This window comes from Pelmatolapia mariae, linkage group LG15, assembly GCF_036321145.2.
Source record: "Pelmatolapia mariae isolate MD_Pm_ZW linkage group LG15, Pm_UMD_F_2, whole genome shotgun sequence".
Classification (NCBI taxonomy): domain Eukaryota; kingdom Metazoa; phylum Chordata; class Actinopteri; order Cichliformes; family Cichlidae; genus Pelmatolapia; species Pelmatolapia mariae.
Window position 1 is genome coordinate 15,804,435 of NC_086240.1, and position 104,839 is coordinate 15,909,273.

The window sequence follows — 104,839 nt, forward strand, 5'->3', positions numbered from 1 at the left end:
CATCCCATGTCATAAGGCGCAAAATGGACTCTTGTGAATCAGTGACAAAGGACATTATGAAAATCATATCTGAGCGTTTAGCAGCTATAGATGAGTATGATGCCGATAGAGAAAGGCAGCGCCTCCATCAGCTCTTAGCTTATGAACATGCTAAGTCCATATTTGGTACTGCATCACTGTCAAGTTACCAATCTGAAGCAAGCATTGCAGCCAAAAGAATCGATGCTGTTGCAGAATTAGCTGCAAAAGAAGCTCAGTATAAAATCACACAAGAGGAAATAAAACAAAAACAAAAAATAAGAGAAATGGAAGAGAAACACAGGAGGGAATTGGGTGCACAAAGGTCTGAACTAGAGCGTTTACAAGCAGAAAAAGAAAGGCAAGCAGCACGTGCAAAATTAGAGATTTATGACAAGGAATTTAAAGTTGATATGGACAGTCAGTTAATGTTACAGAGCAATGGGATGTCTGTTATCAACCAAAGCTTTGCACAACCAGCCTCAGAGCTCTCTACAGGTTCATATCACCCACATGTGGAAAAATATGCATCCATCCCTGTCAATAATCCTCTACAACAACTGCACTCGCAAATTGTCACTCCATCGCCTCCCACGGATGTATTCCAGCTGGCTAAAACTATTCAAGACAGCATAGCAGTAAGCAGAATTCCAGTGCCAGTGCCCATCGTGTTCAGCGGAGATCCCATCACCTACATTGAATGGAAGGCTTCCTTCATCTCACTGGTGGGCCACAAAGGTATATCTCCAGCTGAAAAACTGCATTTGTTAAAAAGGTATATCACTGGTCCTGCTCTTAAGTGTCTTGAGGGCACGTTCTACCGCAGTGATGAAGAGGCATACAAAGATGCATGGAAAAGACTCGAACAACGCTACGGTCAGCCATTTGTTGTTCAAAAGGCATTCAGAGACAAACTGTCAAAGTGGCCTAAAATCCACTCAAAAGATGCAGAAGGTCTACGGGCCTTTTCTGATTTTCTCACAACCTGTCTGCAAGCAACACCACATGTAAAGGGCTTAGAGATACTAAGTGACTGTGAGGAAAACCAAAAGTTATTGCAAAAGGTTCCAGAATGGCTCGCAACACGTTGGAATCGTCAAGTCACAGTTGCTCTCATGAAAGGCAAAGATTTTCCCTCTTTCAAGGATTTTGCAGAGTTTGTAGCACTCGAGGCAGAAATTGCATGTAATCCTGTGACTTCTTCATATGCACTCCATTCATGCAGCTCATCCTTGGAGAAAAGATACACAAGGGAGACCAAACCAAACAGATCTGTGACTCAAGTCTTTACTACACAAGCCACAGTACAAGGAGAAAAAACTAAGTCAAGTGACACAAAGTTAAAGGTGGCCTGCATGTTCTGCAAAGATGAAAGTCATCAGTTGTCAAAGTGCCCAAGCTTCTCAGAAAAGTCACTAGACCACAAACGGACATTTGTGAAGGACAATAAACTGTGCTACGGGTGCTTAAAGGTGGGCCACAATGCCAGAGACTGTCGTCATCGCCACAAATGTGACACTTGCAACGGACGACACCCCACCTGTTTGCACAATGAGAGTCACATGGCAAATGAAAGGCCTCAGAGCTCTACAAACGTCACTTCAACCACGGAAATTTACACCATGGCAGCCACAGCTCTGAATGTTACTAAGGTGGGTCAATCAGGTAGTACCTCCATGATTGTTCCTGTGTGGGTTTCCACTACCCAGAGTCCATCTAAAGAGCAGCTTGTGTACGCTTTATTAGACACACAAAGTGACAACACATTTGTCAGTGAAGAGGTAACTAATCAGTTACAAGCAGTGTCCCATCCAGTTAAGCTAAAACTAACCACGATGCTGGGAGTTCACATGACAGTCAAAAGTCAGAGAGTAGCAGGGTTACGTGTGAGAGGTTATAATTCAGATGTTCACATTGACCTTCCACCCTCCTACACGAAGGACTACATTCCATTTAACTATGACAACATACCCACAAATGAAACTGCAAAACAATGGCCCCATCTGTCAGAGATCGTTGATCAGATACCTCCTCTCCTGAGTTGTGATGTTGGACTGCTCATTGGATTTAACTGTCCCAGAACTCTAGCTCCAAAACAGGTTCTACTCGGAAAGGACAATGAGCCATTTGCAATACAGACAGATCTAGGGTGGAGCATTGTTGGTGGCTCTACATCAGAGCCAAATGAAACTGAAGGAAGTCTGTGCCATAGAGTCATGGTAAAGGAAATGCCTGCTGTAACACCAATGGATGTGATCAGTGTTCTTGAATCAGATTTCAAAGACACAAAGGCATGTGAAAAAACGGTCTCACAAGAGGATCTTGTTTTTCTGGAAAAACTTAAGGAAGGGATAAAGAAAAATGAACAAGAACACTGCGAGATGCCTCTTCCATTTAAGCAAAGGCCAAACTTACCAGACAACAAAAGGCTTGCAGAGATTAGACTGGAACACTTAAGGAGAAGGTTGAACAAGGATGAGAACTACAAAAATGATTATGTTGCATACATGAACGACATAATTGAAAGAGGAGACGTGGAAGAAGTACACAATGAAGGAATACAAGGTGAACAATGGTACATCCCCCATCATGGGATTTACCACCCCAAAAAGCCCACAAAACTGCGTGTCGTATTTGACTGTTCAGCCAAACACAATGGAACTAGTCTCAATGATCACCTCCTCCAAGGGCCAGACTTAATAAACAATCTGACTGGCATTCTCTTGAGATTCCGGCAACATCCTATTGCCTTAATGTGCGATATAGAAAAGATGTTCCACCAGTTCCACGTCAGTGAGAGGGATCGGGACTATCTACGTTTCCTCTGGTGGAAAAACGGTGATACAAGCACACAACCTCAAACATACAGAATGAAGGTGCACCTTTTTGGTGCAGCATCATCTCCAGGCTGTGCAAATTATGGACTGAAGTATTTAGCCAAAGAGCACTGCCACTCGCACCCAGCAGGTTCACAGTTCATAGAGAAAGACTTTTACGTCGATGATGGAGTTACGAGCACAAACACAGTGAAAGAAGCAATACAATTGGCACAAGAAGCCAGAGAAATCTGCAGCAAAGGTAACCTGCGTCTCCACAAGTTTGTTTCTAACAATCACACTGTTTTGCAAAGTATACCTGCATCAGAGTGCGCTGTAGACATTAACATAAGAGACTTGACATTTAAAGACATGCCACAAGAAAGAGCACTAGGCATCCAGTGGAAAATTGAAAAGGACTGTTTCAAATTTGACAACACACTGAAAGTCCAGCCAGCCACGCGCAGAGGCATTCTATCCACCGTCGCGTCGATCTACGACCCACTTGGATTTTTAGCGCCATATGTGCTGAATGGAAAGAAAATCTTGCAAGAAATGTGTCAGCATGGTGTCGGGTGGGACGACCCAATACCTAATGCACTCAAGCCAAGGTGGGTGAGTTGGCAAAGCGACTTTGTAAATCTAGACAAGCTAAACATAGCTCGCTGTTACCTGCCTGCTAACTTTGGTGAAACTAAAGAAATAGAGTTGCACCACTTCTCAGATGCGAGCTCAAGTGGTTATGGACAATGTAGCTATCTGAGGGCAAAAAACGCTAAAGGTGAAATTCACTGCTCTCTGGTAATAGCAAAGGCTCGAGTTTCTCCAACTAAACTGACCACAATCCCCAGACTTGAACTAACAGCAGCTGTAGTTTCAGTCTCAGTCAGCAACATGTTACGGGAAGAACTGTGTTATGGTGCAAAGGAGTATTTCTGGACTGATTCAAAGGTGGTGCTGGGCTACATAAACAATGATGCACGTCGTTTTCACACCTTTGTAGCTAACAGGGTTCAGAAGATCAGGGAAAGTACAAGCCCTCAGCAATGGTTTTACGTGCCATCAGAACTGAATCCAGCTGACAGTGCTTCGAGAGGTGTAACCGTCAAAGAGTTAAATAAGTCTATCTGGTTCACTGGCCCCGCCTTTTTGTGGAAAAATGAACTGCCCACAGCACAACCTGTCGAGCTGGATCTGACCATAGGAGATCCAGAAGTCAGAAAAGTACAGACAATGTTAACTAAAGTCACAGACACTGTAAGTCTTGCTGAACGTCTAAGTAAGTTCTCCTCCTGGTCCAAAGTAATTAAGGCTGTAGCACATCTCATAAGAAGGGCTAGACACATCAAGTCAAATGCATCAGCTACAGTGAGTGAACAGAAAAATGCTGAACTTGTGATCATTCGAGATGTACAAAGTCAAACGTATGAACAGGAGATAAGACTGCTGAAGAAAGGAGAACAGCTCCCACATCATAACAAACTGTTTAAACTGGACATTTTCATAGATACAGATGGTCTCCTCAAGGTGGGAGGGAGACTCCAGCATGCAACGAGTGACACCTTCAAACACCCGATCGTGATCCCAAAAGAACATTATGCAGCCAAACTCATAATATCTCACTGTCATGACAAAGTAAAACACCAAGGAAAAGGATTCACAATAAATGAAATCAGATCCAGTGGCTACTGGATTCCTGGAATGAGTAAAACAGTTGCCTCATTCATCCGACAATGTGTGATCTGCCGCAGACTCCGCAAAGCTCCAGAGGGTCAGAGGATGAGTGACCTACCTCCACAACGCTTAGAGCCCTCTCCTCCCTTCACACACTGCGGCATGGACTGTTTTGGTCCATTCGTGACAACAGAGGGAAGAAAACAACACAAACGGTATGGACTCCTATTTACTTGCTTTTGTTCTCGTGCCATTCACATCGAGTTCTTAGAGGACTTGTCTACTGATGCTTTTATTAATGCATTAAGATGTTTCATTTCAATCAGAGGTGCAGTTCGACACATCCAATGTGACCAGGGAACGAACTTTGTTGGTGCTCAGAATGAGTTTAAAGCAGCTTTAAATGAGCTAGACACTCAGAGACTAAATACATACCTGTCTGAAAAACAATGTGACTTTGTGATGAATGCACCCCACGCTAGTCACACAGGGGGAGTGTGGGAACGTCAGATAAAGACTGTCAGAAGTGTGCTGAATACCACTCTGTCACTGGCTCATGACAGACTCAACGATGCTTCATTACGGACCTTATTCTACGAAGCCATGGCTATAGTCAATAGCAGACCCCTGACTATAGATAACTTGAACAGCCCCAACAGTCTAGAACCGCTCACGCCCAATCATCTGCTGCACATGAAATCCAATGCACCGTTGCCCCCACCTGGTGCCTTTTCAAATGAGGACCTGTACAGCAGGAAGAGGTGGCGCCGCGTGCAGTTCCTTGCAGAGCAGTTCTGGAGCCGCTGGAGACGAGAATACATTCACAACATCATTTCAAGGCAAAAGTGGCACTCACCAAAGAGGAATCTAAAAGTAGGTGATGTTGTGTTGGAAATGGATGAACTGGCACCCAGAGGGGAATGGAGACTTGCAAGAGTTGTAGAGACTGTCAGTGGGAAAGATGGACTTGTGCGAAGGGTAAAGATCTCACTTGGAGAAAGGAGACTCAATAACAAAGGTCAACGCTCTACTAAACTATCAGTTGTGGAGCGTCCAGTACAAAAACTTGTGTTGTTGTTAGAAAGTTGTTAAGGTAACTCCTACATGGCTTATTTTGTTTGGGGAAAATTATTCATAGTGGTTCTTATGTAAACCAATTATTCATAATTTTGGTGGGAGTGTAAATAACCCTAAATGTCTTTATTTAGTTCCTTGCACCTTATTTTGACACTCATCGTTGTTTTCTACTACGAACTTCCTGTTTGGGTGTAGAAGCTTTTATTTTGATGGGACGATTTCCTGTACTACTGTTTTTGGCGCAGTTTTCAGCAGCAGTCGCGGGAGATTGAAATGTCATGGTTTAACGGAGCCTATGGAGATTTCTTTTGTTATTAGCAGCCCCCTTGATAGAGGCACAAGGTATGGTTATGACATAAATAAGGACATGTTTAGATGTTTTTGTGACAGAGGCTACATTTGTTAGATGTTACGTTGAACGTACTTTGTTATAATGTTTACGATTGTAAGAGTGTGGATTTGTTTTTGCTTACACGCTGTTTCTATGTATACATCCCCAGCTCTTACGGTGAGATTGATGGTTTACTGCCATTAAACCCTCAAAACGTCATCAGTAAAGTGTCATCCTTCATTCGGGGGGGTTCGCTACAATATATATATATATATATATATATATATATATATCGATGCATCGGTGAGCGATAAGCATGTTGAACTGAAGAGTACAAAAACCCAACATAAAAACATGATAGGTGAGAAAATGGACAGTAAGTTATTAAGAAAAAAGATGGTATACTGGTATTTGATGGTAGTTACTTAAATATTTGACTTCTGTATGACTTTCAGCCTCTCAGATCACTGTGGAGGAAGTTTTGCACGTTCTTCTTAACTGTGTCACTTCAGTTCATTGAGGTTTGTGGGCAAAGATTATGCACAGCATTTCAGTCAGATTGAGGTCTAGACTTTGACTGGGCCATTGCAACACCTTGATTCATTTCTTTTTCCAGCCATTGCTGTAGATATGCCGCTGTGCTCCTGTTACATATCACAATTTTGGCAAAACGTTAGCTGTCAGGCAGATGGCTTCACACTCGACTTTATAATACTTTGGTTTACAAAGGAGTTTGTGGTTGACCCAATGACTACAAGGTGCCCAGGTCCTGTGGTTGCAAAATAAGCCCAAACCACCCCCGACTCCACCATGGCCATTGATAGTTGCTAGGAGATGTTTGTCTTGATATGGTGTTTGCGTTTCTCAAAACATGATGCTGTGCATTATGGACAAACCTCTCCACTTTGGTCTTGTCCATCCAGAAGACATTTTCCAAAAGGCTTGAAGTTTGTTCAGATGTAATTTTGCAACCCTAAGCTCTGCTACTATGTTTTCTCCTGGTATGGTAGCGCTAATTGTACTGCCATGAACTTTAACATTTAGCATGCTAACTGAGACCTGAGATGTAGCTCTAGGGGATTTGTAGTTTTGCTGAGCATTGTAGAGTTTGACCTTGGGGTGACTTTGCTGGGACGTCCAATCCTGGGAAGATGTTGGCATTTCTAAATGCTTCGCTTTATGAAGTGCAATTGATTGGTAGCACTACTTGGGACCACTACTTACCCTCTAAATTCATGTGGAAACAGTGAGGGACTGCATAGACCTGTTAAAAAAAAAAAAATTTAAACAATATTTTGGATCCTTTTTTTTCTAATGAAAAACTTGTTCACACTTATGATTCCATTTCTATTATAATAGCAAATACATTTTCAAATTAATAGATTTACATCTGTGAATTTGGAATTTGAAGAGGAATAAGGTTGTATCCATAGGGGGAAAGAAAATGGTAAAATCTATTACACGATTCATCTAAATAGATAAAAAAAGATAAATGACAACAATTAACATTGAGGATGTAAATTATTAACATCTTTATACAATCCATATTTACAATTAGGCCAAAGGTTTCAGGACTTAGATCTATGGCACTCTTTTTAATAATTTAGGCTATTTAGAATACATTCTTCTAGATTTCTTTTATGTTACTTTTGATGTAAGTGTAGTGATAAAAGAAAACTTTCTTTTTGTCTCTATTACAGACAAAGTAAATGTACTAAAATAAAAACCTAATTTCCTGTGGAAAGGCCCTTATTTTAGGGTTTATACCTGTATTTTATAAACACACGCAGCATGTAATGAGGAAGGCATCGGGTTAGGGAGTGATACAGGCAGGGCCAAAGAGTGGTGTGAATTCCTACATAACATACAGTTATTATCAGAGTTTTCCAGGGTGGAATGACTGAACAGCATACATCTTTAATGACTTTAAAAAACAAGAACAGGGTGCACATGGTTGAATTTATTTTGGATTTTCTCTCCGGGGTCATGAGTGTACATACAGGCTCAAATATACACTTAAATCTCTTAATAAGTTTTCGGTGAGAGAAACGTTTCGTCACTCATCCAAGTGACTTCTTCAGTCTCTTTGTTATCGGAGTTTTTCCAAATGCAATATCTCAGGATCTCTTTTTTTAATCCTAAAACAATCTGTGGCTAAAAACTGAAACTATAGGTGGGGTAATTCTTTAAAAAGCGCAAAGAAACACACGGCGACAAATGAAAATCTTATATTATCTTATTATTATTTTCAACGTATTGCTACGAGACGTGTGCCAGTTTTTGTTCAACACCACTGCCTGTACAGCATCACCTATTTGTTTTCACATGTCACATGTTCAAGTCCCGCTTTCTGCGCGGCTTGATTGGTTTAAAAAGTTCCCGTTTTTTGAAATGTTCGCCTCTAATTGGCTGTTAGCAGCGTCAATCAGTGACGTGCCCCTGTCAGCGCTCCGCAGTCAAGCTCACAGACACACAGTGACGGAGCGGCTGCACTGGGAGTGTTTACGGCTGCCTGCCTCAGCTCGACATCCAGTAATTTGCTGTTTTTGACAATACTCGGTCTTTATCGAGGTCGTGCTAGCGAAACAGTCTCACGCGATTCATTCGGAAGTGTGGCAAAGGGTGAAGTTTCTCTTAGGTGGATGAGGCTAACTTTCAAGTGCTAAATGAGTCGACGAGCGAAATTTAACTTCATCGATCGCGGATAGTTTTTTTCTCTCAAAAACGCACTCAGCGGAATTCCGTCTAGGATTAAACCAGTGCTCGGAGACGCGGACTTTGTGTTTTACCGAAGAACTGCAAAAAATTAACGGGGCAACTTTATTTCGTAACTTTTCCCCCCTCAGCAGCGGTGCAAATTGTTGTAACCGTCAGCTAATTTTAGCAGGCTAGCTAACTGTCAGCTTAGGTCTACTGTAGACAGCTTCAATCCGGCAATGCATCTCTTATGTTTTGCAACAGGTAGACGTTTTTCGATCACAATGCAGCAGTAAAAAAAAGTCAGAAATTTAGGAGCTTATTCTTGTCGTGTTGGTCGCTCAGTGCTGTGTAGTGTGGGTGGTGTCGTGTGACTAAATTCGGATTTTTTCGTATTTTGAAGACTATCCCCCCCTCCTCTGTATTTCATAGAGCAAGATAATGATGCAGTCTTTGGGCACAGCTTAACCTCCGTACCGACCGACCATGTTGGATCATACAAAAATAACACAAGCCTTCTGATGTGAAAAGGGGAAGGAAGCTTTTCGTATGACCTAGGAGATACAGTGCAAAAAGTGTCAAGGTAGTTTTTTTTTTTTTTTTTTATTTTATGCATCAAAATGTCGGCCATCTCCGCATCAGAGAAAGTGGATGGGTTTACGAGGAAGTCCATGAGGAAGGCACAGAAGCAGAGAAAATCCCAGGGCTCCTCTCAGTATCGCACTCACACCGCTCCGGTCGAGCTCTCCCCGCTGCCGCAGCTCAAAGGTAAGAGGATGAAGGGGTCCGCCGCTTAAAATAGTCTGCCTGTCATGACTGCTGTGTGTGTGTGTGTACACTGCCGGATCCACTGCAGGTACACTGTGCATGCAGCCAGAAATGCATTACACATTTTAAAGCTGGGCTGTATGCAGAAACCTGGCAAAAAATGAAGCACATCTATTAACACTTGCAAGCAGTTTGTAAGAGTTGACCACAGGGTGTTTGAAAAGGCTCTGTGCCAAAGTATGTTACATTGGTTTTATATTCTTGGACAGTTTTGTCAGTAGTTGTGTTAACATCTCTTGACCCATTGTTTTGGTTTTTGGGTTTTTTTTTGTGCTTGCTGGATGTTGTGTAATGACAAATGCACATCTCCAGAGCCATGTTGTCCGAGTGGCTAAGAAGGATTTATGTATTTGCGTCAAGGTGTTTTGAAGGATCAGTGTCTCTACGCCTGATGCACTGATTGTAAAATTGAATTTGGCTTTGATATAAGTTTTGATTTGTCATTTAGTGTTTATTCCATGTCTTGTACACACACAAAAAATAGCTGCCTTTTTTAAAGTCCAGCCAGTACAGCTCTTCATCACTCTACCGTTTTATTTTATTTTTTTGGCAAGCACGGTCTGTGTAGGGTCTCAGTCAACCAGGCCATGATAGTCTTGAGGGTTTGAAAAAGAAGGCATCTGGACTTCTTTAGGTTTGTGAAGAGGTTTCGGCTTCCATCCAAGAGGCTTCTTCAGTTCTGAAACAACTGGTGGAGAGTCCTGGGTAATTAACCCCTAGTGGGGGACTATCCCCTTTGGAGCTGATTCTGAGCATCACATTGACTCACATGATCAATAGTGGGTCAATAACCCTTTTGTCCTCACAAACCTAAAGAAGTCCAGTTACCTTCATGCATTGTATTTTCAAGCTTGTAGGCAGCTGGTTCAGAATGGGCCTTTGATGGGTAAGAGTTTGTCTTGCCGGACTTAACAGAATTTTATGTTTTTTCCCTGTTATCTCTGCCCATTTGATAAACAAATATAATAATTTAAAATATCTGTTTAAGTTTTCAAATTCTTAAAAATATAAAAAGAATAATACCAAAAGCTTACAAACAGACTAAATTAACATTATTATTTTGTGTTGCACAGGTTCATATTACAGTAGGACAATTTATATTCTAATTTATAAAAACAATAAAGATTGAGTTTTTCAATCAAGCTGATGACTGGTAGCCAGATTTTCTAAAGGAGACCTGCTTTGTTTGACACGGGTCTAGCACATTTTCTAATTCCTTCAGCCACCCAAATTGGAAAGTTGGATGTATCTCAGACTGTTAAGATTGTAGCACAATTTTTCTTGCTAACATTGTCTATAAAGCCTGAGCTTCACAGCGACACTTCACACTATTCGAATCAACCACCCCAAACAATGCTGTAAGAGGGGCAAAAGGAAGCACCCTGGTAAAAGCCTTGATAAATCGCTCAAATACATGAATCCCCCAAAATCTGTAATCTGTTACACTGCACAAACTGATGAGATGGATTTCGTTGCTCAATTGGACATTTCACACACAGCGGTGAAGTGCTTTTGAATAATTTATGTAATCTGGTTGGAGAGAAGTGTAGTCTGTGGTAAGTTCTGAATTGTGTCTGTGCCATTTATAGAGAGAGCATGAATATTTCCCAAGGATTTTTAAGGTAAATACCATCTTATTTGATATACCAATTGGTAAGCAAGGATGTTCCTGGCCCATACAGATATTGAATTGATATATCTGTCACCCAAAGGACACAGAAAGGGAATCTGGTTAACCACCTGAAAAGTTGTAAGACCCAACTTATCTGTGAGCAATATAGTGTTTGTCAAAGTCAGACCAGCTATGTGCCGTAGGGCTAGGTGCAGCTCTGCTTCAGACACACAGCTATCAGTGCAAGGAGACAGGTGAATGATTTAGCGTAGCTTAATGAGTGGACGTAAGTGGGTGGATATTGGCTGAACAAGTAAAGGTAAATGTTAGTGAGCCATAACAGTTGTCTGATGGCACCAACTCTTCCAGGCTGTTTTGTGTGTAAATAACAGTTAACAGAAACTAATTATACTGTATATGTGAGCTTAATGGTTGCAGCTTGTATCTAAAAGCTCCCCTGTGATTAGACCTGATGAGGGGAAATGCATATTTGAGTGGTTTTATTATGCGTGTTTTAAAATTAATATTGGAGCATAGTTTTTGGACAGCTTTGACACCGCTAAGCCATAAAATGTTTGCTTCTGTTGTCTCCTGTATGTTGATAATGGTACAGGCGGGAAAAAAAAAGATAATAGTACAGGCTCTTAATAGAGAAGACAACTTTGTCAAAGCTGAAGAAAGACACTGTAATCTTTTTTTCTTTTCACACTGAGAAGTTTACATAGTGAGCTATTGTAAAGGGATTCCTAGTCCAAACATACTGAAATATAACTCTTTTGCTAGAGGCAGAATTGCTGCAATACTTAACAAATAAGGATGAGGCAGGGAGTCCCATACACACTCCCATACTTTACTGAACCAATCTCAATATTTAAAGCTCAGTGCTGAAGTTTGTCTCCTGTGATGCTTCACAAGGCTGAAAGGACCAGAGAAAGCAAGAACCACCTGTTACATGCTATGACGTTTGTTTTGTACTTGTCTCATTCTCATGTCAGTGACAGCCAGTAAGCACAGCCTCTGACTGCACAGGAGATAATGCAAGACAGCAAAATGCGATCATCAAGTGAAATGTGACACTGCTTGGTTGAAACACGGGAGGCTGGTATAAAACCTCCTGGAGTCTGTTGTCTGTGTGTTTTAGGTGGAGACGGGCATGTGGGGTGGAGGCCTGGTTGTTTATGTTACATGCCTACCAGTTGTAGCACTATACTTTTGTAGACTTTGCAGTGTTGTTTTTTTAGCAAGTGTTCTCACCTGACCCCTTCAGAATTAGGTGTGTATTTATATTGTATGGTAAATTTAAGGCTTTACTAAATATACCAAAGTTTTACCTTTTTATAATATGGAAGCTACAGGCCCTCAAAATGCATAGGTCTGATTAAAAAGTCTTCATATACAAGGAGTAGACATATGAAATTCTTGCAACTAAAAATACATTTACATTTACAAATTGCAAGCAAATCAATTTTAGATCAACTTCAAGTCTCGCAATCTGAAGTCAATATATAGCAGTGCCAATGGACCGATGTAATATCTGTGACACAGGGTAACAGAAGCAAGCACTGGTAACCTGGATGTTTGCTCTGTTTCCTGATGTTTCACTGAAGCAAACTTGAAAAACTGCATTTTGGGTAAATGTTCTTGGGCTATAGTACCATGTAGTTTAGAGGCTGATCAAAACAAGTTATAGCATATAACAAGGGCTAGTTGTTTTACCTACATTTTGATACTAAGCTGAGCTCTTATCCATGATTTCTTCTGTGTCAAAAGCTTGTGGTAAACCCATATTATCAACAACCTGGCGAGTTATCCTGTATAGTATCATGTTGTTTTATAGTTAAAACAGTTTTAGCGTGTCAGGATATGCTCATTGGATTTACAGATTGGAATCATATATGTGATTAGTGTGCATCTAATTTGTATATATGATAGAAACACAACGGTCTCTGAATAATGTGATCCTCTTCTTTTTCACCTCAAGCCTCCTGAACTAACACGAAACATAAACATCCTTATTTATTACCAGTATTGTTGCAGACACTTGTTGCGACTTATTGATATTACAACCTCCTCCAAAGTAAACAAGATGGACATGGACACTTCTCACCTAGCATTGACAGCTGAGGTGAACAGTGGACTCACAGCCCACACAGATTGCAAAGTATGTGAACCTTAGAATGATCTAACAAGATACTTGTTTGTTGAGTAGGGTGATATGGCCAAAAATATTTATCACGGTATATATTTGAAAATTTGCGATAACGATATAACTGACGATATAATTGATGCGAGACAAAATACAACTCCACAACTTTACTAGCGCAAAAAAACCATCCATTTATTTTCACTTAAACAAGCAGCTGTTTTTATGTGCTTTAAAGCTATATAAAAATTTAAAAGTGCAAATGCAAATTCCTTGCTGACAGTTTAACCAAAAGGCATTTCCAGTAGAAATGGGCTGACATATCCTGAGCATAACCATGTATAATATCCACTAAAGTTAAAAAGAGGTGTTTTGCAACATTAAACTGCAGTGTGCCAAATAAAGTCAAATAAGTATTTTTCGGACCATAAGGTGCACGGGATTATAAGGCACATTAAGCAAAACAAAGCAGTCAGATAAATCAAACTTTATTCAACTCATTCTTCTTGCTTCCTCCACTTCTGTACCATTGATTCATTAATGCTGTATTCTAAGTTTAAATTTTTTCCCTCTCAGTCAGAACATGCTATATCATGCTTAGGTAACTAGCGAAACTAGCAAGCTAACTTCCTGCTAACTTCTAACTCCGTTAAATGTAATAAATTCTGTTTTCATGGATGCCTGGATGTTAAACTTAATTGTTACACTTGGTAAAGCAGCAATGCTGATCGTTTTATTGAAGATGAAAGACTTTAGACAGTTTTCAACTCTCAGTGTGCCGCAGTGTTCGTTTTGACTTTGGGACCTGAAGCGGACAGAGTTTTGGACCCAGATTACTCCCAGATTTACGAGCACCTTAGTCCGACAAATACGGCAATAACGACGCCCTGCTTGCATGTTTTACAAAAAACAGTGAAGAGTATAATATGGCCCAGCCCTACTTGTTGGTTGTTTACCTTTAACTGGCAGGTAAAACAAATCCTACTTGCATACACACACTTGGTTGCAGAGTGAGTTTCATCCATAACAATGTGTACATTTACTTTGTGCAGGAAATTGTGTGACTTATATAAATACAGACAGTTAATGACGAGTTAATGAGCTTTATAATGGTGATATGAGAAATTATCACTGTTGTTGTGATCAAAGAACTGATGACAGGATTTTAATTGTCAAATTTCTTTCACTTATAACTTCAGCAAGTCATATCAAATGATCATTTTTTGTCGATACTACAGGAAGGAGCAGACTTGCCTGATCAAGTAGTTGAAACTTTTCAACATGATGCAACTTCTTAAATGCTGGCAATAAAATGTGTTGGTATTAATGCTGGCTATAGTTGTACAACAGCAAAAAAGACTTTGTAGATTTTGAAAATATATTTTATTGTTATGGTGCATCTGGAAAGCAGATGATCAAAAAGATGGAGGCTTTGGGAAGGATTTGAGACATTTGGTGTGAATTTTTTTTTTTTCCTCCAATTTTGAGCACTGCACCACAACAATGTGCACAAACTGACTTGAAACAACATGACAGATGCTGGTTTGACAAGGGTGGAAGTGACAGGCAAATTATCCAGCGTTCTTCCACTGAAAGCTGGAGGGTGATTTGTGCCTCATGTTGGTGGCAACTGCTGGCAGATAGATGAGAAAATCTTTTTTTTAATTATTCTTTTTTTCTTTTCTTTTTTTTCCTTTCCATAATGGATTTGCAGATGTTTGACCTGCTCATTTGGGTTATTGTGCCCTGCATTGCCTCCCCCAGAATCTTATTTCTATTTGTATTTTGTAGGAAAATGAGTATAAAGAGTTTCTACAAGCACACTTTTCCTTTCTAATAAGCGTTAGTGTTTCAATTATTTATTGGGAAGGATTTAAGCACACGATGTACTCAAAGTATGAAGTTACCTTTTTTATTTAAGTGGGTCAGTATAAAAGAGTACAAAAAAGCTGATAAATGTAACAGATAAGGGAAACAAAGCAATGATATTTAGATGGAATTACATTCATACGCAAATGCTGCATGATCTTAAAAAATCGTATTGCTACAGAAATCAGGAATTATTGAACTTGTGAAATATAATGCCAGTATATTTAATGCTTATGTTAACAGCTTGTCAATAATTGTATTTAAAACCATCAGCCGTTTTGCTAATATTGTGTATATATTTCGTCAGTGCAGCACCATGTGACTCTGAGACTAACCAATTACAGTATTTCTCTTTGGGGCATCTCTGCGTGTGTGTGTGTGGTTGAAAGTACGTAGAAGCAGTCTAAATAATGCATGCAAACATTTTAATTTCCAAGTATGTTGTCACAGGCAAAATTTGGAGCATTATATTTGCTTGTCTCTCCAGGGGCTTTTAGACAGACTTTGATTTCAGGTGGTGGTCCTGCCCTCTGTGAGCTCGGCATGGCAGCACATGAATCAGTTCTCTACTGGCTGCAGGTTCTAGCACTTCAAACAAGAGTACGGTTCAATTTTTTACTAGGAAATATATTTGACTACTTTTGTGACATCGTGCTATAACAAGCTGCACAAACACCACTCACATAGACATTCTAGAAGATGGGCATAGCCGTCAGATCTAAACTGTGAAACCAACACTGTGCCTCAAAGCTCCCTCTTTTTGATGAGCATGACAGGGCAATAACCTGTGGTCTTAAAAAAGGATTTTAGGTCCTAAGTTCCAAAGTTTATAGGAAAATGGCCCACTCTCCACTGAGTTCATGGACTCGGTTTGGGTGAGACTGAATAAAACATTAAGTGTCAGAAAGGAAGATTTTTCAGGGCATGCTAACTGCCAGTTTGCCACGGAGCATGCTTGTCCTTCAGTTTGTCAGTCGGAACCAGAAACAACAGGAAAATATATTTTTAGGACAAAATATTTGCATAAATTTTTACTCTGGGTTTTTTTGTTTGTTTGTTTGTTTTTTTTAATATACTTTTTATATATTTTAAAGTAATCCACATCCTTTGTGAGTGACCCTTCTCCTTGCAGCAAATTTCCAGATCAGATCAAAGAATAGTAGCTCCAGCTGCAGTCCAAGAAGACAATATTAGAGACTGTAGCATTGAGGATGACTAGCATCCAGTAGATAAATGGGGAAAAGGAAGGTGTGCCTGGTTAGCTACATTCAAAAATAAGAACAGTGATGAGTAAATGAGACAAATGGGGGAAAAAAACCCCACTGAACTGTAATTTTTCTTCACCAATCCTCTGAGCACTTTAAGTACTCTTTGTGCATATTAAGGCATCATGGCCAGATTAATAAATATCACCCAAACACTCCCATTTCTGCTCATACGTGCAACTTGGGGAAGTTTGCAAGAGTAACCACAATTTTTCTAGCATGTTTACCCTTATTGATTAGCCATCTGTTGCCTGGTAGCACTCAGTTGTGTGAGTCATGATTCATTTACAGAACAGAGTCTGTGTTGTGGTTACATATAGGTTCAGTACACTAGAAGAGCTGTCAGTATACTGTACATTGAGGTGTTTATGAAATTATCATTTTTGCAAGTCAACCTCGAACTATCTTTAATTGGATAAGAGTGTTGGTTTATTCAGTTGCCTGAAAGCCAAAAATCACAAGTATAGTATTAACATGCAGAAAAAAAATGTTTTTAATTGGCACAAAATAGAAATCCCTACATCATTTTGCACAAACTGCACCTACTTTTAATGAGTCACAATGGTTTTATCTGCACTATTTCTGGTTTCTGGAGTAACTCTAAGAATGGAAATTTTTGCAGCCAGCTTTATCAGGTGCTAAAAGATAGTAGCCTGCAAAGATGCTTCTTCCCTCCTGCAGTGGAGAGGCTGGAGTGCTTACAGCTCCTGTTGTGTGATAGACACTGAAAAGATGAGTCATTCACAGACCAACATTGTTGCCATGGCAGCCAGAAGCCTTGAGAGCAAGCCAGGGAAATGTTTTACTTTCCAAATACATGCTGCTACATTTAGGTTGATATTTCTGTCCTTGGAGTGAAATTTTCAGCTGAGCCTTGGTTCCTAACTAGATCTGACTTTACGTTTGGGTGGTGTGGGTCTTTCTGTCAGCAACCTAAATGTGGCACAGTCACAGTGGTCCATGGCTTGTTCCTACATGGAAAAATCTGTTGCGATTTGCATCTGTTTCTCACTTTCTATGTCTGCCGTATTATTTTAAAAGAAGATGAATGTATAGTTTTTTTTATTGTTTCATTTATCAGTCCTGGAAATGAGCTTTTTCCACAGTACATGTTTGGTTAAAATGTGAAACCAGAAGTCATCATACATGGCTCTAAAATCAAATTTGCAGCTCACCCATATGTGCTGGCATCACAAAAAGCCAGCAGAAGGAGACGGACTTTTCATCTGTGAAAATATTCATCAGTCTAATCTTCTCTAAATTGTATTTTGCACAATAAACAAATTGCAAAAGACCTTTTTAAAGCTAAAAGTTATAGGAATTGTATAGCTGATCAGTTCATCATTGCAGTACTGAACAACTGTTATCCCATATTGCAGATTTGCCTCACATTGCACAGGCCTAATTGTTTCCTTTTGTCTTGTTTTGTATCTTTAATGGAAGTGACTAAAGGTGTGTTCACACCAAATGGGAAGCAAAGTTTTGCCTAGCTTTATTTATGAGAGTACAGTTGCTTGGAGGATCTTTGAGAACTGTTTGTTCAGAAGAGCAAACAGAAGGAGGAAGAGTGCAGCTGATAACTGGCAACAAGTTGTAGTAACATATTTTCAGATTTTCCCAGCACTCTCCTGTTTTGTTTTTATTTATTTTTTTAAATGTCTTTTAAAAAACATTTAAAAAATGGAGAAATGGAAGAAAACAGCAGCAGTAAGCTTGTCCTTGTCTGATTGTCATTGTTGTCATGAAAATCAACATTTTATGGAAGAATCTCAGCTGATAGACTTTTGTGACACAGTGCTGCATCTTTGCATAAGCTTTGAATTTGCAATTACAGTGTGTGAAAACTTCACTTTAGCGAACCCATCATAAGATGCTAAACTTTGTTTAAGTGAGGAAAATGTGTGTAATTGAGGCAAATGGGCTGTACCCAGACTTTTTTTCTTTTTTTTAAAGCATGCGCTAAATTATAGTAGCTTTTAAGTATTAAATGTTCTGTGCTGTAATTGACCCTTAGTTTATTATAAGGTTGTGTCCATATGTTTTCCTCTCCCCTAGATTGCTTAGGATACTAGCGCAGAAACATCAGCAAATATTAAGATGTTGGATTGCACGTTCATGTAAATGTTACATTAAATTGGGGGGGGGGAGTGGACTCTGTTAACCCCCATCGATTGACAGTTGTCCCACACAGGCAGTTTTCCATCATATCTGCCAGCGGATAACAAATCGATAAATAATTTCCTAGGAAACAAAGGGACAAATCTTTGTGTTTGACTGAGGTGTCAGTTGTTGCTATAATTGTTGCCTCTGGTAGGTTAGGATTTCATGGATTTATTTATTTATTTTTTATTTCAACATGTGATGTGCAATATTGTGCTAAACACAATGCATCGATAACATGGAATGGGTGTTAAATGTGTAATTTATATGAGTCTGTATCAAAGCTATTAACTTTAACCACAACAACGAAAAATAGAATTTCATCTTACTTTAGTAAGTTAAGTTACTTATGTATGTTTTTAGTTAATCTAACTTAAAAATGGTACAGGAAATGTAAGTGTTGGTCAAATTTGTCAACACAACCAGCATCAGAAGGCTTTGGTTAAATTATTTCCCGAGAAGTGGGTTTCAACATATGATGAAGTTTTTAAAAAAAAAAAGTATTGTATTGTAATATAAATAAAATAGTGGAAATCATATTATAACCATATATGGAAACCATATATTGAAAAATATATATATTTTGGGAAAAAAGAGAAGTAAAACTAAAGTGAAAGCTGCAGACCCAGTACGGAAACTAAAAAGGGAAAAAAATGTTCTGACATATTTGTCAGTGCATCAAACAAAAAGGTATTGGTGCTTATATTTACTGTGAATGAGACTGAGTCTTAAGTGTTATGCTTGTTTTGTTATCTGCAATCAGTAAAGCCCCCCAAACAAGTCTGTATTATTAAAATAAAAACAAGCATCCAGTAGAATAAATTTATAAAAATGCATATTTGTATGCTTTCATCCTTGTAAGTATAAGATTAGTTTTAGATGCCTCACAGATGTCCTGGGTCAAACAGTAAACTTGGCTTAAGCTCAGTAGTTGGCTACTAGTTGTGGATTTCACTTATCATGCTAGTTCATCCTGGTACACAGCGAGTGTGTTTGTGTTTGTGTAAAATAATTGGTGAGTCATGGAAGATTGTTTACCCTCTGTAGTTAAAGCTACTTGTTTTAAAGGCGAGGCACATTATCTCACATTGATTCTTCTGGCAGATGCAGTTTGTTTCCTCATTTTTTTGTGTCCGCTCAGCCTAATCGCTTTACTTATCTTTCATCATAGAACACAAATGCATTTATGTAGTGCCTTACTGGTTTTATCAACCACTGATAGCGCTTTGCAGTGCAAACCACTTTCACACATTCACATGCACATACATCCAGCTTTTATATACTCTGTACATATAGCTCCTTTTGTATCACACTCAATTTGTAATCAAGTATCAAGGACACTTGGACTTCAGAGGAGCTGCTGATGGTAACAGCAAGGACTACACTAAAAAACACAAGACTGTACTCAAAGTTCACTCAGTAAAATGGAGCAAGTTGTGTTGATACTGTACCACGTGATACACCATTTAGATTTATATCATAATAGAATAAATTAAAAGCTTTTTTTTCTCTTCACTTTTGCTAAACTGTTTATAGTCTTACTAGAGTGCAAGGAAGACTTTTCTGTCCGAACAAGAGCTCAGAACTCTCCAGTACTTAGTTCTTTTTACATGACTGTGTATAGTAATCAAAGGCAAGTTTTATTATTAAAAAAAAGGTACTTAAAAGGCTTGTGAAAAGTTATACACTGCATTTGTGAGAATGCAGATGTCTGATGCAGGCCTATCAGACATTGGGTAGGTTTAAACCTACCAGTTCCCCACTAAAAAAATCTATGATTGTGGTTTGAGTTGATGTGCAAAGAGTGTGCAGATTCTGCATTCCCTGGTTGTGAACGTGCTTCCTCCTGCATGCTCTATCCAGGGAGCTCCCTCTAAACCACACAGAACATTTCCACTAGTCAGAACCAGTAGCGCACACCTCCTCTCCTGAAAACATCACACACTCTAGCATATTGTGTTAGCTTCTCATTGTCTTAAAAGCTACTGTAACTGGGGCCCCTTAAAGTGACATGAAGGAAGACCAAGATGTGTTGTAATTAAGTAGCTAAGGCAGAAAAGGGAATACGCTGCCTGTTTTGTTCACCCTTTCTCTGTGCACTGCCCTAACCTCTTTCGGCCAGATCATCTGACATTCAGCTTTCTCAGCAGCTGTAGTACATGCTCAAATTTCAGAATAACCCAGAGGTCGTGAAGAGGTAGTAAGACGGCACTTTCTCCGTGACAGGCTGGAAACGGTGCAGCAGTGTAAAGATTAAAATAGAACCAAACCTCTCATTTGTGGACAGAGGAGTTCTGGCTTTCTGCCATAGTAGTTTTAGTTCTTGTCTCAATTTTAAATCAACATTGGGCACTGGTTTTAGAATTTAATGTACTTGTAATAAACTGATAAACAGAACTTGTTAAATGGATAGTTTATTTTACTGGTTTGGACCTGAAGTCGACAACCAATAAAAGTTGCATTCATAAATACAAATACAAACAGAATTCAGCAGCCAACTTTCACAGTCTAGCTCAGCATGATCTCAAATAACTGAATGATGGCTGATTTACCTGCATACATTTTGTAAACAGACTGTTAGACTCAGCTGTTACTTACTAGCATTCTTCTGGTGACAGAGCATTCAGCTTCCTGTGCTGTTCTGATTGCTTGCCCTATTAATATAATACTTGATTACACTTTAGTGTGTGATCACTTATGCCAGTATAGTGTACTTGTTTATTAGAGACTTTGTTTGGACCTTAATTACTAAAAGGGGAAACTTCACATCTACTAAGTTATCATGTGACTTTTCCAAGGTCATTTTCCTTAGTACAGCACACTGAGTGAAAATCATTAGTATATAATGAATAAAGCTAACCCTGGTGGCTACATTTGCACTATTATCCATTCCCTTGACTCTGAGGAATGTTGCTTTTTCCCTCTTTCTCTTTGATCACAGTACACACAAATCCACCCTTCTAGCAAAACGCAAAGTGAAATCTAACAAAGTACTTATTATTTGAAAAAGAACAAAATGGTTCATACTTTAACATACCACAATTCTACTTTGCTTCTAAATGAAGAATGATAAATGTTGACTTGTACTGCAAATTAAATAAATGTATACGGTTGTGAAAAAGTTCTCACTGTACTCTATGCAATCCTATCAAAAACCAATTACCTCATGATTCAGTTGCTTGTAGAACGTCCTTTAGCAGCAATACCTTAGATATATGGAAAATGATTCGGCCATTCTTTTGTAGATTTGCTGCTGGGCTTGGGACCAGGCTTCTGTTACTTGAGCCAGTTTCAGCCAAGTTTTAGTTGTCAAACAGATCAACAGATCTCCTACTCCTTATAGTAGAATAGTTTGGTACACAGGGGAGTTCATGGTCAACTCTGTGACTGCAAGGTGACCAGGTCCTGTAGCTGGAAAAACAAGCCCAAATCATCACCCTTCTACCTCCATGCTGATAGTTGGTATGAGGTATTTGTGCTGATATGCTGTGCTTGGTTTTCATCAAATGTGGTCCTGTGACATATGGGCAGACATCTCCACTTTGATCTCATCTGTGGGAAGGCCATCGTTCCAGATGTTTTGTTGTTTGTTCAGATGCAATTCTGCAAACCCTAAACTGTAGTGCAGGGTTTTGTTTTGTTTTTTAAGAGAAGAGGCTTTCTTGTTTGTTTGTTTTCTTTGTTTATTATTGAGTTCTTTCAGGCATGGTCTGTAAAATGTAATTAATCATCAAAACGTCTGTGTTCATAAAGGTGGTCACACTTAATGATGATCTATTGATCAAATGTAAAGGAGCATCTGACTTACCCTCCCAATTCCTATGGAAATAGTAAGGCTGTACTTAGTTTTTTTTCTACAGGTCTGTCCTGTGAAAATATCCTACCTCACCCTCAACCTCACCTGCTGAATTTATGAAGTTATGAGGAATTAAAAATGCTTTGAATTAAAATGCACCAAATTTCAGTCCTCCTTATGTACTTGCAGAAAAAACATTAATAGTGTGAGGATAAATTTTTCTGCATTACTCATGTTTGTGGTTTGTAGTTTAAGTTAAAACTATTCCTGAGATTCCTTCAGCTGCCTCGTGCCTGCCATGAGGTCATATTTATGCCCACATTATGTTAATGTGCAGTCTAAACAAATGTGGTGGCTTGTTCTTAAATCGCGTTGTACTTTCACCACAGTACTATCCTATCCAACCAGTTCAGCAACAGCAGTGTGACCTACCTGGCATCACTCCTGTCATGCATTAACAGACTTCAGTTAACTCTCACTTCTGTTCTTTGGTCTTTGTTTTTTGTTTTCCCCTCCCCACATATTTCACATTCTGCACACGTTCAAGCAAATGAAACTCTAAGTAATATATTTTAGTGTATTGAAAAGAAGGCCTCCTTATCTCTTTCCCTGTGTTTTTATCTTCATTGTAAAGACTGTGTACTTGTATAATGGGCAGGAATGCAGTCCTAAGCAGTAAAAGTTAATGCTGGGCTCATTATAAATGAGCACCTGCAGATGTGCAGACTCAAAAGCTTTTACTGTCTCCTCCCACTGTGAATTATTAGCTGGTTCTCTGAACAATTCTTAGACTGAAATTCTTTCAAAACCTGTCATGAAAGGAGGATTTTTTTTTAAAGCAGTCTCAACCCACAGAAAGCATCCCATGTAAAATGAAATATGCATGAGTAGAAATTATTATTACTACTCGTATAAGGGAGATGTCTTTTTGGTGGAGCGTCCCAGGTTACATAGAGTACAGAACATTCTCTAGCTGGATTGGCAGAGAGCTTTCAGGGGCCTAAAGGTTACATCAGTTCGGTTTGTGTTATCAATTGGTAATTTTACCACACCAGTCTTAACCCTAAGAAGATTTTTTTTCTTCTTTATTTAACTAAAAGATAACTTTATCATCAAATGTTAAGCTGTAAGATGTGGACTGCTGGGGGAAAATATTAGGTTGTTTTTTTTTTTTTTAAACATACAAATTATGTCTAGGTTCAAATGGGCTTCTGGAGCATTGCCAAGATAATTGCACATCTAGGGTCTCAGGATAGAACTTGAGGACTAATCTGTCACTTCAGAGGTCACCTGACCTGCATGCCTTGCCTCAGTTTGTTTTGGTGTCTTTCCGCTAAGCTTTATTTCTGTGAAGTGTTGAAGGGCATCAAAAGGCCAAGTATTAGTGTAAAGGGTTCTTAAGGAGTTGATGTAAATATATTTGTTGTGTCTTTAGCTATGAATAGGTCAGGACTCCCAGTGTTTCTACCATCATGATGATTGTTCCATGTTGACAATGGCGATGTGTCCTTATAGCGGGCCTGTCACACATGTTGCCTGGGACACAGAACTGCCCCACTCATATGTTCAGTCTGGACCACTGGACATGAGTAAGGTTTAAATTTTGGCCTTTTTCCTGTATGTTGGCCTTAAAAATGAATTACATCTTCTTACTGACAAATACTATACCCCCAGCCTACCACAAATAGTAGATAAATGATTAATAATCAAATGGTTTTTTTTTAATGTTTTGAAGTCCATTAAATTTTATTTGTGTTTGTTTTAAATTTTGCACATGTTTGTCACAGTTGTGTCTAATGAGCCATGCTGACTTGTGTTGGGTAGTTTTCATTTCTGAACTGGTACCTAAACATGGATTTAAGTACCCAACAGTACCTTTCTTTTGGCACTTTACTAATTTTGAAGTAATTAGCTCTAAATTTTATGATACAAAATTAGTCCACAAGTCTCAGTTGAAATATTTTTGTTACATATTTACATCTTGCAAACCGCACCAGCTGTTTTGGTTGCTCTCTACAATGTCTCTAATGTTGACGTCACTGCCACATTATTTGAATGCTATAATATTAAGCAGCATGATCACATACTAAGGTTTCAGACATGCATGTTGTGTAATGTGTTTGTTTAACATAAATGGCATGCTAGCAAGAAATTTAATTTCAGTCGATGTAAAATAAATAAATTTAAAAAAAAAAAAGCTCATCTCAAGTGGTTGAAAAAGAAATGCAATTGGCTTCTTTAAGTCTGTAAAGACATTTCACCTCTCATCGAAGAGGCTTCTTTTTTTCTAAAAACATAAGGTGGACAGTCCCAGGTATTTAAACTCTAGTGGATGTGTCCCCTTTGGAGGTAGCCCTTGACCTACTATTAATGTTTCATCATTAACAGCCAAGGTGTGAAAATAGGGGTGGGCCTTCACCATCAGGGGTTGGTGGCGAAACCACTGTGAGACCTTAAATTACTAATGCTAGTAGAAATGGAAAGTTAAAATGTTAACCAGCACCATGAAATAAGTGTGATATCTGTTTGATGTCTCACTAAAAGTCATCATCATGCATGGGTTCAACATCTTTTGGGGTGTTATGCTTCAGTGAGAAATCTGTCGTTGCTGCATTGTAACCGCAAACCCCTCTAAACTCTATGGTATAACCCTACCTAGAAATGTACCTAAATGTCGCGTCGACACAGCCTACAACTATAGTGAACCAGCCTGTTCAGCACCGTGGATAACTGCTGTGCCTTTCAGGCTACTCTTTTGCCAGTTTTTGAACCTATCAGTGACAGAATAAAAATCATCATCTCAATATAAGGAATCAAAATCATAGCATTAATGAGGACTCACATATGTCAGGAAATTCCTGAAGGGAAGTTGCTGAAACTGTTTAAATGGATCTGAGGAAATGTACAAAGATTTGGAGAAACTATAGTGACAGAGATGTTTTCCTACTCTTCAGCTTTTAGATATGTTTTGTGTTTGACCTTGTTTCCTCAGATTAGAGGTGTTGGCCATTTTTGCAAGACAAATATTGTGTCAAATTTTGACACGTGTAACCACAGCTAGGGCTGTTCGATATAACGATATGTATTGGATGACGATATAAAAACGTCTATCGTTTCATTTTACGCTATCGTTTGTTTCGTGGTGTCACAAAATAAACTGTTTACGGCAATATTTTTTCACCGTTTTGACGGTCACCGTAGTGGCTATATTAATTTCTTAAAGTTCTCTCTTTCTCTTATATTTAATATAACCACACTATGGACGGATAAGAGCCTGTTTTTATGTGTTGTCGTTAGCAACAACGACGGTAAAACCATCGCGTGTCCGCTTGTTTATTTTCCACATACACCTTTCACAATAAAGCTCAAGATCCTGTTGAGACTTTTCAAAATAAACTGAATCACGTGAAAGAGTATGCAGAGTATTTACGGATGAGAAGCAAAAAAGAGCAGTCAGGTGCTAAAAAATAAACCTTAGACTCAAACGTTAGAACAGGCTTTTCCCCGCAGCATGCTGTGTAATAAATACTCACAAAGAAAACGGCGGCCGTTACAACTTATGTCTAAAAATGTATCGTTTCATACATCGTTAAAACACTCGACTCCAGGTACACGACGCCCAGCTGGAAACACTTCACGCAAGTCGAGCTGCCCGAGATTCACAGAATTGACAGAAAATGTTAAATTTTGGTGATTTATATCGTTATCGGGACGATAGATGTCTTATTCATTTCAGAATAAGAATTTGGTCATATCGCACAGCCCTAACCACAGCTGAGACTGTTTTTCGCTCACTACCATTGCCATGTGTGTTTCTTGTTCTGCAACGTGTTGCAGGAGTGATGACACATTCTTTCTGTCTTTCTTCCTAACTCAGTTGGGCTTTGCTACTGAAAAAATACATTGTTGAAATTCCCCATCTCAGGCTGTTCATCATCAGCTTCATAACATTTCCACAGCATAATTAAACTTCTTTATCCCAAAAGAAAGGGAAACCTAACCTTTATTTATTTTGCAGGTTATTAGTTAATGGTTTGGCTGTTTAGGTTCTGTGGCCCAAGAACTAAAATTCTAAAGTTTTAGAGCCAAATATTGAGCCTGAATAAACCACTATGCAAGCCTTAATATCAAAGCAGGGACGTGATGCATCCCCTCATAGTGTGCATGAGAATACTGTGAGGCACTAAGTTTTTTTTTTTTTTTTTTTTTTTTTTGGATTTGAGAGAGGACACTAAGTGCTGTAGCTGCACAATGGTATTCATCAAAATGTAAATAGAGGTTAAACACTTGAGTTCAGCTGCGTATTATTAAACTGTTACAGCCTTTTATAGCTATGTCAGCAGCGTGTTGTTAATAAAATCACCTTCAATAGTGTGAATTTCTATTTTAACTTTATAGCCGATGCCAAAATCCTCCCTGTATGTTCCCTCTGAATACTGCTCTTGTGCTTTCCCGTTGGACTGTTGCCCTTTGCTGCAGAGCACTCTTCATCAAGGGCACAACAAAACACTCATTGGGGCAATGAAACACGGGATGCTAAAATGGAAACTGATTGTGTAACTGCAGTAATCTCAGTACATTGTTTCTTTGTGTTCCAGCATCAATGATATTCAGATGATATTTTAAAATTCTGCTATGAAAACTGCCCACTGTGATAAAACCAGCCATCCTGCATGTTGCAGTTGGCATCAAGATTTGCGCAGTCTTTTGTGTCTGGCTAATATCAGAGACTGACCTACGTAGGACTGAATTTGGCTGATGAGTTCCAACTTTGGTTCCAAAATGTTTTTGCATTGATTAATCCTAAGAAGTGACAGCAGAATTTTACTTTTAAGTGCTCTGCACAGAGTTCCTTGGATTTCATGACCTTATTTAAGCAGGATTTGCCTTTGTGACAAGTGAGGTCTTCTCAGATTTAATAGAAGGTCACTGGAGAGCTGTTGTGTGCAACTAAGGGCCTTGGACAAACTGATACCCATCGTCATTTCTTATCTGTAAATATCTTAACAACTTCCTGCAGGGTGGGGCAATTAAACTAATTCAATCCGAATGATTAGGTTTTGACAATAGTCCTCGTGTTTTGTTTTGTGTTTAAATTGTTGTCCTCTTTCACCGAAACTCAAAATGAAAACCCAACTGACATGTTCTATTCAGCTCTAACCTACATGATAGAGAGAGGAGGTTTGGTCAACACCATGCATAGAGGAAGTAAAAGTAAGGTTTCTGTAGGTAAACCTGTGGAAGCATTAACTATTGCACAGATGGATGGTATGCTTGTAAAACCCAAACATTTGCCTGAAATGCTGGAAATTAATGTATTTTTAATGGTTTGACTGTGAGTCATTGGTCACTCTATAGCAGCTAGTAGCAGTGATGGTACTTAATTGGATTTTGTATTTATATTTTTTTTAACTTTACCATAACAGCCCTCAGTCTCATAACTTCTGACTTACGAGTGCGTACATCAAAGTCTTAATGGATTATGAAAGTGGTTTTGTAGTTGAACATAATTTAAACAGGTTGGCCCCCCACCAGGAAGGTGATGTTATTGACATTGTTTGTTTATTGTTTAGCAGGTTCCCTCAGAAGTTATAGATGTATTTGGATCATATTACCAGAGGTGGGGTGTAGCGTAACTTGGATGTAGTTAACACAAATCCACACAAATTGAAGCAGGAAAAAAATTGCAAATTAATGTGGACCCAGATATCCTGCTGGATGCAGGGGCTTAGTTCATTGTGCGTGCGTGCGTGCGTGCGTGCATGCATGCTTTTGATTAGTGTGGGCTGGTTTCGTTTCTGTGGATATGAGGGAACACAAGATATTTGCCCTGTGTGCATATTAATGAGAGCCCTCATGCTCATAAATCACTGGGTGCATGTAATTATGTACTCTGCTGGAACGGATGCTTCTCTCATTGAATATTGAACTTGTACAATCTGTGCAATTAATTGTACAATGCTTCCACTTCAGCTCTTCATCTCCTTTTACCACAGCTTTCTGCAAAACCATGACTGTGTGTTGGCTCTCTGTGCACGCACACCCTAACATTTTATGGTGTCTTTTTTGTTTTTTGTTAAAAGGACAGTTAAGTTTAATGTTATGAATGCAAAAGGTCTAAACATGCTTAGTGTATGTACATAGTGGAGAAGGTTTTTGACATTAAAAGGAAAACGTGGGCACTATTTGGAATATTTTTTATGACTTTTCATTCTTGTCAAGCTATTCAGTGAACACCTCTACTCTGTATGGTAGCATGTTCATTTCTAGTGTTTCTTCATTAAGTTGTTTTTTTTTTTTTTTTTTCCTTTAATTTGTGGCTCATCTGTTCGTGGGTAATTGAATAATTCATGCCGTGTTTAGACTCTGCAGTTCTGTGGTTGTGGAGCTGAGATCATATTTCCTGTTTTGTCATCAAATCTGGTCTTTATTCTTCTTCCACAGTGCACAGTGTTTCTTTGAAACAGCCTGAGTTGTTCATGCAAGACATTTAAGTGTCTTTAAGATGATACTGAAAATACAATACACTGGTCCCAACCCAAAACTGCTGCTCTTAAGAAAGTCACTGCTGCAAATACTTCTGCAAATAATACTACTACTGCAAAAACTGATGTCATTGTAGGGTTTGTTAATAACAATGACACAGTCCTGACCAAACTTGCTTTGTTTCTCTAAGTCTGATGCTCAAAAACGCTTGAACAGTGACAAATCCTTCAGATTTGTTTTCTCTTTTTTTGTGGTATTTGTCTGTCTACAGAAGCCTTAAGAAATTTGACCAATGTAAAGTGGAGCCCAGAAAATACTGTTACTAACAGTTTTGTGCAACATGTGGTTTCTTCATGACAGCGGTCGGCAACATTTAGTCTGGTGTTGCTAAATGTAGAGCATATGACATGCTGTCTTACTTCAGTATTAGAGTTTTCAGCAAACCAATCATCAGTAAATTGTTGGAATTAATCTCTGGATTTTTTTTATTTTAAACCTATTTTCTCAAATAATGACGTCTATTCTTAACTGCCGTGTAATGCTGAATAATCATGCTTCCTTTCTCTGTAATTTAAAGGCCCTCTGTCTTTTTGAAGATGTTCAAAAGGTCAGTAATGAATAGTTAAACCTATAATTCAGGGCTCTTTTTGTTCAGCCATCAAAATTCACTCAGTAGAGGCATTCATACTCAGAAGATTCAATAGTTCAGTGCCTGCAGAGATCAGCAGAGATGCAGTTAAAGCCATTTATGAATTTTTTACTGAGCTACCAAAATTGACTCTAAGGAATAATTATATATCTGTTTTTCTTTTCAACCCCAGATCCACTTTGTGACTCATGTATGCCGTTTAAATTACATCAAGACAGTGTAAGTGATTTTCTAAAGTTGTGTAGGATTAGGGTTTTTTTTTTTTTTTTAAAAAGTGACTACTGTTGGCTATACTAAAGTCACTCGATATACAACAAGAGTCCTGTTTTATCTTTAAGAATAAAAGGAGTGTTTGCTGCTTTAAACTTTGCATCTTTGGCGGCTTGATTAATTTGGTCTTTCTGTCTGATCTCGCAGATGCTTTCATGTTCTTTGTTCTCGTTCATGGCTCCTTGGTTCTAATGGAAATATTTCCTTCCTTGGTAAGCACCCTAAGGAATTTGTGCACTAATGCATCTGTATGCGAAAGGCAAAAATAGCTCCACATTGGGGATAGCATCCACAGTGTCAGACTGTATCTAATAGGCCCAGCCATCCTTGGTCTCGGGAGAATAAAGACAATTCCCTATAAAGAAATGAAATTTTTTTGCAGTCTCTTACACGAAACATATTCTGAGTATGCAAAAACAGACATTGAATGGTTTCTGTTTCCGTCAAGCAGTGGCAGAGAGCTTTGACATTTTCTGCATGACCATGAAAAATCATAAATGAATCGTGCTTCAGAGAGAAAAATATTATTAATGCATTGAAGGATGTTTAACTTTAGACTCAAAGGAACAGAGGTGCGTTTAGCAAATACCTTTATTTGTTTCGTATTGGTAGATGAATGGAAGACTTGTATGGGTGACACTGAAGCTACAGCAATGATGGGAAGAAGAGAAGCGTATGGAGAAGGAAGGCAAGGGCTCATTATCCCATGCATATCCCATCATCTGTGAAACATGGTGGAGGCAGTGTGATGCCGGAGGGATTATAGCTGCCAGTGGAACTTGGTGACTGGTGTTTATTGATGATGGTTGTAGTGGCAGAATTGTCTGGAGCTGTACTTTCTGCTCAGATTCAGTGAAATGCTCTAAAAATGATTGTGTGCTGTAGTGCTGGGCGATATGACGATATATATCGTGTGGACGATAGAAAAGTGTCTATCGTGCCATTTGTCTTCTATCGTTTATATCGTACTAACCCAAATTTTATAAATTATTACATAAAATATATCATTAACCCTTTACAACCGGTCGGAGCAGGCACACTCCGTTTTACCTAACTATTTTTAAATCCCTGTAGAACTGGAACCACGTAAGGTAGTGCAATATTTTTTATTTTTTTGCATGTGAAACCGGAGGAGTTGTACTTACATCTAATGCCATTAGCTTGTCCAAGGTCACGGTTTCCTTCCACATATAACTTTGCAAAAATTGCATAAGAAGCACTTGCAGCAACAAAAACATAATATTCCAAACTTGCAGCAACAAAAAGATAATATTCCAGAAACACGCTTTGCCGACGGTCATAAGACTTCCCATGTTGGCATATACGTCAGCGCGAACTATCACATGTCCGCCATTACCTGCCCGAAACCGGAAGTGACGTCATTTTCGCGAAAGGGCCTTATAAGCCTATGTTGGTGTTTTTAAAAGACATGTTTGACTTTATGCTTTTCTGTATCGTTTCTGGGATGCTTAGAACTCAAATTACACTGTTGGAAATAGTTTATTTTGATGCATTATAATATTTATTTTCATTTTTCCTGTAGTATATAAAAATTAGTGTATCTCAAAAATAAAACTATGAAGACACTCAAAATAAATTTCTCGTGGTTGGAAACTTTTGTATTTACAGTTTTGAGGGATACACCTCTTAATTTTTTTTTTTTAACTAGAAATATATGTAAAAAACAAAACAAAAACGATTTTCAATTTTTTTGTAGTTTATTGCACTACAAGTTTTTGCAATTTATGTAGTTACTATGGACTTAATGCATACATATTATTAAAATTTGGGCTATAACGGTTGTATTGATATATGGAAACTTGAAATACTCCCACAAGTGGCACTACAGCATGTAAAAACATAAAGATAGCTCTGGCGGACTTGGTTCTATGGTAGGTCTTAAAGGGTTAAATAGCCTGTGGCAAATATATTAGTGTTGTCTTCTCACTATACATGCTCTTAACTTTATGCAAGAAAAAAATAAAGTATAAAAAAAAAGATATTTTTCGCAAAGAAACTCCATCTCGTGGTTTGCGAGCTGGTGCTGCTGTACGTGCACCCAGATTTGCGACATACTTTACGGTAACTCAAAACAAAGACTGCACCATCGGCACTCGCTGTTTACAGACTGCGTACTTTCTAGATGACCACAGGTCAGGTCGTATATCGTGATATATATCGTTATCGTGATATAAAATAATTCATATCTTGATAAATATTTTTTCCATATTGCCCAGCACTAGTGTGCTGCTTCACAATAATAAGCACTGACCCCCAAAAGCAGTTTAAAAAACAATGAAGTCAGTCACCTAACCTCAACCCACTGGTTCTTAAACTTGTTTGGGATGTTCCAGTTTGGTTGGGGGAAATAAAACTTCACAGCCCACAAACCCTGTGATCATTAACAATAGAAACAAGTTGAATGATACCCCTACCACACTATGTTTATCCAAGAAAAATATGCACCTGCGGTTTGACAACCACTGCCTCAACCCCAGTGAATATAATTTTTAAGTTGCTTTAAAGGTCTGCACTTCAGTCCAGAGGCTAGTGTTCTTCCTTCCTTCCTTCCGTCCTTTCTTTCTTTTCTTTCTTTTTAATCCCTCCAAGACAATGATTTACTATCCTTTTAAGCTGAAATGACAGTTGCTGGGAACTAGTTAGTCCTGATTATTCCAACCTCATGTTTTCACTACAGGTTGGCTTGCTGGCTGGCTTGAATGCAGTGGTCCTCAATATCAGTCTGTTGCTTCCCTATGAGTGTTTCTTTTTCTGTTGGTGGATGTACACAAATAAAAAGGAACAAAAAAGCAAAAATGTCTGGTACTTTGAGCCTTAGTGACCACTGAACACCATATCTGTACAAATTGTTATCACTTCTAGTCATCAGCTGTCTTTACTTCCAGGTTAACATCCAGACACCTCTGTATAAAGTGGTGCATACGTCATTTAAGTCAGGCCAGATTACTTTGACTCAGCTGACATGCAAACTCTTATTTTGTTCTTGAAAGTACTGCAGAGTACTGTATCATTTACTTCCTAAGTCTTAGGAGCATCAGGTAACTGCTGTTGTATATCAGTAAAATAATTCTAGGTGCCAGCTCGAAAGGGCAGCAGCATTTAAACGTCTAGTTGAATAGCCCCACGTGTCATTACTTGACAAATAAAATATTTGCAGTGGGGAAACTGAGAAACTTACTTTATTTATTTTGTACATAAGCTGTATTGCTCTTTCTTGGAGGCTTAACTCTGTGCTCCTCACTCCCTAGATAATACTGTGTGTTTAAATCTAGCATGACTGCCCAGTGTGATGGCACCCAGGCTCACACATGTCTACCATTCACTGGGAGGAAATGTGAGCTATCCATGGGTCATTTTAACCACAGCACATCTAGGCTGCAGGGGGCATCATGGCCCTTTTACCTTTCTTGTTCCAGTTTGGTATTCTGTCTGCCCTTTCTGTATGGAATCCTTTGAGATCTGATACTTTGGAAAATTGGCATTAAGGCAAAGTCGTTGTTAACAAGTAAGCATTGGTACAGTTACACTTCCATATTGAATTCACTCTGAACAGCAGCCAGTGGTCTGGCCAGCAGAGTTCAGTTGTATAAGTACCTCGTCAACACTGCTGGAAAATTTTCACTACGTGTCAAAGTCATTGTGAATTTTTTGGCTCTGCCTCACTGTGAGATCTCCACATGTCTCACCATTTCATGGGGGTATTGCCTGTTCAGTTATGTAATATCACTCAATAACACAGTCTCTCACCCTGGCTGCTCATTCTGTTTAAAAGATTCTGTAGCAACAGACTGAGAGACCACAAATGTGTTTGCGTGTTTTAAGGCTGCAATTTTATAGTTTTTAATGATTTGGTAATTTATTATTTCAACTGTTCTCTCTATCAAATATGATAGGATGATAAGATATTACAGTGGCCCTGAGGGCAAATGCACTGCAACTTAGCAACATAACAGCAAATGGAAAAGCTCTATAAGAGAACACCAAACACAATAGAAATTGAATGAAACACATTAGAAGTGCAGCAAAACAATCTCACAAAACAAAACAAAAAGTCTTTCTGTGACTGATTAGCTGCCAAAGTGACAGAAAGTAAACCATGCGAAGGATTGCACTGAGATGTGCATAAAAGAAGCAGAGGGTTCATCAGTGTTGAGGGAGACAAAGATGCAGACAATATGTGTTTTAATCACATGATTCATATCATACTGTAGATATGTTTCCTATTAGCTGTTTATTATTAGTTTGTCATGCAGCTGTTCAGTCACATTATTAGCTCCCCACAAATACTTTTGTTTTATGATTATTATCAGGGCTGTTCAATATAACGATATATATCGGATGACGATATAAAAACGTCTATCGTTTCATTTTACGCTGCTATCGTTTGTTTCGTGGTGTCACAAAATAAACTGTTTACGGCAATATTTTGTTCACCGTTTTAATGGTCACTGTAGTGGCTATATTAATTTTTTAAAGTTTTCTCTGCCTCTTATATTTAATATAACTACACTACGGACGGACAAGCGCCTGTTTTTATGCGTTGTCGTTAGCAACAACGATGGTAAAACCATCGTGTGTCCGCTTGTTTATTTTCCACATAAACCTTTCAGAATAAAGCTCAAGATCCTGTTGAGACTTTTCCCCGCAGCACGCTGTGTAATAAATACTCACAAAGAAAACGGCGGCCGTTACAACTTATGTCTAAAAATGTATCGTTTCATGCATCAGTAAAAACACTCGACTCCAGGTACACGACGCCCAGCTGGAAACACTTCACGCAAGTCGAGCTGCCCGAGATTCACAGAATTGACAGAAAATGTTAAATCTTTGTGATTTATATCGTTATCGGGACGATAGATGTCTTATATTGGGATATGAGATTTTGGTCATATGGCACAGCCCTAATTATTATTTTCTTTCTTCCTTTCTTAGAGATTTCTTTTTTTTGGGGGGGGGGGGGGTCTTTTTTTTTTTCCTTTTTTTTTTTTCTTTCTATTTGTCTGTGTTTTGTTAAATTGCAGTCAGTTTGACTTCTCATGGCCACTGTATGAATCACATAATAAGAACTCAAGTTTCTATCAGCTCTCGTCATTTCGGGATTACTGATGTCAGCATAGGTTGTAGTATTTGCATAAAAATATGGCTTAAAATTAATCGATTGCTAAAAGTTTTCTGGTGATCAATAAATCAGTGCAACATATATATTGAATATTTATACACATGGAGGATGTAGATCTGTTTCATTCTGGTACTGCTCACATGGACTCTACTAGAGAAGCTTTGCATGACTTAAATAAAGATTATTTTGAAATTGATCTGATACATGGCCTTTGTCAGCTCATCCACTGCCTCATGTGGGTGGAGCTTTTGTTCACACAGTCAGAGCTGAGTTAGGGATATCTGATAACGATGACTAGGTTGCCTCTGTAAGGCAAATATATTTGTTGTATTGTCCGTCTGATCAGCAGAGAAGCTGTGTACTACTCATACTGTATTGTTTTGAATTGCCCATGGATGCAGAGAAAAAAAATCAGACTAGGCAGATGTCCTGTCACACAAACAACTCACACCATTTACATCATTATCCCAACTTGATTCTTATCTATAACTTGTTTCAATGGGGAATAAAATAAAGCTTTGTAGACTATACCAGCAGTGAATCAATGTATTTCCTCCTTTTGTGTGATTTCAGATGCCCCGTCCACAGAGCAGCAAGAACTGTTCACCCAGAAACTCCAACAGTGCTGCATGCTCTTTGACTTCCTGGACTCAGTCACTGACCTGAAGAGCAAGGAGATCAAGAGGGCCACACTTAACGAGCTGGTGGACTACGTTTCGACCAACAGGGGCGTTCTGGTGGAGCCGGCATACCCGGAGATCACGAACATGGTGAGGTTGCACATATGCATTTCAAACAACCTCATGCAATTCCCTAAACAACAGCCGCAATTAATCCCCACCTGGTAATTATTTAATAGAATAGATGGCTCATCTCTGTGTCCCGGTGTAACATCCTGTACACTTGAGCAGGATTAAAAATGAAGGCTGATCTTGTGTCTAGACAGGCGTGCCAGCAACGCACGAGGTGCATGCTCCTGTCCTCATGCAAAACCCTTTTCCATTTTAAGCACAAAGGCCATATTGTAAACACAGAAAGAGCACAATATTATTTGATTTATTTAAAGTTTTCTTTCTCTCTGCCCTTTCCTCTTACCCGCTCTCAGGCTCTTTCACCTTCCTCTGAATACAAGTTGAGCAGTGTTTGTTAAAGTAGAACACATATGGGAAAAATACGGCTCGAGGACTAGAACTGGCCTGTGGGTTGTCTCAGCCCAGCCCCTGATTTCCTAAAAGCAAACATTCAACCCTTCCGGCACTTCTCACTGTGTATAAACAAACCTCTTCTGTGATGAACTACAGAAAAGGTAGCTGTATAATACTTAATGTTTGAATACAGCCCATACATTTCTTTGTTTTTTAAGAATTCAGATTTTATTTACTTTAAGGGTAGAAATGTTTCTCATTTTAGGGTTTAATTTTGGTGTCATGCACATATGCATTTCCGCAGTAAGGAACTTTGTTGCATCATTTAAATTGCAGCATGAATTGCTAAATGTGTAAGTATAGTTTTTTTTTGTTTTTTGTTTTTTTTTGTTCCCTCCCCAGGCTCTAGATGGTCCTCAGGGAGGAAACTATGCACATAGTCACGATTGGTGTGCATATACTAGATAAGGCAAAGCTCCTGTATCACCTACCTAACATAAGTCTCAGCATGTTGCTGTTATTTTGGGGCAGTTGATTTTAAAACAAAAGTTTGCGCACTTTCAGTAGACTAAATCCAACTTGCTGAAGGTATTTTTTTGATAGTCATGGAAGATCAAAACTTTCTTTGGAATGTGCTAGTTTTCACTCTGGATTTAAGATAAGATATGTGCTTCTGTTCCTTGTCTGGTGTGACTGCTCTCAGAGATTCAGTTTAATTCAGTTTTATTTATTGCCCAACTACATACCAACAGTCGGCTCAAGGTGCTTAATATTTTATTGTAAAGACCTTACTATATTAGAAGAAACTTCAACAACCACATGACCCCCTGTGAGCCAGCACTTGTCAACAGTATTTATCAGATGTTCTTTGGAAAACTGTTGTATCTTAAAGGAGTGTGGGAAAAGAACCATTTACGTGGGGTGGTGGACGGGGGGGGTGCATGCAAAGATAACAGAGTAATACTCAAAATATCATATGATTCAAAGGTAAGAATAGTGAGCTGGACATACTAGGTTTTATCATGGTATAGACTTGTGGTTGCAGCCGGTGGCCTGAGCAGCCCGATTTCCTCCCACAGTACAGTAATGAGTCATGTGCAGCATTTAGAAACACAACAGTCACTGCTGCAGTGATTCACTCCACACTGCAGATCATCATGATGGATACCAGTGAGCACAGGCACAGCTGAGTCGAGGAGTCTACTTACTAATGTGGGCAGCAGTTCATGTCATGCTTTAAAGCTACTGATTTAGGGTTTGATTTATGTGAAATTTGTAACTCTTAAGGTGTTTTTAACAGTGCAATTACCCAGTTAATGGGGAGATTATGGTTTAGCGGTAGTAGCACGTGGGAAGTCCATTGGCAGTCCATGGGCAGCTATGGACTGCCTCTCTACCTGCAGAGAGTGTCTGTTGTCAGATGGAGGCAGTGTCAGAAGTGCAGCCGGTCTGTGGGCCACTCCTCTTTATGCTGTTGTGGGTGATCTTGAACAATAATATAGACATAGGTTTCCAGTGGCTGGGGTGTAGTGACCTGGTTCTGTCTGCGTGACCCATTTCTTTTCTTTTTCATATTTTCTTTTTCCTTTGGTGTCTTTCTTTCTTCTCATCATAATTCAGTTGATAGAAATATGAAATGCATTGCCAAACCCCAATGTGTCTTTAAACATATAGAGTTTATGTTCTGTTCTATTTTTGAAACTAAAACAGGAAAAGCAAAACTTGTTTACAACTGTACCTCTGCAAAAACTAAATAATGCATATGCCAATGCTAATATGTCTTTAGGGTTCAGGATCTTTTCCCTTACACACTGATTGCTTTGGTCAATTTTAGCTGTAATTACATCACCAGCACACAAACTTCAAGCATCCTCACCATGAAAAGAGAAATATTACGCTGACTTTCAGATTTTTGTGGTTACACTTTTAATGCTCTCACAGTAATGGCAAGTTGTGATCTACTTGCTTAACACCATCTTTGCGCCACCTGTCTTGTCTCCATGTTGCTCCATGCCTGTAGGGAGGGCACAGAGTTGACTAGCTAAACGCATATGCATGCACACATGGCATATATCCACACTTTCGTGGTAAATAAAAGCTTTTTAGATGGTTATTTTGCCATCTGCCTCAGCGTGGCATGAGAGATTGCTTCATATTAATTCAAAGTAATAAAAACAAAACAAAAGAATGTGTTATAATTTCACTCCAGTCATCATAATAAATCATGTTAAGCCATTAAAAAGCAATAGCTGTTGTGGTTAATTTAAAATTTATGCACAAGTTATTATTTATTTGCCTGCTCAGTAAAATATGCTTTGATCCGATGCGTGCGAAATATGCTTTTGCACTTTTTCAATCATGATGTGTGAAAAGTGTTTGAATGAAAAGCGGGGAGAGCAATTTAAAAAAAAAAAAAAAAAAAAAAAAAATCAAAATGTAGTGATGACCGTTTCATAGCAGTAAATGTCAACGCTGATGCAATTTGTTTAGCGTTTTAGTTTGTAGAAACATGGTTAGTAAGACACCAATCAATCAGTGACAGCTGCGCCCAACCTCCCTGTATGTCATGGGCCATGTAGACCAGTAGTTAATGGTAGACTCAAATGCACGAGTCAAGAAGAGCGTATCAACAGGTTTAAAAGTCCTTAATGCACAAAGTAAATATAAACTGAGAGATGACTTTAAGATGACTCTGGGGAACTGGGGCAGACCACAAAGGAGGAGAGAGCCAGTATTCTGGGAGACTCGAGGAGTTACTTCCCATGATTTTTCACAAGGTGTATTCAGTGTGAGTGCGGAGGGTTCAGGTTACCTGAACTCACTTTAACTTAACTCTACTCTGCTTTGGTAGTTTTTCATTTCAGTTGAGTACCACTACATTGTCAGTGGGGTCGTTATAGCAAGGCTGTCCAAAAGTCCCGTGACCTCATTTGTACGCAACACAAACACAACAAAACAATGTAGGACATTGAGGCATACAGCCCACTTTGATTTTAACTGGGCCAGACCAGTCTAACTCTGCTTTCTATCAGTGTAATGACACATTTAAAGTATGCATTTAATCCCTGACAAGTCAAGAAAAAGAAGTTGAGTTTCAACAATATGCTAATTTTTCCCACATGACAAATGTGAAAAATTACAGAAGTAGTTAGCTCATGGCCTAGACAATTGTTCAGTAGATACTTCTATAGTAGAAACTGAAAATAGGAATAGGTAATTATTTATTTATAGTGCTAGATAATCATTTATGCTGAGTTTAAAATGTGGCGGGTTTGATTCTTGTAGAGAAGTTGATCCCATGACTCATCCAGTGAGGTCAGTCCCTGGCCAAATCAGTGGTATGCAGTCTGTTGACGTAACATTTTCAGCTTGACTCAGCTCCCTTGGAACCCTGGCCGAATAGGCAACAAAAATGTACCAGGTACTACCATCTAATGATAAACCCTAAAAAACGAGTAGAGTTGAGTTAATTTGAGACAAGTAGGTGCTAGTGGAAAAGAAGCATTAAAAAGCTGAGGGAGAAATCGTGAGGGAGAGGCCACTAGTTTGTTTTTCCGCAAGAGCAGAGAACATCGGAGGGTGAGCAGGCAGGTGAGTTGAGAAGGTGAACCTGCTAAAGGCGGCTTGCAGAAGTAAGAAGTGGACCAGCTCGACCAAAATGGGTAGCTGATTCTGGTAAATGGTCCACACTTCACCTAAGGAAGCAGGGAGACAAAGGAGTTAGCGCAGGGAATCGACAAGTTTGCAAGAGTAACATAGGTAAGCGTGATTTTCAGACTAAGGAGACAGACAATCGGCAGGGACTGGGTGCACAAACTGGTCCATAAATGCAGGCTATTAATGAGGGTGATAAGTAACAGGTGGTCAGGCTGCAGTGTGGAAGTCCGGGCTCCACCCAGAAGGTGAACAAACCTCTGCTCAGCTCCTTTAGGACCCGGACAGAGTTGAGGGACCAGAACATGTAATAAATAAATAAATAAAAAACAAGCCAGTGTAGGACTATGACACTGTAACCTTGAATTGGATAAATTCTTACAAAAGGGGGATGCTTTCTTTCAAGGTCGGATCTCTGCCAACCTGATAACCTGCCCTCACCAGCAGGTTATCAGGTTTGTTACTTTAAACACTCCTGGCATTGTCATTTCTTTATAATCTCATTTACCAGTGCTGCTTATAATAGAGAAACATGGGTTGAGCTTAAAGGGTAAGCCTAGTTCAGAGCTGTATGTACAGACAGGCTTCTGAAAGAGGTTAGACAAATAGCAGCGGCACTATCAGAAAGCTGGTTTGATAATAGCTCTCCTGCATACTCCATGCTTGGCATCACATGATAATGAAGAGGTGAGTGTTTAAAGTGATGGCAGTGATTCTGCTGCAGAGAGGACTGCTTTGATCACAGGAGTACAACAGGAAGATTTCTCATCTGAGTGAAAGGTGGTTTTTGCCTTTTCTGACAGCTCTATAATTAGTGTTACTTCACCTCTGTCAGACAGTTTTGATTAGTTTGTCATATGGAAAGACTGCAGGCTTAGCTGAAAATGAGATAACTCCCCTTTTATTCCCTTGAACTCCTACATTTTTCATTCACTGCATTCAGTGCTTGCACTTGTGCCACATCCTCCTCCCCCTCTCTCATCCTGTGTGTTGCTAGGTGTTGGTTGCTACTGCGCTCACCCTAAGACTGACCCAGCTTCCCATCATCAGCGAGCCTACGCTGGTTTCAGCTGCAGCACCGTCACTTAAGAACAGCTTTTTTTTTTTCTCCTACGTCACTTTCACACGCTTCATTTTCCCCTGCGTGAAAATTTCTCACTCGCCTCCCATATTTGCCATCCTCCTACAGTATTTTGTCTTGTTTTGTCCAACTGTAGTTATTTTTTCAATATTGTGTGGTGACTTGGGGAATTAAATAAGCATGCCTGCTGCTTGCGTGGTGAAATATGTTACATAGACGGTGTGAATCAGGACAAAGAATAGCCAATGAAGTTACGGCTCTTCTGAGATGTTAAATACCTTACTACCAGTGGTTCAGATTATTCCTTGTTCATTACTCTTGAATGTTGTGGGCATTTGGCTATCATCTGATTTCAGCTCAGTCAATGATCTGTCTCCAACCAAGAAAAATAAAAGTTAATAGAGGTCATTTATCTATCTTATCAACTTTGGCATGGTCTACAGATCAGGGTTTCTGCTAGAGGACCGATGAGGAAGTCAGATGCACAAGTTTCATCCTTCATCCGTCATATTTAATCTCATTGAAGTAGACATAAGTGGACAGATTTCAGCTGAATAGACACAATGGTATTAAGCCATATCATATTTTCTGGGTCCCTTAAATGTTTTTTTTAACTTTATTTTTTTCTACCTTTTTTGAATGTTTAAATAAAAAAAAATAAACATACATTACATGTGAACAGCAACAAGATAGATCTGCTGACTTGAAGGTTGTAATGTTTTTTCTAAATTATGCAAATATATCAAAGTCATGTTTGAGAGTCCAGTGGGACCTTATAATTTACACTGGCAGAAACCCTACTATAGGATAATATATTTTACAGGCATCCAGAAAGTTACCTAAAAACAAGTGATGCATCCTCGGATCTGGTCAGACCTGAAGCTGTAAATCTTTATGTACTTAATAAGTGGAAATTAATTTCCCCAAGAGGCTACATGAGAAAAAGGGATGTTGTGGAGGGTCACATCTATAAGCGGAACTCAATTCTGGTCAATATTAAACTGCTACTGAGAAGAGTAGCTGTTACGGTTAGGCCCTAATTGTGCCCCCTTGGGAAAGTTAATTGCTCACCTGGATGTGCTGTGTTGCATGTAATTATCATGCAGAAGGTATAAGTATAAGGTTATGTGATGTGCCTGTACCTAATTATTCAGGATTGCTGGAAAAACCTGAGTAGGTGGCGGTATGTTGTGTAGTGTTCCTCTTACAGATGAATCCACCATTATTGTGCTCTTTTGTGAATTTGACTAAATAACACAGCGTCTTTCAGGATAACGTCGCGTTTTGTCAGTTCATCTTAGTTCTGCTAACAAGTCTGAAATGGGTTTTAGTGTTGATTTTTAATGGATGGAAATGCATGTAGTGCTGTATGTATTTAAAGCTACTTTTGGATGCTGCTGTATTTGCACTGAGGATCAACCGTGGGTACCTCTCCATGTTTAATAATTTGGAGTCACTATAGAATCACTAAGTTTAATGTATTTGCTATTGGCTGTGAACAGCTCAGCTTTTAATATTTATTTATTTTTATTTTTTTTGAGAAGTGTTTTAGTGGTCTTTATGTGTGCAGAAGTGGAGCAGCAAAGACAATGAAGCCAATTGGCTTGTTGCAAGAAGGAGGTTGGAGACGTGACAATAAGCCACCATCTGAATGAGTCTCTTCCTTATCTAGTCTTTAAGTCTGACGTCCTTGGCCGTTTCCGGGTCCAAACTCCTCTTCAAGTCCCAAAGTCAAACAAACACTGCAGCATCACTGAGAGTTAAAAACTGTCTAAATTCTTTCATCTTTAATAAAATGATCAGCAATGCTGCTCTACCAGGTGTAACAATTAAGTTTAACATCCAGGCATCCACAAAAACAGAATTTATGAAATTTAACAGAGTTAGAAGTTAGCAGGAAGTTGGCTCACTAGTTTCCACCCAAACATAATATAGCATGTTCTGACTGAGAGATTTCTGAAAAAATTCTAACGTACAGCTCTGCTTTCTCTTCCGACATAAATGAAGACAAAAAAAATAACAGCAGTGACTTTTTTTAGGGTTGCTGCAGTTGGGCTAGTTGGTATATAATGATGTGCTATGTGGTGGCTAGCTACACAGCTATGGTTAGCATAACATAAACACAGTGAAGCTACAGGATGAACGCTAACTTTTTTTCCCACTTGATAAAAGTTAACGTGATGGTTCCCGAAGGTTAGAGACAAATGCAATCGCATGGCAGGATGCTGTAAAGGGACCAAACTTCAGTCAGGAGAACAACTGAGATAATCTATCCACAATATAAGGTTTGCCATTAACATACTGCTGCATGGGCTGGGCTGTCGTTACCTCGTAAGGTTTTAAAAACTGAGCTTTAAAATGAATAGTGATAATAAAAAACCGAGAGAGGCCGACGGTGACCATTCCCCCCCTTTTTTTTTTCTTTTTTTTTTTTAGGGGCCTGAATCTCCAGCTGAGGAAGTATAATATTTTCAGGCTACCAATCTTTTGTCAGCATTTGGCTAAAGAATGCACAAGATGCTTAATGTAAAGGAGTTTCAATTGCCAGGTGGTGTTTTCATCTTCACAGAAGCAGCTGCACAACACTATCAGACTTCTTTTAATGAAACAGGAAGGACACACAGGCAAATACCAGCACAGTACAGGAACAGTGGCGAGCTGAAGGGCTCATTCATCCTTGAAGGGGATGGGCTGTGGCATCACCAGATTGAACGTCATACATTCCGTTCAGCTAATAGTGAAATTAGACTAAAATAGTAATGAAATCAAAGCTGGATCATCTGGATGTCACAGTAACCTAAGCATTGTTATTGAAGGTTACCATGCTCAGTGGACACTCCCACCAACTCTGTATAAGGTCAGAGAGACTTGGCCAGAGCTTCAGCCAACACAAATCCTGTAAAAACATGCATAGATTAAATCGGCATTAATCCAATATAAAAGATCTTCAGCATTTTTTTTTTTTTAAGCCCTTTCTTTATCGTAAAGTAGGTTCAGTAAAATCTGTTTTAAAAGTGTTGTTCCTATACCCCTTCACCAAACAGGTCACATGTAATCTGATAGGTATTTGAGCCACTGTCTTAGGCTACAAAATTTCTGACAAATAAACAACAATATTTCATCTCTTAGAAGTGGGGTGGAGAGTTTGCTGGCTGTCCAGAGTTTTGTTTGCTTGTCCGAGTTGAGTAATTTAGATTGCTTTCAGGCTGTTGCTCCATGGACAATACAAAGTATACATTTCGGCTATTAATCGAATTGAAAGAGATTGTACTGTTGCAAGAGCAATCATCATTTGTTCATGTTCTTGGGCATATGTGCTTGAAGCTTTAGACTATAATCTGGTCATGTGCATTGTGATTTTTATTTAGAAAAGTTTTAAGGGGCTTTAAAACCAAAGGCAACTCTGAGACAGCCGAGCAAGTCATGGAGGGGCGCTTCATGCACGAAATGAAAAGTGAATGTTTTTCCACAAAGACACTGATCTACAAAAAATACATCCAGTGAGATTTTTGACAGTGACAGATGGAAATTTTGGCAGCAATCATTTCACTCTGAGAGAACTGTTAATTTTGTCCATCTCAGCGTTCCTGCTTTATAACTTTCCTCAAGGGATCACAAGAAAAATCTGCATTCACAAGAATCAAAACAGCATATAACCACAGAAAATGTACATCTCTGCTACACATAATCAATACTTTTTTCCTATGTGCTTTAAAAAACCCTCTCTTCTTTGTATTTGTCTTTCAAGGACCCTAGGCTTTCTTTCTTTTTAGTTTTTTATTTTGGACATTCACTCATTTTCATCCTTGTACCTGACCATTTTCAGAGGAATGTTGTTTTTTTTTTTTTAAAGCACTTAACTATAAATCATTCAAGCATAAAAAGGGCACTTAACTCAAGGAAAAAGTTTTGTGTCTGCACACAACAGACAACTTGGCAAAGAACCAATTTTAAATTATATATTTAGGCACTTTATTACTAGCAGCTTATCACAAAAACAAACTTTGTTTTCATGACAGGCCATTTAGTTGGTGGAATCAATGATAAATGCCAAAGATGACGCAGTTTATCAGGCAGAAAACTTGACAGATATAGGCATGGTGTGCAGGTTTTCCTTTTAAATTTTTTGGGGGAATGGACAAGTACAGGACAAAAGAAGTGGCAGGCTCAAAAATTATCTACCACAGATGAAGAGCAAAAGGCTGACGTATCTCAATTTGCACAAGAACTGGCCTGAAAATCATGAGAAACTGGTCTTATGTAGTGGTTAGTCGAAACTTGAGTCCAAATAAATCATAATCAATAATGTACTGAGGAGGTCACTGTGATACAACATACAGTACCATCTGGGAAGCATCTGGTTGGCAGTGGCTTCATTTCTCGGCATTACAGTGATCCCAAACACACTGCCAATGCAGTAAAAGCATACCTGGATAGAAAAACACAGTGGAGCCCTGTGAGTCAATGTTTGGCCTCCCCAGAGCCCGGACCTCAACATTATTGAAGCAGGGTGGGATCATCTTGCACATCTTAGTTTAAGACAACTGTGCAGAACTGCTGCTTTGGATGGGTCTGATCTCGGTCAGGGGTCGATGCCTATGTGTAAGGTCACATTAATTTTGTGGTGGCAAAATTATAAAAGCCAAAAAGATATAGTTGTTATAAGGAAGAAGTGCACTGTAAAAAAAAAATAAAATAAAAAAAAATTAGCATTAGAATTGTAATTCTTTTTAAACATCAGTATCAGTCCAGATTTTTGCAATCTGTAGATCATTAATTACTACATAATTACAACTCTTTATTCCTCTTGAGGTATAAAATGGAAAACTTGTGTAAGCATAATTGGAGTTTTGTGTTTAGGAATCACAACCAATCAAAGTGCTGAAACTCTACTATAGTTCTTCTGGGACTATAACAGAGTCCCAGAAACAGACCGAGGCTTATAGATTGTAGTTAAAATCCATGTAGAATCTGGTTAGTTGATCGCATTGTGTAACAAACCTTAATTATATGTTCTAGTAAGATATCGGTAATGTTCCAACTTGCTGTGTAAATGTAATAACTGCATTTGGATGGAAAGTTTTCAGTGGATTACTGAGCTTGTCAGAATTTGGGCTACTGTCTGGTTTCAAATTTCTTTGCTGCCTTCCTTTCCCATTAGTGTCAGTTGGATTTTCCAGCTGCCAATAGTTAATTTGATGTTGTCTTTATCACTTCAGCGTGACAGTGTGCATCCAATCACATAATGCTGGCTTTTCCAGCACACTGCTGCCCTGTGTGTCACTCTCAAATTTACTCTTGCTAAAAATAACAAGGTGACGGTGACCTGTCTACCGGTGATTGTCTCTGCTACAGAATTTTAATAAGGGGTTGCAACTCATGCAGAATTGGCAGCGGTTTTTTGCAGGTGCTGTCCTGTATTGGCAGCAGAAGTACAAGTATGGAAAACAAAGAAATGAGGATAAAACGGTTGCCTTTTTATTCATTTTTACTACAAAGCTTCTTTTGCTCTTGTGTTATAACCAAGCATAACCTTTTCCTTTACAGCAAAGCACCTTTCCCCAAAAAAACTCCAATTCAGTCACTATTCAGTGCAGACAAGACGACTAAAGCTTAATTTATACTTCTGCATCATTCTGTGTAGAGCTCACAAGGTAGTCTAGGCAAGGGGCAAATTTTGCAAAAGAGGCAAAATGAGGGTTTCAATTACAACATACCTACAGTGTAGATATAACACACAGCATTGATCTAGAGGAAATAAAACTCACAAGGTTTCCAACGCTGATCCTGTGAAAGAATATTTAACTGTTATTCTGAGCCCTCATTTCATCTCTTGTCTGCACCTGCATTGGAGGCAGACCAGCGAGACGGGCTTCGTGGTCAAAAACATTGACGTTCCCTGTGTTGGCCAGCACCTTCACTTGGTTTTAATTAAATTGAAAGATTAAGGATTACGTTTAATAATTCCATGATATTTCGGTTAAAAAATAATCATGTTAAACAATCAACAACCTACCTGAACGCCTTTCTCTACTGCTCTTTTAGCTGGCCTGATCTCATCACTAAGATCTTATCTCTCCAATCAGGCCATACAGCAGTGGACTATAGAGTTTATAGTCATAGTAACAGATTTTGAATAAGGCTACAGGTAGCTAGTATCAGGAAACTAAATGCACCATTGGTTAAACACAACAAAACTTTCATTTGGTTTGTTTTTAAGTTAATGAATCTCTCCCTTTCCCATGCAGATCTGCACCAATATTTTCCGGGTTCTCCCACCAAGTGACAATCCGGATTTTGACCCAGAAGAGGATGAGCCCACTCTGGAAGCTGCATGGCCTCACATACAAGTAAGGATCTTGTGTTTCACTCTCTGTTTTGAACCTCTCTGATTTAATACTTTTGTGTCACAACCTCTGCAAAATGCATATTCCTATTTAAATTGGAATTTTTCTTGATATTCCAGCTGGTCTATGAGTTTCTTCTGCGCTTCTTGGAGAATCCAGACTTCCAGCCCAGCATTGCAAAGAGATATATTGATCAGAAGTTTGTTCTGCAGGTGGGTTTTTGTTTGTTGAAAAGAAGGTGCATTGAATTATTCTTTTTATTTATTTTACTGATTGCAAGTAGTTGTGGAGACCTGCTGCTTTGATGTGATTTCATAGGTTACCTGATGGGAGGCAACCTGTCTCCAAACTTTCATTGTCCAACTTAGACTGACTGCAGATGCTTTCAGGCTTCAATTGAATCCAATTGCTAATTTGGCTCCATTCAGTGGAAGACTGATAGCACACTGACTTTGTGTTACTGCCATTTTGACACAAAAAAGTCCCTTCAAAGATGGAAACTGGCCTGCAGACCTTTTTTAAAGCAAGACGTCTTCAAAGAAATCATTTCCAAAGCAGCAACGTCTAAAGTGGTTCAAGAGTTGGCAACACTAGAAGAAAAGGAGCAGTCTCCAACCACTGTTTTCATTAGTGTAGTTGTAATATTAAAGGCCTTTGATTATTTTTAGGTATGTGTGCCCTCCAAAGAGCACTTCAGACAACTTTCATAATGATGATGATGTAAATAAGCAGTTTCTAAATTACCATACCACGACCAGGTTATAGGGATTTCACAAAAAGAAGAAATTGTGTGTTTAGGTCAATAAATTAAAACCAGACAAGATAACATAAACCTTTGTGAACGTTATGTGTGGAGCATTGCTACAACACAACAAATGCAGCTTTTAGCAGTTCACAAAAAATGATGGTAACCTTTCTTGATGAACATTTTTCTGATGTTTATATAAAGTTCACTGATTTCTCTCCGCTTCTATGTTATTGACCAGCACATATTAGACAAAATGAAAGTGCCATTGTGTTTTAAGTCTTTTAGCAATAGTTTGGTCCTTGATAATTATTTATTTGCTTTGTTATTTAGCATATTCACGTTATAATTCGAAATGAACTTCCTTTGATGCGCTCAGTCTAGAGGTAGGGTAGGTTGGGTACCTGATCTCTGCTCAGCTGAGAGGTATGAGACTCTGGGGCAAATCCAGGAGAGCATTTCTCTGGGAATGTTTGAGAGTACCTCGCTGCAAAAAGAGGTGGAGAAGGAGGAAGAATGGACACTTATAATTTTTTCTGCTAATTGTTACAGGTGGTGTCTCATCTTACTGGAGATTGTGTGCGTGATTAAACATAACAAGAGTCATTAAAGCCCATTGTGATGTGTTTTGGGAGTTTACAGGCTTACAGTGCTCTCTGTAGATGAATCAGACTGTTAATATGTTGCAGCTCGTCTCCATGTGTCCTGGATCTGTACCCACCTACTGCAGGAATGTTTCACTTCTTGCGAAGCAGCAACTGAAAGGAACCACAAGGTCTGGAATGCTGGCTGGGGCACATCCGAGGTGCCTGCTCTGACTTTCCATGATGCGAGTGTGTCGTTTGTGAGCTTTAAATAGCTGCCAGTTGTTTACTCTTCAGGAAAGCGTACTGTGGTTGAAGCATAGAGTGTGGGATGGATGTATGGGTGGTAGTAAAGGCAAGGCTTTGTTAGCCCTTAGCATAATACACACACAGCATTAGACTGGGTATTCAAAGATACTTCTAAGGTGCTCATGAAACACAGAAGAGGCTTGGAGAGCTAGAGGAGGAGATAGAGGTTCATTAGCTTTGGCCAAGAATATTTTCTCTCTGGAAGGAAACACATGATCAAAATTATGAGCTTCCAAGACCACACCAGGAAAAATTCTAATTTTTGTCTCTTATACTGATAAAACTTTTTTCCTTTGTACTTTGAACCAGTAGCCGTTACACCTTAGTTACATACCTACCTAAAATAAACCCTGCAGTTAATTTGCACTCTATTAATATTTCACATGTTTCTATTATTGCATCACTGAACGTCCACACCCATTTCACCCGTTAAAATGGGTGTGGACTATACAGAAAATGAAACACAGCAGTTTAGAGTGAGGGGGAAAAACAAACTGATAAAAAGAAATGCATGTAATGCTAACTGTTAGCTTGTGGTTGGAAAATTTGGGGAGTGCAGTTCCTTATGACTGAATTCTGCCGATCTTCTTGCCCCGGTGGTATGGTGTTTCAGTGTGTTCGTTTGGGCTTTTCTGTTACATCTTTACATGTTTTCCCTGTACTTGCGTGGTTTACAGCGTTCTGTCATAATTCAGTCATGGTGGGTAGGTTAATTGGTGATTGTAAATTGATTTTGTGTAGGGATGTAAGACTATATGGCTGTCTGTTTCTCTGTGCAACTCCTGTAATCGATTTGCAATATGTCCAGAATGTAACCAGACTATTGCTCGTGGCTCGCAGTTCAGTGACTTGATAGATGGTTACATTCATAGCTTATTTATGAGGAGTTTGATAGTATCTGTCGTATTTCCTCATTGCTTTTGTGTTTTCACCCTAATGGAAAAAAAACACTCAGGTCAAAAAAATATGCACAACTCGGCCCTGTTTAAATGCTTGTAAATTGTTGAAATTAGAAAGAAGGAAGGCATAAATTTTGTAATATTCTCAGCATTTTGCATATTGGAAACAATATATAATAAGATGTTAAGAACTGTTAATTTAACATGGTTAGATTTATAGTAGTTAACTGACAAAGTAATTCCTCAGCCTGGTGTAGCAGAGCAAAGTAAGGTGGTTAACCCAAGGAGCCATGCCACAGCATTTCTGCAGTAGACTGAAGGTGGAAAAACTGAGACATGTTGGAAGAAAGTGTGCCGATTTTTCACAAACATCGCAGGGTCATCATCTTCATTTAACTTCTAAAGTTTTCATCGTCACCTGGCAAACACAAAATCAGTCAGAATTAAACACAAGTGCTTTGTGACAATCAACCAACACCTACGGCATGGTATGTAACCAGTTAGAGGTTGCTAAAAATGGCAAGCAGAACCCCCTCTTAGATGTCAAAATAGTGCAAGTGTACCAAAACTGAAAGTGAGAGTTCTGCAAAAGCACCAAATCCTGAAGAAGAGTAAACAATACTCAGAAAAAAGCCCTAAAATAAAACGATCTCATGTAATGTCCCAACTGTAAAAGCAAACAATAACCAGGTAGTTAGTAAAAACAATAGGATTTGCCAACGTGACATACATGAAATAGTTTGTATTTTTACAGTCTTAAACAACCCGTTAGCCTTCTAAGATCAAGTTAGCCTGGGTGAGTTTGAAGCAACACATACTGTGATAATGGAGAAGCCAAGCTGTGTCCCCTGTCTAGAACCCCAATTTTAAAGAAGTAAGAATACTGTGAAAAAAAATCTAATAGACCCATATGTTACTCACAGTAGAACATAGTGCAAATGTAAAATGTTTTCTGAGATATTTTAATATTTCTAGAAAAATATGAACTTATGAAATTGATGGCTAGCAAGACATTTCAAAAAAGCCTGGATGTGGGCAGTGAAAAGAAGGCAGGGAAATAGAACATGTTTTCTGTGTTATGTTTACAAATCCTTGTATTCTGCTTTTGTGCCAAGTTTTTTGGGGGAATTGGGCTTGCAACTGCCTCCTGACTGGAGGAGTCATTTCAACAGATATTTTAACAGAATATTTGGAGCTTCATGCTACAGTGGTGTCAGTTCATTGTGACATTTGGCACAGCTACATCATAAATCATCTTTTTATGGCTCAACTACAGCTGCATTTATGATCTCAGATCTAAAAGTGTTGATAATATTTAATATTTTTTTTAATTTATATTTGGCGCTACCTTTGATTAAAATCGCATGTGACAATGTGATTTGATGTTTTTAATCGCACACAAAAGTGTGGTCATCTTAAATAACCAAAACAGCTTGTGAATACAGATGGACTAATTGTTTGAAGAGTCCTCTCACCACGGGTCACAGGCAGGAGGCAGATGGCCAGAGGAGAGGAGGAGGCACTAATTAAAGAAGTGAGAGAAACCTCAAGTATGAGCATGGTGCAATAATATGATATCCCTGTTAGCGGCTACGCGTTGCTGTTTATTTGACAATCAATGAGGACCTCCAAAACGCCCAAAAACTGAAGTCACATCTGCTAACACAGGGTGCCGTGTCATTCTCATGCAGTACAGCTGAGCCTTTAATGTGACATTGTCCAGTCAGTGTCAGTGAGTGCCTGAGGTTTTATACGCAAATAGAAAGCTGTTGTTTCACTTGAAAGTCATTGCAGTCAGTTTTTAACTCATCTTGCATGTACAGTATGTCTCTGTTCACGTTGTCTCAGTATACCTGGACAAGTCTATCAGAGGGGCCCAGTTTTTTTAACATGTACTCTAAATTCAGTAATAACTGGTTTTCATGGTTGTCATCTGTGCAGACTTATAATATTGGCATATATTCCTTTACATATTCAGTGGTTAATGAAATCATATCTGATGTAGACGTCCCTTTTTTTTGTGAAAAAATACTCCTGATGACTTTATCCAGTGTGTCACCCTGTCATTGTTTAATATTGATATTACCTAAGGCACAAATAATATATCTGAATAGCATGATTTCATTTCATTAAAAAAAACCCTCCAATGTTCACATCCACATAACATTTTGTCACCACTGATAGTCGACCTGTGGTGATAAAGTTCAGCTGAGAGATCCGAGCGATTAATTTTCTGTCAATCAAGTTATTGTTTCAGCTCTGCTGCTGCTCCGACCCCCTCGGGGTATTTTCATGGAAACGACTAATCACTGTTTTGGCTTCGGCTTATAAATAAAATATTTAGTTACAGTTACATAAGTTAACATTTTTTCATAACATACATTTATCAAGTAAACATTAGAAAGTGTTGGTGGATAACCTTTGAAAATGACTCCTGACAAATTGAGTTACTTCATCACTTTGATGGAGAAATTTTGTAACTCTAGTAGGTGCTATGAAGCAGTCCTGCTTTAAAGAAATCAGCACAACATCCTGCAGATATTTTGGATAGCTACTTTGGAATTAGTGTGTCGATTTTCTGCGATTTATGTATATTTTATAAATTTGTACTCCACTGAATCCTCACCGTAGTGAGTCATGTTTGCAGTTATGCATGTGTGCTGTGTGTGCCTTGTTATGTGAAACTGTTAAAATTGGACTCGGGCCGAAGAAATCCTGAACAACAGAAAAGAGAAACGACTTCAGAAACAACTGAGTCTGTACATATTAGGGGAAAGCTAGATGTGCCGTTGGTCCTATTCTCCCCCAAACACTGCTGGGGTGTGGCTGCAGAGGAGGTTACCCCACTTTAGCAGTGCTAGCCACCCCACATAAAGCACAATGCATGACCCAAAAGCAAAAATCAATCAATAACAGTTAGACTCAAAAGCGACAAATTTAATCTCCACTTTTTGACTTTTTTCTCAAGATTTTGACTTTAGCTATTCTTAACATTACACAAAATATAAACTCTATAATATGTAAAGGTATCCATTAGTTGAATATCTTGCATTAAGTACATTAACCAGCTGGTGAAGGTGCTGGAAAACTAATTTTAGACCTCCTGTTTTCTCAGCATCCTGCTGAAAGTGGTCTGACCAGTTACTTTCCTTTCAAAATAAGTCAAAGTAAATTAAACCTAACAAAACTTTCATGATCTCTAGTTTGTCTGTTGTATCTCATGTTTAATTGTAATATATACAGCTAAAAGTTTGAAACAAACTGGGAAATATGGGAATGACCAGGATGTGCTCTGATGAACCAGAGGAAAGCCTAATAGCTAGCTGCTCATTTGCAGCATAGAGAAAGTGGTTGTGCCGTTAAACAGCCAGATTTTTGGTTCAGAGCTGAATGAATGTGAATCAGCACCGTGCAGAAGAACAACATGTGAAACCCTTTTTCTGGATATAGTTAAAAATAGATGTCAGCTCTGTCACCAAGGTGCTGATGACATGCTAGTGGAAGATGAGTGCCATACCCTGAAGCTGATCGGAGCCTAAAAACACTCGATTCGAACTCGGTGGCATCGGCTTGGCTCCCTTCAACAGTATTGTTATAATGAGTCATCACATGTTAATGCAAGTGGCTGCTTTACACCAGGGCTCTCAAATCTGTTTAAATGATAGAGAATTCACTCTCACATGCTCTGTGCTTGTTAGATAAGATGTTGGTAGCTGGTTAAGCACCTCCTGTGTTATCTCTTATGTATATATGTTTGCATAATTTAAGGTGACAGCTGGCTCAGTGAATGTAAGTCACTTTAATCTGTTTTTAATAATAAGATGTGTCAAGAGACAATGTGGCAGTGTGAAACAGTCACTTGATGCGATGAAAGCCATGAAGAATTATACACCTCTCCCTTTCTTTACACAGAGTGGGTCTGCTGCTTTACCCTGTGAGCAGTTTGACTGTAAACTGACCCTTTTTTTGTGAGGAGTACCTGCTCGGCACCAGACAACATACAGAAATAGCAAGTTAATTACCTAATCATAAGCAGTATGTCAGTTGATGGCCACTACGACGACATATGATTTTTAGAATTATGACTATGACAGCGTTGGATTTCTTTCACCAGAAGTGAACATCTTTGGATGAGTGGGTAGACTTTAAGTTAGCCACCTTGAGTAGCGATGTGCTGCTGAATGCAGTTAAGCGTGCACTATTTTTGGCCATCAGGAGTACTGTGGAGTGTATCCAGAAGGATCCTTTATTAACTGAACACCTTTCTTACTTCCAGCTTGTCATATGATGCAAAAATTAAGATGAGCAAGAACGAAACAATTACCCAGCTCACTTTCCCCCTGCTCAAAATGATACACGGAAATAAACAGTTCCCTAGAATCTAAAAATACTGTCCAGCACTAATAATCTGTATGGGTGCAATGCACAAGCACACACATAGCTCTGCTAGTTAATGTTAAGTAACATACTAGAACTTCACTCAACAAAACACGCGCACACACAGAATGAAGAAGTCCAGTTTAATGATGGGGGCTCCAGCTATATCAGGACAGCTTTTGATCTGTGTGGCCACGCCCCTAACTCGGTTCTCCAGGGGGAAAAAATGCTGTTATGAAACTATCCAAAACACAAGCTTTGCATTTTTATTTTTATTTTTTTAAAGCTGTACACAGCCAAGAGGTACACAGAACTACTATCACAGTGTGTGATCTTCACAATATTTCAGTATTAAGAAAAAGCATTACATATTTATGAAATACAAAATTGAGCCACACTGCACACCAGAGGCAGTGTATTGAGTGAGTCATATAGTAGTTGCAATCATAGTGAGATGAAATGCGTCATGAACTAAACTCAAAAGATGACTGATTATATCTTACCGTGACTATTATTAATCACGGCACAGCTTTTGTGTCCAACCAGTGACGACCACCAACCGACCTTCAGAAGGCCTAATAATACTGTGCTAAGTGTTCAAGTGTTTCTCTTTGTCTTTATAGTTGCTGGAGCTGTTTGACAGTGAGGACCCAAGGGAGCGGGACTTTCTAAAGACCATCCTGCATCGAATTTATGGAAAGTTCCTGGGATTGCGGGCCTTCATCAGGAAGCAGATTAACAACATTTTCTTGCGGTGAGTTAACAGCAGGTAGAAAACGTGTCTTAGTTCATATTGTTTTTCTTTCATGTGGTTTTAAAGAACATGTGGCAGAAAATCACCAAAAAATACACCAATTAAGCAGTAACCACAAGCAAACAAGAGGTTGGTTTTAATGATCAGAAATAAGTTATCTTAAATATATGCACATCGGTCATTCATGTGTGTAGTCACCTCCCAGAGGCCCATTTTGAGCTGGGAAAATCCCTGTAATCAGAATGTCTCTAGATCCAAACACCTGTTCCCTGTATTTGTTTTTACCTGTCATTAGCCAGTTGCTCTGAGTTAGACTAGAGGCTTGGCCTTCTGGGACAGAAACCAACAGGCAGTAGCTTCCCATGAAGTACGTAGTCTTACACAAGAACTTTCTCGGGGGACTAAGCTTTTGTTTCAACCCGATAAGCCAGTCACTAAATTTAGTTAAGGTAACAAAAAGTCTTTTGGGATATAATGCAAATTAAGGGCATATAAAATAGACCTAAGAGCATCTATGACTTATTATGTATTGTCTTTTTAAGATAATTTTTGTTATACTTACAACTTATAAACTGTGAGAAGAAAAAGAAGAAAGGATAAAGTTTAACAACTGTTAATGGATAAATTTGAACAGGTGTTTTATAGCACTTCACTAGCCCAGTTTGATCTCTAGTGAGTTGGGCCAGGAAAGCAGCTGCACTGTAAACCCCAAAAGCAACTACATTTTGTTTTGTTTTGTTTTTTTGTTTTTAAACACAGACATAAAAATAAAGTATTTCCAATTTTATATCTGATTTAAACAACGTTTTGAGATCTGATATTTTTCTCTACAGTTTCAAGAATAGGAATGGTTATCTTTCTTTACTTTATCTTGTGTAGTATTGGGAAAAACGCAAAATCATGAATTTTACAGAGCCAATCAGTGGGCTCAGTTGGGTCCTCTGGTAGGCTGAATGTTTTAAGCCGCTACTTCTATTAAATCTTCATTTATTTCTGACTAAACAAAACAAGAAGAGGCACAAAACCAATACAAACCTGTTTTGAGTTGTCTTATTCCCTCATTAGATATTGTTTTGGCCTCCTCTCCTTAAAGGTTCTTCCATATAAGTTCGACCAAATATGAAAAAAGTTCCCACCTGATCCCCAAACAAATGACGCTAGATGGCCTCCCTTCCCTGAGCCTGGTTCTGCTGGAATTTCTTCCTATTAATAGGGAGTTTTTCCTTCCCACTGTCACCAAAGCGCTTGCTCATAGGGAATCATCTCATTGTTGGGGTTTCTCTGTATTATTGTAGGGTCTTAACCTTACAATATAAAGCACCTTGAGGCAACTGTTGTTGTGATTTGGCACCATACAAATTAAATTAAATGGAATTGAGTTTAAAATTGAACAAATTAAAAAATGTACTTGCATACTATGAACATTTTCTGCGCTACATTATGTGGTGATGTATTCCCCTCTAACACCATGATATGTTGAGGGGTTTATTAAATTTGGTGAGAGTCTTGGTTTATTTGGTACTGCACTTCTGTCAGTGATGCAAATTCATCATCTGACTGTTAACGAGAAGATACGGACAGCCGTACGGACAACCCCCTGGGTTCGTCAGCAGAGACTTTACATTACAATTCACCGAGTGCACACCCCAGGCTTTAAGCAGACTTCAAAGAAGTGCAACAGGAATGACTTCTCGACCATCTTTACTCCAGCTCTCCACGTCTGCAGCAGAGGTTTAAGGTTTATATCTCACAGAATAAGCTGTCCCCAATAAAGTCAAATAAATATTCTTCTGACAAAGTATTACAGCAGTATACAACAAACTTATTAGAACCAAACAACAGCTACCCTAAATTAAACATTTTAGAAATACCAAAATCATGTTGTGTAATGGTTAATTTACCTATATGCACAAGCTCTTTAATCAAAATTATATTTTTAATTGCTAAAATATAATTATTGTTGTTGTCCATGAATTTTTAAATTAGCTGTTTTATTTATTTAAAAAAAAAAAAGAAAGAAAAGAAAGAAAAAAAGCAGAAAAATAGTAAAGCAAATTTTTTTTTTTTTTTTAAATTAAGATACCAAATTGCAGCAATTAATTCCTGAACATGCACATTATTTTTATTGGCTGAATGTTATGTTTGACTAACTTTTCAGAGAAGTCCAGTGTGTCAGCTCAAATTTGGATATATTAAAAAACTTAAAGTTAAGTTTATTTGCGTAATAAATACAATTTTTAGTTTTGAGCAAGTTTTTTGATAGATTTTTGAAAAACTGATGAGCACTGTGTTCAGTCCTTTCTTTTAAGTTTTAGTGTTTCTGGTCTGTTCAGTTGACCACCTCTTGCACAAAGTGAGCTAAAGTCTTCACTCAGATTCACTCCAGGCCTTAAACACCAGGAGAAGTAAAACGGTTCAGTTGGAGGTGTCACTTACTCCCGGCAGCAGTGTGTTATGTCCTTACTGCTCCTGTTGCTGCGTGACAATGAGCTTCAGATGATTGAAACAGGGGACACTTGATGTCATTTCCAACAGGCAAGGTGGCAAAACGGGTGCACCCACTTTGACCATCTGCCATAGCAGGATAAAAATAGTGCCACAGTTGTCAGGCTCTGTCTGTACATACCAGAGCTGCACAGCTAGATGGAAATGTGTTACCAAACAGAGGAGCTAAATGATGCATGGATCATTTACTTACATAAGAGCCTCCCAGTGTGAAGCCAAATATGTTTGATTTTTCCAAATAATTATTCATTCCCTGCATAGATTAGACTTAAAGAATTAGCTTTTTCCTTTTGGCCGCAAGTGTGCAGGCGATGCCTGTTTTCTGTGGGTTTATTTTTAGGCTCCAATCATAAATTAGCTAATTATAAAGGCTATGATGGTATAACTTTGTAGTATTCTTGATTAGGAATCATGAAATATCAGCGTAATGGTACTTACCCAACTTGGATCCCAAATCAGAGTGATAGCATTTGAAAGGAGCGCAGCGTTGGGAGCGGTGCTAATCAATTGTTCTGATCAGGGTGCTCTGCTTTCACAGTTGTGACGCGTTTGATAATTTCCATCGTCAATGTGTTTGCTGCTGTTCCAGGTTCATATATGAAACCGAACACTTCAATGGAGTTGCTGAACTGTTAGAGATCCTGGGAAGGTGAGTGACAAAATGTTGTGTGATGTAAAGTTACACAGTACTGTACACTAAAGCTGATCATCAGACTCGTTTATTAAACTATGAATTGAATGAAATTGTAACTTGTAAGAAGGATTTCTTTGTTATATAAGATGTTAAACTCAAAATTATCCCCAATTCATAATAACCACTACTCTTCCTATAGTATTGGTCATAGTTTAGTCACACTTACAGTGATCAGCTAATGGGTTTTCATCAAAATTGTGCTCAAGGTCAAGGTCACATACAACATAACCTGCATGCAATTCCTTGATCCTGATGTGTTGAACAACAATTTTAGCAAAGTCATTAACATCATTTTCTCCGTGTTGATAAATTGTGCATGAAAAATCATAGAAATAGTCATGAAATGCTAAATGATGTTATATCTTGAAATATTGTATGTTGCATATTACCTGATAGAAGGTGGTGATCGTGGAGGGAGTGATCCTATTGATTGACTCCCACACTACAAAGGTGTGGTTGTGACCTCACATTAGTAAAACGATGATGTGATGGTTTGCTCACATATTTTCCTGCTCAATATGGCCGTGGTTAATACTGACCATGCAGTCATAGCACTCCTGAACTCAGACACCCTCAGTTGGTAGTGAATGAGATTAATTTGACCTGGTCATAACTTTTGAGCCCACTTGGACGTCTCACTGGGTTTTAATCCTCATTGGTTTGTGCAATACAGCCAACCAGTGACAAGAAAACGCATCACTATCTTGTGTAGTTACAATAACCTGCGAGTTAGTTTTACTTGTTAATGTTGAGGTAAAAGGCTCTTCAGGCCTTTTTAAAGCCATGCTCTGCTCTTTTCTCACAGTTTATGCTGCTGTTTTGTGTGTAATCTAACGTTGTCCTGCTGTTTCTCTGTTTGCAGTATCATCAACGGGTTTGCATTGCCTCTGAAAGCCGAGCACAAGCAGTTTCTGATGAAGGTGCTCATCCCGTTACACACAGCTAAAGGATTGGCTCTTTTTCATGCCCAGGTAGAGGAAACTCTTCACCATATCCTGGAAACATTATTGGGGGTTTTGATTTGTGTCATTGCACAGAAACTGTTAGACTGTTTATAGCTGAATTATGCAGCTGCTTGTCTCAGGAGGATTAAGCAAGGCGATGGTGTAATCTCTGTACTGCAGCACCTTCTAGTGGCTTGGAAATTAAAATACTTATTTAAGAATTCACTGCTTTGTTCAACACAGTGGGGATTAATTAAAATAATTATATTATTTTCAAATGGTGTGATGCCTACTTTGTCTGATGCAATTTTTGGGTTTGTTTGTGTTTATTTTTATCTGTGCTCCTCAGCTTGCCTACTGCGTGGTGCAGTTCTTGGAGAAGGATCCTACGCTTACAGAGCCGGTACTTTTTTTTCCCTTAAACATTTCTCCCACTGAAAGCACAAAGACTAGGCGCTATATTTGTCTACCCTGCAGAGAAATGTGTTGTGGATGCTAAAAGCTGCCCACTCAAATTGACACGAGAGAGAAAAACTCAAGGAATATTCTGTTTCTTTTTCAAAGGTGATCCGTGGTCTGCTGAAATTTTGGCCTAAAACCTGCAGCCAGAAAGAGGTAGACTGCATGTCTACAAATAGACAACACATTTAAAAATCTGTATGCTGTCAGCCACATTTCAATATTCTGCACCTCCTGTCCAATTAGGTGATGTTTCTGGGCGAAATTGAAGAGATTCTGGATGTCATCGAACCAACGCAGTTCAAGAAGATCCAGGAGCCACTATTCAAGCAGATCTCCAAATGTGTGACCAATCCACATTTTCAGGTATGCTTTTAAAAATATTGCAGTATAAAAGTTTATCTTTAAAGCTGTTTTTCACACACGAAATGTTGTTAAAATCTGGTCAGATTATGGTCCAAAGGTGGTGTTGCTCATATGAAGTACAGGTCTCTGCGCCCAACATGTTCTTACTACAGGAAGTACTGTTTCAGGGTTGAGGGCCAGCACATTAAAGAAAAAGTGCATCAAACATTTTTTGATGGTAGTGGTGGTTTGTGTTAGTAATTTTGTATTTTGCTGATTTATAGTTTATTAATCATTAGTTAGATGCTGTTAATATTTCAGTTAATTCAGTTTTATTTCTGTAGCACCAGTTTACTACAGCAATTGTCTCATAGCTCTTTTTATTGAAAGCTAAAGACACTACATTTGAGGGAAAACCCCAACAATCAGGTAGCCCCCTATGATCAGCACTTGGTGACCGTGGGGAGAAAAAACCTTTAACACGAAAAGACTTCCTGTATCACCCGACTGGGTTATGGGCAGCAATATCTTTTAACTGGCTGGTGAATGAGGGGAAAGTGAAAAGAGAAACATAGAGCAAAAGAACACAAGCTAGGAGACAGAAAACATTTAGGACATGTAAACACAATGCTAGTTATAATACCAGAAAGTAGTTACATCCCCTGGAAACCGAAGCCAATAGCAGCTTAACTAAGGGATGTTTCAGGGTGATTTAATTCTGCCGGTTAATTCTGTGACCCCAGCTGTGGTTGTTCAGTAATGGAAGGCTTAAATCACTATGTTTCGCAAGAACAGGAGTTAAATATTGAAGAGAAATGCTCAGATGGTCTTGTTCTGTGTTTCTGTAGTGTAACATGAACCGCTAGTACAGTAGTTAATGCTTTACTTATCACAAGCCACACAAACTGTTTCCTTTGAGAACCGTGGCTCTGTTTAGTTTAGTCAGGGCAGGAAGCAGGACACTCGATGACCACTTGAAAGCTACGAAAATCACCAGACTGTTTTCTTTAATTGTCTCACAAAGACCGTGCATAAACCTTGCTGCTGAATGAATGAATCGAATGTCTGATAAAATTGTGTTGAACATTTGCATTTGCGTTCTTTGATTCAACCTATAGGCTGCAGTGCACATGTAAAAGTGGTGTAAAACCCTTAATGAAATAAGAAAACTGAATTATGTTTAGCCTGAAGTGTCTTATAAACCAACAGCTTTTCTCGTGTTATCATGATTGCTACATAGAAGTTACCCATGTAAAGCTGAATTTATGCAAGAGGTACATGTCTGAAAGGGCTTTGGTCCCCTACTTTCTGAGCATCATTACCATAACACTTCCAAAATCCAGTCAGCTTTCATTGTTTTATTTTTTTAAACTGGAGTTTTTCTTCTTTCTCTGTGTTTGCAGGTAGCAGAGCGGGCGCTCTACTTCTGGAATAACGAGTACATCCTCAGCCTCATCGAAGAGAACATCGACAAGATCCTTCCCATCATGTTTGGCAGCCTGTACAGAATCTCCAAAGAACACTGGAATCCGTATGTACCGTGACTGCTGCACGCTAGAGAGAATTGTTATGTAACAAATAAAAGTCAAAGGACTGCTTTCAACCACATCTATGAAAAATGTGCACTGAAACCTGTTGCTGTGTCTGTGTTAAGGCTGCTCTCGTGAGCTTTTCTTAAGAATGTGTTGACATGTACACATAGCAGGCGAGACAAAAAGACGCCATTATGTGTGGCACGTCTCACACATTATTTAGCATAGATCTTGGAGGTCAAAGTATTACAAACCTCTCTGAGAACAGTGCATGCTCTTGGAATAGCTTAAAACAATGAATATTGTTCCAGCTTTCCTGAAGCCAACAGTCATCTGTCATACACATTTACGAGTAGGATGTAGCTCGTGTGTTTTTCTGCATCGCTTTGTACTGTTTTCACTGTAAAAGCGGTGAAGCTAAAGCTAATATGGCTAATTCATTCAGCTGATTTGCCATCCTGTTTATGATTAGCTGCACTCACACTTCTGGATTCAGGTTGTCAGTTGCCATTTGGCACTTAGAGACTTGTTGACACGCACACACAAAACTTTGGGATGTGTGTAATCCAGTTATTTCTTAAAACAAGGTTTGAGCATCACAAAAACTACAGAAGTTTCTAACAAAAATGTAAAGGCACTAGGAGATGGAGAAATGTGTGTGAAAACTAGAGTGTTGGCTGGTTTGGGAATGATTCACCAGCAAATAGATTTTCTGCACAGTTACAGTGAAATATGATATTAAGCCACTCGTGCACATTTCACAGCTGTGTTGCTGATGTCAGTCTCTGTTGTGTTGCAGGACAATCGTAGCTCTAGTCTACAATGTGCTGAAGACGCTGATGGAGATGAACTGCACACTGTTCGATGAGTTGACGTCCTCCTATAAAGCAGACCGGCAACGGTGAGTGACTCGAACACTCGTTTTCCTGTCGTGTTTCTGTTATCTAGAGGGAAAAAAACTGTCTCTGAAGTGTTAATGTAATGCTGTGCAGCCTCTGATGCATAACTTCAGATATCATTTACAATGTTTTGGCTGATCTCATCTCTCTGTTTAATGTTTAATAGTGAAGAAATGCTCATTTTGGTTTGTTTTATGCATTTATCATTACATTTAAAGCCAAGTTCTGTGTTCTTCCCACCACAGGATTATTCATTAATTGCACAACATTCACCTGTCGCTTAGTCACTGCCAAACATTCATGCTTGAACAGATCACTTCATGTAGAATGAAATGACACGGCTGATGGCACCAACGATGTGTCCAAATCACGCTCTGCTTGAGGTTTTAAGAATCACAGCCGACACAGCAGAAGGTGTTTTAGTGAATGGGAGCAGAAGACGAGTGTCAGCAGGTCAAAGTAAAACTCACGCCTCCTCATGCAAATTCATTTAATGTTTAGCAACCAGAAGCAGAGTGGAGGAAAAGGAAGAAAACGAGTATTATATCCAGCATGGCTGACAATGTTTCTGCTTGTAATAATGAATAAGAATTTAGAGGATCAAGTCATTTAGTTTTAATCATAATCATAATTAGGACATCTACGCTCTTTTAGTTTTTGTCAACTACATATAAAACTGACTAAAATATAAAATGTCAAACTTTGTTTTTACCAGTGAATGTTGCTACACACAGTTTAGTCTGTTATTTTCTGCGAAGTGTGTCCTTATGTCTCTTCACTTCCTCCCAAGCGTTCACATTTTGTAACGTTGTTAGCCAAAGCCCTCTCCTGATTCCCCAGGGTCAGATCAAATGTGCGCGTCTGATCTTACTACACAGCTTAATTAGTTCAGATTGGATGTCATCTCTCCAGAACATCTTGTTTTTATGAATTTCATCATATTTTTTTGTCCTCATGCATTAGTTTTTATTTCGTTAGGAAAAGAGAGGTTGTTTTGATTAAAACTGTGATGAAAATTATTGGTTTGGCGATATCAACACTAGTGTCTGGTGTTTTGCTTTGTTTTTGTTTTTAAATACTGTGATTTCACAGGGAAAAGAAGAAGGAGCAGGAGAGAGAAGAGCTGTGGAAGAAGCTGGAGGAGCTGAAGCTCGGCGACATGCCGCTGGTCCAGAACAACAGCCACGGGCTGCCGAGTGTCCAAAACAACAACAACAACAATAATAGTAACAGTAACCACGAGGACCAGGAAAGGAGCGCCGCTGCCGTCACCGCAGACGACAAAGACCCTGACGCCACCGCAGCCGTCAGCGAGAGCACCCCATGTGCCAAATGACACCGGACGTCAGTGTTTTACTCTGTAACGGTTTGATGCTGCGTTCAGGACTGCCAGGGTAGGATTAACAGAGACGTAAAAACACAAATCACACCTCAGCAGTATATGAAATCTACTTAGAGTGAACGCCAGCATTTCTTTGGCAAGAAAAAAAATCTATATTTCAACTTAAGACTATTTTTGGATGTTACAGTGTGGCTGCAGTATACTGTTTATTTGTCTGATCAAAGATTTATCCTTTCACATTTAGTTTCTTAACTGAAAATGTTTCTTTTCATTATATTCGTTGTATGATACGCGGGGACGGGGGAGGAGATAACGATGACTTGAATTCAATATTTCCGATTTGTGCTGCACTTAGAAGAGCTGAACAGCTATTTAAAGATGTCTATTTTTAATGTGCTTTTTCCTCATCGCTGCCAACTTAAGAGAACGGCAAAAACTTATTATTTTTTGTTTTTTGGGGTGGGGTGGGGGGGTGTTTGGGACCAGACCCAAAAAGTAAACATTTGGTGTGCATTAAGATGCAGGAAAGCTAAAGAAGACAGCCATGTCCTTTTTTAAAGATGGCCAAAATGGATAGAGATATTAATCCCAGATATAGAGTGAGCGCTCTGTAAATGACTCTACCTGAGACGATGAATTTAATGAACAGTAAGACTAAACACTTATTTTTGTGTTTCAGGTGTTGGTAAAAATGTATTCATCTGGGTGATGCTGATTTGAAAAACGCAGAGCTGTGTTTATAAAATTATTTACACTAAAGTATTGAGAAAGAGCTTTTCAACAAAGGAAATATTTTTCTTAATAACTGGAGTTTTAAAGGAGGAGTTCAGCATTGTTTCTTTTTTTAAGGCGAGGGGAAGAGGTTGAATATATGTGGTGAATGTGAAGCAGCTGGCCTGGCTCTATCCTGAGAAATAAAATCCACCCAAACAGCACCTCCAAAGCTTAAAAATTAAAAAGAGATGTGGTTTGTCTAATCCATGCAGACGCCTGCAGTGTTAGAGGAGTTGGAGAAGCTGGTGGGTGAACTTTATTAGCTTCAGGCTGCTTATCTAAACCAATCTTCACCTCTTACTCAGATATTTCCCAAGCTGCTAAACTATTCCTTTAAAAATGAAAAGAGAGAGAGACCTACAGTGCTATATTTTTCCAGTGTATTGATAACCCGAATATTTTTGGATGTTTCCTTTTTTTTTTTTCTTTTTTCTTTTTTTTGCAGCTGGCTCATGATGGGATGCAGGATGCGCTTGAGTGTATATTTGTCGCGTGGGTGTATATGTGTATATGTTAGCTTGGAGGCTACTTAAAGGGAAAATGCCACTCGGTTTCTGATTTGATGTACAGCGTAACATTTCAGTGGTCTGAGAAAAGTGCAGTCAGTGCAAAGACTTCCACACGTCTTATACATTTGATGCACAGAAGGCTTTCGTGTTACCATGTATTTTTATGTCCTAACCAAATGAGGCCCTTTATGACGTAGTGCAACAAAGGAAACCCAGTCTTTTACCATCTATGCCTCTTCACTGTCTCTTTTCTACAGACTTCATGAAGTCACGATTGCTTTTATTCTCCAGTTTCTGATGTTGACAACTGATGAACGTCTTCATTAAACTAGTGTAACTGCCATTGGATTGTAGGAACGACTCGTGAGAGGGTTTCTTTCTCTCGACTGAATGGCTTTCCCTCTGAAGCTCGTAGTTTTCAAGCTTTATATTTTAGGTCAAGTCTTTCTGATGCCTTTTCTGTCAGTACAGCATTCCAGCCTCTGTGACATTGAAAGAAACTACATGGGGAGCCTGTTTTGTAATCACAGATCTTATTTAGGTTTCACCATTAAATAAAGTCTACTTTATCTTTCTACTCAAAGCCTCCAGTTGTCTTTTTTTTCCCTCCTTTGACTTTTTTGCTTTCTTGCAGTTCTTCATAGAGGTCAGCAGATGGTGCCTCGACCTGCCATAAGCAACAGTGATGATTATTATGCTTCCTATTGTGCAGCTCGGGGACCAGAACCTTCCCTGATGTGAAAATACATGGGAACTTAGCATAAAATTAAGTATTTTCAAATGTAGATCAATTATCTGAATCATTAAGTTTTAAATACTTGGTTTTTGGTTTCAAGGGCTCATGAAATCAGCTCACCAGAAGTTTGTTCTAACCTTTGTGAAGCAGCCATCACAACATGATTGCACCGAGGTCATAAAGGGATGGACAGGGTCAACGGCAACCAGGTAGCCTCCGACATGTAAATGAACCTCCCACTATTACGCCACCAACGGTTGATACAAGGCTTGATGGATCCATGCTTTCATGCTTGCATTTATCCAATTATGTGTTGCCCGTGTGAACTGTAGTTCAATTTCCTTTTCTTGAAACAGGAAACCCACACCGGGTGTCACTCCTGCTGCTATCACCATCTGCATCAAGACTTGACGTATTGTGCATTCAGAGATGCTCTTCTGCACATTTTCTGCACATCTTGGATGTAATGAGTGGTTATTTGGGTTACTCAGTTTTCCTCACTTCAAAGCAGTCTGGCCATTTTCCTCTGACGTCAACAAGGTATCTTCACCCAGAGAACTGCTGCTCACTGGATGTTTTCATTTTTTTAGGCCATCCTCTGTGAAGCCAAAAGATGGTTGTCTGAGGTAGGCTGTTTGACAACAACCATACAAGTCACTTTTATCACTTTTGTTCCCAATTCTGATGCTCAGTTTGAACTTCAGCATGCCATCTTCACCGTGTCCACATAGCAAAATGTGCAAAATGAGTTGACGGGCACGTCTGCCAATAAATGTGTGGCTCAAAAAGATGAGCTACAAGTGAATCTCCGTTTAGCTGAACTGACCAGCAGCTGAAACAGCAGGTCGTAGTTTTAACAGGTTTTGCAACACAGCTTTCAGGAGTGTACACTTGCATTTAATCCACTTAATCTTCCGAAAAGTTTAGCAAATAAGATTTTGTGCATTGGTCTCACACACTGTGAGCCATGTGTAGCTTTTTTAGATCTCTACACGTCACCTATCACTTTCTGACCTCTGCATGGTGACATGTTGGTCTTTTGAGGCCAGAAGTGCCATATTTGGATGAGAGGGTGACTAATGCACCAGACTACTAAAACACTTGATATTCACTCACCAAAAAAGAATCATAAATGTCCCAGATGGTCTATATTAGTCAAAAAAAATCCCATTAAAAATGCTTCAAAAGGAACCACAGCATAAACACAGCTTGCGATGATCCACCTACAGGTGTGTGTCAGCACACCAGGAAATCAAAGCAGCCATGCCACCTTTAGTTAGAAAACACCACCTTCTCTATAGTTATTGTGAGGGCAGAAATCAGCCACAAAGAATGAAAACCAGTCTTTGTACCACGCTGTGAAAAGTTCATCTAATCTCTTAAGTTTTTGTTTTTAATGTGGAAGTCTGACTCGCTTATAGACCCAGCCTCAACTGGCTGCTGGAGGAACTGCAGTTTCTGGCTCTCTGATGTGGTTTTCCCCTGGAAGTTGAAGTCAACAAAATGTAGAGGAATCATAATATTGCAGGATTAAAAATAAACTAAACTATAATACCTTAGCATAAATGTAAACATAGCTGGTTAGACTGTTAAAGCCCAGGCTGTTGGAGATATTGTGGTGGCATTTGCAAGTTAAGCCAAAGTCCTTATAACGTCCTGGTTTATAGACCTCCTGGATCCCCATCCTCTGTGTATTTAACGGACATCACACACTTGAGTTACCATGGCGACAGGACCCTGTGCATAAAAGAAAGTCAGCCTCATCTCCCTTTGACAGACGGGACTGGATTTCAGCCGCTGCAGCATCAGCAACACCAGCAGCAGCGACCGATGCCTCTGAACTCCTCTGATGGAAACCGGACCACCTCCGCCTTCACCTCCAAACTGACCCCAGCTGCTGACATATGCGTGGGACTGGCCATCTTCTCCATCAGTATGCTCATTTATCTGTTCTCTCTATTTCTGCTTTACTTGGAAAACAAAAATGCTGTTGGCTATTTTTAATAAGGTTCATTCACACCTTTAAGTTATAAAACTGCTTTAATTTCCACTAAATATAAAGTATTTAAACTTTAATCATTTAATTTTCCTTTTCTTTCCATTGGTTAGTTTTCAGTGAACTTCTCAGATCTTATAATTTGACTTTTGTCTGCAGGGCTCAGTCGCTCATTAAACTAGTTACACCAGTGCTGAAGGTGTGCATTGCAATAGCAGTAACTATAAGTAAGGATTTAACCTGTATTGTATTTGCCTCTAAGACGTCAATAATCCAGTTATTCTGCATGGTGGCTCTCACTTTGATGTGTACGACCTAAAAATGAACTCCTAGCATGTTAGACTGCTGGGCAAATAATGCAAAGTGCCCATAAGAAGGTTATTCTGCTAAAGATGGTTTTCTTAGATTTTCCACACAAGTATACCACATCTGCCGACATCAGGTGATTCTCAAACTAATGAGCAACACTCATATTAACAGCTGGATATCTCAAAATAAGAGGGAAATATTTGTTGTTGGTCCAAAAAGTCAAGAACAAATAAAATTGTTCCTATTTGTTACCCGCGTCCTTGAAACACAGTGATCAAAACAGGAATCTTGGCAGAGTTTTCGTACAGTGATCTCAGGGTTTTGATCCAGAACTGCTTTCTACCACTTCAATTTTTATTTCAAACTTAACTCAGTCAGAGCATTCATATCGAGCAGCTTAGACTACCGTAACACTCTTCATGCAGGATTATCCAAATCATCTGCTGGACCTCTGCCCATCCAGCAGCCAGAGGCCTTACACATAAGAAGCCACTTCTATTAGTTCATTAAGCCTTCAGTGGTTTGGCCCCGCAGTACATCTCTGACATGCTCATTATTGGACCTGTCAGGTCATCAGGTGCAGATCTTTTAACAGAATTAGATCCAAGTGTACTGAGAGTGCTTTTTTCACAAGCTTACACTAAAACCTTTAAACCCTGAACCATTAAATAATTTCTTTTTTTTCCTATTAAACCTTCTTACAAATTATAAAAATGAGAATAAAAACATAAAAATGTATTTGCTTATGTGAGTTTTGTGGAATTTATTTAGTTTTTTCAGGGGGAAGCAAATCACACTGATGTAGTCAGAAAACCTCGGTTATCAAATATGATACCCTCGGCATTAAGGGTTTAAGCGTGTTGTATTTTATTTTTATATATACTTTTATATTGCTTTTTTTTAATTGCCTTGAGCCATCGTTGTGAGCCTATGTTTTTATCTTTATATTAAACAACATTGACATTACCTGTAATTAAATGTGCTATTTAAGTAAAACTGACATTGGCATATCTGATGGGAACATTTTCCATGGGATACACTCACTTTAAAGTAATAATAATGCCCTTTTGAAGGTATAAAATATGTAAACGTTTTTTGCTTTGTCTCAAAAACTTTTTAAATGTTTGCTAACATTTTGGTCATAGCAATTATAAAAATAGTGTTGCTTCCAAAGAGGCCAAATACTAAACTAATGCAGCAGTTTCCTTCTGATCTTCTTCCCGGTGCAGCTCTGCTCTCTGTCCTGGGGAATGGGCTGGTGCTGGTGATCTGTTACCTCAGGAGGAAGAAGATGGTGGGCTCGGAGCTGCTGTGCGTCAACCTGGCTGTTGTCGACTTCCTCTCCTGCATCTGCTTCTACCCGCTCGCCATCCTGTCCTCCTTCCACCACGCCTGGCTGGGAGAAAACGTCACGTGCGTTTACTACGGCTTCGGCTGCTACATCTTTGGCTTGTGCGGCATGTTCACCATCACTGCCATCAGCATCATCCGCTACCTAAAGACCTGCTACAGCTTGGCTTACGGTGAGGACTGTTCTAATTAATAAGAATTAGATTCTACGAGTAGTAGTAGTAGTAGTAGTTTCATGTAACTCGTGTCCCAAATGCCCCCAATCCCTTGCAGTCTCTATCCTTTTTTTGCCTTCTTGCTGTAGCTGTGTGGCTGAAAGGAGCCAACATCCGCCTCTTGTGCTGTGCTATCTGGCTGGTTGCTACAGTGTGGTCCAGCTTCCCTATGTTCGGCTGGGGCGAGTACGTCCCTGAGCCTTACGGACTGTCCTGCACAATCGCCTGGCGGGGTTATCACACCTCCGCCAAGGATGCCTTCTATGTCATCTGCTCCTTTGCCTGCTTCACGCTGGTTCCCGTCCTCCTCATTGTGGTGTCGCAGTGCAGGATCCTCTACAAGGTGTCCCACTTCTCCTACTCGCTGTCTGCTAGGGGCATCCGCAACAACCTGCGCCACGCTGAGAAGCGGCTCTCCATGGTGAGCTTCAGTCTTTATATTATCTCTGCAGACTTGATTTAGCATGACAATTTAATTCTTCACACTTGCTGTAGGTGCTTTAAGCTGACAGGGTCCCCAGCAACAGGAGCTTAGGCTGGAGACCTCAGTCACACCAACATGACAAAGCTGAGAGTTTGAGTTGACTTAAATGTAAACTTAAGAAAAACACACATGAACTGAGAATGTTGAGAGAATCCAGTCCAGGCAGTGCTCGAATTTGCTGCTCAGTGCACACCAACAGGAAATTCTCCATCAGTGGTCAAATAGTGCCAAAAATGACCACCCGTGTCTCTTCCTGATAACTGATCCTTGACCTCATCATCAGGTAACTACACCAGACTAGTCAGGTCATATGAAAGAGAACAACCCGGATATCCCGTGAAAAACATCACTTGATTACCACAGCTGTAATTTTAAAGAAAAATTAATATATGCTAGCCTATAAAGTGAAACCAGATGCTTTTCATATTGAGCTCAGCTCATGTTGTCTGTTCCCACTGGGGAAATGATTAAGTGACAATGCAGCAAAGGATATTGAATAAGGAGGTGGCACGCAGGAGAAACAGAGAAACACCACAGAGAAGATTCAAGAATGTAGTGATGGAGGACATGCAGAGGTATAACAGAGGAGGATGCTAGAGGCAGGATGGAGATGGAGGCAGATGATCCAGAGAGATTAAAGAAATTTTTTTTCATTTACATGTAAAACTATGATCTGCACACAAGATAAAAACTTTATAAGAATTCAATTCAAGTTAAATAAGCTGTCTTTATAGAGTTACCTCAAGATGCTTTATCTTGCAAAGTAAAAACCCTGCAATATAAGAGCAGCTGGTGACAGTGGGAAGGAAGAAGTCGCTCTTGAAAGGAAGAGGCCTGCAGCAAAACTAGGCTGGGTGTGAACCATAAATATTACAACAGCAGGGTATGGCATTAAATGAAAAACAGGCTAATAATTCATTGTGAAGGTCGTACAGGCGATTCACATCTTTTACTCATCAGTCAATACTCATTGCTTTCATTTACCCCCCCTGTGCATTTTTATTGTACTTGGAGATCGCATCTAAACTTAGTTCTTCTTGGAGTTTTCAAGGCAACAGCATATCTTGGTATGTAACAGGGTTTTGAACAAATCTGATAATGACATGTATCTGTCAAAGACTTGGAGGCTCTTCTTCCAGCTTCAAGTGTTATCTCAGAACTAAACACTTGAGCCTCTTGTCTCTCCAAGTTGAGTCACACTTTATACTTGACTTGTCTTTTCTCTGTGCAACCTTTGATTTTAAATGTTTGACTCTCCTGCAGTTTATCACAGAGACTTTTCAGCCACATCAATCAATTCATTCATCCTCTGAATGGAAGGGAGGATGTAATCAGTTCCTTTTGTCTATTTTGTCTGTTTGTTAGCACTCTACTGCCCACGGGATTTTCACATTTCTTTGTGATTGTGGGTACCAATAACAGCTCAAGCTGATTTAAATTTGATGAAAATCGCCTCAAGGGCAAAACAAACCAATTTTATATTACTCACAATTTTTATTGATTGTCTTCATATTTTACAACAATCTAGACCTTGGAGAACAATAGTACCTAGGTTGGTTAAGCATTTGACCTTGACCTTTACTGTTAGCACCTAGGGTCAAAGTTGACCTTGAAAAATAATTCAAGAAATCCAGAGTACCAGGAGAGAGCCCACGAGACACAGAGTGCCCAGTGTAAGGCCCCAGATGACCAAGAGGTTGTAGGGAGGAGATGCCTCTGTTATGTTTTTTCTATTAATATTTAAGGGAACGGAAATAGGTTCATTCCAACCTCACGAGATGGAAAACATAAAGTAAAGATAAAAATATCGTTATATTTAAAAGAAACCCGTGTCGCTTTAAAAATAGAATCAGTGCCGTCATTTTTTCCTGAACACGTCAATATTCACATGACCGTACGAGATCCGTTACTAGGAAAGTGTAGACATGAAATATTTTAGTGTGCTGCACCACATGATGTTTGCTTTGTTTGAAAATGGATCGTTTCATAGGAAACAAGTTATCTGTGTGTCAGAGATGATTCATCAGGTCTCTGATTAGTTTCCAGTGTACTAACTTACCCTCTCTACTCTGTCGCTTCCCCTTCCAGATGTTTTTCTGCATCAGTTTGGGTTTTGTAATTGCCTGGGCCCCCTACGCTGTCGTGTCCTTCCTTTTCATTTTCCACAAGGAGCACCGGTACATGGCTCCGGAGGGTTTCGTGTTGCCCGCCCTCTTCGCCAAAAGCTCCCACATCTACAACCCATTCATCTACTTCTACTTCAACAAGACTTTCCAGCGGGAGCTCCACCGGCTGCTTCTCTCAACCTATCACAAGCTGGGAGGAAACAGAGTCGGGGTCCACGTTACCATGGCCCGTCAGGCCCCAAACCCCATCCATATTCAGCTCCAGGAACAAGGATCCAGCCAAAAGAATAAATTGGGCTCGTCTCAAGATGGAACTCAAAGCAAACGCAAACATAAACGCAAAGCACTGCAGAGCAGCAACAACCATGACAGGCTGGTGTACACCTGCTGGGGCTCCACATCGAAGAAAGCCTCCACCATCTCCAATAATAAACCTGCCAGGGCCTCCATGCCTATCTCTATATAAACTCTAACAAATTAATTAGGAGTCATTGCACTAATGTTTGAGAAATTGCTGACTTCGTCATGTATCCATACAAACAATAAGTCTAACCCACGTGTTCCAGGGTACCGCGTAGTGTTGCATCTGAGTTCACCGAGACGAGCAGTTCACATATTTGGGCTAATTCTGTGTTGCCAGTGTTTCCCCTGCAGTCGCCACAGCCTGCACCACTCTGTGTGTGTTGGGGAAGTTTTACAGTAAGAAACTTTTACCAAATGTCATCATCTATGTGGTCTTAACTTATCGTAAAGAAAGCTGAAGAGGTAAAAACCACATCAAAACTGTATAGATATATATTTTTTCCTCTTTTGTCTCTTGTTTCTTGATTCATGTTATTTGGATGAGCAGCTGTTGAGAAAAGCTGCGACCAGTCTGCCCGTTCTGCACGACTACGTTTTGATCACACACTCACACACGCACAATCAGTGAATGTATCTTTGTCGCTGTCCTCTTTTTCAAACAATAACTTGCCTGCATGTGATGCGTTTGTGGGCTCTGTAGTGCATTTGCTGATTTTGTAAGTTATGCGTGAGACTGCGAGAATGTATTTCGACCAGTGTGTGTCCAAATACTTCGACTCAGAGAGAAAGCATGTGAGGACTGTTCACAGGCGTCAAATGAACTGGAATTCAGCTTGACACTGGAATTACATTTTTTAAAAGGAGACTTGCAGTCTTTGAACATTTATATAATTTGGACATTTCAGTGTTTCATTTTTAATAAACTTATAAAACAACTCAAAACCTGTTTTTTTTTTTTTTCTTTTTCATTATGAAATATTGTTTCTTGGCATAGTGGCCATTGTTGTGGGGTTTTTTTAGGCACGTCTTAATATAAATGATTCATCATCAGTGTTTTAATCCTTATGTTGCCACACTAACGGCTAACTTCTGAGGAAAGCGGTGATGATTTGTCAGCCCAGACTGTGCCACGAAATTTCGTCACAACTGGGGAAACCCAGTTAAATTATTTTTTATCTAGTTAAATATTTTCTTCTGAAATAAATAAATCACTTCATCAGTGTGGAAATGTAATAATATCTCTGAATGACAACAACAACAACAACAAAGCCTTGATTATAAAAAGTAATCATTATTGGGTGCCATCAGTAATTTAAAAGGGACTGACTTTGTGTGTCTGCAGTACAACAGAATCGGAAGTACAAAAATCAAAACTGTTGTTCAAATTGGTTGACAAAGAGCAGGGGCTGGGAAAGCAGACTGGACCACAAAACTGTGAATAGAACATGTGAGATGGTTACTTTAAAGATGAACAACAAAAATCCTTGACATCTATTTTAAAAAGTACTGATGTGAAGCAGCGAAAAATCCACAACCTCAAAGAATAAAACGGCTGGGATGACTTTAGCAAAGGAACAGTTCAACAAAGAAATATTAGAAAGTTATGAGATGGGAAAAACTCCAACCAGACATGATTATTTACTGGTTCAAAGTCTGCGTCTGATACTCACAGAAGCCGTACCTAAAGCCCAAAGAGCGCAAACTAAATACTAAACATGGGAACTCTGATCTTCAGTGACGCCATTCGTGTCGCATATTTAAAATAAACGCACCCTTCCTTGACATTTTATTATCTCATTATCTCATTATCATGCTTATTCATTCACATTTAAGTGTAGCTGAAGTGTCTGGAAATTAATGAGAAACATTAATACAAGACCAGATCCATCTTAACTGAGAAAAAGGCTCCAAACCAGTCTATTCTCATTGTAATTATTTTCAAAATCTCTCAGGATTCTCGCATTTTTTATTCAGACCATGCAGCTGTCTGAGGGTTCAACAGCTGCATGAACTGAAAGCAATAAAGTTTCCTCACAGAGCAGAAATGCGAGGCTTCGTCTCGTGTCTTAGTGCTTGTCTAATCACTTAATAGCTTCTGAAATAGTGATCGGTGGCTAAATGATTTGTCTAGAGCTCCTGGGGTTTAGAAAGCTTATAGAGGCACTTCCTCAAATGACTTGTGGTGCCTTGATTTTTGTGTAAATGTGTCTCTAAACAACTGAAATTTCACAGCATAGTGAAGCACAGCAGAGGTATTATTTCCTGTAGCCCAAAAGCTGAGCTATGGGAGGATACACATTGACCTTCCAGTGTAAATGAGCAACTGTTGGCTGTTTACAGTTTGTTCCCGTCTCACAGAATGGTCTAAAAACAGTTACTGCTTCTATTTAAAAAAAGATAATTATCAAAGTCATGCACGATCAGCTTGCAGGTATGCTAATCAAGCTTTTTGCAGGAGCTTTGACGCTTGATGCTTGTGCAGACGGCCAAACAGTTTCCCACAGATTGTGTGTGTGTGTGTGTGTGTGTGTGAGAAGTCACATGCATACACAAATACACATGCACAGGAAAAACAAAGGGACTGAACGTGACCAAGAGGGCGACATTTCTGTCTTAGTGTACCAAAGCACCAAAATCCTGGACTCTGTGTTTCTATCAAAGGTCTTTGAAGATGAGCAGTGAGATGTGTAGCCGGTCTTTGTTTATGTGCTGGCGATGATGTAACCTCTCTTGACAATAGGCCGCATTGATGAGCCACAAAGCAGCTCAGTGTTTCCCTCATCATCCAAATCAGCAGGAGAGCCTAATTGCATCTCGCTGGTCTTCATCTGGAGTATTACAACGACGCCAAACACTCTCCAGAAAATGCTTTGAATGCGGCTATCATAGCTTTGTGTAATGCACTTGCTTATATTTGTTGGCTTTCATGTGTTTCTCTCTCTGCCTTCGTTTAAATGTCGTCGCACCTCAGCGTTAATCATTTGCTCTTTGATGCAGTGGTTAGCACTGTTGACTCACACCAACAAGGTCGTGGGTTCGAATCCACTGCCCGGCTCTCTCCAGGTACTTCAAATTCAGGCTTGTTAGGTTACTGCTGATACAACCAAATTTCCCCTTGTGGGACAATTAAAGGATTATTCTATTCTATTCTATTCTAATTGGTGATTCTAAAGTGGCCTTAAGTATGAATGTTATCATCTCTGACGACTGACGACCTGTCCAGGGTGTACGAATCCAGCCCACCTGTGACCCTCAATTGAAGCATTTAAGAAAATGGATAGATGGTTATTTTTCTGTGTGTTGTTTTGGTTTAATTTCACCTCAGTGTGCTCATCTATAGTCCCGTCTTTGCTCCAATCTACTGTTTTTGTTTCTTTTTCGTACATTCTGTTTCTGTGTTTAATCATTTTTGCACACTAGTATATTTAAACACATCATCAATCATGTATTACTTTTAATTTGATTTGAATTTGATACTCTTACACATGTATTCACAATTTATACCATTAAAAAAACAACAATAAACTGTAAAACTTTTTAAATGGACTAAATTAGTACATTCCTAGAACAAGCCCATCACTGCCAGCAGACAGGAAAGATCAAACCAGTCATGAAAACAGAGGCCTCCTCTGAATTGGCCTCATGCTGAGCTTTTGATAACTGCATGGAAACTTTTCCAAACAAGACTAAACGGAGTCCTCCAGGATCGTGGCCAGCTCAAAATTTTTACAGAAAGGCAAAGGTCCTGTTTGTTTGTTTGTGTGAATGTTTCCCTGCTGATAAATTAATTCTGGAGTTTCTGGAGTCTGTGTTTTCTTGCAGGACAGATGTAATAAAGAGTTTTCTGTCTGTGACCCACAGTAGAAAGGTTTGCGATTTCAGTGCTGAGTGAGGGCAAAATGAAAAAAGAAAGCAAACTAAAGTGAACGGGGCTGTTAGCATACAGTACGTAGGAAAAAAGTGCAAAACCATATCTCAAGCTTTTAACACTAAGATATGGCAGTCCGCCTACAGTAAACTGGCAGGCCAATCAAAGAGCGTTAATCAGAAAAGCAGCCAAGAGGCCCACGTTAACTCTAGAGGAGCTGCAGAGATCCACAGGTGGGAAAATCTGGACTCCCCAAATCTGGCTGTTGTAGAAGAGCGTCACGATGGAGGCCGTTGTTGAAAGAAAGCCGTAAGAAGTCTGCCACAAGCCATGAAGGGGACACAGCAAAGGTGCCCTGGTCAGATGAGACCAAAATTGAATCTTTGGGCCTACATGCAAAACCTAAATGTACATCTGCCTCTTGGCCAGGACTCCCTTGAAAAAGAGGTTTTTAATCTCAATGGGACATTCCTGGTTAAATAAAGGTTAAATAAAGGTTAAAAAAAAAAAATAAAAAAAAACATCGATTTGAAAACACAATCCCAGCTGTAAAACATGGTGGTGGCAGCATCATGCTGTGGGCACACTTTTCTCCTGCAGGGAAAGGAAAGCTGCTCAGAGCTGATGGAAAGATGAATGGATGTAAACACGGGGCAAACCTGGAAGAAAACCTATTGAAGGCTGAAAAAGACTTGAGAATGGGGAGGAGGTTTGACCTTAAACATACAGGCAGACTTAAATCCTGTTGAACATCTGTGGTGAGACTTGAAAATTGCTCTTCACAGACACCCTGCATCTAATTTGACTGCACTGGAGGTATTTTGCAAAGAAATCTGAGTCTGCAATCTGTAGATGTGTGAAGGTGGTAGAAACAGCCCAACAGAATTCAGTTAGTGTTACATCCCCAGTAATTAGGACTAGGGGATGAGGGGCCTTTTATTCGTAAAACTTTTTGAACACCAAGCATCATTTTTCTTCCACTTCACAATTATGAACTAGTTTGTGTTTGTCTATCACGTAAAATACCAATAAAACACACTGAAGCTTGTAGCTGTTTGGTAAAATGTGTTAAACGATCAACAAAAAAGATCAAGGTTTGTTGTTTTTTTTTTTTTTCAAATATAAAGAGGGAAGTAAGTGTGTGAGGTTATGTGGCCAGATTAGAAATGATATCTTCAAATTATCTCGAGACACTTTCAAGCATTCGTGATGTCCTGATGTTTATTCTGTCTGCTGCGAGATACCATCAGCTCTATCAAAATAGCACCTGAGCTGGGGGACTTTTTACAGTGAGTGGTTCTCTCTGCCAGAGAAATGACATTTATTATGCGCTGAAAAACAGTTTTCTCCTCCACAGTACACTGGCAAGCATGACTTCAAGTTAAAGGGATTGGCCCGACAATCAACCACAAAAACCACAGGTTAACAGCCAAAGCTGTGAAAGGAGAGCAAGAAAAACATTTTTCTGATTTACAAAACCTTCATGTTCTTTGTCTAGCAAAACAAAAGTTTTCTGGGAAAAGTTGTTTTTTTCATCGTTCGTCTATAGAAACCATTAAAGGCAAGAATATAGTCTTTATTTATTTGTTTTTGTAGTAGAACAAAACTTTTCTAATTTCTTTGTCTGATTATGGTCTTGAAAAGTGGCACAGTGAGAAATGGTGATTAGCTTTGTGAGTATTTATTGAGTTGAAATAAAGAGTTGTGGTCAGAGGTTTACATACACTCATCATGGGCATGAATGTCGTGGCGATTTTGGGCTTAATATGATGCACAAGTTTGAAATTATTTTGGATTTCCTCTTATCCACACAGGGTAAAACATATACATACAGACTCATTGAGCTTATAGGACTTGATAGCATAACCCCTTGAGTAATCAGCACTGCTTAATCCCTCATGTCTTTAGTGGGAGAAGAGTAACTGCTTCACTGGGATACCGCCAGACAGCACCCAGGATCCCATGTGTAAATGAAAGATTTTAAATGGACTTATTCTTATATAGAGCTTTTCTACTCTGGAGCACTCTTCAGTACTTCATACAACATGCCTTATTCCACCAAGCACTTCTTTTTAATGCTGATATGCTTTCTATCTAGCAGTCATACTCAGATGGATGCATCAGAGAGTAATCCAAGTAATACTCTTCACCGCTGATGTGTCCAACTATATCTCCATGCCGGAAAGAAAGCTTTGCCTGCTGCATGGGTTCCATGGTTGGCTCCAAAACCGAGCCAAAATCAGTTCTGTTTCAAAAAGATCAAGATAGGGACAGCCACAATACTATAAAGCATAAGTCTCCCTGAAAAGTGAGAGTCAGGAATACGGCTACTTCCATCTTTTACATACAGTTTATGATACAGAATAATGGAGGAGGTCAGGATGGATATGTGAAGCTATAAAACAATAACTCTTTCCACAGGAACTTGCTGTTTGTTTCCTGTTTCAAAGCTTTGCCACACACACACTGTAACCACACTGGCAAATGTTCTTTAACTCAAATAAAGCATCCGTTTTTGAACCAAAAACAAACCTTTACTACTGCACCGTGACATCATCACATGATAATTTATCTATTTTTTTTTAACATTTACTTGTGGTTTGCGTGAGAAGCAGAACAGGAGGTGTGTCTACTGCTTGACTCTGATTGGCTACTTTTTATTGCACCACTCTGATTTTTTGGAGAAACTGTGGCCCTTTAGGTTTGCTCACTCACTCTGGGAATGGAATAATTTTAGACCTAAATACATACTTGGCTAAAAATTGGCTTTGATTTTCATTATAAACATTCAGGAGTACATCTCTATATGTTTAACAGGGACGTGGGACCGATCTGTGAGGCCTCGTTTTTCTGAGGAACCTGTTGTCACGGAATCTCACCCTCGTTAGTCTGGAAATGAGGACGAGCAGGCCATGACAGGATGCAGGCCGATCTCATTATGGGAGGAAGCTGCCTCGCTGAAGCGTAACGGGACAGGCTGGGATGATCAGATGGAGGAAGTGGTGGCTTGGAAAAAGGTTTTCAGGGGGCGAGGGGGGGATTGGAGTGGCACTGCAGACCCAGGTCAGCCCCCCCCCTTCTGTGTGCCAGCCTGGGCTCCATTGTTCAAACCCTCATTAGCACCAGTTAGAGAAGAAGCTGTTGTGGATGCGCTCCCCCACCACATTCACAGCAGAGCCCTCAAACTGGGACGCAAACTGCTTCTCCTCTGCTTTGCCAAGTGGAAACTGTAAACTGACAACACAGACTACAGCATAGGACAGCAGAGGGGTCGAGGGCTTCCTCTGGGACCTGAGACACCAGGATGGACGGTTCAGATTATGGAATTGGAGCAATGAGGAGAGGAAGCTATGATGACGGTGCAGCCTCACTGCATCCCGTAAGTATGCGCCTATTATTTACTCGCAAAGGTGATAATCGTGACAATTTTGTGATATCAAAAAGAAGAGTTATTTTGATCAGTTTCTATGCGTCTGTGAGGGGTTTGTGATCAAAGACACAGAGAGGAAATACAACATCACAACACTGACTGACTGCTGAAATGTGATTACATGACAGAAAATGGGTGAGTGGGAGGGTTCAGGTAAAATTGGTCGTTCCAGATGAGGTTCAAAGGCGTGTGGCAAGTGAGAGGTGTAGAGATGCAGCTTCTCAGAGCTTCCACGGAGTGCAGATGCAACAGAAGCAGGAAAAGCTGCAAGAAAACGTCTATGAGCCTTTCAGGTTTACCACGGTTTGTTAACTGATTATTCACTGATTAGGCCGGATCTTCATCTAAGTCAAAATTAGATAAACCAAATAGCCTTATAATACGGGAACAGTTACATTTGATCTCTAATGAAAACCTTAAACTTCAAACTCTTCTGTTTAAAAAGCGATTAACAGCTCGCTCAGCTTAACCAGGTCCGTCAAAAGATGATGGACCCTCATGAAAGAAGTTTGGTAACAATCTCAAAATTGGAGCAGTCAAAAGGGGCCAATCTTAGTGTCTAAACCTGCAAATTTGCATCAGTGAGGTCTCTAATTTGGCCAAAAGGTGATCCTCACAGCAGAAATATGTTAACCCCCTTTTAAGGCTTGACGTTGAAACAGCCAATCACAGGGTCTAAACCTGCAAACTGGCTTATATGAGGTCAGCATGTGTGCTATGTAGATCAGAGCAACACACAGAAGCACTTTAAAAGTGCCTTTTAATCAATTCCATAACATAGAGGACATCACTGGAGTTGGAGGTTTTGATTTATACAATTGAACTGAATTCAGTTTTGTTTATACAGCACCAAATCACAACAGGCTGGCTATCTGCTCACTGCAGTTGCCCCCATTGATGAGTATTTTTGCCCTCACTTTATCCTGAACCCGAGCAGATGAATCTGCTTTACTGTGAAATAGCTAACCATAACCCAACCTACACTTCAACTCTTGCCGTGGCAAGAGTATACACAAGGCATCACCACACAAAATGCTGTTTACAGAGGAAATAGCATTTTTTTTTGTGGCAACTGCTTTGTTTCCTGTCTCTACTAAGCAATGCACGCTTGTTTCTTTGAACTGTGATAATAATATTTCCGGAACCGACACCTATGATCTGTCCTGGATAGGCTTAGGCACTCAAAACTATTTGGTTTTATACCTAAACCTAGCCAAGTTACAGCCATAGTAATAAAAAGCATTAATGTATCGTTTCCCTGGTAACAAGGTGCTTTATTAATTCTTAATAGAATGAATATTGAGTGCATTAATATTCTTATTCTTATTGTTGTAATCAAGATAGATTAGCCCCATATGGACCATCCTCTGTAAATATCAAACGTTCGGTAACGGAAGATTTTCCCAGCAAGTGTGTTTAAGAAAACAGCCGAGCGTGAGATACTTCAGAGGGATGGGTGCTGTTGGTCTATTTGTTGACTGTGAGACAGAAATATTATCAGCTTTCTCCAAAAAGAATAAAAAAAGTGTTTATTAGACTACTGCAGAGACTTTAAAAACAAAGCAAATCTCCATTAGATGGGACCTACAGCTTGTTAATGGTGACACTTTTGGCCACGCTCCCTCAGTGGCGTGCATTTGTGGTTCCAGGATTCAGGTAACAATGAGCCTTTGTGTCCTCCGTCGCGTCCGTCATCAGTTGGCGGACTTTGTGCGCCAGCCTGGCTCCGAGCTGCAGGGACAGAGGCCAGAGAGAGACACTTTGTTAAGAGTTCCAGCTCTTGTTTGTTTTGTGTTGTTGTTCTCCTTCATCTCCAACTCTGCTTCATCCAATTTCTCAGTTTGTCTGACAATTAGAGCGCAACATCATCATCAGCAGGAGCCATAACAAGGATGGAGAGAGACTGTTTGTTTTCCTTCACGCAAATGAACAAATGTCCAAGTGCGTCGGAGTGTTAGCCAACAATTATTAGGCAACTTCAGAAGTTCCTCTAAACTCTTCAAATGCATTCAAAACTCCCCAAAGAAAAGCCGTTTACAAGAAAAAGGTAGAAATAGTAGAAATAGACTATTCATCCATCAGTGCAACTAAGTAAAAGAGAAGTAAGTTACAAGCAAATTAAAGAGAAATCCCCAAACACAGAATTAGATGGGCTGCTCTGAATATTTCAGAAACAGCTGATCAGCTTCGATTATCCCACACAACCATCTCTAGGGTTTAATGAGAATGATCTGAAAAAGAGAAACTCTCGGGAGAGCGACAGTTCACTAGGTGAAAATCTCTGGTTGATGTCAGAGGTCAGAGGAGAACGGGCAGAGTGCTTTGAGCTGATAGGAAGGCAACAGTGACTCAAACCAACTTACAAGGTACGCAGAAGACCATCTCCGAACACACAGCACATCAAATTGTGAGGCATATGCGCTAAAACAGCAGAAGAAAAAACTGAGCCTACAGTTCACATGAGCTTACTAAACTGGACGATGGAAGATTAGAAAAATGCCATCTGGTATGATGATCCCTGATTTCTTGTATTTTGTAATGTAACTTGCTGTGAACAACATGAAAGCATGGATCCCTCCTGGCTTGAGTCAACGTTTCAGTTTCTTGGTACACGTTAAAATCCTTAATGCTAACTGGGCATTATTTAACCACCACAGCCTGTCTGAGTGTGCCGCTGACTATATTCATCCTTTTATGACTACAGTGTAATCACCTTCTGATGGCTGCTTCCACCATCATTACACAGCATGTCACAAAACTCGGATCACAAGCTCAATATAAACCAAAATCTCAGAGGAATGTTTCTAGCACCTTGCACCTGTGCCATGAAAAATTAAAGGCAAACAGGGAGGTCCAACCTGGTAATAGCAAGATATACCTAATAAAATGGCAAGTGAGTGTCGATCTGTTATGTTGTCTAACCTTTTTTTTTTTTTTTGTCATATTAAGAGATTTAAAATGATCAAAAGTGTTTTTGATAACTCAGGAAAATAAATATTTTTTTGTATCTGAACTTTGTAAATAAATGTGCCTTAAATCTACAAAATAAAGTCAAACCTTGAGACAGGGGCGTAATTTCCAGGGGGGTTATGACCCCCCCCCCACAATAATCAGACCCAACCAATATAACCCCCTCAATGAAATTATGAATTATCTTGCATAAATAGGCTGTTGATTTTCTTTACTCATTTCAGGTATTACCAGCAAAGTAGTTGCATGTTTAATCATCTGGGAATTTACCCAGATTTATTTATTTATTTAGGCAGAGAAAAAATCTTATTATTGCACACAGATGTTTGGCCTTCAGTATGGAGGACCACTGAACCACACAGGAACTCATTCCTACCTTTGGCTATCTCGTACAATTCCTTATATTTGAACATTGTATATTCTGTGCTAAGGCACTTGAATCCTTCAGTCTTCAGAAGAAGCCTTTATCTGTCCCCCTACAAACATTTATTCGTCCACATGTATTCACTTGTTAGAGCAGAGAGGGACGAGTCTTTCAGTCCCTGACCTTCTGATTGGGATCCAGAGCATTATACAGGATTAAGTTCAGTACTCAATACTTTAAGCAGTGAAATGAAAAATTCAGCCTCTGAAGGGCGGAAATTGGTAAATTAAAGTACTTTGTGTTGCTTGCTTTCATTTCTTTCCTTGGTAAATGTATTTACTTTAATGGAACGTCTGACTGAACAGCTATTTTAAGTGATTACGCTGCCTTTCTTGAAGCTGTTCCTGTAATCGTTTGTCTGCAGGTGGAAGGTCACCAGAGAATAAGTTATTTCCTCAGTCTAAATATACGCTTCACTGCGGTCACAGCTCCGCCATCTCTGATTGCGGCCCAATATAAAGTGTATCCGTTATTAAATTTCACAAATCAGCAAACCTTCTGTTGCGGTTTTCTTCCCTGACTGAAATGCTTCTGTGTCTCTTGTGTCTTGTCAGCGAAATGTTGACAGATATGAGTTAATGGTTTTTATTTTCCTGGCAGACACAAAAAGTTTTGTTTATCTATCACTTCTGCTTTCTTACAGCACCTCAGACACTTGGCTCAGAGACGGCGCTCAGCTCCATCGCTGGTCTTTGGGAAGGCTCTGGGGATGCCATGGTCCCCTATCAGGTGTGCAAAAGACTCTCTTATTAGATGCATTTACACATGTGCAACTGTTATTTTCTTGTACGGCCTGGAGCCATTTTAACACACTCTGGTCATAGTGCTGCACGCACAATAGTGTCTTACAGTTTTCTGCTTCGACAATCTCTGCACAGCTCAGCATAACTCGTGGGAAAGGAAATTTGCGCTAAGTAAGGCTGTGTAATTATCTGATGTACAGTTATGTATTTGTTTTCATGATAGAAATGGAACAATTAGCTTTAAAATGTCAAAACATTGAAAAAAAAGTACTGTTTCCATAGCGATTAAGAGGGTAAGTAGCAGTAAAGGTGCAATCAAATGCGTTTGATTAACTGATCAATGGCAAGTGTGCTGGAGCATTCACTACAACCTTCCCAGAAGTCAACCTGGAGTGCAGAGCACCATGTTTGGAGAACTGTATTGTATTGTCTACGCAAACACCTCATACCAGCTGTCAAGCACGGTGGTGGAAGTGTGAGGATTTGGGCTTGTCTTGCAGCCACAGGACCTGAGTAGCTATGAATCATTGAGTCAGCCATTAACTCCTCTGTATACCAAAGTATTCTGGAGTCACATGTGAGATTTAGGTGTCAGAAAGCTAAATCTTAGGTGAGATTGGGTCATTCAGCAGAAGAATGTTCCCAAGCACAGCAGCAAATCTATAACAAAAGAAAAAACAAATCCCCGCAAACCTCAATGACCTGAAGCAACGAGAGACTGGTAAAGTCATACAGAAACATACAGAGTCTCGTGAAGCTTTCTTTTTCACTTGGCTGTCTGATTCAGTTTGATCTAATTAGAGAGTCAGGCTCCAATGTTTAGTCAAGAATTCAAAAATCAAAACAGCAATCACAGGAAGAAGAAGTAGCCTCACTGTCGCCTCCACCCTATAGATGGCAGCACACTCTTCATTAGAGAATAGCCTCACACACATTATATAGACAAGCAAAAACCTAACTTCCCCTCCGTCCCGCCACGTGTCACGCTTTGTCACCCTGCAGGCCACACTGCCTACTCTGTTCAGGCCACAAACACAGATGTCCCCACGGGGAATTACACAGCAGGGTTTTGAAACAACAACGTGCACATGTGCTGTTTCTCCTCACCTCGGCCATGACCGGGCTGCGAGGGGCGAGCAGCGTGGACGATATCGATCTGTCAAGGAAACCTAATTAACCGGTTATTCTCGCCCATGACAAGTTGACCTTTTTGAATAAATCAACAGGAGGTCATTACCAGCACCTCCATGTTTTGACAGCACAAGCAATCAGTTCAATATGAAACTAAACAGCGTGCTTCCAGATATTGCTACAGCAACATCTTAACTCCTGTCCCTGAGTTTAATTTCATGAACCACAAAAGGTCCTTTCTATGTTTCCCGTAAAGCAGTTTCTTTCAGTAATGACACTGGATGACTGATTTTAGAAGCTGTGCGATAACTGCTCACTGAGTGTACAAGAAGCCAAACAATCTCTCAGTATTTTAAAACAGAAATCAATTCACGGCTACAGCTGCTATTTTAAACACGCTGAGCTCATATCCTGAGGGGTTTTAGCAACCTGCGGACATTTCTTTGGAATAATAACGTAACTTATCTTATCATTGTAAGCTTAGGCTAACAAATAACCTGAAATGTTTTCTGAAGACGTCTTTAAATAGATGGAAACGTGGCCTTAGATGAGACTCAAACATAGAAAACTGAATAATTAAAATATGTTGTCAATTCTGAAGCTTTTTTTTGTTTTACTCCTCTCAACAAACCCTCAGTTTGACAGTTTGTTTTGTCTTTGGGCATTTCAGACACGTGGGCTTTGATTCGGTTATAAAATTTAACCTTATAACGATCACACTCGTCAGACGTTGTCATGTTAAGACCACCAAAGCACGCAGTGGGCGATCCCTTCAAAGCAGAAAGAGAAATGTCAGACACATCCCACTCTCACACATTCAGCTAATCAGCGCGCAAACACAAACACACACACACACACACACACACACACACATCAGGCATTTCCATGAGGGGGCTGGACTTCGTGGGTGTCAGTTTCACTATGGTGGGACTGCCACTGACGTAGAGTATACCTCAGCATGAAGAGGCAGAACCAGACATATACAGCTATATTATTTCACAGAGTTAAGCACTATGTTATTATTGGATTCTACATATATATGTGTTAATGATGTAGTGGGGTGAAAACACAGTGTTAAATAAAGCTGTGAATCATAGTTCTAACGACACTGAATCAATAGTTTTATACTTATTAAATATAAAGATGGTTAAAGCTGGACATGTTTAAACACCAGGCTCCTGAGTTAGCTAATAAAAAATGCTGTGCAATGAAAGCAAAAAAAACAAAACAAAACAAAAACCCCCCACGTGACTATTTCAAAATAACACTCTAGTTTATTGCTTAACTAAGAAAAAGTACCTTCAATTCACTGTATCAGATTCCCATTTTCGACCAGTTTTCACGCCTTTCTGACACTATATACACTCACAGGCCACTTTATTAGGTACACTTTGCTCGTAGTGGGTTGGACACCCTTCTTATGCTCAGTAACACAATGTGTAATCTAGTGAAGCAGCTATCAGAATATGGGTATACTGTGGCCATAAAGGCACAGACATAGTCAGCAACAATACTCAGGTAGGTTGTGGCGCTTAAACATCACTCAGTTGCTCTAAGTTGTCCAAAATGTGCCAAGAAAATATCCCCCACAGCATTACACCAGCAGCAGAAGCCTGAGCTGTTGATCCAAGGTAGGTGGATCCATGCTTTAATGTTGTTCATGCCGAATTCTGACCTTACAATATGAATGATGCAGGAGAGATTGAGACTCATCAGACTAGGCAGAGTTTTTCTATTGTTCTGTTGTGTGAGCCTGTGTGAATTGCAGCCTCAGTTTTCTAGCTTAGATAATATCAGTAACACCTGGTGTGGGTGTGATCTTCTACTGCTGTAGCCCATCTTCTTCAAGAACCTATGAGTTGTTACTGTTGCATTCTTATCAGCTGGAAGCAGTCTGGCCCCTGTGACCTGTGACATAAAAAAACCCAAAACATTTTGGTCTTTTCTCCCCATTCTGATGCTCAGTTTTGAACTTCAGCAGGTTGTCTTGATCATGACTGCATGCCTAGATGCACTGAGTTGCTTCCGTGTGACTGGCTTGATTAGATATTTGTAGTAAGGCACAGTTGAACAGGCGTGATTACACCTCTTATACCTGATTTAGACCATCTACCTCACAGGGTCACTGTGAATGGTTTACTGCTGCTAAATTTGGACTTCTTTGTAATGAATGGAAATATAAGTACATAAAGAATATGTTAAAAAAAAAGCAGTAGAACAGTAAAAAAACGGTGTTGCCCACCTAGCTTAGTTAGCAGGCTAGGTCTTGGTTAGCTTTAGCGGAGCAGCTGGCTTAGCTTTGTTCAAAGTTTTGATGTTTAGAAACAACAAAATACATTTATGGACCTGTGTGCCAAGTAGACAAATATATTATCTAGCCTTGTGCCTTCAATTTTAGTCCACAAAACACAAATTTAGGTTCATTTTAACCAAGCACAGCTAGCTACAAAGCAAAGCTATCTTTTGGCTGTGTAGCCTGGCTAATTAGCAAAGCAAGAGTAGGTAAAGTGCATTTATCTTCTGATTTTACATCAATATTTACTAAGAAAAAAAAGTGGTCCCAGTCTGTAAAACTTATCTTTGAAATTTAACAAAAACAAAACAAACAAAGCAGTGGCATGCTCGTGTTAACACACTTTTACTATTGCACTTCTATGGTTTATCCTGTTGTGAGTAAGTACAAACACAAAGCTTCTCCCACAGTTTATATGCCCGTAGTTAATGTGTCATCTCCAGCAGTCAGGGGAAGTACCTCTACTATAACAATTTGAATTTCTTCCCCCGGACCAAGTGGGAAGATCAACCACTAAATGTGGTTTCATATGCATTTAGAAAAAACAACTCTTACTTGCTCTTACTCTCTCGTCATCTTCACAGGCTCACTCTAGACACAACAGGGAGGCAACAACATGAGCACGCTGGCTTTTTACATTCATTTTTTGTTATCTGACCGCAAATATTTGTGTTATTTGTACATTAATTAATACCAGTAGTTAGTCCAGTGAAGTAAATGTGACAAACTCCTCCACCCAGGTAGATGGCATTTATGAAGAGTAAGAGAAAACCAGCGTCTATGCATAGATAAGAATATGTGAGTCAGGTTTTAAGTCATGTTGGTAAATGTCATTTCTGAACAAATAACCAAACTTCAGTTAGTAAGTTGATATCAGACCACTTGTCTGTAAAGAATAAGATGACCTTATTGATCCAAGATCAATCAAGCAGGGTTGGCGATGCCGTTATGCACACATCTGACATTTATTCTCTGAATTAGAGCATCATTTCTGCTCTCTGTGATATTTGGAGGAGGATCAGCGCTTTGGAGGAAATTGATCAGACAAATAGTGGTTTATTGTATTACCCATATTGGAAAATAACCAGAAAACACAATGGCAGTGACAAATTTGAGTTGTTAGGATATTATTATGTAACATGTTTGTTCACTTAAAGCATCAGCTTCTAAGTATGCCACTTGAAAAACATGCCGTAGTCCACTAAGTATTAGTAATGTGACCCTGTGGTGTTATTTACAAGACAGTGTGCCTACAGAAAAGTTTTAAAAACGAGGGGTGGGTGGCTTAGCAGGCTCTAATCATCCATTTTTTCTGCACTTACGCTGTATTTGCTTAGAATTCAAATTACTTATTATCGTAAGTAGCCTAAGAGTAAAATTAAACATAAATAGGGGTAGTTATGGATTCACTAACTCATTCTTCATTTTCTGGTATGTCCTATTATGACAAGGCAGTTTCATGCATACCAATTCACATCTTAACCATCGGCTTTCATACGTTTCTGGTGAAAAACTTGCAGCGTGTTACATATGAATTATACATTTCTACGGAAATTTGTTCTCCTGAAGTGATTAATATTCATTTTTAGCAGAAACATCCGGAGACAGATGCATAAAATTTAAGGCTGATTGTGTTTTAGTAGAAACTAATCTTTTTTTAGCCACATTTACGATGTTGTGCATATGCATGGTTCCTTTTTAAAAAAATAAATTAATCAAGGAGCCTGGAAGAGTTAAAAAGAATATATACATATACAGTCAATGGCCACTTTATTATGTACACCTTTCTAGTACCAAGTTGGACTTCATTTTTCCTTGAGAACTGCTTTAACCCTTTGTAGCACAGATTCAGCGAGGTGCTGAAAACACTCCTCTGTAATTTGGGTCCATATTGACTTGACAGCATCACATAGTTACTGCAGAGTTGTCAGCTGCACATCCAGATGTGAATTTCCTTTTCAACCACATCCCAAAAATGTTCTATTGTCTTAAGATCTGGTCACTGTGGTGGCTAAATGCACCATTATACTTCCACCAGCAACCTGAACTGTTGATACCTAATTTCATGTTGTTTATGCCAAATTCTGATCCGTCCATTTGAATCTCACAACAGACATCAGGAGTCATCAAGCAAAGTTTTTCTTATATTTAGCCTCAGTTTTCCGTTCTTAGTTGACTGGAGTGGCACCCAGTGTGGTCTTATGCAGCTGTAGCCCCTCTGCATCAAGGCGCTCTTCTGCATATCTTGGTTTCAGTATTTATTTGGGTTACGGTTGCCTTCCTATTAGCTCAAAGCACTCTGGCTATTCTTCTCTGACCTCTGTCTGGCATTAACAAAGGATTTTTTCTTCCAGAGAACTGCCATTAGCTTGATGGGCCATTCTCTGTAAACCCTGATGAGATGGTTATGTGGGGGGAAATCCCAGTAGATTAACCGTTTCTGAAATACTCAGACCAGCCCATCAGGCACCAAAACCACAAGAGCCACATTCAAAGTCAATTAAATCATCTTTCTTCCCCGTTCTGATCCTTGGCTTCAACTTCAGCAGGGTCATCTTGACCATGTCCACATCCATAAATGTACTGAGGTGCTAGGATTGGCTGATTAGAAAGTTGAACGGTGTACCTAATGAAGTGGCCGGTGAGTGTATATATGAGTTTTTGATATTTATCCTGAACTACATCTAACTTTATTTTTCACCTGTGCTTCACCTTATCAGGATTGACTTACATGTATACGTCTATTCTTCTATGAAAAAGTCATATTATTGTTCATACATCAGGCTCCAGCTGTTAAACTATGCCATGAACCTGATCTCTCTCAGATGCAAAATCAGCTGTGTATCATTTTCATGTGGAAATCACCATATTTAGTCTCGTTCGGCTGTGGGTTCTCCCCGTCACCCACTCCTTTTTTTTTTTGGTGTGTATCCTCTGGCTCAGGGAGGAGGCTCCCTGCTGGGTGTCTGTGGAGCAGAGTCCATTTGTCCTCGGCCTCGCCAGCGAGAACGGAGAGCTGCTGCTGGACGAGTGCGTTCAGATCACCGAGGGCTCAAAAACCAGGGAGAGACACCTGTTCCTCTTCAGCGACGTGATTGTCTTCGCCAAACTCAAGTAAGATATTATTAATCTAAAACCCCAGCATTTTAGCTTGTAATGATCAGATATTTTCAGGAGTGTGTGTATGAAACCCAGATAGTTTCTGCTTGTAAAACTGAAGATTTTAAAATAAATCACAACTAAGGAAACTGCCACTGTGTTGTTTTAGCAACTTTCTGTTGAAAATCATCATGTGTTTGTACAGTAGGAATGGGAGACCGAAAGAGGAAGTGAAAACAAAATGTGTATTTTTGGACTATACTCGGAGAGTTGGGGAATCTCCCAGCAACAGACATTGTTTATGAGTCGTTTCTCTTATTTTAAATTAGTAGAAGAAGAGAGTCGGGTGGTTCCCTTGGAGTGGAGTCACATTAGGGGAAACTCAACAGTTATTTTAACCTTCGCTTCAGCTTTGAAGCGAACAGCAGAGCTGCTGGTTCAATACTCTCACAAGTGCTTGTGTGGCTCAAATCACTCTTAAAATTCTTCAAATTTGAAAACCCTGAGATCTTCTGAACATTTATGCACACCTTTTCTTCACCATTAAACATCCTATTTATTGTTTTTCCATATAATTAAACCTCTGTTTCCTTTCTTTTTTAAATGTAAACAGCATTTAAATACACCTTCAGGCAATCACTGTTTGCATGGCTTAGTCAGATCAGATCTGTTTGTCAAACACGGTGGAAGTTTTATACCTAATGAGTGGGAGGACATCACACTCATCTCTGTACCACAACCTGCCTACTGTTCCTGTAGACACACAGCTGGCACACCACTGTCATACAGCATAACAGCCTTTTTGAGCCTATAAATCTATGAGATCATTACATCTAGAGATGATTGTGTGCTACTATTATTCATTATGTGTTTGCGTGTGTGTGTTTTTTAGTTTGCTGTGAAGAAACAGGGACACAGCAGGTGTCGGAGGGCACTTTTTCTCATTTCTCCTACAATGTGAAACAGCCCATCTCAGCATTTCAGCAGCGTGTAGGTGGATGGTGAGGTGGAGGTGTCACGAGCACACCTGATTTTTGATCCGCGCTTCGAGTTCGGGCCAAAGTTTAGCTCCGCTTTGCTGTTTACTTTCACTTTCTCACTCGTGGTCTCATTAGGTTCATATTCAGAACCACTATGGCTAATGTGCAGCACAAAACCTGGTCACTTAATAGTCAGGAGGAGATCGTATTTTGATGTCAAATGCAACCTTTCACACAGTTAAAAACACGTTACACAGCTATGTTGTGTTAGATTCCAGTGGTGGTAACTCTACCCAGTTAACACAGCTTTTGTTTATCTTTTAAGATGTGAACCCAGATACCAGGCACGTTTGGGGAACTTCTGATTCAGCTGTAGCATGAGCAAGACTTGAGAGGCCCAGATGTGGCCCTAATGTGAAAAACCGCCTGATAACTGACCTGTATAAGGTGTGCCTGCGGCTGAGAGAGTGCATCCAGATTCACTCAGAATCAGTGGAGGCCACATATGGGTCGCAAGAGAACTGCATACCACATTTGGGCCAAATGTTCATTGATATCAGGGGAATTAAAGGTCATCATAACAGCTTACACAAAAACAACCTTTTCATGGGGAGGACAGTCTCAGAACAACAACTCATGTAACAACACCTTTAAACAATCTCTAAGTTGTTTTTGTTTGTTAGATCTATACCAATCTAATGCAGAGGGTGCACAGATGGGCTGTGTTTAAACAGAAATGTAAACTCAAGCGCCAGACTCCAAATTAAGAACACGTCACAGTCCCACATAGAAAACGTATTAACTTCATGGATCTCTCATTTAAGTAGGTGTCTGTACTCTAGAGGATTTCATAACTTTACATGCCTATAGTTTGCCTATAAATGCTGGCAATTTTCAATATGTGTTATTGTGATGAAATTATGACGACACACTTTGTGTATTTATAGTAAGATACTGTTGACAGAAACCGACTTTGGGCAAACAGAACTGGCTGAAATCTGCCAAATTCTGCCAAAGCTATTCATAATCTGTCCTGAAAACAACAGCTGTGCACATAAACAGCACCCATGTTTATTTCTATCAGCGCATCGCTTCTCTCCTTCTATTTTAGTACCAAAACACCTCCCAGCTCCTTCAATCTATCGGCGCTTCAGGATTCAGTCAGCTCCCCTGTGCAAGCACATGGAGGTCCGCGAGGTCATACACAGAAATCCTCTGTGTGGCTTTTTTGTGGTGTTTTTTTGAAAAGGTTTTTCAAATAATAATTCCTCTCTAATTTCTTATGAGTCACCTTTTCTTTTTTAGACTCTTATTTGTCATAAACTTGTATCTTTTTAATAAACTGGTTGATGATTGAAATCTTGACCCTTTTTTTGACACTTAGCATGTGACCATTGTTGCTCGCCATATTTTCAAGTGCAGCAATCAGTCAACAATTCAGGTGCAAGAGTAGATCATTGATTATTTCGCAGAAATAACCAACGATTATTCCCATGAAGGACCAACTTTCAAAACAAGCTGTCACAGGAGAAATTACGGCTTTTTTTTCTCTCCGTGTTTTTATTTCTGTGTTCAGTGCCAAGGTTTTCACAGAGAGGAAATGCGCTATTTCATATAAAAGATATTTTTTCAATGGTTTCACAGGAGGGAAGAAAATCAATCACTCATCCAAAAATTATGGAACTGAAACCTGCTTTGTAATCTTGAGAAAACAACACGTTTAGAAACAAATTAATGAAAATTATTTAGAGGAGTGTTGGTTTTATTTTTATTCCTGTTTCAACAGGTCGCCTGCCAGCTACCGACTGAAGCAAAGAGTCAGTCTTGAGGACGTCTGGCTTTACAGTTTCGAGGATGAACCGGAGGAAGAGGATTTACTGATTGGTGATATTGACCTCAGGCTGACCCTCATCCTGGCCTGGGATCTCACGTTTTGTCTGGTGTGTTTTCGGTGAGAAGCTCCCCTACCCCTCCCCGCACACACAAACTCATACACACAGTGAATGACTCACATGGAAATGGCCAAGCATATTTAGTGTTGAGTCACTGATTCACTGTACGCTCAAATACCTGGATACACGTGTCTAAACATCACAGCTCACATGTGAATCTTGATTTGATTGTTGATCTTCCTTCTTTATGGTAAACCTTTAATATTGAAATATGTAATCTAAATAAGGCAGCACAACGGCACACCACAAGGAGGTCCTGGGTTCAAATCCACCATCTGGTCTTTCTGTGTGGGGTTCGCATGTTTTCACCGTGTCTGTCTCCGGGTACTCTGACTTCTTCCTACAGCCCAAAGACATGCAGTTAGTGGGGTTAGATTAATGAGTTGGAGGTGTGAATGTGAATGTGAATTGTTGTCTGTGTTTCTGTGTTAGCCCTGCAGCTCTACCTGGCTCTCGCCATGTGGCAGCTGGGGAAGGCTACAGCGCCCTGTGATCCTGAATTGGATAAGCAGAAGTAAATAGATGGATAATCTCAATAAAGAGGCGTCAAAGTTGAGTTGACGAAGGGCCACAGTGGGAACTGAGAATCAGATTAGAGACAGGACTTAATTTAATTGACTGTATAGGCTTCTGGTTACTATTAGCCAGCACAACAACCTATTTCACAAGCTTAAAGAGGACAGCTGTCGGCAATATGGAGAATTTAATAAAACAAAATATATTTATGGTCTAAAGTCAGGGCTCAGTGGTAGTGTGGGAAGTTTATTTGAAAATAAATTGCCTCTTGGCAAACGGATACACACACCTCTCAGAGCTTAAACTTTGTGCTGCCATGCTGTGTAAGCTTTCAGGCGCAGTGGAGCTTATCCTGTTTTTAGCTTAATTCAATATTTGCATATGTCGTAAACCACAGCTGTGAGTAGATGGAGTGAAATTTGATGAAAACCAAAAGTAATAAATAGACCAGAATAAAATTTCCAAAAGGCCACATGAGCTCTTCAAGAAAAGATTACAGAGAGACATCAAGGCAAACAATCTGTTAAAGCACTGACGGAGGAGAAAATACGAGTATTTTGCAATATAAAAACACTCTTGCAACTATAAGCTTTCTGTTTCTTATTCGGCAGACTGCTTTTTTTGCCGGTCATTCAATTTATGAAATCTTCCACATATGCACACTCGTGCATATGTAGTAAAAGGTCAGATGATCTGTGGCCTTCATGAAATAGGGAAGTGGCAAGTAGAAAGTCCGCAGAGTAGCATCACAAGACAAAAAGGTTGTAAAATAGGAAGTGTGGAGCTGGGAGGGAATTAACATCAGATGATCTTTATCTGGAAATGCTGGCCTTTACAATAAAGATAAAACACATCAGATGCTTTATGTCTAGACATTTCCATTATTAAAGGAGTCAAAGTAGATTTTTCTCTCTCCAGTGAATTTATGATGAAGAGCACCAAACGGCACTAAAGTCTAGAAATGCTTCATTTGGGGCAGTCACTCCCACGTTTCTCGCAAACTTATTAGAATCAAACCAAGAGCCGTTTCACAGCTGGTGCTGTATTCCAAGAAAGTGATGAATGCACTAGTAGGTTTTGAGTTGTTTTGTTTGAAAATGAGACGATTTGTTTCTCTGATTGGATGCTTGGACTCTGGTGATGATTCAGTGTGTGAAACTTTCACTCCTGCTCACTCACACCGAGTCGACCGTGGATCCCGTGAGAGGCCGCGGCCTCGTTTGTTGACACTTTCCTCTCGCCTGTGCGCAGACAGTTTATAATTGAAGCGCCTGGCATTAAATCAGGTCATTAAAGGTGAAAGCGCACAGGTGTATATACGTAGGCTCGTCTGTTTCGTCGGCGTGTTTCCACTGATGGACACGAAGCCACAGCAAGCATATGAGGAAGTGGAAGATGTCTCTGGTTGGGGCCCGCCGTGACGTTGCTTCCTGTTCCCATGACTGAGTTACACTTTCCGACAGAGCTGTTAAAAGAGAGCGAGGGCCGCACTTCGTGTCATTCCTCCCACTGTAATCTGCCGTCTTGTTTCAATCGCTCTGTGTGGATTAGTAACTCATACCATGCCGTTATTTTGCCCACAGCTCGCCTGAGGTGAAAGAACGCTGGTTAGATACTCTTCACAGGTAAGAACAAGACCATTGTTTATATCAGCAAACTCTCGCAGGCGCTCTCCCAGTTATCGTCATTCATAAAAAGCATTGTGCAAGTTTTTCGATCACTTCTGCCACTTATTGTAATTGTTCTGCACATATTCATATCGGCTTCTTAAGTTATGCAAACATCAAGGCAGCATTTGTAACGATGTAAAACTGTATTTCTTTAATAATCTCTTGAGGCTCCATTGAACCACCCTTTATTCACAATAACTTCATCATTTTATTTTTTGTTTTGCTGCTTTATAAACTCAAAATTCAGACTTGATAAACAGTCAGTGAGTGCCACTCCTCTAAGTAAGTGTTTCATCGTCATTGCAGAAAAATTAAAGAAGCAAAAACGAGGACCGGTTCTTCTTCTTTTCCTCCAGACGTCCTGATGAAGGTGTTGAGTGGCAACATCACAGTAAGTCTTGCTATCTGCTCCGCCACATTTTTAAAAAAAAAACATAAACATTTTTAAGAGCCGTTACTGAAGAAAAACTACTCTTTTCCGTCTTCTACAGACCAAAACTCTAACAGGAGGTGGCATGGAAGAATTGATTGAGTTTCCACTCGATGTAAGTAATCCCAGTTTTTCTGGCTTCTTATGGTAGAAAATGTTCAAAATAGACACCTGCTGGTAAAAAACAGCTGTGCCTCTGCGCTAGCGCTGAATGGACAGTAGTTACATAATAAACACAGTATGTTAAATGCAGAAAGTGCAAACATACTGATAAGTTGCACAATTAAAGCAATAATTATATCAGAATTCCGAAAATAATTAGAAATCTGTCTTTTGAACATCTAAAAGACTAATTTAACATTTGTTCATTCACGTGTTAGAAGGCGTGCGATTTGACACAAAAAAAAGCCACAACCCCTCCCTTGCCTACTGTTGCATGCTCGTGTTCCTCTTACACGTTGCTCACCATGCCACTTTTTCTTTATTTTGTCACCAGGGCAACGCAAAGATCTGCGCTGTGTCGAAGCAGTTGAATAATCAAGAGGACAGGCAGAGACAGCCCACTGGTGAGTTTGAAAATCTCTTTACGGTGTTTTTTTTTTTTTCTGGTGTGAGGGAGGGCCTCACTAAATGTGCCATGTGCAGAGAAGAGACCAAAGAGAACAACCACAGACGAAAGGAAATCTAGCTGCTGATAAGAGAGAACAAGTACAGAAAGCTTGTTTTTTGGCACTCGAGGTTTTGACTCTTTGCACGTCTGCCTTTGTTGCCGTATCTTATAAGTATAAAATGTTAAATGGATAAAACATTTCTGCTCCTAACAGACACCAAGTGGAACGTGGTGAGGAGGAGGCTGTCAAAGGGCCGCAAAAAGCGACCAGAAATAGAAAACAAGATTCAGCTGTTTGGAGAGCCCCTCCACAAGATATGCCCAGACGATTGCTCACTTCCCAAACCAGTCACAGTAAGTTGCCCTTTGATAAATGTCAGAGTTGATGTCATATCAGTAGCTTAGCTCACTTTGAGAACTTTCTGTGCATTGGTTTCAAGATATTAGCAGCCTGTGTTTTAAAATGATTTCTTAATACTTTGAAGATTGAATACAATATGATAGCGTGCATGCATGCACAAATGGTGCACATTAATAAGTCAAGACAAAAACACACCCACACATGCAGGGCTGCTGTGTGTGTTTGTGTGTGTGTGTGTGTTTTTTTTTTAATATTCATATATGATAATCTCATCTTCCTTCTCTCCTGTCCTGCTTCATCAGGAGCTGCTGGTGCTGCTGAGGAAGAAAGGCCCCTCCACAGAGGGAGTGTTTCGGAAGCCGTGCAACAGCAAGAGCATGAAAGACATCAGAGAGCAGCTGAACAGCGGTGGCAGCGTGGACATGGGCGATCTGCCCGTCGTTCTGCTCGTCGGACTACTCAAAGTACGTTTGCATACTGAGAGGCCCTCACACTTCACATGTTCTTCGCATACTATTAGCGTTACCACGTATGTGCAAATCCACGATTAATATTAGCGCTAACGTACTTTCTACATCACTGATGAAGCATTATGGCTGTAGGTTATTTTAACCACTGCTACCACAACGGCCACACTACTACTGCTTTACCCTCTGCTATAGTTTCTAAGAAAGCAGCAGTACTTCATTGAATATGTTAGACTGCTTTACAAGGAAGCTGTCAAATAGGTGGTCTTAATCATATTTAATATGCTAGTGCACAGCCTCTAATATACATGTGTCTAATCAATGCCTTTCTCCTATTTATAGAGTTTTCTGAAGGAGCTTCCTGGCAGCCTGCTAAGATCTGACTATTATGACAAGTGGATGGCAGCTCTGGACATTCAAGACACCCAGCAGAGAACTCTGGAAATCACAAAGTAAGCATTCGATGTCTGTTAATGAGCCTCGGCACTGCCCGTTTAAAAAACAAAAAACACAAAAAAAGAATTTATATGTTTTAAAAAAATAGTTATGTTCTTTTTTTTCATGACTGGTTTTGAGGGAAGGTTTTAATCATTCCATATGTTCGCTATACAATCCGACCGGAACATAGCCCACTTCTCTTTTTTAAGTCTGTCTACTGTTTTAAAAAAGGAAGAGACTTTAAAAAAAAGAGCGGCAAGCTAACCCTTTTGTTTTTTTTCCTTCCTGCTTCCCCTTTTTTTTGCTACCCGCAAACTAGGGTGGTAGATGATCTCCCCGGGCTGAACAGACTCCTCCTGCAGCATCTGATCTGTGTCTTCCATCACATCCTGGAGAGCGCAGACATCAACAAGATGGATGCCTACAATCTGGCGGTGTGCATCGGCCCCACGCTGCTGCAGCTGGATGACACCTCGCTGGAGGAGCAGAAGGAGAAGATGCAGAAGGTGAAAAGATGTGATATGAATTTACTTTCTCACTTTGAGTGCTTTGAAGCCTCGCGGCTCACAGTGCAAAAAACCTCAAGCAGTTTCATAAGTGGGAGTGCACTAGCACATACTTAGGTGCTAATAACAAACCGAGTATTTGGACCAAGTGAAGCGCTGAATTTGCCTACAGAATCCCTTGACTTTGTTGTTGTTATTCATTTTACTAATGTTTGCTTGTCTTTGTGTGATTCTCTGCAGGTGACAGATCTTACTCAGTTCCTGATTGAGAACTGTGACATTCTTGGAGAGAATACCAGAGTCTTACTGGACACCGATGAAGGTAAATTAATTAGCAAATAAAGCCCCCAGTAATGCTGAAAGACCTTTATGGGCCTTTTTTACAGAGGTAAATGAGATTAAATGGATTCTAATCATGTCTTCCTTTCCTTGCTCAACAGACTCTGTCTCCTCCCAGCATCAGGACTCTGCGTATGATAGCACCGACCCAGATGGAGATGCAGAGGTGGGAGAGAATATCATGTCCACGTCTACAGAATATGGCTCTACTTCTTCATCCTCATCGCCCAGCCCCAGCACGACAACCTCTTCTTGGTCCGATGCTGTCTTCAACACAAAGCCAGAATTCAACCGCCGGTGCTCCGAGCCCATCATCCTCCTCTCGGACGATCTCAAGGGCTTGTGCAGCCACGCCAGGAGCCACGAGGACTGCTCCACAGAAAAGGCAGATTTTGGCGAGCAGCCTCTGAAAAAGCAGATCTCCGATGACTCCTTCTTGCTCAGAGGCCGCAGCGTAGCCAGGCCAACTATGCCTTTCTTAAAATTGAACAACTCCAATGGAGATCTGCAGCCCTTCATGGGCAAAGACTGTTCTTGCTCTTCCCTCGAAAGCACTACCTCTAACCATTCAGAGAGCTCTGTTTTCACCAGTTCCCCAATGGTGTCACCAGGATGCTCGAGGAAGGCAAACGCCAGCAGCCAGCCTTCAGTGGCTGTTAAGGGACAGCAGGAGATTTCCAAACCAGAAGAAAGGAAGCGCTCTCAGTCCATGAGAGTTGCCACTAAAGTCTTAATGAGGACCAGGAGCTTAGGAGCCTTTAGCAGAAGCAGCCAGAAAAGAGACTCACAGAAGGAAAACGCCTTCCCCTGCGAAACCCTCCAGGAGGACTTACAGAGCGAAGCTGATCCACCGGCCGAGCCTGTGGACAGACCACGCCCTCTGTCTGCGATTGAAGTTTTCAAGCATGTGGACAGCAGGCAGCCCTGCAGCCCTCCATCATACGAACAGGCGGTGCAGAATGTGGGTCCCCCCCCACAGTATCGCTCATTGACTGTAAAGGAGATGAGGAGCAGGTCTCGTCCATCCTCTGTAAATTATGACTCTAAGCCTCAGTGCATCCAAATTCAGGAATGCATTCCCCAGGAATCAGACATTGTCATTCTACGGCAGCCTTTCCGCCAGAGAGCCATGTCTGAGTCCGTGTCGACACGTCAACACGATGTCGTGTCACGGAGATGCAGCCAGCCTGTGTTTGAGGAACTTTCCTATGCAAAGGAGTCTTACGTTTGATTGACTTAATATCTGCTCTGCAGATTGGATTTTGTCACAATCTGCAAATATTGTAGACAGAAATAATTCACAGGCATGAGTTACTGGGAGCAAAGCTGAAAGCCAGCAGCAACCCAAGCTTGGTGCACAAAGTCCAGTGTTTTTATCGTTCACTGTTTCACTTTGGATAAATGTCAGCTATGTGACGCCTTTATGGCTGCACATTCTCAGTAGTACTGTTAAGAGTACAAGTATTAACTTCGGTGTAGTTACGATGATAGATATTTAGTCTATCACAATGAAGCTATGAACACAGTTTGCTGTGGAGAAAATATGCTACGAATTTCTGTGTTTCGTCTCAAGTGTTGTTTGTTATGGTGATATTTACCGTATAGTATAATATATGTTCACTATGGTTTTTGTGTGTTTGTTTGTTTGCTTTTTGTGAATCTAATTCACTTTGCATATTTCTTCTTCTTCCACTACATTAAAGCACTTTTCTGATAATCTTTTTTTGTATTTTTAATGCTGAATTGTACATAAAGTAAGCTAGCAATGTATGTAATCTTTATCAATGAGTGTTTTGGTGCCATAAAACGTCTGGTTGAACAGTTTTAAGTAACAAAGTGAAAAGAATATAAGAATGCAATAAAAACAATTACAAACTAAACAAGTTCCTGTCTGTGTATCTGTGACCTTCACAAATGCCTGTACATTTGTTTGCTGCTAAATCGCCCTGCAGTGCAATCATTAGTGTCTGAATTAATGACAGAAAGGAGGAGAGTGACTACTTTGGCCTGAGTTCTCTTTTCTAGACATGTTGCGTAACGTGCTAACAGGCTTCATTGAGAGAACAGAGTGTTCTGGCACATATGCTAAAGCTGAAGGAAACCAGATTCTGTCACATGGGCGGATTTGGTTTTTCTGCGAATTGCTGTTCCTCTTGTCTGTGACTGCAGATGAGCTGATGCCACCTCTACTTCCTCCTTTCTATGCGGTGTTAACACACTCTTTCCTTCCTTGACAAGCTGATTTTCTTGTCTAATTTTCCAAATTTAAATTGATTGAAAGTGAGCCTGATTTATCCAGCTGTATACCGAACACCAAGACAGACACACAAAAACACAAAAAACATCATAATCTGCTATACTGACAAGCAAGTGCATGCATGCACAGAAGCGGTGTCAGTATTTTGACATTCAGTGTCAAATATACAAACTATAGAAATCAGATAAAGGCAACTTGTGCAAATAAAAAAGTTAAAAATATATATGTGACCATAGAACTGTTCAGTAAAAATGTGAGGATGTGCAAAATGTAAACTGTGCATGAAAAATATGCATGCATGAAGAAAATAGCCCAGAAAATAAGACACAGATATAGGAGGAAGCAGATGGACAGAAGCCTCCTTCCACAGGTGAAGAACTCAAAAAGTGCATGTTCACTTTGGATGGGTCAACTACAACAGTTCCCCACCAACATTAGGTGTCAAAGCAGACTAAACTGCAATGGAAAAAGTTTAATAATTGTAATGAATGCTTTCAGGTTAACAAAAGCTAAGCATGTGCCGCAGTTCAGGAGATTATTATTCATGCAAAGGAACCAGGTACCACAAAGTTCAGGCCGATGTTAATACAGGTAACTCTTTGTGACTTTAACTGGCACTGACCCAGGTGAGGATTCTCAGTTTCTCCACAGGTTTGAGCTCAGGTAAGAGCTCTCTGATATCTGCAGGTTTGTGGGGGCGAGAGTGGGCCAGGCAGGGTTCTTTGTCCAGGACAAAATCAGTGATAGAGGAAGAAAGGTAAGATAAGTAGCAAAGCAAAGACAGAGAGAAAGGGAGAAGGCAGTTCAAAACAAAGGAAGACCATGACATTAGTGTCCTGCAAGTACTTTTATTACCCATTTCCATAGGAAAGCACAGAAAAACAAAAATCAACAGCAATCATATGCTGTAGGCATTCACATTGACTCCTGTGTCATATGTAAGAGAGAATTGTTTAATCTATAATCTTTTAGCAAATGGAGAACAAAAACAGGAAGAACTTGTGTAATACAACACAGCCACAAGCCTCAAAAACAACCAGGGCTCTATTAGTACCTCTCTGACAGTCCAACTGCACATTCTTTGCACGTTTCAGAATTCTTCCAGACCTCAGTTTATAGCTTTCGTTTTTTCTTTACTGGGGTATCTGTCGAAGGATCTCCACATAAATACACGGTGGCTCTGTTGCAGGTTATTTCCAAACCCCCAAACTAAGATGCTGATAGTAACATCAAAAGGTTTGATAACAAACACTTATGCAAAAGAAATCTTTTGAGTTGCAATGAAAGAAATATGCTATCTTCATTTTAAAAGTAAGTTTTTAAACTCTACTGTGGAGGAAGCTGACAGTCACTAGCACGGCGTTCTGGATACATTTGTGCAGCGGTTGGTCACTTGTTTTTTTTTGTCTTTAAAAGGTCAGAAAATATAGCACGCGAGGCTGCACCGCTTTGAGGTAAATGCTAACATCAGCACGCAATCGCCACAGTTTACAGTGTTGCAAGCAGCGTTTCTAGTCAGCACTTAACATGAATACAGCACAGGCTGGAGCCATGGGGCGAGAGGCAGGGTATACTGTGGAGGAGTCATCTAACGCAGGGCCAACACAGAGAGAGACAGACAAACATTTGCACTCATATTCACACCTATGGGCAATTTAGAATCACCATTTAACCTTACCTACTACGTGCATGTCTTTGGACTGTGGGGACAAGCCGGAGTAGACAACAAGAATCCACACAAACATGGGGAGAACATGCAAACTCCACACAGAAAGCCCCTGGCCAGTTGTTGGATTCAAACTCAGGACCTTCTTGCTGTGAGGCAACAGTGCTAACTACTGCCCCACCCCACCATGATTAGACTTACTACACCTAATCTGATATATCTGTGATTGAAAATACAGTTTCATTAATATTTTATCCACAGGTTAAAAAAAAATAGTCCATGTGTTCTTGATCTTTTCTCTATATGGGATACTCTTACTCTGGAAAAATAGACTGTACACTAATGAGCAGGTTATATCTGTCCTCTGCTTGTATCTTGGGTGTAATCTTTGACTCTCAGCTCTGTTTTTGACATACGAATGATCACTTGTCATAAAAAAGGTTAAAAGAAATATTTTCTATCTGAAGCAGACATTGTAAATGCTTCCATGCCTTCATCTTATCACATTTAGGCTATTCCCAATATTCTGGTCTCTGCCAAAAGTAAATCTCCTACATCACCTGGCTCTAAATGACACTCACTCCAGCCTACACTATAGATGTACTCAGACCTCATGAACCAACGTCAGAGCCCCCCTAACTGTTCCCACAGCCCACCTCGTTACAGAAGCCACCTTAAAGACGTTTTCTGTTAGAGCCCCACAGCTGGAGCGCGCTTTACAAGAAGACTGAGGTTAGCAAACTCAGTATCTACTTTTAACCCTTTACAGGGGCCTCACTGGTGTACCCACCATTAACTGAAGCATTACACATTACAAGACTTTTTGTTATCTTTTCCCCAAAATTTGCCATTAAAGGCAATTTTTACAAAAAAGCTTTGCTATAAAAACACTTCTTATTCCCACTCCCTTTCTTTATAGCCCTATTTATTTAATTTTATTTCTAATTTATTTATTTATCATTCTATTCAGCAAGTCAGTGTACTCTCACTGCCGGTCCCAAGCCTGGATAAATGGCACTGGCTGCGTCAGCAAGGCTAAAATCTTCACTAATTCAAACATGCTGATTATCAAGAATGGGATATTGGATCAGGGATGAGCTGGAAGCACATGATCACTTTTTCACTACTGGTTTCACTTCACGACCAGTAAATGCCTTCCATGTAACGCACAGGTAACCGTGCCAATCTGCTAGTCACTAAAGAAGAAGTGACCTAAGGGGTGGTTGGGGCTCGAGAGGTAATCTACTCATTGCACGGCTGGTGTTTCAGTCCCTGGCTCCTCCAGTCTGCATCTCAAAAAATCTTTGGGCAGGATGCTGGACCACAACTTTTATATATGCATCTATCAAGAAGGTTTAAATTATTAGCCTGCTGGAGACTCTTTGTTTCCCATGTATGTGTGGGTCCTCTCTGGAATCACCAGCTTCCTCTCACAGAGCAAAGACAAGCATGTCAGATTAACTAAAGTGTAAGTATGAGTGTGAATGCTTGTCTGTCTTAGCCCTGTGACCTGTCCAGAGTATATCCTGCCTCTCTCCCAGTGATAGCAGGGATAGGTTAGCAGCCCTGAATTGGATCAGCAACACAAACTGACATGGCTTGTGGTCCGTAAAGCACTTTACAGTCATGTTTTGAAAAATTCTGTACAAATAAAACTTTATTTGTATTATTCTGACACTGTTTGACTGCAGGTTTCAATAGACAGTCTCAAACCAGTCTTACATTGGATTGATTTTACTTGTAATGGTTTTCCATCCCGCACTCATCAATAAGCATGCTGGAGATTTGTTTTTCATTTACAGTAATTACCTGCCGCAGGTTTTACTACTTTCCTTGACGTTGGTTTACCACTTTCTGTGTAGGCTTGGGGGCATGTTGACAGACCTAGAAGCCCTCCCCCCAACCCTCACCCACAACCGCCTTCGGTGTGTGTCGTCACCGAAGTTCGACACAACACATTTAGGCTTGTCCTTTTGTTCTGCTCATCCAAATCCAGGCTCACAGTGGGGTTGAAGTCTCGAATCAAAAGTACAAAAGATTATGTTGTGAGTCCATTTCTGTACTGAAAAACTGTACTGAGAACGAATGTGTGGAAGCATGCCCTGCTGATTACATAATACCATGGCTGTCAGTCAAGGCTAATGAGAAGAAACTAACAGAGTGGCAATCTGCAAAGTTTGCCCTTTAATAATGTGTAATGATTTTAATGATTTGTGACAGCTGAGGCATAAACAATACACTGTGGTAGGAGGATGTTAACAACACAGCCCCCCCGCTCACGTCCCCACCTGAATAGACATCAAGGTTCATTATTCCCTTTTTTTTAGACCCAAAACACATGATGCAGTTCCAGCGGGGGGTTGCACTTGCAGCAATTAGACAAATTAGACAACGAACCTTTGTTTGGATATTTAAACATTTTGCCTGTTATGTAACAATAT

General features: G+C 39.7%; 3 protein-coding genes across 3 annotated transcripts; all 3 read left to right on the top strand.

Moving 5' to 3' along the window:
• Window positions 1–8,384: 8,384 nt before the first annotated feature.
• ppp2r5a (protein phosphatase 2, regulatory subunit B', alpha isoform) lies at window positions 8,385–65,306 on the top strand. The gene is made up of 13 exons (XM_063495109.1): window positions 8,385–9,381; window positions 35,405–35,601; window positions 46,960–47,061; window positions 47,178–47,270; window positions 54,596–54,726; window positions 57,821–57,880; window positions 58,788–58,896; window positions 59,219–59,272; window positions 59,434–59,484; window positions 59,575–59,694; window positions 61,077–61,204; window positions 62,005–62,106; window positions 63,197–65,306. The coding sequence occupies exons 1-13, from the start codon at window positions 9,234–9,236 to the stop codon at window positions 63,438–63,440; spliced, it is 1,539 nt and encodes a 512-aa protein (XP_063351179.1). The 5' UTR covers window positions 8,385–9,233; the 3' UTR covers window positions 63,441–65,306.
• A 1,989-nt stretch (window positions 65,307–67,295) lies between these two features.
• opn8c (opsin 8, group member c) lies at window positions 67,296–73,147 on the top strand. Its single transcript, XM_063496110.1, has 4 exons — window positions 67,296–67,398; window positions 69,000–69,293; window positions 69,425–69,756; window positions 71,908–73,147. The coding sequence occupies exons 1-4, from the start codon at window positions 67,296–67,298 to the stop codon at window positions 72,409–72,411; spliced, it is 1,233 nt and encodes a 410-aa protein (XP_063352180.1). The 3' UTR covers window positions 72,412–73,147.
• A 5,804-nt stretch (window positions 73,148–78,951) lies between these two features.
• Window positions 78,952–100,358, top strand: tagapb (T cell activation RhoGTPase activating protein b). The gene is made up of 14 exons (XM_063494892.1): window positions 78,952–79,495; window positions 83,584–83,669; window positions 90,051–90,221; window positions 92,973–93,137; window positions 95,238–95,279; window positions 95,631–95,715; window positions 95,816–95,869; window positions 96,251–96,320; window positions 96,579–96,718; window positions 97,028–97,189; window positions 97,535–97,644; window positions 97,950–98,136; window positions 98,377–98,458; window positions 98,577–100,358. The coding sequence occupies exons 1-14, from the start codon at window positions 79,421–79,423 to the stop codon at window positions 99,704–99,706; spliced, it is 2,559 nt and encodes an 852-aa protein (XP_063350962.1). The 5' UTR covers window positions 78,952–79,420; the 3' UTR covers window positions 99,707–100,358.
• The last annotated feature ends 4,481 nt before the right edge of the window (window positions 100,359–104,839 follow it).

What these genes read in the sequence shown, in the direction of transcription:
- ppp2r5a (XM_063495109.1), top strand. Translation starts at nt 9,234, where the DNA reads ATGTCGGCCATCTCCGCATCAGAGAAAGTGGATGGGTTTACGAGGAAG. An exon ending in CTGTTAGAGATCCTGGGAAG is followed by an intron (nt 57,881 to 58,787) that starts GTGAGTGACAAA and finishes CTCTGTTTGCAG; the next exon opens with TATCATCAACGGGTTTGCAT. An exon ending in TCCAAAGAACACTGGAATCC is followed by an intron (nt 61,205 to 62,004) that starts GTATGTACCGTG and finishes GTTGTGTTGCAG; the next exon opens with GACAATCGTAGCTCTAGTCT.
- opn8c (XM_063496110.1), top strand. Translation starts at nt 67,296, where the DNA reads ATGCCTCTGAACTCCTCTGATGGAAACCGGACCACCTCCGCCTTCACC. An exon ending in CTGCTACAGCTTGGCTTACG is followed by an intron (nt 69,294 to 69,424) that starts GTGAGGACTGTT and finishes TTCTTGCTGTAG; the next exon opens with CTGTGTGGCTGAAAGGAGCC. An exon ending in CTGAGAAGCGGCTCTCCATG is followed by an intron (nt 69,757 to 71,907) that starts GTGAGCTTCAGT and finishes TTCCCCTTCCAG; the next exon opens with ATGTTTTTCTGCATCAGTTT.
- tagapb (XM_063494892.1), top strand. Translation starts at nt 79,421, where the DNA reads ATGGACGGTTCAGATTATGGAATTGGAGCAATGAGGAGAGGAAGCTAT. An exon ending in TTTTGTCTGGTGTGTTTTCG is followed by an intron (nt 93,138 to 95,237) that starts GTGAGAAGCTCC and finishes TTTTGCCCACAG; the next exon opens with CTCGCCTGAGGTGAAAGAAC. An exon ending in TGGTTAGATACTCTTCACAG is followed by an intron (nt 95,280 to 95,630) that starts GTAAGAACAAGA and finishes TCGTCATTGCAG; the next exon opens with AAAAATTAAAGAAGCAAAAA.